The sequence below is a fragment of the Mauremys mutica genome, chromosome 17 (genome assembly GCF_020497125.1).
Source record: "Mauremys mutica isolate MM-2020 ecotype Southern chromosome 17, ASM2049712v1, whole genome shotgun sequence".
Lineage (NCBI taxonomy): Eukaryota > Metazoa > Chordata > Testudines > Geoemydidae > Mauremys > Mauremys mutica.
In genome coordinates this window covers 6,014,629-6,147,985 of record NC_059088.1, presented here as the reverse complement: position 1 = coordinate 6,147,985, position 133,357 = coordinate 6,014,629, and the positions used below count along the sequence as shown (strand labels likewise).

General features: G+C 62.0%; 9 protein-coding genes and 1 long non-coding RNA gene across 20 annotated transcripts in view; 5 read left to right on the top strand and 5 right to left on the bottom strand.

Moving 5' to 3' along the window:
* Nucleotides 1-307, bottom strand: part of LOC123351869 (phospholipase A2 inhibitor and Ly6/PLAUR domain-containing protein-like) — a 3,688-nt gene extending 3,381 nt beyond the window's left edge. Inside the window, exon 1 of the mRNA XM_044991553.1 lies at nt 259-307. Coding sequence (XP_044847488.1) covers nt 259-307 — 49 coding nt within the window. The remainder of the gene's footprint in view (nt 1-258) is intronic.
* Nucleotides 308-16,334: 16,027 nt separating this feature from the next.
* On the bottom strand, nt 16,335-19,652 carry LOC123351640. The gene is made up of 4 exons (XR_006574045.1): nt 19,404-19,652; nt 18,657-18,803; nt 16,697-16,740; nt 16,335-16,407 (listed from the first exon to the last, which is right to left on the bottom strand). It is a non-coding gene; the product is annotated as an uncharacterized LOC123351640 (long non-coding RNA).
* A 19,285-nt stretch (nt 19,653-38,937) lies between these two features.
* On the top strand, nt 38,938-51,934 carry LOC123351596 (DNA repair protein XRCC1-like). Of its 2 annotated transcripts, XM_044991055.1 has the most exons (17): nt 38,938-39,113; nt 39,353-39,445; nt 40,198-40,305; nt 40,531-40,689; nt 41,992-42,072; nt 42,807-42,924; nt 43,741-43,877; nt 45,119-45,239; nt 45,394-45,610; nt 47,310-47,426; nt 48,081-48,180; nt 48,708-48,873; nt 48,969-49,023; nt 49,338-49,477; nt 49,731-49,821; nt 50,468-50,543; nt 51,211-51,934. In XM_044991055.1, exons 1-17 carry the CDS (start codon nt 39,063-39,065, stop codon nt 51,322-51,324), a joined length of 1,944 nt encoding a protein of 647 aa, XP_044846990.1. In that variant the 5' UTR covers nt 38,938-39,062; the 3' UTR covers nt 51,325-51,934. The 2 variants fall into 2 exon arrangements, 1 of the variants encoding a protein (XP_044846990.1); XR_006574042.1 differs by lacking the exon at nt 48,969-49,023 and having other exon boundaries at nt 48,708-48,771; nt 51,211-51,275.
* Nucleotides 51,935-54,655: 2,721 nt separating this feature from the next.
* Nucleotides 54,656-66,950, top strand: LOC123351619 (persulfide dioxygenase ETHE1, mitochondrial-like). Of its 2 annotated transcripts, none has more exons than XM_044991097.1 (7): nt 54,656-55,342; nt 63,983-64,127; nt 64,316-64,464; nt 64,878-65,007; nt 65,579-65,668; nt 65,847-65,963; nt 66,162-66,950. In XM_044991097.1, the coding sequence occupies exons 3-7, from the start codon at nt 64,369-64,371 to the stop codon at nt 66,212-66,214; spliced, it is 486 nt and encodes a 161-aa protein (XP_044847032.1). In that variant the 5' UTR covers nt 54,656-55,342; nt 63,983-64,127; nt 64,316-64,368; the 3' UTR covers nt 66,215-66,950. The 2 variants fall into 2 exon arrangements, with proteins under 2 accessions (XP_044847032.1, XP_044847031.1); XM_044991096.1 differs by lacking the exon at nt 54,656-55,342 and adding an exon at nt 62,671-62,829.
* Nucleotides 66,951-72,062: 5,112 nt separating this feature from the next.
* LOC123351615 (persulfide dioxygenase ETHE1, mitochondrial-like) lies at nt 72,063-77,780 on the top strand. 3 transcript variants are annotated; one of them, XM_044991088.1, is made up of 7 exons: nt 72,063-72,215; nt 75,263-75,407; nt 75,598-75,746; nt 76,150-76,279; nt 76,764-76,853; nt 77,021-77,137; nt 77,475-77,780. In XM_044991088.1, exons 1-7 carry the CDS (start codon nt 72,078-72,080, stop codon nt 77,525-77,527), a joined length of 822 nt encoding a protein of 273 aa, XP_044847023.1. In that variant the 5' UTR covers nt 72,063-72,077; the 3' UTR covers nt 77,528-77,780. The 3 variants fall into 3 exon arrangements, with proteins under 3 accessions (XP_044847023.1, XP_044847022.1, XP_044847024.1); XM_044991087.1 differs by having other exon boundaries at nt 72,063-72,284; XM_044991089.1 differs by lacking the exon at nt 72,063-72,215 and adding an exon at nt 74,304-74,378 and having other exon boundaries at nt 77,475-77,779.
* Nucleotides 77,781-79,151: 1,371 nt separating this feature from the next.
* Nucleotides 79,152-97,193, top strand: LOC123351600 (pleckstrin homology-like domain family B member 3). Of its 4 annotated transcripts, none has more exons than XM_044991063.1 (18): nt 79,152-79,215; nt 80,606-80,664; nt 82,621-82,731; nt 85,028-85,253; nt 86,230-86,361; nt 86,785-86,922; nt 87,219-87,347; nt 88,997-89,152; nt 89,767-89,877; nt 90,276-90,362; nt 91,651-91,746; nt 91,962-92,061; nt 92,237-92,348; nt 92,615-92,702; nt 93,440-93,499; nt 93,583-93,805; nt 95,375-95,460; nt 96,070-97,193. In XM_044991063.1, exons 4-18 carry the CDS (start codon nt 85,038-85,040, stop codon nt 96,202-96,204), a joined length of 1,869 nt encoding a protein of 622 aa, XP_044846998.1. In that variant the 5' UTR covers nt 79,152-79,215; nt 80,606-80,664; nt 82,621-82,731; nt 85,028-85,037; the 3' UTR covers nt 96,205-97,193. The 4 variants fall into 4 exon arrangements, with proteins under 4 accessions (XP_044846998.1, XP_044846996.1, XP_044846999.1 ...); XM_044991061.1 differs by having other exon boundaries at nt 92,612-92,702; XM_044991064.1 differs by lacking the exon at nt 91,651-91,746 and having other exon boundaries at nt 92,612-92,702.
* A 1,235-nt stretch (nt 97,194-98,428) lies between these two features.
* LOC123351610 (chemokine-like receptor 1) lies at nt 98,429-104,604 on the bottom strand. 2 transcript variants are annotated; one of them, XM_044991079.1, is made up of 2 exons: nt 104,568-104,604; nt 98,429-99,659 (listed from the first exon to the last, which is right to left on the bottom strand). In XM_044991079.1, exon 2 carries the CDS (start codon nt 99,649-99,651, stop codon nt 98,608-98,610), a length of 1,044 nt encoding a protein of 347 aa, XP_044847014.1. In that variant the 5' UTR covers nt 99,652-99,659; nt 104,568-104,604; the 3' UTR covers nt 98,429-98,607. The 2 variants fall into 2 exon arrangements, with proteins under 2 accessions (XP_044847014.1, XP_044847013.1); XM_044991078.1 differs by lacking the exon at nt 104,568-104,604 and adding an exon at nt 102,996-103,038.
* A 5,080-nt stretch (nt 104,605-109,684) lies between these two features.
* On the bottom strand, nt 109,685-113,832 carry LOC123351868 (C5a anaphylatoxin chemotactic receptor 1-like). The gene is made up of 2 exons (XM_044991552.1): nt 113,734-113,832; nt 109,685-110,692 (listed from the first exon to the last, which is right to left on the bottom strand). Exons 1-2 carry the CDS (start codon nt 113,767-113,769, stop codon nt 109,685-109,687), a joined length of 1,044 nt encoding a protein of 347 aa, XP_044847487.1. The 5' UTR covers nt 113,770-113,832.
* A 5,790-nt stretch (nt 113,833-119,622) lies between these two features.
* On the bottom strand, nt 119,623-128,544 carry LOC123351612 (ly6/PLAUR domain-containing protein 3-like). Its single transcript, XM_044991081.1, has 6 exons — nt 128,453-128,544; nt 127,208-127,350; nt 125,507-125,638; nt 124,934-125,104; nt 124,704-124,847; nt 119,623-120,872 (listed from the first exon to the last, which is right to left on the bottom strand). Exons 2-6 carry the CDS (start codon nt 127,272-127,274, stop codon nt 120,382-120,384), a joined length of 1,005 nt encoding a protein of 334 aa, XP_044847016.1. The 5' UTR covers nt 127,275-127,350; nt 128,453-128,544; the 3' UTR covers nt 119,623-120,381.
* A 3,493-nt stretch (nt 128,545-132,037) lies between these two features.
* The window catches only part of LOC123351617 (ly6/PLAUR domain-containing protein 5-like), a 12,335-nt gene continuing 11,015 nt past the window's right edge, over nt 132,038-133,357 (top strand). For 2 of the 3 annotated variants that reach the window (XM_044991095.1, XM_044991092.1), the window contains exon 1: nt 132,072-132,168. The gene's annotated coding sequence lies outside the window, so the exon portion shown is untranslated. Of the gene's footprint in view, nt 132,169-133,357 lie in introns of all 3 variants that reach the window. The other variant, XM_044991093.1, reaches the window with a different exon arrangement.

Below are 133,357 nucleotides of genomic sequence, written 5' to 3'. Positions count from 1 at the left end.
ATCTGGTGGTTAGAGCAGGAGGGCTGGGAGCCAGGACTCCTGGGTTCTCTCCCCAGCTCTGGGAGGGGAGTGGGATCTGGTGGTTAGAGCAGGGGGGCTGGGAGCCAGGACTCCTGGGTTCTCTCCCCAACTCTGGGAGGGGAGGGGGGGTCTAGTGGTTAGAGCAGGGGGGCTGGAAGCCAGGACTCCTGGGTTCTCTCTGGCTCTGGGAGGGGAGTGGGATCTGGTGGCGGGTGCTTGGCAGACATTACCACTCACCCGTGGCCAGCAGTGCCGACAGCAGGCAGAGGGCCAGGTGGGCCGCCATGGTGCAGGGCAGAGCGCGGGGCAGCGAGCGGTGCTGGCCGTCGGATGCAGCCAGCGCTGTGTCCAGTGGGGATTTATAGCCACGGGGCTGGGCCAGGGCAGGGAACAGGACCTGGGAACAGCCAGTTCCTGGAGGGATCCGGCTCCGGGGCCATCAATTACCCTGGCTTGGACCTTTCACCGCCGGCCACGTCTCCCTTTCGATCCCTGCCACCCACCCCGCCCGCCCTGGGGACGTGGCACCCACAGGCCCGGGGTTGCCACTCTCGGACCAGGGGGTATCTGGGGGCGGGTGGAGGGGGGCCAGGTTTGGGGTGAGGATTTGGGGAGCCTGGGGGTAGAATATGGGGGATCCCGTTAAGGGAAGCCTGCGACCTGACCGGTGCAGCCTCACCCCCCCCCCCCATTGTCCCAGCCCGTAATCCAGCCAAAGGCCCCCCCAGCCCAGGGAGCCCAGGAGGGCACAGGCCAGACGGTGGCTCGGCATGGGGCAGGGGGCTGAGATGCAGGGGGGAATGCAGCCCCGATGCCAAGGAGACAGGCCTGGGAGCATCCGGCCGCAGCCACCCAGCGAGATTGTCCAGAGGGGAGGATGCGCCGCCGGGCCGGGGCCAGGACTCTGGGTCAGAGGGTGTTACAAAGCAGACGCCCACTGGCAGGTTCCCCGTCCGGTACGGGAACTTGGCAAGAGCCCGGCTGGGGTCGCAAACCCACAGACACTCCTAAGATGTGCTAGGCGCTGGGCACGTTCCCGAGGGATCCCCCGGTACCAGCTTGGGGTAAACACTCCCCAGAGATGATCCGGGGACACCCCGACCCCTCCAAAGGCCAGGCTCAGAATGACGGGGCATGGACAGCGATGGCTTGAGCCTGCATCAACCAGCCGGTCCACTGGGGATGGTACCTACTGTGTTCCTAGCCATGTGTAAAGGCGGAGTCCCAGGGGGGTGTCTTTGTCTGGCCGAGGGGGGAATGGAAAGTCCCACCAGGGATTTTCTATCCCCGGCTCTGGGAGGGGAGTGGGGTTTAGTGAGTTAGAGCAGGGCGGGCTGGGAGCCAGGACTCCTGGGTTCTCTCCCGCACTCCGGGAGGGGAGTGGGGTTTAATGGTTAGAGCAGGGTGGGCTGGGAGCCAGGACTCCTGGGTTCTCTCCCCGGCTCTGGGAGGGGAGTGGGGGCTAATGGTTAGAGCGGGGGGGCTGGGAGCCAGGACTCCTGGGTTCTCTCCCCGGCTCTGGGAGGGAAGCAGGGGCTGGTGGGTTAGAGCAGGGGGGCGGGGCTGGAGCCAGGACTCCTGGGTTCTCTCCCCGGCTCTGGGAGGGGAGTGGGGGCTGGTGGTTAGAGCAGGGGGGCTGGGAGCCAGGACTCCTGGGTTCTCTCCCCGGCTCTGGGAGGGGAGTGGGGGCTAGTGGTTAGAGCGGGGGGGCTGGGAGCCAGGACTCCTGGGTTCACTCCCCCAGTCTGGGAGGGGAGTGGTGTATAGTGGTTAGAGCAGGGGGTTCTGGGAGCCAGGACTCCTGGGTTCTCTCCCCGGCTCTGGGAGAGGAGCGGGGGCTGGTGGTTAGAGCAGGGGGGCTGGGAGCCAGGACTCCTGGGTTCTCTCCCCGGCTCTGGGAGGGGAGTGGGGGCTGGTGGTTAGAGGAGGGGGGCTGGGAGCCAGGACTCCTGGGTTCTCTCCCCGGCTCTGGGAGGGGAGTGGGGGCTGGTGGTTAGAGCAGGGGGGCTGGGAGCCAGGACTCCTGGGTTCTCTCCCCGGCTCTGATTCCTGGCAGAGGGCTGAGAGGGCCCAGGGGAGCGGAGCGAAGCGCCCAGGTTGCTGACGGTGGCGCCGCTGGCCTGGCCGGGGGCCAGCGTGGGCAGGACAGAGAGTTTCCGGGCAGAGCCCTGGAGAAAGGCCGTTGGGACGGTCCAGCCGCAGCAAAGGCCGAGGCCTGGCCAGCCGGCTGCCATGACGACCCAAGACCCCCCGACTCGCCGGGATCTAGCGCAGGGGGGCTGAGTCCCCCTCCACATGCTACAGAATCTCCAGGGCCCGGCAGGGGCAGGGGGGACTTGGGGCTCCGGCCAGGGGCGGGACCTTGGGGCATAGGCCTAGTTTGGCTTCTGTTTCTGGGGAGGGGGCTTGGGCCGGCTCTGCACAGCGGGGTCCAGGGAGGGAGAGTCGCCTCCACCCCCAGACTCTCCTCAGCAGACCCTCCCCCTGCCTGGGGCTGCGTGTGTGCGGGGGCTGCTCCCCGAGGGCTCCGCCGGCCCCGGAGCCGGGTCCCCGCCCGGGCGGCTCTGACCGGCTGCAGGCGCAGCCGTACCCCCGGGCACCAGCAGCAGACGGGGGGATGCCACGGCTGCCCGCCCCATGGTGCCACCAGCCGGAGGAGCAGCAGCTGAGATCCCCTCCACACTGCCTGGCTCCGGCTTCCCGCCTGGGAGCTGGCCAGAGGGGGGCTGAGGGAGAGGAGAAGGGGGGGTGGAGCTGCCCCCAGGACTGCCCCACTCTGGGTAAGACACTGCAGTTTGGGGGGGGGCAATGCTCTCATGGCCCCTCACCTCTGCCCATGGGCTCAGGGCTTCTGCCCCACGTCGGGGCTTCGTGGGGGGTGGATCTCAGGGTTTCAGCCCCACGCCACTCCTGGTTTCAGCCCCATGGCGGGGGGGTGGGGGGACGGGGACGCCAGGGCTCGGGGTTTCAGCGAAAGGGCTCACGGGCCCCCAGGGGGCTGCAGATCCCCATTTATCTAGGGGGGGTGATCCCAGGGGCACATTAGCTGCACGGATGGATCTATAGGGGGACGGGTAGGGCTGCGTATGGGGACGGAGGGCGGGACAGATGGAGGCAGTATGGCCGACCCCAGAGGTTCAAAAATCCTGAGATTGGCTTTAAAATCCTGAGATTACGTAAAGATACGAGATCTGGGGGGCTTGTTATTTGCTGTCTGCTCTGTGAGCCGTTAGGGGACCCCCGGGTCACGGTTTGTAGCTTTCTCCATAGCCACGAGGGCTCGAAATGGCCCTCTGCTTTAAGGCTGAAACCAGCCCAGACCCACCTGACTCCGGGAGCTGGGGCTTCAACGAAAATGATAATTATCATCAAAAACAATGAGGAGTCCTTGTGGCACCTTCGAGACTAACAAATTTATTTGGGTGTGAGGTTTCATGGGCTGCAGCCCCCTTCATCGGATGCAACTATATTATATTACATTATATTATCATGAGACTTGTGACAGAATCACGAGTCGGCACCACTGTCGCGACGGGTGAGGCTGGAGATGGACGGATGGGGAGGGAGGTTTGCATGGGGATGGACGGACAGACAGAGGCATGTGGATGAAGCAGGAGGGATGGGGTGACACCGGCAGGCCGGCTGCCAGCTCCTGAGAGGCTGCAGGCATTAGCTAAGAGCTGACCGACCGCAGCCGGGGCCAGCCTAGGTTACCCGTGTGTTACTTTGCTCAGCACTAGCGTCCGTCTGGTCCGACTGTATTTAATGTTTCGCCTCTAGGGAAGCCGCTGCCTGCCTGCACTAACCTCCCGTGCCACGTCTGGGTTCCAGCCGACGAGGAACGAGCTCACTTTTGCTCTGGAGCTTTGAAAACGTTTGCTCTGAACTTGTGAACCCAGCCTGGGGATCGTCCCCGCGCCCGGCCAGCAGGGCCTATCTGGATCAGACGGGCCAACCAGGGCCATTGCGATCCAGAGGGCTGCTTAACGGCCCTGTCACACCTGGGAAACAGAAATAAAACCAAGTCATGGGAAAATTGTCCCCCTCTCTCTTCACCGTTCGAACTCTGACAGGGCCAGAAACTCTAAGCTGAGGCCGAGATCCCCCGGGGTGAGCCCTGGGTCCGCCCTGAAAGCCACTTTGAATGGACAGATCACGACGAGTCTGGCAGGCGTTAGGATTTGCAGCAGGCCTTGTCTCTGGTGTAGGATCTAGGGCACCAGCTGATCTCGGGAAGTGACTGGGAGCAACCTGCTGGGGGGTGCTTTTCGGTGTAAGTGACCATGAGTCACTAAGGCCAGTTCGGTTGGGTGCCAAGACAGACTAGAGAGTCTCAGGGGACGGGCTGTGACTCCAGGTTCGACTGTGACAGCGAGCCAGGGGTTGGCGTTTGTTACGGGCTTGGGGAAATCTAATACCAGAACCCACCACCAGCTCGGGGGGCCTGTGCCGTGTCTGTCAGTCGGCCCTGAAACAGGCACTCGCGGTGGTGAGCCGCTCCAGACAGCGTGGCAGAGGGACCGCCAGAGGCGTGTGTACGCAGTGTGACAGGGTCAGGCCAGGTGGCCACCGCAGAGTGATCGAAGGCCGATAGATTAGCCCCAGGTTAAGTAGGTCCCCTTTCCCTGGGTGAGGTAACGGGGAAGGTTCCAGAACAATCAGGAACTTTCTGGAAACAATTAAGGCAGCCAGGCTGCTTAGAACACCTGCAGCCAATCAAGGCAGGCTAATGAGGGCACCTGGGTTTACAAAGGAGCTCCCTTCCGTTTGTGGTGGGCATGCGAGGAGCTGGGAGCAGGAGGTGCAAGGAGCTGAGAGGGTGTGGGTGAGGGTGTGGTGAGGGTGAGGCTGTGCTGCTGGAGGACTGAGGAGTACAAGCGTTGTCGGACACCAGGAGGAAGGTTTGTCCCAGCAGACAGAAAGAGGGAGCAGCCGTCGCTCTCAGTCGTGGCCCGGTGCCACCATCCTGCTCGCCGGGGCAGCCGTCACACAACGATGTCACCGAGTCCCGTCCCAGAGCCAGCACTGAGTCAGGCCCTGTGCCCAGATTCCTCGTGATAATTAGGGTTGCCAGGCGTCCGGTGTCCGACTGTAGCACCTGGTTAAAAGGGACCCTGGCTGCTCCGGTCAGCACTGCCGATTGGGCCATTGAAAGTCTGGTCAGCAGCACAGCGGGGCTAAGGCAGGCTCCCTACCAGCCCTGGCTCCACGTGGCTCCCGGAAGCGGCCGGCATATCCAGCTCTGAAATGCAGGGGCAGCCACGAGGGCTCTGCACACTGCCCCACCCTGAGCACCGGCTCCGCAGCTCCCATTGGCCAGGAGCCGCAGCCAATGGGAGCTGCGGGGGCGGCGCCTGCGGGTGGGGGGAGCGCACCGGGCCACGCCTCCACCTCAGAGCTGGATACGCCAGCCACTTCCGGGAGCCACCCGAGGTAAGCGCCAACCAGAGCCTGCAACCCTCACTCCCTCCGGCGCCTCAACCCCCTGCCCCAGCCCTGACCCCCTCCTGCACGCCACACCCCTCGTCCCCAGTCCCACCCCAGAGCCTGCACCCCCAGCCGGAGACACCCCCCCACACCTCCCAACTCCCTACCCCAGCCCTGACCCCCCTCCTGCGCCCCAACCCCCTGCCCCAGCCCTGACCCCCTCCTGCACGCCACACCCCTCATCCCCAGTCTCACCCCAGAGCCCGCACCTCCAGCCGGAGACACCCCCCCATACCCTACCCCAGCCCTGACCCCCCTCCTGCGCCCCAACCCCCTGCCCCAGCCCTGACCCCCTCCTGCACGCCACACCCCTCATCCCCAGTCTCACCCCAGAGCCCGCACCTCCAGCCGGAGACACCCACCACACCCACCAACCCCCTACCCCAGCCCTGAGCCCCCTCCTGCACTCCAACCCTTTACCCCAGCCCTGACCCCGCTCCTGCACGCCACACCCCTCATCCCCAGTCTCACCCCAGAGCCTGCACCCCCAGCCGGAGACACCCCCCAATACCCTACCCCAGCCCTGAGCCCCCTCCTGCACTCCAACCCTCTCACCCCTAGTCCCACCCCAGAGCCTGCACCCCCAGACAGAGACACCCCCCACACCCTCCAACTCCCTACCCCAGCCCTGACCCCCCTCCTGCACGCCACACCCCTCGTCCCCAGTCCCACCCCAGAGCCTGCACCCTCAGCCGGAGACACCCCCCCACACTCCCCAACTCCCTACCCCAGCCCTGACCCCCCTCCTGCGCCCCAACCCCCTACCCCAGCCCTGACCCCACTCCTGCACTCCGAACCCCTCGTCCCCAGTCCCACCCCAGAGCCTGCACCCCCAGCCGGAGACACACCCCCCCCCATACACCCCAACCACCTACGCCGCATCATAGAATCATAGAATCTCAGGGTTGGAAGGGACCTCAGGAGGTATTTAGTCCAACCCCCTGCTCAAAGCAGGACCAAACCCAACTAAATCATCCCAGCCAGGGCTTTGTCAAGCCTGACCTTAAAAACCTCTAAGGAAGGAGATTCCACCACCTCCCTAGGGAACCAATTCCAGTGCTTCACCACCCTACTAGTGAAAAAGTTTTTCCTAATATCCAGCCTAAACCTCCCCCTCTGCAACTTGAGACCATTACTCCTTGTTCTGTCATCTGCCACCACTGAGAACAGTCTAGATCCATCCTCTTTGGAACCCCCCTTCAGGTAGTTGAAAGCAGCTATCAAATCCCCCCTCATTCTTCTCTTCTGCAGGCTAAACAATCCCAGTTCCCTCAGCCTCTCCTCAGAAGTCATGTGCTCCAGGCCCCTAATCATTTTTGTTGCCCTCCGCTGGACTCTCTCCAATTTATCCACATCCTTCTTGTAGTGTGGGGCCCAAAACTGGACACAGTTCTCCAGATGAGGCCTCACCAGTGCTGAGTAGAGGGGAATGATCACATCCCTCGATCTGCTGGCAATGCCCCTACTTATACAGCCCAAAATGCCATTAGCCTTCTTGGCAACAAGGGCACACTGTTGACTCATATCCAGCTTTTCGTCCACCGTAACCCCTAGGTCCTTTTCTGCAGAACTGCTGCCCAGCCATTCGGTCCCTAGTCTGTAGCAGTGCATGGGATTCTTCTGTCCTAAGTGCAGGACTCTGCACTTGTCCTTGTTGAACCTCATCAGATTTCTTTTGGCCCAATCCTCTAATTTGTCTAGGTCCCTCTGTATCCTATCCCTACCCTCCAGCGTATCAACCACTCCTACCTGTTTAGTGTCATCTGCAGACTTGCTGAGGGTGCAGTCCACACCATCCTCCAGATCGTTAATGAAGACATTGAACAAAACCGGCCCCAGCACCGACCCTTGGGGCACTCCACTTGATTCCGGCTGCCAACTAGACATGGAACCATTGATCACCACAACCCCCTGCTCCAGCCTGGTGAAAAGGAGCGAGTGAGCGAGGGTGGGGGGATGTGGTAAGATGAGGCCCTGAGACATAAACCCTTGTACCAGAGGCCCGGTCTGAGGCCTGAACTGAGGCAATGGTCGAGCTTTGCTAACACGAAGCGAAGCGAAGCTGCGAGCCAGAGGCAGGCCCGGCTCCCTGGAGCTGGCAAGAGGAAGGCTGATGTTGCAATACACATGCCTGACAGATACTAATCACTAGTAAGCGAAACATGTGCCAGGATGGTCCCGGAACCCCCTGGCAGCGCCTTCCACACAGATAACAAGGAACAGGCTGATCCATTTTAACCACAGGGTCAAAAACATCACGTGGTGGATAGAGTTGTTTTGTTCGAACCCACGTGTGCCAGGAGAATCCTGCCATGGACTGAGCCGGGCCATTATCAGCACAGGCACCGACTCTGTGGGTGCTCTGGGGCTGGAGCACCCACAGGGAAATATTAATGGGTGCTTGGGACCCACCAGCAGCCAAGTTCTCCTGTCCCCCACCCCCTGCTCCTCCTTCCCCCGAGCATGCTGCAGCCCCGCTCCTCCACCTACCTCCCAGCGTTTCCTGCCCTGCCGCCGCCAAACAGCTGTTTGGCTGCTCCGGGAGAGGGGGGGAGTGGGAACGTGGCACACTCAGGGGAGGAGGTGGGGCCGGGGCGGGATTTCGGGAAGGAGCTGGAATAGGGGCAGGGAGGGAACGGAGTTGGGGTGGGGACTTTGGGGAAGGGTTTGGAATGGGGGCCGGGAAGGGGTGGGAAGATTCAGGGCTTCATGGAAGGGGTGGAGTGGGGGCAGGGGCAGGGCGGGGCGGGGGTTGAGTTCCGACGGAAAAGGGGAAGTTGGCACCTATGATTGTCAGGGGCACATATGCGTAGTATCTCCTGTAGAGTCTGCGAGAAACTATTACTGTGTTTCATTTGACAATGAATCTGGCCAGGGGCCTTCGTTCCTTATCGGAGCCTGTGGTCATTGGGGGTTCTCTCGGGGTGTGCGGTGCCAGCGATCTGCAGAGCCGGGGCAGCACACAGAGGGAACCCACCCATGCAGCCGGCTGTTATCATCATCAAACAGAGCAGAGCACCACACCGGTGACATCTGACGACACTGGTGACCCCAAACATGGACTGGCAGACGTAAAGCAATGGTAGAAACAGAAGCTCTAAAAAACAGTGACAAAAGGAAAAAAGCTGGAATTTTGCAATTGATGTCCATGGCAGTACGATGGCTTCAACGACATGCCACCATCCTGGCCAGGCAAGTCCGGAGAAATCCGGGGAAGTAGAAGAGGTAACTCAATCCTCGGAGGAAGCAACCCAGGGAGTCGAGCACTGGAAAGCCCAAGGGCTTTTAACAGGGCGACAGGCGGTCCAGACCCACGATCTGCTCGGACAGATCAAGCAGGAAAATAAAAAATTGGAGACAGCCGTGGAAAACCTGCAGGAGAAAAAGCTGCCGTCCCCTGTTGCTCGACAGAGTTCGGGTGCTTTTCCCGCACCGGAAGGATGGGGACAGACATGGAAACGGGTGGTCCTGGCTAAATTAAAAGATGGAACGTGGGACAACGGGAAGGGAGGCGTGTGTGGAACGAATGACCCAGGTAGATCCTCCTCTCTTGACCCGTGGGCAGGGGCCACCACGCCGCAATCGCCACCTTATGCTGAGAACCAGGTTCTGGATAAACCCTCCCCCAAAGCTAGCTCAGTTCCGGTTAAAACAGGAGAAATGGGGGGAAATGGGAGAGACGGCCCTGCCCCGGAACCTGACCAGGACACCCCGCCTGCACCCCACTTTCCCCTTGACAATCCCCCACAAACTGGTGCTCCACCTCCCCGGGGGTTCTGGAACGCAGTGGAAACTGCAAGGAAAAAATGTACTGACGCTTTAAGGGAGCCAGGGCCCCGTGGCAATTATGCAGAGAGGGAAATGGCGGCACCCAAGTGGCGCACAGATACACCCTGCCCACCTCGAGCGAGCGGCTTCACAGCCAGGCCGGTCGCTTTCAAAATGAATGAACTCACTGCGCTAGCGGGAGCCGTCAGCCCCCCGCCTGCTGAGAATTCCCACGAGTTCATGGCCTGGCTACAGACATGCTCGCGGCTGTGAAAAGCGGTGGGAGTCGACACGGCACAGGAACCAATTCTGCTACAAACCCTGTTGGGGCCACGGAACTGTCACACCCTTGGTTTTGACGATGTTGTTACGCAAAGGGTTAAACGGGTGGCTCAGAAGCATTTTACACTCTCCAGTGGATTAGCTGCCCGTAAAGGAATTACAGGAATGCCGGGAGAGGCTCCGGCCAGGCTGGCTGACAGGATATAAACGTAGGTTAGGCTAACAGCGGGGGATCCTGAGCTCGAGGATTTGAAGCGCTGCCTTCTGGGGTGCTAGGAGGGATGAACGCTTGGTGTGAGAATGGAGGCAGGGACGGACCTTGGAACGAATGGATTGAAAAAGTGGAGACTGCGGATGGTTAACCGCAGGAAGGAACTCCTGTCAAGGAGCTGCGAACATGCAGGACAGTGGAAAACAGAGGGGCCTGGAACCTCTCCCCGTGGCCGTGGCTGGGGTTGGCGACGTCGTGGAATGAACGGAGGGTACAGGAGGAAATAGAGAGTGAAGGGGTGTCGCCTGGAGCTCTGAAACAGAACTTGGACCTTTAAGGAGAGAGTGAGACGCTGAGGGCGCAGCTACAGGTATGTCTGCTTGGCCAGGACTCTCAAACGGGGGAAGAAAAGGCAGCGATGAAGGTGGCTCCGGCGACTGCCTTAGCGTCTGGATTGAATGACCCGATTGCTACTAATCCGGTAGCGTTGGCCAGCCCTCCCCGCAACAAGGGATGTGTTTTCCAGCGACCCGGGACAACGGATGTCTGGGGACACTCCCACTTGCAGATCTTCTGTTGGACACGGGGGGCTGGAATTCCTATAGTAAAAGATGCATTTAATGTGTATCCAGTCGTGGACCCCGTACAAACACAGGGCACATCAGCAACCAGACGATGTTAAAACCCTCCCTCTCCAGTCCGGTGTACAGACTGTGCAGGAGAAGGGGGCTAGCGCAGGGAGAGAAACTGGAATTGGGGCAGAAGCTATCAAACGATTGGGAATAATCCTGGACTCCCCAAACATGTGTAACGGGAGAAAGAAATAACGCTAACCTGATCCCAGTGGGACTTGCTACTCGGACGGTGAAAGCGATAAAGCCAAATACCCACCTCCTCTGCCGGACGGCTGGTACGGCTGGTGGGCAGAGATTCAAACTGTCTGGGCAGTGGACTCCCTAGATACGGGAAAAATAGAAACCTCCGTTACAATAGGAGACACCCCCCCATACAGCAAACAATACCCGATACCTCAGGAAGCAAAAGAATCTTTAAGGCAGGTTATAGAAGAATTGGAAAAACGAAGATTAATTAAAAGGTGTTCAGGGCCTAACGCGGCATCTGTCCAGTTAAAAAACCTGCTGGAACATGGAGATTAACTCTTGAGTATCGGGGGTTACAGAGAACTGCCAAGCAGGGGGCACCAGTAGTGACTGCTTACCCCGAATTGTTGGAGGTGGTAACCCCTGGCGTGAAGTGGTTCTCAGGACTCGCCGTGGCAAACGGCTTTTGGAGTTTACCTTTAAACCCGGCATCTCAATACAGAACAGCTGTTGTATGCCGGGGATGCAATACTGCCGGCATGTTCTGCCTATGGGGCACTGTGACGCACCCCCAATATTTCCTGCTGCAGTGAGAAATATGCTCGAGAAGGAGGGACTGTTAGAAACGGGAAGGACAGTCCAGTATGTAGATGAGATTTTAACAGTCAGTGAAACAGAACAGGAAGATGAAGCGTTAATGCGGCAGTTCCTGACTAGCTGCCAAGCGTGCGGCTTGAAACTTAACCCCTCTACATCCCAGGTGAAACAGAGAAGTGCAAATCTGGGAATTCGACTCAGTGCCGGGGGAAGGCCTGTGGCTAAGGAAGGGGTGAAGGGTATTGTTAACCTCCCGATGCCGGTAGATACGAAATCTTTGCGAACTTTCTTGGGGCTGACTATCTTCTGCAGCGAATTCATGGCTGGGTACGCAGAGAAGGCAGGTCCCCTGCACGAGGCCCTGAAAAGCCCACACTGGACCTGGGTCAAGGAGGCAACCAGGGCCTGGGAAAGCCTGAAAAAAGGGTTAATGGAGGCACCTACCTTGGCCGCCCCGAACAACGAATTCCCCTTGGTATTGTACCCCAGCGTGAAGAAGTTCTGTATTGTTAGCGGGCTGACACGGTGCTGGGGAGAGGCCCGTCGCTTACTACGGCAGAGCATTCACAGGGCCCGAAAGCAAACGGGGACGTTGTGAGCAAACTGCTCTCGCCCCCTACTGGACACTACAAAAAGCTCAGCGATTATCGGCGCCAGCGAGGTGGTCGTAGAGTCACCGTGCGCTGGGAAAGTTACTGGCTGAAGGAGAGTGGAGAAGGCCATTCAGTGGCTCTCATGTCCCAGACTGTTCAATTAGCCCCACTAAAAGAACCTGAACTGTCTGGATGGGGATTGACTCTAAACGGTCGGGAACATGTTTGTAAACCCCAACGGGAATCCTAAGCGCCCCCTGTCTTTAAAGCAACCCCAACTGAGCAGGCGATTGGCGAAACCATTTGGTTTGTGGGCGGTAGCTCATATTACACCGAAGGGAAACAAGTCACTGGCTTTGCAGGGATTTGTTTCACGGGAAACCGGCGGAGAGTTAACACCTCCCAGTACAAATTGATCAAAGGAGGAACACGGTCTGCGGAAGTGTCAGCAGTCTTAGAAGTTTTAGCTGCGATGAAGAAGAAGCAAACGGAGCTAATAATAGGAACTGATTCAGAGTATGTTTACAAAGGAACCACCGTCTATCTGCCAGGGTGGAATAGGAACCGATGGTTCTGAAATTAAGCACAAACTTCTGTGGCAGCAAGTGGAAAAATTGGCAAAGCAGCATAAAAGGATCCGGATGGTTCAAATAAAGCCCCACATGGGAAAGGGTCCGTTACAGTGGGGAAATGAACAAGCAGATAAATTGGCTGAGGAAGCAGCCCTCACTGGAACACGGTGGGAGCCACAGCCAGAGAGTGTGATGGTATTGACCTAACCTGCAACCACTGTTCTATATTTGCAGCAAATATTGGGCTGTGATTAGAATCATGGAATATCAGGGTTGGAAGGGACCCAGGAAGTATCTAATCCAACCTCCTCCTCAAAGCTGGACCAACCCCAGACCCCTAAATGGCCCCCTCAAGGGCTGAACTCACAATTCTGGCTTTAGCAGGCCAATGTGCAAACCACTGAGCTATCGCTCCTCCCCTGTACTGCTAATTATGATGATGCCAGCTGTATGTGTGCATCATTTTTGTAGCTGAAGTTATCAATGTGTTTTAATTCTGAAGTACCCTAGGGTATGTCCACACTACCCATGTTACGGCATGGCTGCGGCAGCGCTGTGACGTGAGCAGTATAGACATGCTTTATCGCTGCGGGAGAGCTCTTCCAGCGTTAAACCCCCGACCCCTAACGAGCGGTGGTAGCTTTCTAGCCAGGAGCGCAGCTCCCGGAGATAAAGCGCTGGCTATGCTGGTGCTTTTCAGCGCTAAAACTTTTGTGGCTTAGGGGGGTGTTTTTTCACACCCCTGAATGAGAAAAGTTTTAGCGCTGAAAGAGGCAGTGTAGACACAGCCCTAGTGAAGCATTTGATCAGCCTCTTAAGAAAGGAATTTGCAAGTTAAGTGCCCAGTCAAGAAACACTTAATGGATAGGTTTCAGAGTAGCAGCCCTGTTAGTCTGTATCCGCAAAAAAAACAGGAGTACTTGTGGCACCTTAAAGACTAACAAATTTATTTTAGCATGAGCTTTCGTGAGCTAAAGCTCACTTCTTCGGATGCATCATGAAAGCTCATGCTAAAATAAATGTGTTAGTCTTTAAGGTGCCACAAGTACTCCTGTTTTTTTACTTAATGGATAATGGACCCTGGGAGACCCCAATCCACATAAGTCTTAATGGGATCCTTCAAACTAACATGTAAACAATGGTGTCGTCCTGGAACTGAGTCATGCATGGACATGTGACTTGCCCATGTGACTCCAGACTCCATCTTGCTGCTGTGATTTTCCCCAGTGAGAACAAAGGGGCGTCCTTCCAGGGGCAGAGAATATAAAAGGCCCTGAAAACCCTCCATCTTGTCTTCAGTCCTGCTTCTAGCCTCTGGAGGAACCTTGCAACAAACTGAAGCTCTGAATGACCCATCCCAGCCGGGGATGTTCCAGAGACTTGATTTGAACCTGCAGTTTACTCCATCCCTGCTACAAGCCTGAACCAAGAACTTTGCCATCACTGTATGTAATTGCTTCCATTTAACCAATTCTAGCTCTCAGCTATATTTCGTTTTAAAGGATTGGCAACAGCGTGATTTGTGGGTAAGATCTGACTTATATATTGACCTGGGTCTGGGGCTTGGTCCTTTGGGATTGGGAGAACCTCTTTTCTGTTACTGTGGTGTTGGTTTACATAACCATTTGTCCCCATATGAGTGGCTCTGGTGGTGATACTGGGAGACTGGAGTGTCTGAGGGAATTGCTTGGGTGACTTGTGGTTAGCCAGTGGGGTGAGACCGAAGTCTTCTCTGTCTGGCTGGTTTGGTGCCTTGTTAGTAAAGGACCCCCAGCCTGGGGCTGTAACTGCCCTGCTCTGAGCAATTTGTCCTGAACCGGCGCTCTCAGTTGGGTCGCATCCAGGGCAGCATCGTTACAGAGAGTTACGACTTTTACAGGACCTGCAGGCAAACGATGACTTAATTCAGCAGTGGATAGTAGAACGCCCCTCACAGTGGCAGGGTGACCCGTTGAGAAAGGAGGGAGACATAATTCTGGCAAAACCAGAACCGGAGTGGGTCCTGGTGATCCCTCGGCGGACGCAGTGCCTCCTTTGGGATGGATGCAGGGTTCAGCTATGGGAGGTCACCCAGAACAGGAAGAGGCATTAGAAAAACTTTAAAAACTGGGCTGGTGGCCTGGAATGAGAGAGGATTTAAACCTGCGTATTCAGCGCTGTTATACGTGTGCTAAGCAAGACCCTGCCGGAAAGGAAAGACGGGGAGCGCGAATGCATCATCCCGCCAACGCATACAGGCTGATTTTGCAGGACCCTTGCCTACCACCCCTAGAAAAACTAGATTTTTGTTTGTGATTGTGGATGGTTTCAGTAAATGGGTGGAAGCATTTCCGACTAGAAAAGAAACTAGTTTGGCCAACACAAAAACATGTTGTATTTAAAGTAAATTAGTAAAAAATTATTGTTGTATTTAAAGTAAATAAGGTTTTTTAAATATTTAAGAAGCTTCGTTTAAAATAAAATTAAAATGCAGATCTTATCGATTTAGTGTGATCCTTGCCTGGGATCCTTGTCCGGGGTTCCAGCCACCAGCCCAAAATGCCGTTAGCCTTCTTGGCAACAAGGGCACATTGTCGCCTCATATCCAACTTCTCGTCCACTGTAACCCCCAGGTCCTTTTCTGCAGAACTGCTGCCCAGCCATTCGGTCCCTAGTCTGGAGCAGCACCTGGGATTCTTCCATCCTAAGTGCAGGACTCTGCACTTGTCCTTGTTGAACCTCATCAGGTTTCTTTTGGCCCAATCCTCTGATTTGTCTAGGTCCCTCTGAATCCTGTCCCTGCCCTCCAGCGTATCTACCACTCCTCCCAGCTTAGTGTGAGCTGCAAACTTGCTGAGGGTGCAGCCCACGCCGTCCTCCAGATCGTTAATGAAGATATTGAACAAAACCAGCCCCAGCACCGACCCTTGGGGCACTCCACGTGATACCAGCTGCTAACTAGCCATGGAGCCGTTGATCACTGCCCGTTGAGCCCGGCGATCCAGCCAGCTTTCTAGCCACCTCTTTCCCTCTGTCTGTCTTTCTGTCTCCCCAATGGGAAATCCTGCGCCCCGCGGATCGCGCCAGCCCCTCGGACAATGATGGAGACGATTATAACAGCCTGGGGGATTATTCTAACTGAGCCCGGCCGAGGTCTCTGCGAGCCGTGGTCCCCTCTACGCTGCCAGGACCCTGAACCCCACGAGACTCTGGCCTGTGTTCACCCTCCTCTAGGAGCCGGGAAAGCCTCTGAACCAAGCTCACGCCCAGTGCCCAGCCCCCAGCGGCTGCGGAGCCCGGCTGCAGCCCAGACCCCGCCAGTGCCAGGTTCTCCTCACTTTGACTTGACCCTGGAATTTCCTGCCTCTCTCCTCTTTGGGATTTGAAATCTCCCGTGTTTTCCTCTCCTTTGCCCCTTGGGAATTGCTCCTCACATCTCACCCTTAACTCCAAGTTCACCCAAGTTTTTGTCAGGTATTTCCACTGTTTGTTAGGAAGTTGCTATAGAAATAAGACTGGCCCAGTCCCTGCATTTCGGAGCTATTTATTCCCAATTGAGTTCTCCAGTGGAGTGACGGCCACGTCGCCCCAGCTGGGGGTCTGGCCCCATTCATTCCAATGGAGCTATGGCCGCTTGGCCCCAGCATAGGCACCGACTCCATGGGTGCTCTGGGGCTGGAGCATCCACTGGGAGAAAATGCTGGGTGCTGAGCACCCACTGGCAGCCCCCAATCAGTGCTTCCCCCTCCCTCCCAGCACCTCCCGCCCGCTGGAGGCCCACTGTCCAGCGCTTCCCCCTCCCGCCACGGGCCTCCTGCCTGCCACAATCAGCTGATTCCTGGTGCAGGAGGCTGGGGGCAGGGGAGAGGAGCGGCCTTGAGGGTAGGGGTGGAGTGGGGGTGGGGCCTGGGGCAGAGCCAGGACCCCCGCTGGGATCTGGCCCCACAGAGCGACGGCGTCTCTTTGTGTTCAGGGTCCCGGCCGTGCAGAGGGGTCCCCGGCTGCAGAGCTCAGCGGGAACCAGCTCGGGGAGAGTCCAACTGGCTGTAAATATCCTGGGTCCGTCCTTGGAGTTCCTGTAGCCCAAACAGAGAGCCAGTGAGATCCCTGCCCAATGAGCCCCAGGGCCGGCGGGGTGGGTGCTGCCAGGACCGGACACTCTGTGGCTGGGCGAATCTCCCCTGAGCCGGTAGCAGGACGGGGTCTGAGACACACGCTTAGGCAGCGCCGGTTCCACCCAGCAGGGGCCAGGGGTTTGCACTGCGGGGGGTGGGGGATGGGGAGGCTGCAGCCGCGTACACACACACACCCCCGCCAGCAGGGGGTAGCGGGGCCCGGGGGGAGGGTAACAGACCCTGCACTCACCTCATAGGGTGACTCTGGTTTTGGCCTGCGGGAAAGCTCAGCACCTCGGGAGGAAGGGAAAATAGTTTCTGGTATTAGATCTGGGTCCCCCAAATCCCCAGCCCCTGGATCCCCCCAAGTGTCTCCCACCAGCCCCCCCAAATCACCAGCCCCAACAAGGTCCCTGTCTCCTCTCTACTGTATTAAAGTCACCAGCTGAGTGATGACTGTCCCCAGCTCCTGCATCCATCCACGCACCAGCGAGAGCCACACACGAACTCGCAGCCTCCCAGGCAGCGCTGGGGGCTGCTGGGTCTCCCCCGGATCATCGTCGCTAGAGGGATGGTTCCCGCGGGAGTTTTCTCATAGGAAACTCAATTACCCCGGTCTGGGCCCCCGCTTTTTATAATGGGACTGAAAGTGTCACCCCACTTTTCCCTTATGGGTCTGCGTCCCCATGACGGTTAAGACCCCCCCTGATTTCTATAGATGGGGCCCTACCAAATTCATGGCCATGAAAAATACGTCACGGATGTTGCAATCTGGTCTTGTGTGTGCGTTTACCCTAAACGAGGCAGGTCTTGTGGGGGGTCCTGACCCCAAAGGGAGTTGCAGGGGGGGGGTCGCAAGGTTATTTTAGGGGGGTTGCCGTACTGCCACCCTCACTTCTCTGCCTTCAGAGCCGGATGGCCAGCGAGTGATGGCTGCTGACCGAGGGCCCAGCTCGGAAGGCAGCGCAGAAGTGAGGGTGGCAGAGCCGCAACCCCCCCTACAATAACCTTGCGACCCCCCCCCCACACACACACTCTCCTCTTTGGGTCAGGATCCCTACGATTACAACACTGCCGAATGCCAGGTTTAAATAGCCGGATTGACTTCGTTGGGGGCTGGTCCTGCTTTGAGCAGGGGGTTGGACTAGGTCCCTCCTGAGGTCCCGTCCCAGCCTGAGATTCTAGGATTCTATGAAAGCCTGAAATTTGCTATTTTTACAATCCCATGACTGGGAAATTGACCAAAATGGTCTGTGAGTTTGGTGGGGCCCTGGCTGTAGGTTGTGTGGATTCTTTGTTCTCGTTAACACGGCCACACGACCCGCCGCCTGCGGTGCAGACACACGCTGGAGCCAGATGTGCCGCCGCTGCAGTTTTTGTGCTTTGAAGTTAATCTTCGGGCTGATTGTTTGTTTGTAACATTCCCCCTGGGGGCCTCTTTCCCCAGCATCTCGGGGCATCGGGTTTTTCTTCGCTCGCCTACGTCCGTCGGCGTTTCTTAGCTCGGAGGCCCAAAGTAGCGAAGCTACAATCGCGCAGGTCTCGGCCTCAGGCCCGGCGTTCCAGCCTCCTGCCTTCGCTCTAACACGGGGGGGCGGGACCCGATTCTCATGGGGTCGCCAGGGCAGCGTTAGACTGGCTGGGACTCGGGGCAGGGCTCAGACTGCGGCCCCCTCTCCGCCCCACCCGGGGGGGTGTTGGGGGGCTCGGGATCTGCCCCCTCCCGGGGTCAGGCAGTAACTCTGTGCTCAGAAGGGGTCACGGTGCAATGGAGTCTGAGAACCGCTGCTCTGATCCGTGGTTATTCCTGCTAAATACCGAGCGGTCTTAGCTCCCCTCTACTGCCCAGACAGTGACTGTATGTTAACGAATCGTAACGTCGCACAATCAATGAACAGTCAAATAAATCCTTGGCTGCCCCCCTCGTTCCCCCAAGTGTCTCCCCCCAGCCATCCCAAACCACCCCCCTGTATGTCTCCCACCAGCCCCCCACAAGTCTCAACATCCCCCCAGCCCTGTGTTCCCCCAAGTATCTTCCACCAGCCCCGCAAACCATCAGGCTCTGCCCCCCGAATCACCCACAGTGTCTCCCCCTAAACCACTGGTCCCAACCCCCCAAATTCTCCCAAGTGTCTCCCATCAGCCCCCCAAATCGCCCACCCCCTGCACCAGCCCCATCTCTGTTCCCACCCACCCAGCCCCACTCTTACCCTGTGCAGCGCCCTCAGCTGCTGCCTGCCACCGGCCTCTGCCGAGCAGGTACCAAACCCCCACGTTAACGAGGGCGACGAGGAGCAGGAGGGCAACCGCAACGCCGGCCACGAGGCCGGGGCTCAGACATGGGCACCTGCCGGAGCCTGAGGGAAGACAGGGGCAGCTGTCACCGGTGAGGGGCGCTGACGGCCCGGCCCGACCCGGGCAGCACGGAGCCCGGCGGGATCAGAACCCACAGCCCAAGGGTTTGCCCCACCTGCTTCTAAACCTCGCAGTGATATTCCCCAGCGTGCGTCACTGTGACGCCTTGAAGCGCCAGCTACGACCCCCCCAGCCTGGCGTTGGCCTAGTCCCAGGCGAGGTGACGGCGGCAGGGACACGGCTGCTGAAGCGGCAGGTTAAATTCACCGGGTCCCCTTTGTGCTGGTCGGCGCTGGGCGTAGCCGTGATGTTGGCGCCTTTAGGGGCGTCTGGATATGGGGGGAGAAAGGAGCCGGGGAAAGGACGAGGAAAATGGGGTTGTGGGTCCCGGGCTGGTGTCACTTTAGACAGGTGGTGAGCCTCTGCGGCGCTCCCCGTGTGGTCACGCTTTCGGGAGGCGGGCAGGGGTGAAGCAGGGGGGACGAGGCGGGAGGGGGGCAAAGCAGGGGGACGAGGGGGGCACGGGGGGCTGCACCAGGAGGCCGTCTGGGGCGTATCGGGGGCTGCGAGGGAGGAGGCTCTCGCCAGCGCTCGCTACTTACTCTGAACTTGGACCGATTCCCTGGGAGAGAGGCTCAGATACGCCCAGCCGGGGCCGGAGACCCAGACCCCGCACGCGTAGCTCCCTCCGTCAGAGTCGGCTGCCTTGTCAACACGTAAATCCTGCCCGGTTCCTGGCAGCCACACGTCCCCGCGGGACTAGACGTACCCGGCGACGGGCCGCAGGGCAGCAGCCTGGCAGCGCAGGGTAAAACCGTCGCCTTCCCTCAGCGCTGCCTTCCCTGCCGGCCACGAACCCTCGACCCTGGGCACGCTGGGGGCGACTGAGGCGAGAGTCGGGTGAGAGTTCGTCAGTGGGGCCCCGGGACTGAACGAAGGGGCAGGTCCCTCCCCGTCCCATCCCACGGGGCGAGAATACTTGCTAGAGCCAGATGAGAGGTTTTTTCAGACAGTAAAACCCAGGAGTCCTGACTCCCACCCTTCCTGCATTCACCCATAGACCCCACTCCCCTCCCCGTGTCAGGGACAAAACCCAGGAGTCCTGATCACCAGCCCTGCCCCCACTCTAACCACATCCCTGCTCCACTCCCCGTGTCAGGGAAAGAACCCAGGCGTCCTGGCTCCCAGCCCCTTCCCCCCTCTGCTCTACCCATGCCATGTCTAGCAGCAGAGCTCACCTGTCCCCAGGGGCTGGGATGGGGCAGAGTCACACTCATCCCAGTATCCCTCCACCTGGCATCTCAGCGCCGCGCCGGGGGCCAGCTGGGACGGGGATATTCGCAGCTCGGTCGCCCCAGCCCCGCCTGGGGTTTGCTCTGGGCTCCGCCGCGCGCCATCTCGGTCGTACCAGGAGGGGCGATGGGGGCAGGCGGCCCCCACGGAGCAGGTGAGGGAGGGTCCCGGTTCCGTTCGGCGCCCCAGGGAGGGCTGGCACCGGTCGTCTGGGAGGAGAGGAGGGGTGAGGAGCCATTGAACCCTGCTGGGCCCTGGGGCTGGCACCTCCCAGGGGCCGCGGCCTGGCTGCAGAGCGGGGAGCAGGGGGCGGGCGCGGCTCAGCCTGGGAGCTCGGCTGGCCGGGGCAGTGAGGGCTCCTGGCAATGGGGGAGAGCAGCAAACGTTGGCCTGAGACACGGGGAGCGCTGGGTCTGCCCGGAGGGGGGCAGCCGCCAGTGGGGGGCACCACACATCGGGCTCAGACCAGAGCCCCGAGCGGGACTGTTTTGAATTCTGTCCAAGCGCCCGGCTTTGGTTTTTCCATTTTCACTCCCCTTCCAACCACAAAAACCTTCGATCCCACAAGAGAGAGAGATTCCCCCACGCTGCTAAAAACCAACCAACCAACAGCCAGACACCGGTGGGTGAAGATACGATCGATACCAACAGAATTCAGAGACCACTTGCCTGAACCAGGTACAAACTCGCTTTAACTCCGGGTGTCTCAGAACGGTCTCTGCCCTGCCTTGGGCGGGTGCATTGCCCCAGCTTTGGAGCGAGGGAGAGAAACGTGTGGAGGAAAGAGAAGCTCACACAAAATATTTCGCAATTTCCTCGCTAGGCGACTCTTGCTACATTACTGAGATTCAGGGTTTTTCCCGCAAATTATCTCAGCCTGTTTTTTTGCCAACCCGAACCCACGTACAACAAAGCACATTTAACCCGCTCCCACTGCTTGGGGGGGGGGGAGGGGGGTCCTGCAGGGTCCCAGGCCCTCCTGAGAGCCCCTCACGCCTGCTGCATTACGCTGGCTGCAAGGTCAGCCTCAGCGGCTCTTCAGAGTTAGACTCGGGTCTGACAACACAGCCTAGGTGTCCTGACCCACAAGCCCTCCCTGCTCTAACCACTATGTCCCACTTCCCCAAGAGCTGGGTAGAAAACCCAGGAGTCCTGGCTCCCAGCCCCCCACTGCTCTGACCCACCAGCTGCCACTCTCTTCCCCGAGCTGGGGAGAGAACCCAGGAGTCCTGGCTCCCAGCTCCCCCTCCCCTCCCAGAGCCGGGGAGAGAACCCAGGAGTCCTGGCTCCCCACCCCTCTCCCCTCCCAGAGCCAGGGAGAGAACCCAGGGGTCCTGGCTCCAAGCCCCCCCGAGCTGAGGCGAGAACCCAGGAGTCCTGGCTCCCAGCCCCCCCACTCTAACCCACCAGCCCCACTCCCCTCCCAGAGCCGGGAGAGAACCCAGGAGTCCTGGCTCCCCACCCCTCTCCCCTCCCAGAGCTGGGGAGAGAGCCCAGGAGTCCTGGCTCCCCACCCCCCTCCCAGAGCTGGGGAGAGAACCCAGGAGTCCTGGCTCCCCACCCCTCTCCCCTCCCAGAGCTGGGGAGAGAACCCAGGAGTCCTGGCTCCCAGCCCACCCCCCCAGAGTCCTGGCTCCCAGCCCCCCCACTCTAACCCACCATCCCCACCCCCCTCCCTGAGCTGGGGAGAGAACCCAGGAGTCCTGGCTCCCAGCTCTAACCACGAGGATTTCAGAGCAAGGCAGCAGTGGTTGGTGTGGGTGTGTGAGGAGCCCTGCCCCGTGTGCGCACTCGAGTGAGTGACCCGGGGGTGCTGGACGGAAGTTGGTTACCGGAGACATTGAGCTGCTGTCCTGGCAGACTGGTCCAGCCGTCCCTCCTGCCGTCGCCCGCTGCTTCGAACCGGAAGCGGTAGGTGCCCTGATCGCCGGGGCGCAGCCCCGCCACCCGCAGGGAGCAGTTGTGCTGCAGGTCCCCCAGGTAGCGGACGCGCCCCTTGAAGTCAGCGTGGACACGAGCCCCGTCCCGGTGATACACGGTTTGCTGCCCGTCCCGTGTCCAGCTCACGGCACTGACGTTCCATCCGGCGGGGTAGGTGAAGGAGCAGGGGATGGTCACGCAGGAGCCGGCCCCCGCAGCCAGGGGCCCTGGTGCGAGTGTCACGCCCCAGTCCTGGGCGCAGGCACCTGCCGGGGACAGGAATCGGGGCTCAGACCTGCCCCCGGCCCCAGCGAGTTGGGGAACCCGCCCCGCAGGCTGGGCTGCTGCACAGATCCCGCCGGGAGGGGCCAGCATCAGCTCCGCCCCCAAACCAGGGGCTTTAACACACAATCTGAGCCCCCTGCCCTCTCCTGGCCTGGGGGTGATTGAGCCCCCCTGTGAATTGGGGGAGGGGAGTTCGGAGATGCTCCCCCGCAACATCATCCCATCGCCTGCAATTAACCACCCCCGGCCCCGAATCGCTCCTGTCCCCCCGAGTTCTCCCATCAGTCCAGGCCGACCCCCTCCCCCACATCTGCCCAGCCCCCCTTCAGCCTAGTCCATACTCTGCATCCCACTTCAGTCCCCCGAAATCTCTGCTCAGTTCACCGGCGCCGGCCACCCCCTTCAGTCCAGACCCCCGCAGTTCACCTCCGCATCACCCCTCAGTGCACCCCTCTCAGTTCAGCCCTCCCCCCCCCGCGAGGCCCTGACTGCAGGAGGAGCCCCACGGCTGAGGGGTCCGGTGATGGTTGGCAACTTTGGTTGGACAAATTCCTGGAGGTTTCATAACATGACCATTTTTAATTAAAGATGAATCTTTCGTCCTGGAGGGTTGGCATCCAGGCTTCAGGCACCTCCCGTGCATAAGGAGCCGGGTGCGGACGCGGGCGGGGGCCAGCCGGGCCGGAGCTGCCGGGACGGGCAGGGCCGGGAGCAGAGCTCTCCAGGCCGGCCCAGGAGACGCCCCGACTCGCCGGGGCAGCGAGAAGCCCGGAGGCAGGACGTGGCGCAGGGCAAACGGCAGCCCGGGGGCCAAGAGCGGCTGAGGCTCTCGCTGCTCAGCCAGGGTGGCCGGGGCTAGACCAGGCTGACTCTGCCCTGAGAACCAGGCGTGTTCTCCTCCAGGTGAAACCAGCAGCGAGGACCCGGCCGCTGGGGGGCAGGTTCAAGGCCAGACGCCCCCTAGGCTAGAACTGGAGCCGCTGGGACTTCCCTGCGCTGGAACCCGGTTCCGAGCCCCCTCCTGGCAGTGTAGACGCACTCGCAGGGCTGGGAAACGGTCCCCACTGGCCCCTGGGCGGCAGCGCGGCGCGTCCGTGTGCATTACTCACCGCTCAGCAGGCAGAAGGCAGGGACCAGCACCAAGGCCATCTCCGTCCAGCACAGAGCGCTCAGCCGGCCTGGGGGGGACAGGGGCCGGGAATGAGTCACCGGCAGCATTTCTGGGGGACAGCTCGTCTGCGCCGGGCGACGGCGTCCCCCGCGGGACCGGCTGTGGGACCAGGTATTTTACACCTAGGGCCCTTCGGAAAAGCGTTTCCTAACCAGAAGGGAGAAAAGCTCGGAGATTGGCCTGACAGAGCAAGGACTGGAGGCACTTCTATCCCCGTGTGCCCAGCGGGCTGCGTGTCTCACAGCCTCGGGGTGAAATGCAGCCACCTCTGGGGAGAGACGCGCGGCTGTTTGGCAGCTCACAGCAATGCAGAGGCCAGTTTCAGGGCAGGACCGGAGGACGGTTCCTATGTGGAGCTGACATGTGCAGGGAGAATCAGGGAGGGGGAAGGGAACAAACCGTTTGGGGGTGTGGCAGGAACCCCAGGGAGACGTCCTGACCCCTTGGGAGAGAGCCATGTGGGGGAAGGGTATCACAGGCCCAAGGGAGCAGGGTCAGGGCTCAGTGTCTCAGCTGGGAAAGCCCCAGAAGCAGAGATCAGCCCTGACTGCGAGGGGACAGCCCCCTACAGAGCCCCCCCCTTGCAGCACAGCCCCCCCCAGCGCCACCCTGGGGCATTGGGGCCAGCTCTGACTGCCATGGGAGAGCGCCCCCTGCTGAGCCCCCGCAGCCCATCCTGCAGCTCCGCACCCCCAGCGCTTCCTCGGCTCCTTCCTCTCCGATAGCCGGATTGTTTATCAGGGGCCCGTCTCTGTGTGTGTCTGTGACCACAGCCTGGGCAGAGCCAGTGTCTGACGTAACCCGACCGCTCTGTGAACGTCTCTCTGGGTAATGGCCCCCAACTGGGCAGCGAGGGTCTGAGAGCCTGGGTGTGGCTGAGAATAGATTTCCCTCTGCAGAGCTGGGATAGAACCCAGGAGTCCTGGCTCCCAGCCCCCAGTTCTACCCCAAAAACCAGGCTCCCTCTCTGGACAGTCGATCAGTCTAGCGTGGTCTCCCCCCTATGATCTCAGCCAGCCTGCCCAATTGTTGAGCTTTTCAACCAGCAGTGAAATGCAGCCTGCTCTGGGGTGGGGCACAGCAGCTGTTTAACGGCGCAGGGTAATGTTGCCCTGCAGTGTTCAGTCCCCATATCCTGCACCGTGAGCTCGTCGGGCGGAGACTGGCTCTCACGCCGGGTTTGGGAAGCCCCCAGTGTATTTTCAATGCTACCCCCAATCACAGTGTGACAGTGTGGCCCAGTGGCTAGAGCAGAGCAGTGGGACACAGAGCCCTGGGTCCTGCTCCTAGATCTGTCATGGACCCACCATACAACAGCGGGCCAGTCACTGCTCCTCCCTGTGCCTCAGTTTCCTCTCCCACCTATTGGCTATTTTAATTGTAATTTCTTAGGGGCAGGGACTGTCTCTGGCTGTGTCGGGGCAGCACCTGGCACAACAGCTGGGGCCCGGATCTCAGCTGGGGCCCCTCCCATAAGAAACTCTCACCGATTAATTTCCTTTCAGTCATTTAGTGATGCGAAGAATCCGTGGGGATTGGGCCTGCTTTGAGCAGGGGGCTGGACTAGACACCTCCCGAGCTCCCTCCCAACCCGAGTATGATTCTGTGAGTCTTCCCACCTCTGTTTTTTGCCCCAAAACAAGGGAAAGTGGCTCTTACCTGGGCCCTGGGCCTGGGTTAGCAGCTGAGATTCTGGTCTGATCCCACCGCTGACACTAACGGGAACGCAGGGAGGTTGGGGGCAGGTAATGAGGAATCACATTCATCTACATCTGTGGCAATAGCCCCAGGCGCCGTGAGTGGCTGGTGGCTCGGGGGAGGGAAGGGAACCGTGACAGTTTGTTCCTGGCCTTTAAAGGCAACGTACTTCCTGGTTTGGTAGCAATGAGGTCTAGTGGTTACAGTGACCAAGAATCAGGACTTCTGATTTTTATCCCCAGCTGGGGGAGGGGCGTGGGGTCTAGTGGTTAGAGCCGGGGGCTGAGAGTCAGGGCTCGGGGGTTCTGGCTCCACGCACCATTTTTCCCGTGGGAGCCTTTCACTTTCTTGTCTGGCTGCCGCAGAGAAACTTCCCCTTTCTCTGGACATTGCGAAAGCTCAGCTCCAGCGCTGGTTCCATGGCGGGGGGGGGGTGTGGGGGTGTGGTGCTGCCTGTTCCTGTTCACCCCGTCCAGCCCCAGAGACTCCCCAGCCACAGGCCAAGTGGGCCTGCTGGGTCAGAGTTCGAAGGACCCCGACTCCCGGGCTCTGAGAGACCCTGGGGAAGGGAGGAGGCTTGGTCCTGTTCTAACACCGGCCAGCTGGGATCTCAAAGCCTCTGAGGAGCCGCTCAGCCCTCGGAGCGAGAGGAGGGTCCCCATCCCCCAGGGGCAAAGGGGCAGAACCAAGGATAGAACCCAGGAGTCCTGACTCCCAGCCCCACTGCTCCAACCCACCCAACCCCACTTCTCTCCCCTAGCTGGGGCTAGAACCCAGGAGTCCTGACTCCCACCCACTGTGACGGGTTCTCTGGGGTGCAACCTGGAACTGGGGTACGGCTGCGCCCTCTGGCTTCCCAACCTGGCCTCCCTCTCACACTGTGATGCTGCAACAAGCTACAAACCTCGGGGTTCTGCCCCACCCAGCCCAGGAAAGAAGCAGCGGAGAGGTCCTCCAAGCAGGCTAGAGAGGCTGCAGGGGAAGCAGCCAATCAGGGCCCAGGAGGGCCATATAAAAAAAGCTGCAGCCCAGAGCAGTAGTTAGTTTCTGTATGGAGCAGAGAAGAACGGGCTGCAGGCCTGGCTGCCTGGAAGAGCTGCAGGACTCCGGGCAGCTGTCTGCTGGCAGGGACCAGGGGAGCGAGAGGCACAGGAGTGTGGGGGCGGATCTGACTCTGGGACGTGTTGTCCAAGCACACAGGCTTGAGGCCGATACACTTTCCTTGGATTGGTTTTGAGCAGGGGACACTGTGATTACTTCAATGGAATTGTAAAAACACACGGAGATTGGACAAGCCGGGTGGGGTTCACTGACTCACAGGGTAGATGGGGGGGGGGGCGTTGATTCGCATTCGGAACAGTCAATTAAAAGATACAGGAACGTACCCGGGGATTTGGGCTAGAACCCCAAGTATCAGTAAATGCATCTACCATGGACGGACACGTGAAGGCGCCTGCCAGACACCAGCCCCAGCTTCGCCTCCTGCACTCCTCCGCACGCCGACATTGCCCCAAGGAGGGAGCGTCCCACTGCACAACCAGGACTGTTCCTTCACCCCCCTGCAGAGTGTATGGTACAGCAGGGGGCAGCAACCTATGGCACTCATGCCAAAGGCAGCACGCGGGATGATTCTGAGTGGCACTCACACTGCCCGGGCCCCGGCCACCAGTCCCGGGGGCTCAGCTGCCGGCCTGGGGTCCTACTGCCGGCCCCCTGCCACCCGGGGTCCCATCCGCCTGACCCGCTCAGCCCGCTGTTGGACCCGGGCCCCAGCCACCAGTCCCGGGGGCTCTGCTGCCGGCCTGGGGTCCTACTGCCGGCCCCCTGCCACCCGGGGTCCCATCCGCCTGTCCCGCTCAGCCCGCTGCTGGACCCGGGCCCCAGCCACCAGTCCCGGGGGCTCTGCTGCCGGCCTGGGGTCCTACTGCCGGCCCCCTGCCACCCGGGATCCCATCCGCCTGTCCCGCTCAGCCCACTGCTGGTCAGACAGTTTCAAGCACTGCTAGAAGCGATGGACAGTGCTTATAACGACATCCCACTTCACAGCAACAGTCGGTGGCTATGTCATGGCAAGGTTTGGCTGCGCTTTGGAAACTGTTTTGACGCAATTGAGGCCTTTTTGTCGGAAAAAGGACAAAACTACCCCGAACTGGATGATGACAAATGGCTGTGTAAGAGACCTCTGGCGCGCCCTCTGCGCGTGGCGCGTGGAAGGAGACCTCTGGCGCGCCCTCTGCGCGTGGCGTGTGGCAAGAGACCTCTGGCGCGCCCTCTGCGCGTGGCGCGTGGAAGGAGACCTCTGGCGCGCCCTCTGCGCGTGGCGCGTGGAAGGAGACCTCTGGCGCGCCCTCTGCGCGTGGCGCGTGGAAGGAGACCTCTGGCGCGCCCTCTGCGCGTGGCGCGTGGAAGGAGACCTCTGGCGCGCCCTCTGCGTGTGGCGCGTGGCAGGAGACCTCTGGCGCGCCCTCTGCGCGTGGCGCGTGGAAGGAGACCTCTGGCGCGCCCTCTGCGCGTGGCGTGTGGCAAGAGACCTCTGGCGCGCCCTCTGCGTGTGGCGCGTGGCAGGAGACCTCTGGCGCGCCCTCTGCGCGTGGCGCGTGGAAGGAGACCTCTGGCGCGCCCTCTGCACGTGGAAGGAGACCTCTGGCGCGCCCTCTGCGCGTGGCGCGTGGAAGGAGACCTCTGGCGCGCCCTCTGCGCGTGGCGCGTGGAAAGAGACCTCTGGCGCGCCCTCTGCGCGTGGCGCACGGAAAGAGACCTCTGGCGCGCCCTCTGCGCGTGGCGCGTGGAAGGAGACCTCTGGCGCGCCCTCTGCACGTGGAAGGAGACCTCTGGCGCGCCCTCTGCGCGTGGCGCGTGGAAGGAGACCTCTGGCGCGCCCTCTGCTCCCCGCTTGGGGGTGTCCGGTTCAGGACACTGCGCTCTGGCAGTGCCCACTACCCCAGTCTCACCCCCTTCCGGGGAGGCAGTTAACAACAGGCTTTTGGCTTGTACCTGCCTCAGTGGCCAACCGCCCCCCCACATGTGCCTATGGAACTGTGCAGATATTGAAAATCTTAATTTAAAGATAAACACCGTTGGGACTGGAATAGGCAAAACAGTTAAAAGAGGGGAGGTATTAGCAGTTTATTACTGGACCAGCGTGCGATCACCATTGATAATACGCATTTGATTGCTCAAGGGTTTATCCACCTGAATACCACCAGGATCTCCCTCGTCAACAGCTTGCAAAATAATGATGTTTCATTGGCAGTTGCTTGCACAGCCGGTGCCAGTGGTTCCCAAACTTTAACAACCTGTGAACCCCTTTCACTAAAATTTCAGGTCTTGTGAACCCCCTCGTAAAAATGAATCCTTCCAGGGATTTTCTCCTTTACCTGCGTATAAATTATCAAAGCTGGGATCTTGGAAATATAACATTTGTTTTTGTGACATGCTTATTACACACTATGTATCATTAATTATTATTTATCATTACAGTATTTTATTACATTATGAAACGGCAACACTCTTCCAAGATCTCACTTTCATAGCTTGTATCACTTTGAAGAAGCCTGTTATAAGACAAGGCTCCCATAACATAAGAACATAAGAACATAAGAAAGGCCGTACCGGGTCAGACCAAAGGTCCATCTAGCCCAGTATCTGTCTACCGACAGTGGCCAATGCCAGGTGCCCCTGAGGGAGTGAACCTAAAAGGCAACGATCAAGTGATCTCTCTCCTGCCATCCATCTCCATCCTCTGACGAACAGAGGCTAGGGACACCATTCTTACCCATCCTGGCTAATAGCCATTTATGGACTTAGCCACCATGAATTTATCCAGTCCCCTTTTAAACATTGTTATAGTCCTAGCCTTCACAACCTCCTCAGGTAAGGAGTTCCACAAGTTGACTGTGCGCTGCGTGAAGAAGAACTTCCTTTTATTTGTTTTAAACCTGCTGCCTATTAATTTCATTTGGTGACCCCTAGTTCTTGTATTATGGGAATAAGTAAATAACTTTTCCTTATCCACTTTCTCAACATCACTCATGATTTTATATACCTCTATCATGTCCCCCCTTAGTCTTCTCTTTTCCAAACTGAAGAGTCCTAGCCTCTTTAATCTTTCCTCATATGGGACCCTCTCTAAACCCCTAATCATTTTAGTTGCTCTTTTCTGAACCTTTTCTAGTGCTAGAATATCTTTTTTGAGGTGAGGAGACCACATCTGTACACAGTATTCGAGATGTGGGCGTACCATGGATTTATATAAGGGCAATAATATATTCTCAGTCTTATTCTCTATCCCCTTTTTAATGATTCCTAACATCCTGTTTGCTTTTTTGACCGCCTCTGCACACTGCGTGGACATCTTCAGAGAACTATCCACGATAACTCCAAGATCTTTTTCCTGACTCGTTGTAGCTAAATTAGCCCCCATCATGTTGTATGTATAGTTGGGGTTATTTTTTCCAATGTGCATTACTTTACATTTATCCACATTAAATTTCATTTGCCATTTTGTTGCCCAATCACTTAGTTTTATGAGATCTTTTTGAAGTTCTTCACAATCTGCTTTGGTCTTAACTATCTTGAGTAGTTTAGTATCATCTGCAAACTTTGCCACCTCACTGTTTACCCCTTTCTCCAGATCATTTATGAATAAATTGAATAGGATTGGTCCTAGGACTGACCCTTGGGGAACACCACTAGTTACCCCTCTCCATTCTGAGAATTTACCATTAATTCCTACCCTTTGTTCCCTGTCCATTAACCAGTTCTCAATCCATGAAAGGACCTTTCCTTTTATCCCATGACAGCTTAATTTACGTAAGAGCCTTTGGTGAGGGACCTTGTCAAAGGCTTTCTGGAAATCTAAGTACACTATGTCCACCGGATCCCCCTTGTCCACATGTTTGTTGACCCCTTCAAAGAACTCTAATAGATTAGTAAGACACGATTTCCCTTTACAGAAACCATGTTGACTATTGCTCAAGAGTTTATGTTTTTCTATGTGTCTGACAATTTTATTCTTTACTATTGTTTCAACTAATTTGCCCGGTACCGACGTTAGACTTACCGGTCTGTAATTGCCGGGATCACCCCTAGAGCCCTTTTTAAATATTGGCGTTACATTAGCTAACTTCCAGTCATTGGGTACCGAAGCCGATTTAAAGGACAGGTTACAAACCTTAGTTAATAGTTCCGCAACTTCACATTTGAGTTCTTTCAGAACTCTTGGGTGAATGCCATCTGGTCCCGGTGACTTGTTAATGTTGAGTTTATCAATTAATTCCAAAACCTCCTCTAGTGACACTTCAATCTGTGACAGTTCCTCAGATTTGTCACCTACAAAAGCCAGCTCAGGTTTGGGAATCTCCCTAACATCCTCAGCTGTGAAGACTGAAGCAAAGAATCCATTTAGTTTCTCCGCAATGACTTTATCATCTTTAAGCGCTCCTTTTGAATTTTGATCATCAAGAGGCCCCACTGGTTGTTTAGCAGGCTTCCTGCTTCTGATGTACTTAAAAAACATTTTGTTATTACCTTTGGAGTTTTTGGCTAGCCGTTCTTCAAACTCCTCTTTGGCTTTTCTTATTACACTCTTGCACTTAAGTTGGCAGTGTTTGTGCTCCTTTCTATTTGCCTCACTAGGATTTGACTTCCACTTTTTAAAGGAAGTCTTTTTATCTCTCATTGCTTCTTTTACATGGTTGTTAAGCCACGGTGGCTCTTTTTTAGTTCTCTTACTGTTTTTCTTAATTTGGGGTATACATTGAAGTTGGGCCTCTATTATGGTGTCTTTAAAAAGGGCCCACGCAACTTGCAGGGATTTCACTTTAGTCACTGTACCTTTTAACTTTTGTCTAACTAACCCCCTCATTTTTGTATAGTTCCCCCTTTTGAAATTAAAGGCCACAGTGTTGGGCAGTTGAGATGTTCTTCCCCTCACAGGGATGTTGAATGCTATTGTATTATGGTCACTATTTCCAAGCGGTCCTGCTATAGTTACCTCTTGGACCAGCTCCTGTGCTCCACTCAAGATTAAATCTAGAGTCGCCTCTCCCCGTGTGGGTTCCCGTACCAGCTGCTCCATGAAGCAGTCATTTAAAGTATCGAGAAATTTTATCTCGGCATTTCGTCCTGAAGTGAAATGTTCCCAGTCAATATGGGGATAATTGAAATCCCCCACTATTATTGGGTTCTTAATTTTGATAGCCTCTCTAATTTCCCTTAGCATTTCATCATCACTATTACTGTCCTGGTCAGGTGGTCGATAATAGATCCCTACTGTTATATTTTTACTAGAGCATGAAATTTCTATCCATAGAGACTCTATGGAACCTGTGGATTCGCTTAAGATTTTTACTTCATTTGAATCTACACTTTCTTTAACATATAGTGCCACTCCTCCCCCTGCACGGCCTGTTCTGTCCTTCCGATATATTTTGTACCCCGGAATGATTGTGTCCCATTGGTTGCTCTCAGTCCACCAGGTTTCTGTGATGCCTATTATATCTATATCCTCCTTTATCACAAGACACTCTAGTTCACCCATCTTATTATTTAGACTTCTGGCATTTGTGTACAAGCACTTTAAAAACTTGTCCCTGTTTATTAGCCTACCTTTTTCTGATGTGCCAGATTCTTTTTTATGTGACTGTTTATCATCTGATCCAGCCCTTACATTATACTTCTCATTCCTCTGCTCCTGACTATAACCTGGAGATTCTCTATCATCAGACTCTCCCCTAAGAGAAGTCTGTGTCCGATCCACACGCTCCTCTGCAGCAGTCGGCTTTCCCCCATCTCCTAGTTTAAAAACTGCTCTACAACCTTTTTAATGTTTAGTGCCAGCAGTCTGGTTCCACTTTGGTTTAGGTGGAGCCCATCTCTCCTGTATAGGCTCCTCCCATCCCAGAAGTTTCCCCAGTTCCTAATGAACGTGAACCCCTCCTCTCTACACCATCGTCTCATCCACGCATTGAGACTCTGAAGCTCTGCCTGCCTACCTGGCCCTGCGCGTGGAACTGGGAGCATTTCTGAAAATGCCACCATAGAGGTCCTGGATTTCAGTCTCTTCCCTAGCAGCCTAAATTTGGCTTCCAGGACATCTCTCCTACCCTTCCCTATGTCATTGGTACCTACATGTACCACGACCACCGGCTCCTCCCCAGCACTACACATAAGTCTATCTAGATGCCTCGAGAGATCCGCAACCTTCGCACCAGGCAGGCAAGTCACCATACGGTTCTCCCGGTCATCACAGACCCAGCTATCTACATTTCTAATAATCGAATCTCCCATTACTAACACCTGCCTTTTCCTAGAAACTGGAGTTCCCTCCCCCGGAGAGGCAACCTCAGTGCGAGAGGTAACCCCAGCACCATCTGGAAGGAGGGTCCCAAGTACGGGAAGGTTTCCCTCTGCTCCCATTGACTGCTCTACTTCCCTGAGCCCTTCTTCCTCCTCAACAGCACAGGAGCTGTCTAAGCGGAGGTGGGACAATTCTACAGTGTCCCGGAAAGCCTCATCAACATACCTCTCTGCCTCTCTCAGCTCCTCCAGTTCAGCCACCCTGGCCTCCAAAGTCCGTACATGGTCTCTGAGGGCCAGGAGCTCCTTGCACCGACTGCACACATACGCCACCCGCCCACAGGGCAGGTAATCATACATGCGACAGTCAGTGCAATAAACTCCCATGTTTCATCAAGGAGGATCAGATGTGAAACAGCAGGAAGGGATTTAAGAAGCCAACTCAAGAGAGTTCCTCCTACACCAGCATTCGGGTCTTGAGCAGTCCAGGCAAACAACGCATGTTACGACAAAGCTTAAACTTGTTCTCCATAATAATTTTAAAAACAACACTAGCCGCGTATTTAATTTTAAACAGCAAAAAATATCAACCTTCAAGACTCTTTATAAGCAATGGAAAGGGAGGTGAAGTCTCCTCAGTGTGGTAGACATGCTTGCTTTGATCTGCTTAGCTATTGGAAGTCCAGGGGCTCCGGGCTGTTGGCCCCGTGCTGCCCGGGGTCCCAGGGACAGCTCTGTCTGCCATTAGGGAATTTTTCCCTGAGAACCCCCTGTAACATTTCGCAAACCCCCAGGGGTTCACAAACCCCAGTTTGGGAACCACTGGCCTATGGCAATCGTGTAATCAAAATAGTCCAGCAAAATTTGTGGCAGTTGCAACTTCAGAATTGGCCATGGATATTAGACCCCGCAGCCATCTTAAAACCAATACAGCAACAAGGCATAAACCACATTGCACCTGTCTTTCTACAATGTGCTAAATTTGACTGGGTTCCAAGATTGGAGCAGGAGGACGGCAAAAGCGTCTCTCTCATGCTGGTTGCAGGAGCCAGTTAAGGTACATTACGCAAATAGTGTGGGGACGCTTGTAAACAAGGCGTATGTCCAGCATTACCCCACCGAGCGCCTCGTAACTGAAACGGGCTCGGAAATTAGTCAAGCTTGTTGCGTAAAACATAATGGCTGGTGGCTGGGTGAGTGCTACGCCACAACTGATATTAACGCCACCAGCAAAGGCTGGGCCCGACTGGCACAAAAGGAACTGGGAATGAGGCAGGACGAATTCAGGACGTGATCTGTGCTACAGGTTAGCAACAGTTTTCCATCGCTGGCAACGGTTGCCCTGCGAGTGGTGCTGGATTTCGCGTACCTGTTACCAGCATCATCCGAATAGGAGCCCAGGCCTTCTGGCCAACGCGCAGAGGCAGCGCGGTCACTGAAACGATCCTCCCACGGGAACGCTTACGAGACTTACCGGGGAACACTTGCAGTTGGACGTCCATGATTTGGTGGCGAGACCCAAAGAATCCCTAATCCGACAGCGAGTGAATGAAATCGGACGTGTGCAAAGGGAGGTGGGGACACCCTGGTGAGCAATTCCCGAGGATGTGACTCTACACCCGGCGCTCCGAACCCGGGGTGTGATCCCAGTGGGAATGCAGGCCCTAAGAGTGGTTGTTCTCAGGGACATGTGCTGTCACATGCTACGTCAAACCGGACAAGCCGAGCTACAGCGCGGAGTGAAGAGGGGGCTGGAAACGCCGATCAGCGCTGCGGTGGCGATGAATCATCATTTTAAGGAGGGAGGTGTTAAAGCACATGGTTAAGCCCCTTCATATGTCGCATGTAGTAATCAGTTCTCGTCCCCATAGTAATCAGAGCATGTATCCACTTGTTCAGATATTCAGCTTGTCAATGTCGTTTAGAGATCCGCTTTCTCTTAACGAAGCCCCTAGCGGGAGATAACAAATGCTGGTGAAGGCCGTCTCATGCCATTCTGTAAAGTTAATAATACGCAGGCACCTCGGTCAAGGTCCCGGGCCCACCCAAAGGGACTAAAAACAATTGGAAAATAAAATATGTCTCCCAGTCGGACGAGGGAATGTGCCACGAAGGGACCAATGGGGCATGAGTGTCTGGACGGTAAAATGAGGCGACCACATAACAGTGTTTAGCCCTCTGGGTTGTCTTCGGTCCAGCATTGTGCTTTTCTGGGACGATGGGTGAACATCCGCCCCATAAAAAGACAAAAAGTGGGGGGATGTGGTACGATGAGGCCCTGAGACATAAACCCTTGTACCAGAGGCCCGGTCTGAGGCCTGAACTGAGGCAACGGTCGAGCTTTGCTAACACGAAGCGAAGCGAAGCTGCGAGCCAGAGGCAGGCCCGGCTCCCTGGAGCTGGCAAGAGGAAGGCTGATGTTGCAATACACATGCCTGACAGATACTAATCACTAGTAAGCGAAACATGTGCCAGGATGGTCCCGGAACCCCCTGGCAGCGCCTTCCACACAGATAACAAGGAACAGGCGGATCCATTTTAACCACAGGGTCGAAAGGATCACTGCACCGTCCCCATTCCACCCCTGCCCCCATTCCACCCCCTTCCCCCAAGTCCCCACCCCTTCTCCACCTCCTCCCTCGAGCACGCCGTGTCCCCACTCCTCCTCCTCCCTCCGGGAAAGTCCTAAGCGCTGCCAAACAGCTGTTAGTCGGGGGGGGGAGGGAAGGGGAGGAGCGGGAATGTGGCGCGCTTGGGAGGGGGGTGGAGGTGAGGCAGGCGGAGCGTGGCTGCCAACGGGGGCCGAGCAGCTGCTAGTTTTTCCTGTGGGTGCTCCAGCCCCAGAGCACCCACGGGGTCGGCATCTGTGCTCTAAGGCATAGGCGGCAGGTTTGTATAATTTTTGGTGGGGCCCAAAATGGTGGTGCCCCCCCGCTCCCGCCCTGTAAGCCGATATAAAATGAAGCTACAACGCGTCAGCGCCACAAGATTACAAGGGTCAATTAAAAGTGGAAAGTCAGAAGCAGCACTTGCCTACTTCAATATACGGTATTATATTTTGTTGCATCTGTTGTGATGAAGTGGGAATGTTCTTAATATTTTCTCTGAATACTGTGTGGGTGCCTCAGTTTCCCCTGCAAGATGCCAACTGAAGGTGTTGGGGACAAAGAGATCAGGTGGCCTCCTTGTCCAGAAGAGACACAGAGGCCAGAGGAGGGAGTGTCAGTTTGGAGCTGGCTGGGGAAATTGGGAGAGACCCAGAACTTGGTTCTGGGCTCCCCACCCCCAAGATGGACCTGACAGAGGGGTTCTGTTTTCTGTACCAACAAGCTCTGTTTAAACTGTGTTCCCGTCATCTAATAAACCTTCTGTTTTACTGTCTGGCTGAGAGTCACATCTGACTGCAGAGTTGGGGTGCAGCGACCTCTGGTTGCCCCAGGACCAGCCTGGGCAGACTCACTTTGGAAAGTGCATGATGTGAAAGGGCATGCTGAATGCTCCGAGGTCAGACCCAGGAAGGTGTAAGCTTCTTGCCCTGGAGACAGTATGCTCCGAGAGAGGAGGCTCCCCCAGAGTCCTGACTGGCTTTGTATGGAGATGTTCCAAAGCATCACAGCATCCCCTTCCACACCGTGCACTTCCCAGAAGTCCGCACAGGCACTAAGAATCCCTCCTCCGGCCTTTGTCTCTTTTCCAGGCATTAGGAGGCCACCTGATCTCTCTGTTCTCCAACACCTTCAGTTGGCACCTTGCAGGGGAAACTGATTTGGGAGAAATGAAGTAAAAGCTGCCCAAACCGAGCTTGAGCACTCCTGAATTTTGAGGTGTTCAAATCTGGAAGGCAGGTGCTGGGGGTGGGAGAGGGCTGTGGGCTCCATGGGGGAGCATGGCAGCAACTGTCTGGAGCTGCATGGAGCCAGATACGCTGGTCTGAGTGGCACAGTAAGCGGTTTGGGGGTTGGAGAAGAGGTAGGGAGTTCCGGGGGGCAGTCAAGGGACAAGGAGCAGGGGGAGTTGGATGGGGCAGAGGTTCGAAGGGGCAGTCAGGGGACAGGCAGCAATTGGATAGGCATGGGAGTCTAAGAGGTTTATCAGGGGACAGGTAGGGGGTGCGGTCCTGCGGGGGGGAAGTTGGGTGGGGTCTCAGGAGGGGGCAGTTGGGGACAAGGAGAAGGGAGGCTTAGATAGGGGCTGAGGTCCCAAGGGGCAGTTAGGGGCAGGGGTCTCGGGAGGGGGTAATTGGGGAACAAGGACCAGTGGGGCTTAGATAGGGGGTGGAGGTTCTGGGGGGCAGTTGGGGCAGGGGTCTGGGGAGGGGGCAATCAGCGGACAGAGGCTGGGATTCAAAGGGCTCTGGGCTGCTGGCAGCCGCGGGGATCCCAGAGCCCTTTGAATCCCAGCGGCGGGAATCAGAGGGCTCTGGGCTGCCCGCTGCGGCGGGGAGCCCAGAACCCTTTAAATCTCAGCCGCTGCTGGGATTTAAAGGGCTCTGGGCTGCCTGCACCCGCGGGGAGCACAGAGCTTTTAAAATCCCAGCCGCGGCCGGGAATCAGAGGGCTCTGGGCTCCCCGCCGCAGCAGGCAGCCCAGAGCCCTCTGATTCCCGGCCGCGGCTGGGATTTAAAGGGCTCTGGGCTCCCCGCGTTTGCAGGCAGCCCAGAGCCCTTTAAATCCCAGCCGCGGCCGGGAATCAGAGGGCTCTGGGCTGTCTGCTGCGGCGGGCAGCCCAGAGCCTTTTAAATCCCAGCCGCCGCCGGGAATCAGAGGGCTCTGGGCTGCCTGCAACCGCGGGGAGCCCAGAGCCTTTTAAATCTCAGCCGCTGCTGGGATTTAAAGGGCTCTGGGCTGCCTGCAACCGCGGGGAGCCCAGAGCCTTTTAAATCCCAGCCGCAGCCGGGAATCAGAGGGCTCTGGGCTTCCCGCTGCAGCAGGCAGCCCAGAGCCCTTTGATTCCCAGCCGCGGCTGGGATTTAAAGGGCTCTGGGCAGCCCTGGCGGCGGCGGCAGCGGCGGGGGGGCGCTCCAAGCAGGGGAGAAAAAACATTGGTGGGGCAGAGCCCCTGCTTGGGATTTATTCATGGGGCTAAAGCCCCAGAGCCCCATATAAGTCGGCGCCTATGCTCTAAGGAACCAGTTCCTGATCCAGCTGGGGCCGCGAGAGAGGCTGGGAGCAGCTGGGTGTCCCAGAGACCCATGTCCCCACCCAACCGTCGGTGGATCTGAGACGGATGGAAGTGGAGCTGAGATCGAAGGAGGCGGAGGCCCATGAGAGACAGGGCAGGCACGAAGCAGAACAGCAGGAGAGACAGAGGCGGCAGGAACTGGCGATGGCTGAGCTGAGAGGCAGAGGGACCCACTCGGGGCGAGTGGGGATGGACCCCGGGGTGCCAGTTCCGCGGGGAACCTCGACCCTAAATTGCTGCCCCAGGTTAAGGGGGAGGGAGATAGATGCCCGTCTCGCGGCCTTTGGGAAGACTGGGGTTCTCCAGGATATCAGCTGGGAGGCCCTGTCGGGGGGTGACTGTGTCTCTCTGGGACAGGATCCAGGCCCTGCTTCTGTAACGGCCGAGGATTCGAATTTGAATCCAGGGCACCAACTGGCTGAGACTGAAGCGGTCGGTGAAAATGCAAATGATCCAGCTGGCAGGGGGGAGGAGCTGCAGGGCTCAGGACACCTGCCTGTAACTGCAGCTAGGCCGCCCGTGTGGGGCTCCGGGGGAGCCAGAGGGCCCCGCACCCCAACTCCGCACTCAGACGTGACTCTCAGCCACGTAAACCAGGAGGTTTATTAGCCACCAGGATCACAGCGTAGGACAGAACTCAGGCTCCGGTAAGGAACGAAGGCCCCCGGCCAGGTTCCTTGTCAAACGAAGCACAGGGAGAGTTCCCTTCCCTGCAGGCTCTGCCGGACAATGGCCCGGCTCAGTCCGGGGTGGGGCTCTCCACTGCCCCCCAGGCCAGAGCATGGGGACGCACGGCTGTGCACGGGGACCGCCGGGTGACGTGTCGCGGTGCAAGCCCCCTGCCTGCGTTGCCACCTCGCGCCGGGACACGCGGGGTCCAACAAAGCACAGACTGGGGGGGTGGGAGGGATCTGGTCCAGTCCCCCCTCAAGGCAGGACCCATCCCCAGAGTTTTACCCCAGTTCCCCCGCCCAGGATCGAACTCGCAACCCCGCGTTCAGCCCGCCAGCGCTCAACCCCCTGAGCTATTCCCGCCTCCTGCGCCACGTGATCCGCTCTGATGCAACTTCCCCTCTGCGCCACCAGGGGGAGACACGGGCGAGAGGGGAACACCAGGGCAAAGCGCACGCGCACTAACAGGAGCCGCAAGTAGCAGTCGGGGCGCATGCGCCGCGATCGAGCGGGGCCCGGGCGAAAGCGGCGCGAAGGAAGCACGCACGCGCGCCGCGTCTCGGGCTGGATCGGGGGCTGCGCATGCGCGCAATCCCTCGCCGGGCAGCGGCGCCTGCGCAGAGCCGCTCGGAGGACCGAGCGAACATAGAGTGGGCGGCGCAGAGCGGTTCCACTTCCGGGGGCCGCCAGAGTTTTGTTTCCGGGGGCGGGCAGCGGCGGCGCCCGGCGGCGGAGCGCGGGGATGCCGGAGATCGGGATCCGCCATGTGGTGTCCGCGAGCAGCGCTGACCCGGTGCGGGGCAGACCATTCCCGGGGGGGGGCGGGCGGGCGGGCTGGGAGAGACCATTCCCCATGGGGGTGCGGGAGAGCTGAGCGGGGGAGACCATTCCCTGCGGGGGGAGGAGACGGGAGAAACCATTCGGGGCGGGCGGGAGAGACCATTCCCCATGGGGGTGCGGGGGAGACCATTCCCTGCGGGGGGGGGGGCGGAAGAGCCCATTCCGGGGGTGACGCCCTCTCCCCCCCCCCAGACTCACTGCGCCGAGAACCTGCTCAAGGCCGACACCTACCGCAAGTGGAAGGCGGCGCAGGCGGGCGAGAAGCAGCTGTCGGTCATCCTGCAGGTGAGACCCCCCCACACACCTCGGGGGGGCAGGACTCCTGGGTTCTCTCCCTGGGGGGAGGGGGCAAGGGGGAGCCAGGACTCCTGGGTTCTCTCCCTGGGGGGAGGGGGCAAGGGGGAGCCAGGACTCCTGGGTTCTCTCCCTGGGGGGAGGGGGCAAGGGGGAGCCAGGACTCCTGGGTTCTCTCCCTGGGGGGAGGGGGCAAGGGGGAGCCAGGACTCCTGGGTTCTCTCCCTGGGGGGAGGGGGCAAGGGGGAGCCAGGACTCCTGGGTTCTCTCCCTGGGGGGAGGGGGCAAGGGGGAGCCAGGACTCCTGGGTTCTCTCCCTCGGGGGGGGGGGCAAGGGGGAGCCAGGACTCCTGGGTTCTCTACCGGGGGGGAGGGGGCAAGGGGGAGCCAGGACTCCTGGGTTCTCTCCCTGGGGGGAGGGGGCAAGGGGGAGCCAGGACTCCTGGGTTCTCTTCCTGGGGGGAGGGGGCAAGGGGGAGCCAGGACTCCTGGGTTCTCTCCCTGGGGGCGGGGGCAAGGGGGAGCCAGGACTCCTGGGTTCTCTCCCTGGGGGCGGGGGCAAGGGGGAGCCAGGACTCCTGGGTTCTCTCCCTGGCTTTGGGAGGGGAGGGGGGTGTAGTGGTTAGAGCAGGAGGGGGACGGGGGAAGCCTGGACTCCTGGGTTCCCGCAGTGGGTTGGAAGCGGACCCTGGGTCGGCCCCGCATCCCTGACCCCGGATTCTCCCCCCCTCCTCCCGCGGCAGTTCGAGAAGGAGGAGCGGATCCACAGCATCGACGTGGGCAACGAGGGCTCGGCCTTCGTGGAGGTGCTGGCCGGCAGCTCCGCCTCGCCCAGCGAGCAGGACTACGAGGTGAGGGGGGGGGAAGCCGCGCGTGCCGGGCTTTGGGGAGCTCCCAAGTCTATGGTTGGGGGCAGAGAGGTGGATCTGGTTCAGTGAACCCTGTGGGGTGGGGCCCAGCTGAGCGACCTCAGGGGGCTTAACCCCTTAGGACTGAGGCAGCGACAGGATTTGGGGTGGGGGCTCTCAGGGGCTTACGGAGGCTTCTCTAACCCCGGTGGGTCCCGTCCCCCCCAGGTGCTGCTGGTCACCTCGTCCTTCATGTCGCCCTCGGAGAGCAAGGCCGGCACCAACCTCAACCGGGTCCGGATGTTTGGCCCGGACAAGCTGGTGAAAGCAGCAGCCGAGAAGAAATGGGACCGGGTGAAAATTGTCTGCACCCAGCCCTACACCAAGGTGGGACCCCTCCCGCCCCTGGGACCCCTCCCGCCCCTGGGACCCTGCTCCGCAGTACAGCCTGGTCTGGGGACCCCGGCACACTGGCCGGGCAGGGCGGAAGGGATTACACATGGGGGAGTGCGTGAGCCGCTGCCAGTGCCCCCGGCTCAAGCCAGGCGGGTGTGACGTTCCCCGGATACAGTCTGGACTGGGGAGCAGCTGTGTCCCCTTGGTTCTCTTTGACGTTGCTTTGCCTGCAGTCCTGGCCGACTCTCGCAGCCCACAGCTTGTAAAGTCGCCCCGAGCTGAGTGACAGGGATGTTCTCCTAGCCGCTCATGAGTGACACACAGGGCGGCACCCGCAAATCCTCTGTCCCGGCCTTGTCCCCCAGAAATGTGCGGCTTGTACTGCTCAGCACCCTCCTGGCCAGCACGAGCTCCTAGAAATCCCAGCAAAGGAAAGGGATTGTGCACCCGCCGAGGGGAGGGTCCCAAACACGCTGCTTTGGGCTGAACCATCAGAGAAGTTTGTTAACTGCAGAAAGCTCGATTCTAATTCATTACAAGTGATAAGGCATCAAAGTCGGAATGGGTTGCAAAGAAAAATAATTGCAGATAAACACGGAAGCGAATCCCTAATTTACCCAACGCAGTGAAATTAAAAGTAAAAGGGATTTTTCTCACCAAAAGCTTGTAGTAGATTTCACAGGCTGGATTTGCTTTCAGCCTGGGACCACCACCCCCCACCCCCCCGTGGTTCAGTGTCCTTCCAGTGACACTGATGTCATGAGCTTACTGTTTTTCGTTCCTTTACCCCTCTGTCCCCAACTATTACCCCTCACCTTGTGTACGGGACGCTTGGACTGTCTCTGCGGTGAAATGTACGTTATTTATTCATGCCTTCCCCCTGCCGGAGAATGGCTGCCAACACAGCTGATAGTTCCTTAACATCTGGTGGAGTATTGGTCTGACCTTTGTTGTCTCTGAAAAGCTAGTCTGTGGGCGTTCCCCAGAATCATAAGATGTTTTAGTAACATCATACAGTGAAAGCCCATAGCTGTACACACAGTGTTGTTACACACATTTTAACAGGACAATGGTGTTCAGCGGATTATGAGTTTTCAAATGATACCTCACAAAGCAGACTTTGTACCAAATGTATCGTAACCGTATAAAACTGGTGAACATGGGGTGCAGGGTGTGACAGTGGGGGGAGTGAGGTTTAGTGGTTAGACCGGGGGGGTGTTGGAGCCAGGACTCCTGGGTTCTCTCCCCAGCACTGGCAATGGGTCACCTTCTTTCTGGCTGATCTCCCCATAGACCCTGGCATATGGGCTGTGCTTTGTGAAGTTCCATTCGCCGCCTGAAAACAACGAAACCCAGTCAAAATCTGCCTCCCCGGTGAGTAACAGCTTCACCGGTGCCCCTCGCTCCTGCCCCTCAGCCCCTGCTAGCCCAGCCATGGGCTCCCTCCTCCCCTCCCCCAGCTCTGCCAGTGCCCCTCATTCCCGACCCGCAGCCCCTGCTAGCCCAGCCATGGGCTCCCTCCTCCCCTCCCCCAGCTCTGCCAGTGCCCCTCACTCCTGCCCCTCAGCCCCTGCTAGCCCAGCCTCGGACACCCTCCTCCCCTCCCCCAGCTCTGCCAGTGCCCCACTCCTGCCCCTCAGCCCCTGCCAGCCCTGCCCTGGGCTCCCCCCTCCCCCAAGCTCTGCCGGTGCCCCTCACTCCCGACCCGCAGCCCCTGCTAGCCCAGCCATGGGCTCCCCCCGCCCCCAATCTCTGCCGGTGCCCCTTACTCCTGAACCGCAGCCCCCTGCTAGCCCAGCCATGGGCTCCCTCCTCCCCTCCCCCAGCTCTGCCAGTGCCCCACTCCTGCCCCTCAGCCCCTGCTAGCCCAGCCATGGGCTCCCCCCGCCCCCAAGCTCTGCCAGTGCCCCTCACTCCTGCCCCTCAGCCCCTGCTAGCCCAGCCATGGGCTCCCCCCTCCCCCAAGCTCTGCCAGTGCCCCTCACTCCTGCCCCTCAGCCCCTGCTAGCCCAGCCATGGGCTCCCCCCGCCCCCAAGCTCTGCCGGTGCCCCTCACTCCCGACCCGCAGCCCCTGCTAGCCCAGCCCTGTGCATCTCTCTCCGTACAGAAGGTGACCAAGCTGGGCCACTTTAAGGTGAAGGACGAGGACAGCAGTTCTGCCTCAATGAGGCCTGGGGCCCTGTTCTTCAGCCGAGCTACCAAACCACTTCTCACACCGCCCAGAGGTACCACGAACCCCGGGGGGGGGGGGGGGGGGTGTCGTCTTGTGGGTTAGAATGGGATGGGGGCTGGGAGCCCGGACTCCTGGGTTCTCTGCCTGGCTCTGGGAGGGGAGTGGGGTCTAGTGGTTAGAGCAGGGGGGGCTGGGCGCCAGGGCTCCTGGGTTCTCTGCCCGGCTCTGGGAGGGGAGTGGGGTCTAGTGGTTAGAGCAGGGGGGGCTGGGCGCCAGGGCTCCTGGGTTCTCTGCCCGGCTCTGGGAGGGGAGTGGGGGCTAGTGGTTAGCGCAGGGGGGGCTGGGTGCCAGGGCTCCTGGGTTCTCTGCCCAGCTCTGGGAGGGGAGTGGGGGCTAGTGGTTAGAGGGGGGGCGGGGCGCCAGGGCTCCTGGGTTTTCTGCCCGGCTCTGGGAGGGGAGTGGGGACTAGTGGTTAGAGCAGGGGGGGCTGGGCGCCAGGGCTCCTGGGTTCTCTGCCCGGCTCTGGGAGGGGAGTGGGGTCTAGTGGTTAGAGCAAGGGGGCTGGGTGCCAGGGCTCCTGGGTTCTCTGCCAGGCTCTGGGAGGGGAGTGGGGGCTAGTGGTTAGAGCGGGGGGGCTGGGTGCCAGGGCTCCTGGGTTCTCTGCCCGGCTCTGGGAGGGGAGTGGGGGCTAGTGGTTAGAGCAGGGGGGCTGGGTGCCAGGGCTCCTGGGCTCTCTGCCCGGCTCTGGGAGGGGAGTGGGGGCTGGTGGTTACCCAGAGATCCCGGTTTCCGGGGGCTGTCCCCTGGCCGGTTAACTCTGGCTCCGCGTGCTTTGGCTGCGACGTCTCTTGTCTGCTGTCCCGTGCAGCCCCGCAGACGGAGGAACCGTCCCCCAGCTACGCCGTGGCCACCCTCCAGGCCAGCACACCCGGCGCCCCCTCCCCTTCCGCTGCAGAGAAACCCACCGCCAGGACCTCCCCCAGCCGCGCCGCAGCCTCCCCCAAGGTACAGTCCTCGCCCGGGCGCGGGCGCTCCCTCACACTGGGGGGGCTGCCGGAACCCGGGGTAAATCCCCATCTGTCTGTTCACCCTGGGACTGAGGCCCCAGTGCTCACCGGGGGGGACGCGTCCCCGAGGGGCGCGGGGGAGTCTCCGTCCCGGCAGTTTCTCAGTCGCGACGGGGGTTCCTTGGTGAGATCGGCCCTAGGAGTGATTCGGGAGCCGGTCTCTGGCCCGGGCTGTCAGGAGCAGGCTGACGGGCACGGCTGGCCCTGCTGGCCTGGGAATGTCGCCGTCTGTATGAACCCTGGTACCCGGGCCGGATCCCATCGCTGGGGACTGCATTCTGGTACCCACAATCCGCTGCATTGCAGGTTTGCTCGGGTACGGGGTTCTCCTTTGCTTTTTGTCTTAAAGCAACCGCACCTCAGCACCCAGTGAGGGATCCCCGTGTAAACAGGCACCATGCCCCACCCCAGAGGTGGCTGCACCTCAGCACCCAGTGAGTTATCCCCGTGTAAACAGGCACCATGCCCCACCCCAGAGGTGGCTGCACCTCAGCCCCCGGTGAGGGATCCCTGATAAACAGACACCATGCCCCACCCCAGAGGTGGCTGCATCTCAGCCCCCGTGAGGGATCCCTGTGTAAACAGGCACCATGCCCCACCCCAGAGGTGGCTGCATCTCAGCCCCCGTGAGGGATCCCTGTGTAAACAGGCACCATGCCCCACCCCAGAGGTGGCTGCACCTCAGCCCCCGTGAGGGATCCCTGTGTAAACAGGCACCATGCCCCACCCCAGAGGTGGCTGCATCTCAGCCCCTGTGAGGGATCCCTGTGTAAACAGGCACCATGCCCCACCCCAGAGGTGGCTGCACCTCAGCCCCCGGTGAGGGATCCCTGATAAACAGGCACCATGCCCCACCCCAGAGGTGGCTGCACCTCAGCACCCAGTGAGGGATCCCTGTGTAAACAGGCACCATGCCCCACCCCAGAGGTGGCTGCATCTCAGCCCCCGTGAGGGATCCCTGATAAACAGCCCCCCCCAGAGGTGGCTGCACCTCAGCACCCAGTGAGGGATCCCTGTGTAAACAGGCACCATGCCCCACCCCAGAGGTGGCTGCACCTCAGCACCCAGTGAGGGATCCCTGATAAACAGCCCCCCCGGAGGTGGCTGCGGTCAGGAATCCAGTGCAGATCATACCAGATATTTACCTTTCGCTTCTGACCCACTTTTCTTCCCCCTCAGGATCCGGCTCCCCCCAAGAGGAAGTTTGAGTTCAGCAAGGAGAACTCGTCCCCCGTCTCTGCTCGGAAACCTGACGCCGAGGCCCCCCCCCCCACGCAGCCGGCCCCCAAGAAGCCCAAAGGTGAGAGGGACTCCTGGGTTCTGTCCCCGGCGCTGGCATCGAGGTCTGTCGCTGGGGGGGGCGGATGTGTCACTCATTGGGCAGGGCGTTCCAGCCGGCTCAGGTGTCCCAGTGGGCGGGTGTTATCGCTACCCCCCCCATTGTCCTCCCCCAGCCCCAGAGCCGCCCCCCCGCAGGCCGCCAGCCCCCAAGAAGCAGCCGAAGGAGCCATCGCCGGAAGGGGCGGGGGAGGAGTTTCATCGCCTCCTGCAGGGGACGGTCTTCGTGCTGAGCGGCTTCCAGAACCCCTTCCGCTCCGAGCTGCGGGACAAGGCGCTGGAGATGGGGGCCAAGTACCGGCCCGACTGGACCCCCGACAGCACCCACCTCATGTAGGTACCGCCGGCTCCCCGCCCCCGCCCGGCCGGGACCCCCGGCAGCACCCGCCTCGTGTAGGTACCGCCGGCTCCCCTCCCCCGCCCGGCCGGGACCCCCGGCAGCACCCGCCTCGTGTAGGTACCGCCGGCTCCCCTCCTCCGCCCGGCCGGGACCCCCGACAGCACCCGCCTCACGTAGGTACCGCCGGCTCCCCTCCCCCGCCCGGCCGGGACCCCCGGCAGCACCCGCCTCACGTAGGTACCGCCGGCTCCCCGCCCCCGCCCGGCCGGGACCCCCGGCAGCACCCGCCTCGTGTAGGTACCGCCGGCTCCCTTCCCCGCCTGGCCGGGACCCCCGGCAGCACCCGCCTCGTGTAGGTACCGCCGGCTCCCCTCCCCCGCCCGGCCGGGACCCCCGGCAGCACCCGCCTCGTGTAGGTACCGCCGGCTCCCCTCTCCCGCCGGGCCGGGACCCCCGGCAGCACCCGCCTCGTGTAGGTACCGCCGGCTCCCCTCCCCCGCCCGGCCGGGACCCCCGACAGCACCCGCCTCGTGTAGGTACCGCCGGCTCCCCGCCCCCGCCCGGCCGGGACCCCCGGCAGCACCCGCCTCGTGTAGGTACCGCCGGCTCCCCTCCCCCGCCCGGCCGGGACCCCCGACCGCACCTGCCTCGTGTACGTACCGCCGGCTCCCGTCCCCCACCCGGCCGGGACCCCCCGACAGCACCCGCCTCACGTAGGTACCGCCGGCTCCCCTCCCCCGCCCGGCCGGGACCCCCGGCAGCACCTGCCTCGTGTACGTACCGCCGGCTCCCTTCCCCCGCCCGGCCGGGACCCCCCGACAGCACCCACCTCATGTAGGTACCGCCGGCTCCCATCCCCCGCCCGGCCGGGACCCCCGGCAGCACCTGCCTCGTGTACGTACCGCCGGCTCCCTTCCCCCGCCCGGCCGGGACCCCCCGACAGCACCCGCCTCACGTAGGTACCGCCGGCTCCCCTCCCCCGCCCGGCCGGGACCCCCGGCAGCACCTGCCTCGTGTACGTACCGCCGGCTCCCTTCCCCCGCCCGGCCGGGACCCCCCGACAGCACCCACCTCATGTAGGTACCGCCGGCTCCCTTCCCCCGCCCGGCCGGGACCCCCGGCAGCACCTGCCTCGTGTACGTACCGCCGGCTCCCTTCCCCCGCCCGGCCGGGACCCCCCGACAGCACCCGCCTCACGTAGGTACCGCCGGCTCCCCTCCCTCGCCCGGCCGGGACCCCCGGCAGCACCCGCCTCGTGTAGGTACCGCCGGCTCCCCTCCCCCGCCCGGCCGGCCGGGACCCCCCAGCCAGCCCCACTGGACCCCCGGCAGCACCCGCCTCACGTAGGTACCGCCGGCTCCCCGCCCCCGCCCGGCCGGGACCCCCGGCAGCACCCACCTCGTGGGCCCCGACCTTCTGCCAGTGCAGCCGGCGCTGCCCAGGCTGATGAACCCTGCGTAGCCCTGACCCCGTGGGCGCACTCAGACCCCAGGAGCAGAGCAGCATGGCTGCACCTTCCCAACTGTGTGCTGTGCGAGGAACCCAGGAGTCCTGGCTCCCAGCCCTCCCCCATCCCCCTCCCAGAGCTGGGGAAAGAACCCAGGAGTCCTGCTGCCTCGATCTATCCCTCCTGCCTCCAAACGGCTGTGGGGGGGGGGTGCTCTGATCTCCCTTCTGCGTCCCTCCCCCCAGCTGCGCCTTCGCCAACACCCCCAAGTACAGCCAGGTGAAGGGCCGCGGGGGCACCATCGTGCGCAAGGAGTGGGTGCTGGACTGTCACCGGGCCCGGCGGCGCCTGCCCTGCAAACGGTGAGGGGGGGCACCCCTCGGCCAGTGGGGCTGGGGGGGGCCGTCGGGGGGGGGCGCTCCTCGGCCCGGGGGGCTGGGGGGGCCGTCCAGGGGGGGCGCCCCGCGGCCAGTGGGGCTGGGGGGGCCGTCCAGGGGGGGGCGCCCCTCGGCCAGTGGGGCTGGGGGGGCCGTCCGGGGGGGCGCCCCTCGGCCAGTGGGGCTGGGGGGGGCCCCCCTCGGCCAGTGGGGCTGGGGGGGGCCCCCCTCGGCCAGTGGGGCTGGGGGGGGCCCCCCTCGGCCAGTGGGGCTGGGGGGGGCCCCCCTCGGCCCGGGGGGGTGGGGGGGGCCCCCCTCGGCCAGTGGGGCTGGGGGGGGCCCCCCTCGGCCAGTGGGGCTGGGGGGGGCCCCCCTCGGCCAGTGGGGCTGGGGGGGGCCCCCCTCGGCCAGTGGGGCTGGGGGGGGCCATGCAGGAGCTCTCAGCAATGGCGGAGGCTCGGGGGGTTATATGCGATCAGGGTCAGGTGGGGAGCTGGACCGGTGCTGGGGGTCTTTGGGGGCAATCAGTGATGGCTGGAACCCAGGGGGTTCAGTCCTGTTGTGGGGCTCGGGTGGGGGCTGGGGGGGCCGTAGGGGGTTCGTTCGGTTTGGGGGTGACCGAGGGGTGCACCCTGGCAGGTACCTAATGGGCGGGCCGCCCGCCTCAGGCAGCGAGGAAGAAGAGGAGAGCGAGGAAGAGCCGCCCGCCCGGCCCCGCAAGACCCCCTCCCCCCGACAGGTAGGGGGCGTCAGGTGGGGTGGGGGGTGGGGCTGGGAGCCAGGACTCCTGGGTTCTCTCCCCAGCTCTCGGGGTGGGGTGGAGTCTAGTGGTGAGAGTGGGGGGCTGGGAGCCAGGACTCCTGGGTTCTCTCCCCAGCTCTGGGGGTGGGGTGGGGTCTAGTGGTTAGAGCGGGGGGTTGGGAGCCAGGACTCCTGGGTTCTCTCCCCAGTTCTGGGGGTGGGGTGGGGTCTAGTGGTTAGAGCGGGGGGCTGGGAGCCAGGACTCCTGGGTTCTCTCCCCAGTTCTGGGGGTGGGGTGGAGTCTAGTGGTTAGAGCGGGGGGCTGGGAGCCAGGACTCCTGGGTTCTCTCCCCAGTTCTGGGGGTGGGGTCTGGTGGTTAGAGCAGTGGGGGCTGGGAGCCAGGACTCCTGGGTTCTCTCCCCAGCTCTGGGGGTGGGGTGGGGTCTAGCTCCCCAAGCCCCTGCCCCCCACGACACCCCCTCACACAGCCCCCCCCCTCCCCCCCTCGGACCTTTCTCTTGCAGGGAGCCGGGCTGCCCAGCTCCAACCACCAGGGCAAGGCGCCTGCCAGGGCCCAGCCGCCTCGGGGTGAGTCCTCGGGGGAGGAGACAGAGCCCGGCACCTCCCGGGCCCACGCCGGCAACTCGCGGGCCGGGGGGGAGAGCTCCACGGACAGCGGGGAGCCCGCAGGTAGGGAGAGACCCCAGGAGTCCTGGCTCCCTGCCCCGGGAGGTGGCCCCAGTGCCGGGGGGTGGCTGGGACTGATTTCCCGTCCTGTTCTCCAGGGGCCAGAGACAGCGGGGAGGGCGACTCCGGCGACACGGACGACGAGCTGAGGAGGTGGGTACAGCAGAGCGTGGCCACCGCTGAGTTGGGGGCCATGGGGGCTGATCTAGTGAGGGGGCGGGGACAGGAGGGATGGAAAAAGGGTCCTGGGGGAGATTCCCCCCCCCCCCCCATTCATTCTGGGGAGGGACTCCTGGGTTCTCTCCCTAGCTCGGGGGCGTGGGGTGTAGTGGCTAGAGCAGGGGGGCTGGGAGCCAGCACTCCTGGGTTCTATCACTGGCTTTGGGGGGGGGGGGTGAGGTAGGGCAGAGGAGGGGGAGCTGAGGGGGGGTGTCCGCCCCCCAGCTGACCCACACTCCCTGATGCAGGGTGGAGGAGGAGCACCGCAAGAAGCAGCAAGCGGGTCGGGAGGCGACTCCGGACCCCGACGATGACCCGTACGGCGGCTCCACGGACGAGAACACGGATGTGGAAGAGGAGCCGGATCAGCCCATCCCGGAGCTGCCTGGTATGTGGGGTGGGACATGGGGACTCTGGCTTCCGTCCGGCCCCATGGCGGGCACTGGCTTTCTCTGGGGGCGAGGAGTGGGGCCTGGGGCCCATCTCCGCTAGTGGGTGAGAGTCTGAGTTGAACACATGGAGATTTTAATATCCTGCGGCAGTGAGTCCCACGGGTGAACACGGCACGAATCTGACAGGGAGACACCCACGCGGGTTTGTAGCATCCAGCTCCTCACGTTAACCCCTTTCCTCCTCTCCAGATTTCTTTGTGGGCAAACGCTTTTTCCTGTATGGAGATTTCCCGGCCCAGGAACGACGCCTCCTGAATCGCTACATCACGGCGTTCAATGGGTGAGGGGCGGGCCACGGGGGCCTCAGGCCGTCACGGCAGCTGGGCCCTCCACCCAGACGCGAACCCAGGAGTCCGGGTGAAATTCCACAGGGTGTGGGTTTCGCTCCCGACGTCCCTTTTGTAGTTATGAAATTACCCTCACCGCTGTCCTAAGCGTGATCTGCTGCTGGGAGGGGGTTAAACAGCCTCCGTGCTGCGTCCCACCCCAGAGACAGCTGCATCTCGTGCCAGACACATGGCCATGTTCAGCGAGCAATTCTTTCCTAACCGATGGAAGTAAGGGCTGGGGTAGCAGGGGCTGCGGGTCGGGAGTGAGGGGCAGGCGGAGCTCGGGGGGGCTGCGGGTCGGGAGTGAGGGGCGGGCGGAGTGAGGGGGCGGCTGTGGGTCGGGAGTGAGGGGTGCAGGCAGTGCTCGGGGCGGGGGCTGGGGGTCGGGAGTGGGGGATGCGGGCAGAGCTCGAGGTGGGGGGCTGGGGGTCGGGAGTGAGGGGGCGGGCGGAGCTGGGGGGGATCTGGGGGTCGGGAGTGAGGGGGCGGGCGGAGCTGGGGGGGATCTGGGGGTCGGGAGTGTGGGGTGCAGGCAGAGCTCGAGAGGGGGGGCTGGGGGTCGGTAGCTGGGGGGTCTCACTCCCGTTCTGCCCCCAGGGAGCTGCAGGGCTACATGAGCGAGCGGGTGAACTACGTGGTCACGGCCCAGGAGTGGGACGACACCTTCGAGGAGGTGAGAGGGCCTCCCCTGCCCCCCAGCCCCAAACAGCGCCCCCCGTGGGTGAGGTACACGGGGCCTCCCCTGGCGCGGGCAGGGGGCTGGGACACGGAGCCTTTAACCTGTAATGCAGGGTGTAGACTAGTGTCTCTGGAGCCAGGACTCCTGGGTTCTGGCCTGACTGGGAGAGGGAGTGGGGTCTAGTGGTCGGGGGGTGAGGGGGCAGAGTGGGGAGCTAGGGGCTCAGAGCAGGGGGCTGGGAGCCAGGACTCCTGGGTTCTCTGGGAGGGGGGTGGGGGCCAGGGGCTCAGAGCAGGGGGGCTGGGAGCCAGGACTCCTGGGTTCTCTGGGAGGGGGGTGGCGCCCAGGGGCGCAGAGCCGGGGGGCTGGGAGCCAGGACTCCTGGGTTCTCTGGGAGGGGGGCGGGGGCCAGGGGCTCAGAGCAGGGGGGGCTGGGAGCCAGGACTCCTGGGTTCTCTGGGAGGGGGGTGGGGGCCAGGGGCTCAGAGCAGGGGGGCTGGGAGCCAGGACTCCTGGGTTCTCTGGGAGGGGGGCGGGGGCCAGGGGCTCAGAGCAGGGGGGGCTGGGAGCCAGGACTCCTGGGTTCTCGGGGGGGGGGGGGGCTCAGAGCGGGGGGGCTGCTCCGGCTCTGCTCTCACGGCCCTGCCTTCGCCCCCCGCAGGCCCTGAACGACAACGCCAACCTCTCCTTCGTCCGCCCTCGCTGGATCTACACCTGCAGCGAGCGCCAGCGGCTCGTCCCGCACCAGCCGTACGTGGTGGTGCCGCGAGCGTAGGGCGGCGCTGGGGGTCCCGCTGGCGCGGGGGGGCTGGGCGCTCCCCTGTGTACAGACATCACGCCAGGCGGGGGCAGTTTTCACTGTTCTTGGTCCCTGCCTCGGCCTCCTGTTTGCAGCAATGGCAGGGGCTGAGCTGGGCTGTGCCGGGGCAGGGCTGCCCCCAATGTACCCACCTCCCCCGGCCAGACTCCCTGTTCCCCTCAATATCCCCCCCTCTCCAAGGCACCCTCAGCCCCCGCCTCTATCCCCTTTTCCGCCAGCGCCGTCATTTCTACCCCTCGGGTTAAGCCGGAATTGATTGTGTGCGGACGCCCCCGCGGGGACTTGAACCCGGCTTCTCGCTGGTCGCCTGCCGTTCGAACCGGGCTCTGCAGCCAGGTGGGCTCCCCCCGTCCCCTGCACCCGTGTGAGTTAAATCCACGGGGCTCCAGCTGGCCGGAGTCTGGGCCTGGCGGTGGGGAGCCCGAGGGGCTGGGTTAGAGGCTAAACTCCGGAGAATTTACCAACCCAAAGGAAATGCAGGAAACCTTCCCTCCCTGCCTTACCGCCCTGGGATCAGGGCATCCGGGGGCCGCCCTGGGATCGGTGCGGCCGGGGATCCGTGCGGCCGGGGATCGGAGTGACCGGGGGCTCCCCTGGGATCGGTGCAGCCGGGGATCCGTGCGGCCGGGGGCCGCTTCGCACCGTGAATTTCCACCGAGCCGTGGGGGGGTGAGTTCAGGTCTTAGCATTTGCTCTGGGCAAGGAAATCAGGCTGGTGAGTTTCCTTCCCTCTCTCCCTGGTGGGAGGGGCCCCAGGTGGGGGTGTCTGGTCAGTTTCAGTCCCTGGTCAGTTTCAGGCTGGTGGGAGGGGCCCCAGGTGGGGGTGTCTGGTCAGTTTCCCAGTTGCTGTGGGTCTGTCTGGATGGTTTTCCCTCCCTCCCTTTCTCCTGCCCCAGAGCCTGGGGGACTGTTTGTATTTGGGGGGCAGGGCGGGGGGAAGCTCTTTTATACAGTATTTTCTTTGCGCGAAATAAACCGTTTTCAGGTGACGCTTGGTTTAAAAAAAACCTTTAATGGGGGTGGGGCTGGTCTCCCCTGGCCTGGGCCCCATATGGAATAACAAGTCCTGGGCCCCCTACCTCACGCCGCAGCCGAGGCGTGGCCCTGGGGTGCGCTAGGGGGCCCCACGTCCTTTGAAAGGAGACCTGCTGCGGCTGAGCCCCCCAGCTCTGTGCCCCCATGAACCCACCTCCCCCAGAGCTGCTTGGAAAAGGGGGCCCTGCTGCCATGAAAGCTGAACCCCCCCCCCCCCCCCACGCCTCACTGTATTGAAGCTCCATCCCCTCGGCTGCCCCATTTCTGCACGACCCCCATCTCCAGCTGTGGAGCCATAACTCCTCCGTCCCCCTCTGAGCTCTAGTGGGGGGTGGGGGGGCTCCGCACGTTCAGGTCTGGCCTGGGCAGGGGAATCCAGCCGGGTGCCCCATGATGCTTTCCTGACTCAGCCCAGCCATGGGGAGAAGAGATGTGCATGGGGGTCCTGAGCCAGAGCCCAGCTCAGCTGCTCCCCACACCACTGGAGGGGGGGTGTCCTTTGCTGCAGGGCCAGTGTGTCTCCTAACTAAACCTGTTAACGAGCCCAGGTGTGGCCCCCTCGTGTTGATCTGACCCCACCGCTGCCAGCGAGTGGCAGAAATGACGCAGTGGGGCTGAGAGAGACCGAGAGGTGGGTCCAGGGACAGAGGCGGGAGGGGCACTGGAGGAGCTTGGGGGGGAAGGGAGCCCAGGGCTGGGATAGCAGGGGGCTGTGGGTCGGACCTGGGTGGGGGGCTGTTGAGCTGGAGTCTGGAACCTCTGGAGAAGTCTGTGCTCTGGGGGAATTCAAGACTCCCCAGGTGGTGGGGGGGGGGGGTCAGCCCCCCCAGCAGGACGGATGGACAGAGAGTTATTACTGGTTTTAGATTTACAGTGCCAGGGGGCCATCGGTACCAAGGAAATAAAACAAGTGGATTCCCCCCCCCCGGCCTCCCCATGGGGTGTAGGCGGGGAGGGTTCCACACAATACACTGGAAGAAGCTTCTATAAATGGGTCGGGGGGGGGGGGGGGGGGGGGGTCCCCCCGAACCAAGGGCCCCTGAGCTTTGCATCCCCAGCCCCACGGGGACGGAAATCCAGGCATGGGGGCTGGTGGGGGTTGATGCTTAGGTGGTGGGCGCTGGAGGGCAGGAGTGTCTCCGTGGTCAGTGTTTGTGCAGCGCCTGGCGCGGGGGGGTCCTCAGTCCTACCCTGATACACCTGATAAGGTCCAGTCACGGGCCGGGGTGAGCGCAATTGGGTCTTGGGCTGGGGCCATAGGGATAACAGGTCAGAGGTGCTGCCCAGGATCCTTGGTCCCGCATCCCCCCCACAAATCTGCTGCTTTCACCACGGGGGGGGGGGGGGGATATACCTTGAGCCAAAGAAGCGTCCAGGTCTGGGATTGGGGCGCTGGCCCCAGGGGGCGGAACTGGCTGGCTCGGGGGGGGGGTCTTTCCCCTCTAGCGGCGCCAGCTCCCCTCCAGCACCAGGGCTTGGGCTGGATCTCAGCCCCGTCCCAGTGATTTACCCCCCTCAAGGGTGGTTTCGTTTTTACTCTGTTGTTTAGTATTTTCTCTCAATTCTTTTAGCAAATTAGTTAAATTTCACCTACATTTTTTAAATTAAAATCTGGGTAACGTTATTTTTGTTACTTCACTTTTTTATTGTAACCCTGTTAAAGAAATTTCCCAGCTCACAATTTATCTTTGTTATTTTTGTTATTTCTTTTCCGTCACATTCTTTCATCCGATTGATTTTACTGAGCAACTGTCGCTTTGTACCCAACACATTGTCACCTGCTTATAAGAATTGGTAACTGATCATTGATAATCTACCATCCAAGATCTGTTGAGAATATATGGCAATAATTAATCGTTAATGTATAATTAGGCTTGACAATTAGAGTTTTATAATTTTTGACATCTCAATTTTTTATTTAAAGCATTTTACAATTTTCTCCTGATTTGAATGGTCGCTGCTGCGGGAGGTTACGGGGCAGTTGCACCAGGGTGGCTCGGACAATAATTATTTGATTTCAAAAAGTGAAAGCTTTCTGCCCGTTAAAACACACCTGGCCGACGTGGACAAAGCAAATACCCTGAACTCCAGCGCCGCTCTGATCCCCAGCAGCGCTGGTCTCACGTCGCCCGTCTGGACATTTCGATGCTCGTCGACAGAAAGATTTTTCCATCCGTTTGCATGGGTGAAATTGACTTGTATCGATGTTTACTGATCAAAACTGACCCCTTCCCAGGGTAGGGGTAACGTGTCACCGTTCATTAAACGTGCAGTCTGGGCTTTACAACAATATTAATAATTAACACAACTAATGAGTCATTTATCAAGTCTCTGGCAAAGTCTTGCAGCCAGGCTGGCGCCAGCCCCCGCAGCAGGAAAATGGGGAACTCAGCAGGATCGTAGCAGCAGAGCAGGAACGGGGCAGAGTACGTAAGGGAAAGTGAGGCGTGAGCTGCGGGAGGAGGCTGGTTCGCACAGAGACAAGTCGGAACTAGGAGTCGGTGATCGGGCCTGCAGCGTGTGCAGCTCCCAGTGCTGGGGACGGAGGACGCGACGGGCAGATCGTGCAGAGAATGGGAATAAACCCATTCAACTGGGGAAGCGAGGCCGAACCATGCTCGGAACGAGCGACTTAGGGGAAGGGTGAAGCTGGCACCAATCCTAGAACCGCGGAGGGGATCCAGCTTGGACGGTTTGGCCAGGGGGGAAGAAGATCAGACGAACAACCAGGAAACGGGGGGTTCACGTTAGACGTGGCGGGTAGAAGCCGGCTTGGAGAGACCCAACGCTAGCTGGGGTTGGGTGAACAGCAACGTCTCTGAGGAACTGCTCCTAGACAGAGGGGAATGGAGACCAGCCAGCCCTGGGGAGACGGGCCTAAGGCGAGGAGAATCGAGCGTTTCTCATCTGTCATAGTGTGGTTGGTGTTTAGTACAGTGTGAGTACAGCGTGAGTACACCGTCACTACGTTACAATGCACTGTCGGGAATTACTAAGGATTAAGCCTGATTTAGTCACGGAATCGGTGACTTCCGGCCACCTCCATGACTTCAGCCTGCCGTGGTCGGAAGCTGCGGGGTCCCCCGGGGACAGGGAGCTGTGGGACCTCCACCGCCTCTGGCAGCCCCTGCAGCTCCTGGCTGCAGCGGGGAAACCCCTGAGCTGCCAGTGGCAGGAATCCCCCACAGCCCCGGTGCAGCTGCCCCGCGTCAGGCGGTGTGAGGCCCCACCGAGCCCCATTTCGTCTGGGATATTGTTAGTGAAAGTCAGGGCCGGGTCACGGCTTTTGTGAATTTTCTTTTTTGCCCGTGACCCGGCCCTGACTTTCACTAACAATATCCGTGACAAAGGCTTTGCCTTACTAATAACGTATCGTTTAGAACAAAGTATTTTAATATATAATGTACAGTCCCTAATTTATAATACTTAATAAATAATGACTAATATCTCATTTATAATATAAAGTGTTATAAATGATAAATAGTAGTTATTGAGATATGATTATTTGTTAATTATAAAAAATGTCTATTGTTTAACATATATAATATACAGATTCTAATTTATAATAAATAATTACTACTAATGTATTTATAATATAAATTATTCAATCTCATTTAAAATAACTTATCTCATAAGTATTACCATATTGTTGGTTAACATAATATTATAAATTAGAGATTGTATAACAATAAACACCCCCCCCCCATTGACACTGGGGCCCTGTCAGCCCGGGCACTGCCCAGACCCCAACCGAGATCGGGGCCCCGTCGTGCTGGGCGCTGCCCAGACCCACAGTGATACCTGGGCCCTGCAGTGAATTGTGGCATTTGACGATTATCGATGGTCTCCCATTTCCACCCCCAGTCCGATGGGGCTGGCGCTCGGGCGTCTCGCTGGTGTCACTTCGCTGTCACGCCCCAGTGACCCAGCCCGGCCTGCATCTCACTGGCAGCGGCTCGAGTTTCGTCCGCTGGGCAGGATTTGGGCCCAACAAGCGGGAATCTGGTCTCGGGGGCCGGATTCAGGCCAAGATCGGGGCGAGCAAAACCGGGCCGGGATTTACACAGGGGAAAGGGCCTGGTGTGAATGAGACGGGGAACGTCCACAGAGCTACGGCCAGTTCCCGCCCGCTGGGGCTCTGGCCCCATTGACACCCTGCCCAATGTACAACCGACCCTTGTGTTGCACTCGGCCATCGTCCCTCTGGGACCAGCCACCAGCCCTCTATACCTCCAGCCATCCCCCCGTACCTCAGCCCCTGTGCTCACCTGTCCCCTGTCCCCTCTGCTCACCTGTCCCCATCTCCCGCTCACCTGTCCCCTGTCCCCTCCACTCACCTGTTTCCCAGCCCCCCGCTCACCCGTCCCCATCTCCTGCTCACCTGTCCCCTGTCCCCTCCACTCACCTGTCCCCATCTCCTGCTCACCTGTCCCCTGTCCCCATCTCCCGCTCACCTGTCCCCTGTCCCCTCCACTCACCTGTCCCCATCTCCTGCTCACCTGTCCCCCCCCGTCCCTGGCCTGCCCCCGACGCTGGTCTCTGCCCTTCTCCAGCTGGTCCCTGGGCCTCGCCTCAGACCCCCCCCCCCCCGGCCCGGGGTGATGGGCGCAGCACAGGCAGCTGCAGGGTGCGGGGCAGTATCAGGACGGTGCATGGGGCCAGAGTCAGTCGGGGACCCGGCTAGAGACCCCCTGGGTGCCTGGGGGAACCCCCAGCCCCACAGAACTCCCATAGATCCAGCCCCACGTACTGACCCCATATACCAGGGGCCCTGATCTCAATCGGGGTCTGGGCAGCGCGACGGGGCCCTGATCTCGGCTGGGGTCTGGGCAGCGCCCGGCGCAACAGGGCCCCAGTCTTGGTCAGTGTCTATGCAGCGCCCGGCGCGACGGGGCCCTGATCTCGGCTGGGGTCTGGGCAGCGCCCAGCGTGGTGGGAGCCTTGATCTCATTCCCTGTCTTGATCAGCACCTTTAGGTGCTATCGTAAAACACTTAATAGCTGCCCCTCCCAATTCAGGACCCCTCCTTCACTCTCCAACAGCCCGGCCTGGCCGATGGAATATTTGCTGCTTCCCTCTGGAGACCTGGTACCTGAATTTTCTCTCTCCCAGAGAGGCCGTGTCAGAGTCTACCCTCACTTGAAACTGGGCGGTTTCAAAGTGAGGACCCGCATGTCTTCCCCCCACCCCAAAATCCTAGGGTAGGTCTCCCCTTCGGCTGCCACCACCCGGTCAATTCCGTGGGCCGGGACACCCCTGTTTCCCCCCTTGGGAAAACAGATCAATTCACAGAGGAGGAACCTCCCCCCTCCTCCCTCTCTCCAGCCTGCTCCGGAGACAGAGGTGCCTGGATTCAAACGCCTTGAATCTCTACACACAGGGAAGCAGCCCACTTCCCCCTCCCCTTCCCCTGAATTTCCCCCAGGGAAGGAATTAACCAAGTCCAAAGAAAAGAAAATAATTTATTAAGAGAACAAAAGAAAATACAGAATCTCTATGAATCCAAGCTGGGCACTCATAGGGTATAACCTTGCTAAGTTCTGGAGAGAATCCTCTCTCTTTCTCAGTACAACCAGTACAAGCAGAATTAAGAATAATCAATAACAAACACACAGAATTGCAAACATAGGATTATTAGATAAGGACACAAAGTATCTTTCTAATACTCACTATCTTGACTAGAAGAAATTAGTTCAGAAAGGAGGAACTTGTAGGGACTTGATTAACTCGTCTGGTCTCTTGAACTCCAAACGGCCAAAGACCAAGACCCCCCCAAACAGAGAGAAAAAGTTTCCTCCTAGGAGTTTTAAAATCTCTTCCCTGATTGGTCCTCCGGTCAGGTGCCCACCAGTACTATGCTTTAACCCTTTACTAACTATTCATGACAGGCCGGAAAAGAAAACTCAGGCAGACAGCAGAAGAGGGAGAGAAACCAGCCCACTGCCCCGAGATGGGAGGTATTAGATGGGCAGCTTTCTCCGTGGGGATCCCAATCTAAAGGGCGCAGGACTGGCAGGCCAAGAGCCCTGGCTGGTTTGGGATGTGCAGTGGGGAGAAGGGAAAATCCCGTATCTGAGGCTTTCAGGGCAGAGCTGGTGCCAGCAGTGGGATAAGATGAGGGGTGTTGATTAGCCCAGCCCTGTCACAAAGCGCTAACGAGCCTTTTGCATTTAATTTCCCCAGGGTTTTCTATTTGTCAGCCAGGGCGTGCAGGCTCCCAGCGCCACAACGTGGCTGAGCCCTGTTTCATAAGAGGGGAGGTTCTCACTTAGACGAGGCCCGTGTGCCCCCTAGGACTCCTGGGTTCTATTTCCAGCATCAGAAGGGGAGGGTGGCCTGTGAGTAGTTGCCAAGGAGTCAGGACATCTGGGTTCCATTCCTGCCTCTGGGACTTGATTCCCTGCCCCCCGCTGGCTCTAACCACTAGACCCTACTACCCTCCGGGTGCCAGCGAGAGAACCCAGGAGTCCTGGCTCCCAGCCCCTCCCATCTCTCTAGTTCCCAATGCCCTCCTGGTGCCAGGAAGAGAACCCAGGTGTCCTGGCTCCCAGCCCCCACTCCTGTCCCAGTGCCAGGGAGAGAACCCAGGTGTCCTGGCTCCCAGCCCCTCCCACCTCTCTAGTTCCCAATGCCCTCCTGGTGCCAGGGAGAGAACCCAGGTGTCCTGGCTCCCAGCCCCTCCCACCCCCCAGGGAACAGGGGGCGGAGGCAGCAGAATCCACCAAGAAGGGAGGGGGAGGAGGGAGGAGCCGTCGCCGGACGCGGCCGAATCAACCTAGCCGCTGGGAGGGGCCAGGAGCAGGGAGCGAGCGCTGGGCTGTACCAAGTGCCCGCACGGGGGCGCGCCAGGACTCCCCTTCTCTCACCAGCTCGGGCTGATATCTATGGCGAAGTGTGAGGGACAAAATTTATCGCGCAAACGCGCTGTGGCTGTTCTTTCTGTGCGTCCTTCCCCCCACCCCCCCGCAGCTCTCAGCAGCAGGCTGTTCCAGGCTGGGTCTCCTCTCCCAAGCACACGGGGTCTCTGGGTTGTTTATTGTAGGGTATGTAGGCACCCTGGTTTGTTTACTGTAGGGTCTCCTGTGAGCACTGGTATGTTTGTTTACTGTAGGGTCTCTCATGTGCACTGGGACTACAGACACTAATGTATTGTTGGCTCTCTCGAGTTCTGGGGCTACGCACACGCGTTTGTTTATTGTAGGGTCTCTCTGGAGATCTTGGACTGCATAGCCTACAGTTATTGCTGTCGGCTTGCTTATGAGCTCTGCATGCCTGTGCGTGCTGTTCATTACAGGGTCTGCCCTGAGTCCTGGCACTATACACGCTGGCTTATTATTGTAGGGTCTCCTTGAGCTCAGTGGCTTTGGTTCTACATTTTATTTTCATTTCTGTAGAAAAAAAATCATTGATGGAGCAGATAAATACAGAAAACATCCTGTGGCAAGGGGAGAAGAGAAGAGTTAACTCCCTGCACCCCTGCTCAAACCCATTTGATCCTGCTCCCCTCCCAGAGCCAGGGAGAGAACCCAGGAGTCCTGCCCCCCGCTCTAACGCATTAGAGCTACCCAGCCACTCAACAAACCACTCAGCTGCTGCTTGAAAAGCAAAAAACCGCAGGATTGGAGACAGGGGAGCAATTAGGTGAAATCCTAGAGATCAGGCTGACTCTGGAGGAGGCGCCTGGCTGGCCAGTGACCAGGGCTTCCTTAGTGAGATGGGGGGACTCCATTGGGGGGAGGGCGTCCCTGAGAGGGCAGGGGGGTGATAATTCTGCCTGCGGCGACTATCACCGCCCAAAACGGCCGAAAGGAGGGCAGAGATCAGCGCTGTTGTAACTACACCGCGAGGGCAAAGGAGGGGGATTGGGAGCCAGGACACCTGGGTTCCCCTTGGGTCTGGGAGGGGAATGAGTCTAGTAGTTAGAGCAGGGGGCTGGGAGCCAGGACTTTTTGGCTCAGTTCCTGTCCCTCCCCCTCTCCATCATGGCACCAGTTGCGGTTGGTAAATCTCTCCCTCCCAGATACAATCACCCCTGACAGCACAGCAGGATTTATCATCTCTTCGCACCCAGCAGCTCCTGCACCCAGCCCTGCACCCAGCCCTGTTATTGTCACGGCACGTTCCCAGCCTGCTCCCGGGGGCACAAAATCATCCCCCCCACACACACACCGAGCCTGCACAGGCCGGGTAACCATGGCGCAGCCAGGATCATGTAATGCCCCCCGGGACTGGCCCCCAGGAACCCACAGGCAATGGGACTGCACAGAATAATTGAATCTCAGGGTGGGAAGGGACCTCAGGAGGGATCTAGTCCAATCCCCTGCTCAGAGCAGGACCAACCCCAACTAAATCATCCCAGCCAGGGCTTTGTCAAGCCTGACCTTAAAAACCTCTAAGGAAGGAGATTCCACCCCCTCCCTAGGTAACCCATTCCAGTGCTTCACCACCCTCCTAGGGAAATGGTGTTTCCTAATGTCCAACCTAAACCTCCCCCTCTGCAACTTGAGACCATTGCTGCTTGTTCTGTCATCTGCCACCACTGAGAACAGTCTAGATCCAGCCTCTTTGGAACCCCCTTTCAGGTAGTTGAAAGCAGCTATCAAATCCCCCCTCATTCTTCTCTTCTGCAGACTAAACAATCCCAGTTCCCTCAGCCTCTCCTCATAAGTCATGTGCTCCAGTATAGCTCATCTCTAGAGAACCCAGGAGTCCTGGCTCCCAGCCCTGCCACACCCCTTTAACTACTGGAGCTCACACCTGGTACTTTGACCGGGGGCGGGCTGGGAGTCCTGACTTGTGCCCTGGGAACGAAGTCCATATGGCAGAGACTATAATCAGTGACGTCACTTCTTCCCACCCACTCCTTCTTTAACCCCTTGTATCCACATCCCGGGCTCTGAGCTGCTCCCTGGGTTTCTAACCCTCTCCCAGCTGGGCTGCCCGGCGGGGCCGCCTGTCCCGAGGAAAGGGCTGGCAGGTGAAGGGTTAATCTCAGCCGCTTCTTTAACAAAGGGCAGAGACCAGCCGGACAAGAATCTTCAAGGAGAGTCAAAGTCCCCTGGTCCTTGTGGACTGCGCCTGCCCTGCTCTAACCACTAGATATCACTCCCCTCCCAGAGCCAGGGAGAGAACCCAGGAGTCCTGGCTCCCAGCCCTCCCCCGCTCTAACCCACCAGCCCCCACTCCCCTCCCAGAGCCAGGGAGAGAACCCAGGTGTCCTGGCTCCAACACCCCCTCCCCCCACCCTCTTTCCAGTAGGCGATGCGGCCTCCCCGCTAGCTGGTATTTGTAGGGTTAATAAGATGAACAAGAAATGAAAGTACCAGCCCAGGAGCTGTCCTGCAGAATGGACCAATCAGGATAAAATGTGTTTGGGGGCTTGCGACCTTCATTTGCATATTTAAAGGGGACTTGATCTGTAGCAGTGGGCCCAGTGTTAGATCCTCTTCCATGTGTTTGCTGATGTCCTTGGAAGACCCTACAATAACAAACCAGTGCAACTAACAGGTTGCAGGGGGTAACTCTTTACTGTGTGGGAGTGTGCGCTTCCAAAGAGGCTGGGCTGTGAGTGCTTGTGTCTTGTTCGCAGTGCACCTGGGCTATGCCAGCGTGCCTGTAGCCCAGAGTGGCTGTGTGTGTGTGTAAGTGTAACCCTGTGTGCATTGTGAGACAGAGAGGGGGACTCCGGGTATGTGTGTAGCCCAGTGTGTGTTGAATTGTATCTCTGTCTCTGTGTGTGTGCATGTGCCAGGGCTGCTGTGTCTATAATTGTATTCCAGGGAATGTGTGTGTCTGTGAGAGGATGTGTGTGTGTATCTGGAACCCTGTGTGTAATTATATCGCTGTGTGTACATGTGTGGCACTCCATATCTCTATGCACGTGTCTCTCTGTGTGGGTGTTACCCTTCCCTAGTGTGTGTATCTGTTTGTGTTACCCTTCTATAGTGTGTGAGTGTATCTGTGTTAATCGTCCCTAGTGTGTATTTGTGTGTATCTGTTTGTGTTACCCTTCCCTAGTGTGTGTGGATCTGTGTTACTCTTCCCCCGTGTGTGTGTGTATTTGTGTGTATCTGTTTGTGTTACCCTTCCCTAGTGTGTGTGTTGTGTCTGTGTGGGTGTTACCCTTCCCTAGTATGTCAGAGGCATCTCCATGTCCCCAGACCCAGCCCCCCCCCCCCCATGTGCAGCTGGCCCTTTAAGGGCTCCAGGCTCCCTGTCCCCGCCCCCTCCTGCCCTCCCCAACCCCTGGCATTTAAAGGGCCCGTCCCCGCAGCGGGCACCAGCGCAGCGCCCGCGGCCCCGGCAATGTGGCTGTCCCGGACCTGCCCTGCGGCGGCCGCTGCCCGGCGGGCGCTGGCCCCGGCCCCGGTCCTCAGACCCTACTGCACCCGCCGCGCCCAGCGCCAGGGGCTGCTCTTCCGGCAGGTGAGCCCGGCCGGGCCTGGGGCTGCGAGCCAGGACGCCTGGGTTCTCTCCCCGCGCTCCTGGGGGAGCGGGACCTGGTGGTTAGAGCAGGGGAGCCCGGACTCCTGGGTCCTATCCCGGCTCTGGGAGGGGAGTGGGGTCTGGTGGTTAGAGCGGGGGAGCTGGGAGCCCGGACTCCTGGGTCCTATCCCGGCTCTGGGAGGGGAGTGGGGTCTGGTGGTTAGAGCGGGGGAGCTGGGAGCCCGGACTCCTGGGTCCTATCCCGGCTCTGGGAGGGGAGTGGGGTCTGGTGGTTAGAGCGGGGGAGCTGGGAGCCCGGACTCCTGGGTCCTATCCCGGGACTGGGAGGGGAGTGGGGTCTGGTGGTTAGAGCAGGGGAGCCGGGACTCCTGGGTCCTGTCCCGGCTCTGGGAGGGGAGTGGGGGCTGGTGGTTAGAGCAGGGGCTGGGAGCCCGGACTCCTGGGTCCTGTCCCGGCTCTGGGAGGGGAGTGGGGGCTGGTGGTTAGAGCGGGGGAGCTGGGAGCCCGGACTCCTGGGTCCTGTCCCGGCTCTGGGAGGGGAGATGGGGCTGGTGGTTAGAGCGGGGGAGCTGGGAGCCCGGACTCCTGGGTCCTGTCCCGGCTCTGGGAGGGGAGTGGGGGCTGGTGGTTAGAGCGGGGGAGCTGGGAGCCAGGACTCCTGGGTCCTCTCCCGGCTCTGGGAGGGGAGTGGGGGCTGGTGGTTAGAGCGGGGGAGCTGGGAGCCAGGACTCCAGGGTTCTCTCCCCACAAGGATGTGCTCTGGCAGTCAGGAAAGCCCCGCCCACCTTATTGCTGATCTGATCTGATCCGCGCTGCTGTAACTTCCCCGCCCTGCCTGCACGACTCCTGGCTTCCTGTCCTGCTCCCAGGGCAGCGGATCTGCTGGTTTCCCCTCCCTCTCCTGGGCAAAGGGCCAGGCAGGCGCGGGCCAGTCACCTGGCGGCCTTGGCATCGAGCCCTCGAACAGCAGCCCCTGGCAGGGAGCCTGGAGCTGGGAATGACGGAGGGGCAGGAGGGAGAGCACCAGAACCATGGGTAGAACCCAGGAGTCCTGGCTCTGTCCCCCCCTGCCAGCGCTCTAACCACTAGACCCCACTCCCCTGGCGGCGCTAACGGCACCTCCCCTCCACAGCTCTTTGAGCCCGTGAGCTGCACCTACACCTACCTGCTGGCGGACCTGAAGACCAAGGAGGCGGTTCTGATCGACCCGGTTCTGGAGACGGCCAAGCGGGACGCGGAGCTGGTGCGGGAGCTGGGCCTCAGCTTACTGTATGCAGGTGAGAGCAGCTCTGGGGGGCCGGATGGGGACTGTCTCGTTGCGGAAGGGAATGGGGTCAGGGCCTGTCCCCTTCAGGGGGTGCTGGCTCAGATCCAGCCCCAGGGCAGGGACCGGCTGGCTCGGCGGGGTGGTGGAGGGGGATGGGTCGGGTTCCCGTCTGTAAATCCCTGGTTCTGCCCCGCGCAGCCAACACCCACTGCCACGCCGACCACATCACGGGCACCGGGCTGCTGAAGAAGATGCTGCCAGGCTGCCGCAGCGTCATCTCCCAGGACAGCGGGGCCTTGGCCGACATCCTCATCCGCGAGGGCCACGGCCTGGAATTCGGGGCCTTCGTAAGTCACCTGGGCACTGGGGCTGGGAGCCCGGACGCCTGGGTTCTCTCCCTGGCTCTGGGAGGGGAGTGGGGTCTAGTGGTTAGAACGGGGGGGGGGGGGGGCTGGGAGCCAGGACTCCTGGGTTCTCTCCCTGGTGCTGGGAAGGCGAGGGTGGGGGGGGTCTAGTGATTAGAGCATGTGTGTGGGGGGAGAGAGGGATTGAGAGCTCAGACTCCTGGGTTCTCTCCCCAGCGCTGGGAGGGGAGTGGGGTCTAGTAGTTAGAACAGGGGGGGGCTGGGAGCCCGGACTCCTGGGTTCTCTCCCCAGCGCTGGGAGGGGAGTTGGGGCTGGTGGTTAGAACGTGGGGGGCTGGGAGCCAGGACTCCTGGGTCCCATGGAGGGTCATGTCGCTGGCTCCCCCCGTCTGCAGGCCCTGGAAGCCCGCTCCACCCCCGGACACACGGACGGCTGCCTGACCTACGTGCTCAGTGACAGGACCATGGCCTTCACCGGGGACGCCCTGCTGATCCGGGGCTGCGGCCGCACGGACTTCCAGCAGGGTGAGGGCGAGCTGGGGGGGGAGGGGTTTCTGGGAGAGGTAGTGAATGGTTACCGTGGGGACAGGAGGGTGCATCTCTTGGATATGATGGTGGCTGCCATGGTGACGGTGACAACCGCTGGGCATGACCTGGAAATGCCATGGTGAGGGGTGTGGGAGGGGGCGTTATCTCTAGGACATTATTGGTAGTTGCCGTGGGGATGGTGGGAGCATCTCTGGGTTCACCTCCTAGTCGCCATAGCCCTGGGGAACATGGCTGCTGGTTGCCAAGGTGATGGCAGTGGGTGCTGGGGCGATGATGGCGGTGCCATGCCAGGGAGCTTTGGCCAGGCAGTGCTGGGGGTGGTGGGGGTGCCCTGCCAGGGGGTTTGACCAGAGGGCGTTGGGGGTGCTGTGCCAGGGGCTTCAGAGAGGGGGCACTGGGGGATGGGCAGAGTACTCTGCTGGGGGGTATGGCACGATGCAGCTGGGGTTCCCATGGGGCACTGGGGGGATGTTGGGGTGCCATGCCAGGGGATTGGCTGTGTCCCCCACCCCATGGTAACCAGGCCCCACTTCTCTCCGCCCCTCAGGCTCCCCGGAGACCCTGTACCGCTCCGTGCACGAGAAAATCTTCACGCTCCCCGGAGACTGTCTGATCTACCCTGCCCACGACTACACGGGTGAGTCCGAGCACGGCACTAGGGGGCGCTGTGCTGCGGGGGGCGGGGCTCAGTAGGGGCAGGCAGGGCTGGCCCCAATGCCCCAGCCCGGCACTAGGGGGCGCTGTGTTCCAGGGAGCCAGGTGGGGGCTCCCCCTGCTGGTGCAGTATCTCACCCGCCCCCTGGCGCCCCCTGCAGGCCAGACGGTGTCCACGGTGGAGGAAGAGAGGACCCTGAACCCCCGACTGACCCAGAGCTGCGAGGCCTTTGTCCAGCTGATGAACAGTTTGAACCTTCCTGAACCCGAACAAATGGGTGAGACTGGGAGCCAGGACACCTGGGTTCTCTCCCGGGGGTGGGAGGGGAGTGGAGGTCTAGTGGTTAGAGCAGAGGGGGGCCGGGTTCTATCCCAGCTGAGGGCCACTGTGGGGTGTGGACAAGGCCACGGCCAGGGCCCCTATCACTGTCTAACATGTCTCTGTCTTTTGTTTTTTTTTTTCCCATCCTCTGCAGATTTTGCCGTCCCAGCAAACCTCAAGTGTGGGATACAGGATGCAGCAACTTAGCCCCGCCCTCTTTCTCCAGTGCCACGCCCTTTGTGTTAAGCCCCACCCACCTCATCATAGGCTGCACCCTCTCATTGACCCTTATGATGATGGAAGGTCCTTTGGCCTGGGGCTGGCTGTCCCTGCCTCTCACTCGGGTCCCCGCCCTTAAGCATAATCTGGGGGCTCCCTCTTTGGGGTCCTGAGTAGGGGGGCACATTCCTTAAGTGGGGAGAGGGTTAGTGATCTTCAACCATGGAAGCTTCCCTTCCCCCGCTGCAATGTCCCCACCAATTCCTCTAACACCTCCAGTTGGGCATTAGGGAGTTTGCACCTTCCTCTGCATTTTCTGTGGGGTGGGGGGGTCCCCCTAGCCTCCATGGGGGAGCAAAGCCCCCCCGTTCCCTGAGCCTGGTGTGCAGAGAGCAGGGAACCCCGGCAGCCGGAGTTGGGGTCTGCAAGAGGCCCCAGGCCCCCATAGTCTCTATTTGAATGACAGGGTGCCCGGGCAGCCCCTGCTCGGTTCTGTGAGGCCCTGCTTCCCACCCACGCTGCAGGGCTCCCTCCACTAGCTGGACTGTCTCTGTCTCTGCTCCGTGGGGTGTCGGCGCCTCCAGGCCGAGAGCTGGGAGTGGGGCTCCCCCACTCTGGGCTGGGAGAGGGGGGGCCCCTGTCTGTGACTGTGGCTCAGTCTTGAAGGGGAGAGGGGGGGTTGGAAATGAACCGCTGCTGAGAGAATAAAGTTGTGTTGGACGCACTGGACTTGCGTTTGCTTCACAAGGCAGGAGGCCGGGTGAGATGGGCCCATAGGGCCACCGTGTTACTGCAGTTCCCCACCAGAGGGCGCTGCTCCCTCACTTTTCCCAGCCTGGTCCCTGGATTTGCCCCCCCCCCATATACCCCAGGGGCCCCAGCCCCCCTCGCCTCCCACCCCAGGAACAGCAGCAGGAGCCTGCATGTGGTCTTGGCAAGAGGGAAGGAGAATCGGCTTCCATCCCTTTCCCCCGCTCCTGAGAGCTGAACTCGCCCCCTGCCCTTCCTCTCGTCATGACGGTTTTTTCCTTTCCAGGGAGGGGTAAGCCCTGGCCACAGCCCCCACATCTTAAAAAAGGGAACCCCCACCCCTTGGTCTGTTCCCACCCACCCTGAGCCCTGCAAACAGGCCCAGCCAGCTGGACACCGCCCCAGAGCCAGGCGCAATGCTGGCAGGGCTCCGTCCCAGCTGGAGTGGGAAAGGTCCTTCTGCCTGGTGAACTCCATGGGGCTGGGATAGAGCCATCCCCAGACACCCCCTCCAAGAAGGGGTGCTGCCCCTTTAAGGCTGCAGCCCTGGCAGAAAGGAATTGTGGGAGCTGTAGTCCCCAGGGTTGATGGGTGTTGTAAGCTGGGCAGTGAGGCATGCTGGGAAGGGACCAGGGCTATATAAGGGCTCCCCTCTCGGCTGCCAAGAGGAGGGTCTGGGCAGATGGGGAGGGGGGGGTTGGACGCCTTAGCCAGCCAGCAGCTGTGAGATGCGCCTGGGCCAATTGTGCACCACTGCACTTGTGCAGAATTTGGGTCCCCCCCCCTGGATTTTTTTTGTTTCCCTGCAGAATACGAGATTCTGCTGGGGCAGGAATGTGAGGGGCCATGTGCACGTCCCTGGGAGCAGCCGGGAGGATGTAAATCACCCCCCCCAACCTCCGTGCAGCCGGGGGCCTGCGCTCCCCACTGGGAGGCAGCCCCCGTGTGCGCCCCTTGTCCATGTCACTGCGCCTGACCCGCCGAGGCGTGGGGCTGGCCCAAGCAGCCGTGGGGAGCCTTGTGCCATTGCAGGAGGGTGGGGGCACCTATTCCCCCCCCCGGAGTTTCACGCTGCGCAGGCAGGTCCCCTTCTCCAGGAGCAGGGTTCTCCGGCTCCCTGGGCTAGGGAAGTGGGGGTGGGCCAGGCAAGGAAGGGGTCAGTTGGGGTGCGAGGGGGAAGCAGAGGGGTTCCCCATGGGTAGAGTGGGGGTTGTTGGAGCCCGGGGGGGCAGTGGGATGGGGAAGGGAGAGATGAGGGCATATGGCTGTGCCCGGGGGGGGGCAGCCGAGGGGGAACGGTCCATGGGACAAGGATCCTGATGAGGGAGAGGAAGCCGAGGAAGGGTCTGCAGGCGAGGAGTAGCTACGTGGGTCTTGGGGTGTATTTGCCCACTGAGAACCAGGGACCCCCCTCATCTCTGCCTGGGAGAGAACTGGGAGAGACCCCACTGCGCTGATGTGTTCTCCTGCCTCCCCCTCCGCCCCCAGGCTCGTGCTTCTGGGTAACCTACACCATGAGCCTGCAGCAAGGCTCCCCGTGGGCGCAGGGGGGTCTGCCCCTCTCTGCTCCTGGAGATCGTCTGTGTCGTTACAGGCAGACTCGCTGACAGGGAGTTTGCAATAAATTACCAAAATAGCTGAAAGTGAGGGGATGACAGGGGATTATTCTGACACAATGCACAGTGGGTTACAATGTTGTGCGCAGAACTTCTGGGGTTTTTTGTGCAGAATTCCGCCCCGAGTAGGGAGCCTGGCACCCTCTCCCCGTGCTGCCCCAGCAGCATTCTCTGTGGTTGCTTCCAGCCCTGGATCTCAAAGCAATTAACACAGGTTAGTTAGTGGACCCTGACAAACCTTTCCATCCCTGGAGAAACTGAGTCAAGTGTCTCAACCCTATTATACAGTGAGGGAAACTGAGGCAGAAAGGGGAAATCTGTGCAGGACAGCTGGGGATAGAACCCAGTAGCCCTGGGTCCTAGAGCCCCCTGCTTGCTCTAACCACTAGACTCCTTTCCCCTCCCAAAACCAGGATAGAATGCAGGAGTCCTGGTTCCCAGCTGCCCCTGCTCTAACCACTAGACCCCACTCCCCTCCCACAGCCAGGGAGAGAACCCAGGAGTCCTGGCTCCCAGCCCCCCCTGCTCTAACCCACCAGCCCCCACTCCCCTCCCAGAGCCGAGGAGAGAACCCAGGAGTCCTGGCTCCCAGCCCCCCCCTGCTCTGACCACTAGACCCCACTCCCCTCCCAGAGCCGGGGAGAGAACCCAGGAGTCCTGGCTCCCAGGCCCCCTTGCTCTAACCACCAGCCCCCACTCCCCTCCCAGAGCCGGGGAGAGAACCCAGGAGTCCTGGCTCCCAGCCCCCCCTGCTCTATCCACCAGCCCCCACTCCCCTCCCACAGCCAGGGAGAGAACCCAGGAGTTCTGGCTCCCAGGCCCCCCCTGCTCTCACCCAATTGACCCATGAAATCCAGGGTGTGGCCAATTCTCCACTTCCCACCCGCCTGCCCCATGTTTATAGCGGGGGTGTGGGGCTGAGGGTATATGATGCCAGCCAAGGAGGGGGGGGGGAAGGTGGCAGAACCTCATATCCCATAGACGGACACTGAGCAGGGGTCAGCGCCACCTACCAAGGAAGGGGACGGGGCTCTTTGGGTGCAGGGTGGCTGACCTAGTGAAATGGGCTTTAAACAACGTTCAGTGCCCAGAGGTGAATCCTCACTACGGAGCCCTGGGCGAAGGGTTGGAATCGGGGGCACACGTGGGCAGAGGAGACACTAGAGGGCAAATCTAGTGAACGTGCAGGATGCCTGTGTGCTAATGCACGGAGTATGGGGAATAAACAGGAAGGGCTGGAGATCCCAGTGAATAACCCCGCTTACGACAGAAGGTGCAGCACGATGACTTGACAGGTTAAGTCCCGTGACTGCAATATCGGTGCAGAAGGGCACAGGTCACTCAGGCAGGCAGGGCTAGCAAAGGTGTCTGCAGCGGCTCTGGGGCTGAGATGGGAATAGGAGACGGACTTTTTGAAAATCTCCGGATAGGGATAAAGGGGGGAAACCAAGGGTGGGGGGGTGCCGTGGTAGGGTCGGCTCCAGACCGGCTAACCAGGAAGAAGAGATGAATGAGGCTTTTCTTAAACAACTCACAAAATCATGCAAAGCCCAGGACGTGGTGGTGCCGGGGGATTTCCACCACCCAGAGATCGGCTGGGAAAATAACACAGCCGGGCCCAGATCTTGGAATACACTGGAGACAGCTTTGGTGAAAGCCGTGAGGCGGGGGGTGGGGGGGCGGTTCTGGATTTGGTTCTGACCCGAAGGGAGGAACTGGTGGAGAACGTGAAGGTGGAAGGCAGCTTGGGCGAAAGGGCTCAGGCAATGAGAGCTCACGCTGCAGAGGAAACAGCCGCGATCAGCCAGCGGATGGGACAGGCCCGTTACTCAGTGAGGAGGGAAAACCAGTAACAGAAAACGAAGCGACGTGTTAAATGCCCTTTTTGTTTCTGTTTTCACCAGCCGACTGCCACGGTGAACGTCAGCAGACATGGGGCAGGAGCTGAGGCTACAATAGGAAAAGAGCGAGTTAAGAATTACTCAGCTAAGCGCCATGTCTCCAAGTCGGCAGGGCCTGACGAAATCCGTCCTCGGGTACGTAAGGAACCGGCTGAAGAGATCTCTGAGCCACTAGCGATTCTCTGTGAGAACGCCTGGAGCACGGACGGGAGAGAGCCCAGAGGACTGGAAAAGGGCAAATATTTTACCTGGCTATGAAAAGGGGAATAAGCACAACCCAGCGACTTACAGACCAGCCAGCTTCACTTCCATACCCGGAGCGATAACGGAGCAAATAATCACACCGCCCGGTTGTGTGCACCTAGGAAATACGAAGGTGATAAGTAACACTCAGCACGGACTTGTCAGGAACAAATCGTGTCAAGCCAACCTCAGCTCCTTCTTTGGCAGGGTAACAAGTCTGGTGGATGAGGGGGAAGTGGTAGACGTGGTTTAGCTTGACTTGAGTAAGGCTTTTGATGGAGTCTCACATGACCGACCTTCTCATAAACAAACCAGAGAAATCCAGCCTAGACAAACCTACTCTAAGCTGGGTGCACGACTGGCTGGAAAACCGCTCCCGGGGAATAGTTATCAGTGGGTCGCAGCCAAGTTGGAAGGAGCCCTGGAGTGAGGTCCTGGCGGGATCTGTCCTGGTCCGGTTCTGTTCAGTGATTTGGATAACGGCCTGGAGAACACACTTATAAAGTCTGAGGACAACCCCGAGCTGGGAGGGGTTGCAAGCTGTCACGGACTCCCAGCCCCGGGTTCGCTCGGCTCCGTACGGCCCCTGGGACGAACCCCCCAGTGTGACAGCCCTTCTTGGGGGTCACGATCTCTCACGGGGGTTAAGCCCCGGGCTCCAGCACCTCCTGGAACCACACGTCTCTGAGCCCCCAGCCGCTTGCTCTGCTGTGGGCTCCCACCCCCAGGGGGAGCGACACCCCCGCTCTCTAGCTGCAGTGACTCCGCCAGCATCACACAGGGGGTTTATTGAACGTCTGGACCAGCCCAGGCAGGTCTCAGGGTCCTCGGGCCTGGCCAGTCTGAGCCCCGGGCAGCTGGGGCTGTCCCGGCCCCATGGCTCCGGCTGCTCCTTGTCCCCTGCCCAGCCCCCTCCTTCCAGCCGAGCCCCCTAAATCCCCTCCTCCACCAGCCCCTCCTCTGCCCTTTGTCTTTGGTCCCAGGTGAACAGATCACCAGGGCCCTTCTCTTCTGTCCTTTGTTCGCCCTGGTGGTCATGTCCCCCGGCTCCCTCTCTCCTCAGCCATTGACCCCCCACTGGCCAGAACCCGCTGGCTCCCAATCTCCAGGCCGGTGTCTGGGGTCCCGGCTGCTAGACAAGGTCACACCTGGTCCCCTGCAACCGCAAACCCCCTCCCATCCCCTTGTTACATATGCAGGACGCAGGGAAACCGAGGCACACACGGTGTTCATGCAAAACACTAAGAAACTCCCCCATTTTCTCACACTAGCGCGTTGGAGGACAGGATTAAGATTCAGAATGATCTGGACAAACTGGAGAAATGGTCTGAAGTAAATCAGATGAAATTCAATCAGGACAAATGCCAAGTGCTTCACTTCGGAAGGAACGATCAGTTGCACACACGGAATGGGACATGGCTGCCTAGGAAGGAGCCTGCGGGAAGGGATCCTGGGGTCAGACTGGATCACAAGCGAAATGTGAGTCACCAGTGCGATGATGTGGCAAAACCAGAGGCCGTTCTTCTGGGATGTCTCATCAGGAGTGTGGTAAGCAAGACACGGGAAGTGATTCTTCAGCTCTGCTCCGCGCTGATACGGCCTCAGCTGGAGTCTTGCGTCCAGTTCTGGGCACCGCACGCGAGGAAAGATGTGGGCAAATCGGAGAGAGTCCAGGGGAGAGCAACAAAAACGATTAACGGTCTAGAAAACGTGGCCTTCGAGGGCAGGTTGAAATTAGTCGGGAGGAGAGAAGACGGAGGCAGGGGGACGACATAACGCTCTTTAAGTCCATAAACGGTTAAGAGGAGGGTGGCAGAATGTTCTTGTGCACTGAGGACAGACAAGGAGCAATGGGCTTAGACTGCAGCAAGGGAGGTTTAGGTTGGACGTTAGGAGAAACTTCCTGCCTGTCCGGGTGGTTAAGCACCGGGGTAAATTGCCCAGGGAGGTGGTGGAATCTCCATCACTGGGGGTTTTGAAGAACAGGTGGGACAACCCCTGCGGGTGCAGGGGACTGGAGTGGATGGCTGAGCGAGGTCCCTTCCAGGCTGACATGTCCATCAGTGTCTCATTTCACCCCCCGAGCTAGCCAGTCGCCCAGCTGGCAGGGATCGGAGTCGGCACCCTCTAGAGAAGAAGGACCCTGTGCCCAGGAGGACAGGTGCCCGGAGTGGGTGGCAGGGGTGGCTTGGGGGTCGGGGGGGGGTTGTTTGTGGCTCTGCGTCGATCCCCCACCACGCTGGGTGTCTCCCTGAACATCCAACTCCATTGAAATTAACTAGGGTGACCAGACGCCCGGATTTTATAGGGACAGTCCTGATTTGGGGGTCTTTCTCTTACATAGGCTCCTATTACCCCCCACCCCCTGTCCCGATTTTTCACACTTGCTGTTTGGTCACCCTAAAATTAACTGCCCCCCCAGGGGTGGGAGCCAACCCTCCGGCTTGGAATGATCGGCCTGCTGCAAGGCAGGGAAACTGAGACTCAGGGACGGGGAAGGACCTGCCGGAACTGGAGATAGAACCCAGGAATCCTGGCTCCGCCCCTCCCTTTCCCTTCCCATCCCAGAGCCAGGGAGAGAACCCAGGAGTCCGGGCTCCCCCCTCCCCAACCCGTTACCTCTCCCCAGCCACTCTACAAACAGCTCAGCTGCTTCCTGAAAAGGAAAAAACCCACAGATTTGGAAGCAGGGCAGCCTAGAGATCTGGCCGAGGCCGGAGGAGGCCCCTGGGCAGCCAGTGACCAGGGCTTCCTTAGCGAGATGGGGGGACTCTGTTGTGGGGGGCAGGGGGTCCCCAAGAGGGCAGGTGAGAAAATCCTGCCTGCCACGACTGTCACCGCCCCAAACGGCTGAAAGGGCCGAGTTCCGTGCTACTACACCGCAAGGGAAAAGGAGGGGTGTCAGACTGGTTGGGAGCCAGGACGCCTGGGTTCTCGCTCTGGCTCTGGGAGGGGAGAGGGGTCAGAGCAGGGGGGCTGGGAGCCAGGACTCCTGGGTTCTCTAGAGATGAGTGCATACTGTGCAGTCCCGTTGCCTGTGGGTCTCCGGGGGCTTGACGCACTCATTCCCTCCTGGCTGCGCCATGGTTACCCGGCCTGTGCAGGCTCGGGGTGGCGGGGGGGGGTGATTTTGGGCCCCCGGGAGCAGGCTGGGAACGTGCCGTGGCAATAACAGGGCTGGGTGCAGGAGCTGCTGGGTGCGAAGAGACGGTAACTCCTGCTGGGCTGTCAGGGGTGATTGAATCTGGGAGGGAGAGATTTACCAACCGCAACTGGTGCCATGATGGAGAGGGGGAGGGACAGGAACTGAGCCAAGGAGTCCTGGCTCCCAGCGACATCTGTTCTAACCACTAGACCTCACTCCCCTCCCAGAGCCAGGGAGAGAACCCAGGAGTCCTGGCTCCCAGCCGCACCCCCCAGCCTCAACCACTTTAAGATCTCCAACCTGCCCTGTGCTCCCCGCCTCTGCCTCCTCCCTCCCGCCCGCCCCCACCCTCTGGCATTTAAAGGACTCACCCCCCCCCCCCCCGAGCCTGGCACCAGCGCATCGCCCAAGGCTCCAGCAACCAGTGAGCCCTGGCCATGACCCTGAGACCGCACTGCACCTGCCGTGGCCAGGGCCAGGAGCTGCTCTTCCGGCAGGTGAGCTCCGGGCATGCGGGTGGGGAGCCAGGACACCTGGGTTCTCTCCCCGGCTCTGCGAGGGGAGTGGGGTCTAGTGGTTAGAGCAGGGGGGTGGGGGCTGGGAGCCAGGACACCTGGGTTCTCTCTCCGGCTCTGCGAGGGGAGTGGGGTCTTGTGGTTAGAGCAGAGGGGGCTGGGAACCAGGACTCCTGGGTTTTCTTCCCATCTCTGGGAGGGGAGTGGGGGTCTAGTGGTTAGAGCAGAGGGGGCTGGGAGCCAGGACTCCTGGGTTCTCTCCCGGCTCTGGGAGGGGAGTGGGGTCTAGTGGTTAGAGCAGGGGGGCTGGGAGCCAGGACTCCTGGGTTCTAGCCCCAGCTCTGGGAGGAGACAGGGGTCTGGTGGTGGAAGATGGGAGCCCGGACTCCTGGGTTTTCTCTGTGGGGCTTTGGGAGGGGAGGGGAGTGGGGTCTAGTGGTGAGAGCAGGACTCCTGGGTTCTCTAGAGATGAGTGCATACTGTGCAGTCCCATTGTCTGTGGGTCCCCGGGGGGTGTGATGTGATCATTCCCTCCTGGCTGCGCTGTGGTTACCAGGCCTGTGCTGGCTTGGGGCAGCGGATGATTTTGGGCTCCCCGGGAGCAGGCTGGGAACATGCCGTGGCAATAACAGGGCTGGGTGCAGGTGCTGGGGAGCTGCTGGGTGCGAAGAGACGGTAACTCCTGCTGGGCTGTCAGGGGTGATTGTATCTGGGAGGGAGAGATTTACCAACCGCAACTGATGCCATGATGGAGAGGGGGAGGGACAGGAACTGAGCCAAGGAGTCCTGGCTCCCAGCCTCCCCCCCTCGCTCTAACCACTAGACCCCACTCCCCTGGCGGCGCTAACTGCACCTCCCCTCCACAGCTCTTTGAGCCCGTGAGCTGCACCTACACCTACCTGCTGGCGGACCTGAAGACCAAGGAGGCGGTTCTGATCGACCCGGTTCTGGAGACGGCCAAGCGGGACGCGGCGCTGGTGCGGGAGCTGGGCCTCAGCTTACTGTATGCAGGTGAGAGCAGCTCCCCGGGGGGCCGGATGGGGACTATCTCGTTGCGGAAGGGAATGGGGTCAGGGCCTGTCCCCTTCAGGGGGTGCTGGCTCAGATCCAGCCCCAGGGCAGGGACCGGCTGGCTCGGCGGGGTGGTGGAGGGGGATGGGTCGGGTTCCCGTCTGTAAATCCCTGGTTCTGCCCCGCGCAGCCAACACCCACTGCCACGCCGACCACATCACGGGCACCGGGCTGCTGAAGAAGATGCTGCCAGGCTGCCGCAGCGTCATCTCCCAGGACAGCGGGGCCTTGGCCGACATCCTCATCCGCGAGGGCCACGGCCTGGAATTCGGGGCCTTCGTAAGTCACCTGGGCACTGGGGCTGGGAGCCCGGATGCCTGGGTTCTCTCCCTGGTTCTGGGAGGGGAGTGGGGTCGAGTGGTTAGAACGGGGGGGGGGGGGGGCTGGCAGCCAGGACTCCTGGGTTCTCTCTCTGGTGCTGGGAAGGGAGTGGGGTCTAGTGATTAGAACAGGGGGGGCCTGGGAGCCCAGACTCCTGGGTTCTCTCCCCAGCACTGGGAGGGGAGTGGGGTCTAGTGGTTAGAACGGGGGGCGGGGGGGGGGCTGGCAGCCAGCCAGGACTCCTGGGTTCTCTCTCTGGTGCTGGGAAGGGAGTGGGGTCTAGTGGTTAGAACAGGGGGGCTGGGAGCCAGGACTCCTGGGTCCCATGGAGGGTCATGTCGCTGGCTCCCCCCGTCTGCAGGCCCTGGAAGCCCGCTCCACCCCCGGACACACGGACGGCTGCCTGACCTACGTGCTCAGTGACAAGACCATGGCCTTCACCGGGGACGCCCTGCTGATCCGGGGCTGCGGCCGCACGGACTTCCAGCAGGGTGAGGGCGAGCTGGGGGCGGGGGCAGGGAATGTGTTACTGGGGGGGGGGGGGGTTTCTTGGAGGGCTGGTGCATGGTTACCATGGTGACAAGAGGATACCTCCCTGGGATATGATGGTGGCTGCCATGGCGAAGGGGGACATCTCCAGGTGGTGCCCAGCAGTTGCCATAGCGATGAGGAACATGGCTGCTGGTTGCCAAGGGGATGGCAGGGTGTGTCTCTGGGGCTCAGCCAGTAGGTGCTGTGGGGGTGGTGGGGGTGCCCTGCCAGGGGGTTTGGCCAGAGGGCGTTGGGGGTGCTGTGCCAGGGGCTTCAGAGAGGGGGCACTGGGGGGATGGGCAGGGTGCTCTGCTGGGGGGTATGGCACGATGCAGCTGGGGTTCCCATGGGGCACTGGGGGGGATGTTGGGGTGCCATGCCAGGGGATTGGCTGTGACCCACCACCCCATGGTAACCAGGCCCCACTTCTCTCCACCCCCCCAGGCTCCCCGGAGACCCTGTACCGCTCCGTGCACGAGAAAATCTTCACGCTCCCCGGAGACTGTCTGATCTACCCCGCCCACGACTACACGGGTTAGTCCTAGGGGGTGCTGTGCTGCGGGGGGCGGGGCTCAGTAGGGGCAGGCAGGGCTGGCCCCGATGCCCCAGCCCAGCACTAGGGGGCGCTGTGCTCCAGGGAGCCAGGTGGGGGCTCCCCCTGCTGGTGCAGTATCTCACCTGCCCCCTGGCACCCCCTGCAGGCCAGACGGTGTCCACGGTGGAGGAAGAGAGGACCCTGAACCCCCGACTGACCCTGAGCTGCGAGGCCTTTGTCCAGCTGATGAACAACTTGAATCTGCCTCAGCCCAAGAAAATTGGTGAGGCTGGGAGCCCGGATGCCTGGGTTCTCTCCCGGGGCTGGGAAGGAGGAGGGTTGGTGGGTTAGAGCAGTGGGGGGCTGGGATCCAGGACGCCTGGATTCTCTCCCAGGGAGGGTGGTGGGGTCTGGTGGGTTAGAGGAGGGGGTGGGGAGCCCGGACGCCTGGGTTCTCTCCCAGGGCTGGGAAGGAGGAGAGTTGGTGGGTTAGAGCAGCGGGGGGCTGAGAGCCAGGACGCCTGGGTTCTGTTCCCAGCTGTGGGCCGTGGATGGCGGAGAGGAGGCCAGGACCCCTATCACGTCTGTCTAACGCGCGTCTCTTCTTCTGTCCTTTGCAGATATCGCTGTCCCGGCAAACCTGAAGTGCGGGATCCAGGATGTGGGGACTTAGCCCCACCCTCTTTACTCCAAGGCCACACCCCTCACAACAAGCCCCGCCCACCTCCACACAGGCCATGGCCTCTCATTGCCCCTTACTGGGATGGAAGGTCCTTTGGCCTGGGGGGGGCTGTCCCTGACTCTCACTCCGGTCCCTGGGAGCTGCCTCCTTTGGGTCCTCGGTGGGACTGTGGATCCATCAATGGGGGCAGTTAACGATCTTCAACCGTGGCAGGTTCCCTTCCCCCCCTCATCAGCCCCCCCCATTCCTCTGACACCCCCAGTCTGGCATTAGTCTGCATGGGCTGTCATGTGGGGGTGTCCTGCTGGCCTCCCCTGGGAAGCAAAGACCCCCCCTTCCCTGAGCTTGGAGTGCGGATAGCAGGGGACCCCAATGCAGACCAGCAGCCTGCACTGAGGTCCGAGAGAGACCCCCCCATGCCTGGTGTTTGAATAGCGGGGTGCCCTGCGGGAGCCCCACTTGGTTCGGTTAGGGCCCTCCCCCACCCTGCAGCTGAATGCAGGGGGGGACCCCCACTCCCAGGGGCTCTGGGTTAGTGCTGTTTGCACTAGCTGGACTTTCCCCATCTCCGCCCCCTGGGTCTCCGGCGATCCCGGCCCTGGACTCCCCGCTCCATAGGGGTCGAGGGGAGGGGAAGGGGGCCCTGACCCCTATGGAAACGAGCAGCTGCTGCCGCCACCAAGAGAATAAAATTCTGTTGGACCCATTTGGACTTGACTTTGCTTCGCAGGGCGGGACGCCGGGGCGGACGGGCCCGTGCGGCTCGGGCAGGGCGGGACGCCGGGGCGGACGGGCCCGTGCGGCTCGGGCAGGGCGGGACGCCGGGGCGGATGGGCCCGTGTGGCTCGGGCAGGGCGGGACGCCGGGGCGGATGGGCCCGTGTGGCTCGGGCAGGGCGGGACGCCGGGGCGGACGGGCCCGTGTGGCTCGGGCAGGGCGGGACGCCTGGGCGGACGGGCCCCGTGCGGCTCGGGGAGGGCGGGACGCCGGGGCGGACGGGCCCCGTGCGGCTCGGGCAGGGCGGGACGCCGGGGAGGACGGGCCCGTGTGGCTCGGGCAGGGCGGGACGCCGGGGCGGACGGGCCCGTGTGGCTCGGGGAGGGCGGGACGCCGGGGCGGACGGGCCCGTGTGGCTCGGGCAGGGCGGGACGCCGGGGCGGACGGGCCCATGTGGCTCGGGGAGGGCGGGACGCCGGGGCGGACGGGCCCGTGTGGCTCGGGGAGGGCGGGACGCCGGGGTGGACGGGCCCGTGTGGCTCGGGCAGGGCGGGACGCCGGGGCGGACGGGCCCGTGTGGCTCGGGGAGGGCGGGACGCCGGGGCGGACGGGCCCCGTGCGGCTCGGGCAGGGTGGGACGCCGGGGTGGACGGGCCCGCTCGGGCAGGGCGGGACGCCGGGGTGGATGGGCCCGTGTGGCTCAGGCAGGGCGGGATACTTGGCGACTGGGCTCCTGGTGTTGAGGTTGTGGGGCAGGACCCCAGGCTGGCTGAGCTCATGGGGCCACCCTGTTACTGCAGTTTCCCACCAGGGGGCGCTGCTCCCTCACTCTTTTCCCCGCCTGTTCTCCGGCTTTGCAGCTGTGGGGTTGTGGGTGCTCTCCTCCCCCTGCCCTCCGGCCCCCTCGACTCCCCCCTAGGAACAGCCGCAGGAGCCTACGTGTGGCCCTGGCCCAAAGAACGGTGAGAGGGAAGGAAAATCGGCTTCCGTCCCTCCCCGCACCCCACAGAGCCAAACTGCTCCCCCATCCTTCCTTCATCCAGTCCTGCTAGTTCTTCCCTTCCCTCCTCTCCAGGGAGGGGTGAGCCACAGCATCCCCCCCACCCTGCTTAAAAAAGGGACTCCCACCCCTCGGCCTCTCCCCACCCACCCTGACCCCTGCAAACAGGCCCAGCCAGCTGCACACCACCCCAGAGCCAGGCGCAATGCTGGTGGGGCTCTGTCCTGACTGGGCGAGGGGGCGGGAGGTGTTTGTGCCTGTGATAGAGCCATCCCCAGACACCCCCTCCAATAAGGGGTGCTGCCCCTTTAAGGCTGCAGCCTTGGAAGAAAGGAATTGTGGGAGCTGTAGTCCCCGGGTTGTGGGCTGGGCAGTGAGGCATGCTGGGAAGGGGGCAGGGCTATAAAAGGGATCCCTTTTCTGGTCCCTACTAAGAGGAGGGTTTCTGTAGAGATTGAGGGAGTTTTCTGGGGGTCCCTCCTTGCTCTATGGGGTTCCTCAGGCAGCCAGTGGCTAAGAACTCAGCACTCATGACCCCAATGGCTCTGGCTGGGGTGGGGAGACAGCTGATTGCAGGACTCTCTGCTGGTGCTTTCAGCCCTGGATCTCAAAGCAATTAATAGGGGTTAATTAGTTGAGCCTTGTAAACTCTTTTGCCCTGGGGAGTGAAGTGAGGGAAACTGAGGCACAGAGGTGGGAAATTTGTGCAGGACCGCTGTTCCCAGCCCCTCCCCCCCTTGAACCCACTAGACCCCACTCCTCTCCCAGAGATGGGGAGAGAACCCAGGTGTCCTGGCATCCAGCCTGGTGCTGGCCTAGGTTGACTGTTCCCACATGAACGCTAGAATCCCACAGGCCGGTGGCGGGTTTGAACAAGCCCCTGGTGCACCTCATGTGGACCTGTCAGCTGGGGAAGGGGTGGGGGGAAGACAGAAATCTGGGGCCAATTAACCCTTCAATGGCTGCCTGCTCTGCCCCCTCTGCTCCCCTGTGCTGATCTCCAGGGAGCAGCTCTCCTTATCAGGGCCTGTGAACTTTGCACCCAGCTCTGGGGTGTGTTGGGGCCGTTAGGTCCAGTCCCTCTTCCACAAACAGCCTGAGGGCCCTAGGCCCCACTGGTGACAGAGCGGCTGGGGGATGTATGGAGAGAAGGGATAGCCCTGAACACGGGGGGCTGGCTGGCTCTGGGGGGACATGGGACCCTTCCCTCTAGGGGGGCTGGCTCCCATCTGTGCCCAAGGTGGGAACTGGCTGGTTCCAGGTGGGCAGGGAGAGGGGTCGTGGGGCCTTTCAAATTAGCCTTATTTATTTTTTTAAAACTGTTTCTGATTTTCAAACCCGACCTGCTGCAGCGCCCTGCCCCCTGCTCGGCTCTCGTGGGAACGAAGTTCCCAAGGGAAACTCCCGCCAGGTAAATTTGGGTGTCAGCCGGCAGGACTCAGCCTGTCTCGATCTGCCAGGCCCGAGGGAGACAAACTGGTTTCTCTCACGGATGCAGGACTCCTCCCTGGGAGCCTTGTCCCAGAGTCAAGGATGAAGCCCAGGAGTCCGGGTGCTGAGCCCCCTCTGCTCTAACCACTAGCCCCCACTCCCCTCCCAGAGCTGGGGAGAGAACCCAGGAGTCCTGGCTCCCAGCCCCTTCTGCTCTAACCACCAGCCCCCGCTCCCCTCCCAGAGCTGGGAAGAGAACCTAGGAGTCCTGGCTCCCAGCCCCTTCTGCTCTAACCACCAGCCCCCGCTCCCCTCCCAGAGCTGGGAAGAGAACCTAGGAGTCCTGGCTCCCAGCCCCACCTCTCTAACCACCAGTCCCCGCTCCCCTCCCAGAGCCGGGGAGAGAACCCAGGAGTCCTGGCTCCCAGCCCCTTCTGCTCTAACCACCAGCCCCCACTCCCCTCCCAGAGCCGGGGAGAGAACCCAGGAGTCCTGGCTCCCAGCCCCACCTCTCTAACCACCAGCCCCCACTCCCCTCCCAGAGCCGGGGAGAGAACCCAGGAGTCCTGGTTCCCAGCCCCCCAGCACTAAAGCTCTGAAATCCCTGGTGTAGCTGATTGCCCAGCTCCCATGTTGATACAGGCCAGAGGGTTGGGGTTGTGTGAAAGCAGGCAAGGCCAGGGGAGGGAGAACCCATCTTCCGTTCCTTGCCCCCCAGAGCCGGCCAGCCCCCCACCATGGGGCCCTATGGGAGCCATGGCCCCCTAGAGGGAAAGGCCCCCATGGGGCCAGGTGCACACACTCAGTGGCAGGGGAGGTTTCGGGGCTGGAGGGGGAAGGGTGGGGTTCTTTGTGGATCCTCCCCACCCCCGCCGGCTGTCTCATCCACCTGGCTGGTAACTAACTCCTGCCCAGCACACAGGGGCCCAGCAGGGGCAGAGTCACCTCCCTGCTCCTAGGCAGGGAAACTGAGGCACAGACCGGTGAAAGAACCTGCCCAAACTGAGCCCTGGCTCCCTCCCCCGCTCTCAGCCACCAGCTCCCCTCCCAGAGCCGGGCAGATGGATCAGTCTGAGTTCTTGGCCCAGGGCGGTTACATAAGGTCAGAAAGTCCCAGGCCAGATCTCGTGCAGGGCTCGGGCTCTCGGTTTAACTGCTCAACTTCCCCTGATTCGTGATCCACACCCGGCCTGCCTGGGGGGGGCTGGGAGCCCGGATGCCTGGGTTCGCTCCCCAGCTCTGGGAGGGGAGCGGAGTGTAGTGGTTAGAGCAGGGGTGGGGCTGGGAGCCCGGATGCCTGGGTTCGCTCCCCGGCTCTGGGAGGGGAGCAGGGTCTAGTGGTTAGAGCAGGGTGGGGGCTGGGAGCCAGGACTCCTGGTTTCTCTCCCCGGCTCTGGGAGGGGAGTGGGGGCTGGTGGTTAGAGCAGGGGAGGCTGGGAGCCAGGACTCCTGGGTTCTCTCCCTGGCTCTGGGAGGGGAGTGGGGGCTGGTGGTTAGAGCAGGGGGGGCTGGGAGCCCGGACGCCTGGGTTCTCTCCCTGGCTCTAGGAGGGGAGTGGGGGCTGGTGGGTTGGAGTGGGGGGAGGTGGGGGTTGGGAGCCAGGACGCCTGGGTTCCCGGGCTGTGACCGGCCCTGACGTGCCCTCCCCTCGCGGGCGCTGATGTCACAGGTGTTGTGTTTCCAACCTCGGGCTGGAAAACGAGTTGGAGCCGCCGCTGCCCCCCAGCCGGGAGCGGAGCCGGACGCGCGGGCAGGGGTTCCCCGGGGGGCCGGTGAGCGGGGCTGGGGCGGGGGTCCCGGAGCGCAGCGGCCGCCACCTGGCCATGGGGGGGGGGGGGGAGAGAAAGAGAAACAGAAAGAGGCGGGCGGGGAAGTTGGGGGGGGTGGCTCGTGACCTTCCCCCCACGGCTCGCCTGACCCTGCTTCTCTTCCCCAGTTCCCACAGCAACTCCCGGACACCTGGGTCCTGCCTGCGTCCTGGAGCAGAGGGAGGAGGGGCCTGGAGAAACCAGGGATCGCCCCCGCCCCCCCCCGCACGGATTGAGGGGTGAGTGGTGCCGGCCCGGGGCTGTGGCCCTCATTATGGGGGTTCGTGAAGGGAGAGCCCCTTGATTGAGTGCTGGGCTGAAAGAATGGGGGGGGGGGCGCAGCCAGGACTCCTGGGTTCTCTCCCGGGATCCGGGAGGGGAGTGGGGTCTAGTGGTTAGAGGGTGGGGGTGGGGGCGTGGCTGGGAGCCAGGACTCCTGGGTTCTCTCCCGGGATCCGGGAGGGGAGTGGGGTCTAGTGGTTAGGGGTGGGGGTGGGGGTGGGAGCCAGGACTTGTTTCTAGCAAACAGAACAAATGACCCCTGGGGGCAGGGGCGGTGGAGGGGCTGTGAGAACAGCTCAGTCAGTCAATACTGAAGTGCTTTGAGATCCTCAGACAGACCGGCAGGAGCATCCCCCCAGCCCCCCGCATGAAGCTGCAATCAGGGCCGCCCGGGGGGGGGGGGGTGGAGGAAGTGGGGCAATTTGCCCCAGGCCCCTAGGGGCCCCCGTGAGAATATAGTATTCTATAGTATTGCAACTTTTTAATGGAAGGGGCCCCCGAAATTGCTTTGTCCCGACCCCCTGAATCCTCTGGGCGGCCCTGGCTGAAATACAAACAGCCCCAGGGTCTGTCTCTCCCTCCCGCCGCCCCCCCCGGCCGTGTGGGGCCAGGGTCGTCCCAACCCCCTATCAGCAGTTTGCCCCGGCCCATGGAAAATCCCGACTCCCTTTGCTCTTCCCAGCCCCCGGCCTGGCAGTGCCAGCCCCTGGCGCTGGTTCAGATGGGGACAATCTGGCGCCAGAGATAAAGCGGAAGGTGCCAAGGCCGGGGTGAACCAGGGTCAAGGTGATTTTTCCCTGCTAAAGAGCCTGTCCAATGCACACAGCATGGAGATGCGGCCACCTCTGGGGTGGGGCACTGGGGCTGGTTATACAGGGATGCCCACTCAGTGCTGAGATGCGGCCACCTCTGGGGTGGGGCACGGGGGCTGGTTATACAGGGATGCCCACTCAGTGCTGAGATGCGGCCACCTCTGGGGTGGGGCACGGGGGCTGGTTATACAGGGACCCCTCGCGCAGCCCTGAGATGCGGCCACCTCTGGGGTGAGGCACGGGGGCTGGTTATACGGGGACCCCTCGCCCAGCCCTGGGATGCGGCCACCTCTGGGGTGGGGCACGGGGGCTGGTTATACAGGGACCCCTCGCGCAGCCCTGAGATGCGGCCACCTCTGGGGTGGGGCACGGGGGCTGGTTATACAGGGATGCCCACTCAGTGCTGAGATGCGGCAACCTCTGGGGTGAGGCACGGGGGCTGGTTATACAGGGACCCCTCGCGCAGCCCTGAGATGCGGCCACTTTTGGGGAGAAACACGGCATCTGGGGAACAGCCCTGCAACAGGTTTTGGGACAGGAAGTGAAGGAGAATGTCGGTGTCCTGTTTGACAGCAGAGGGAATAATTTTGCAGTGTAGTGGTTGCTAATTTGGAGCTGCTGGGTAAATGACTTCTTTACTAACAGCCCCCACACTCTGCCCCAGAGGTGGCTGCATCCCAAGGTTGGCAAGGGGCCGAGAGCCCGGGGGGGGGGTCCATGAGGAAGTGGGGAGAGCTGGCAGGTGCGGGGGCTGCAGGTGGGGGTTGATCATTTTGTTTTGTCCTGTTGGAGCAAACAAATCCCTCTTCTCGCCTGCCCGGTAGAAAATTCCCCTCCCTCCTCTGGGCTTTGGCCCACCCTTGGGACTCCCTCAGGCCGGGCATCTCTGCCCCAGAGATCCAGGGAGGTGCCACCTCTGGGGCAGGAATGGCGCCTTGAGGACGGGGCCGCCTGCCTGGTGCAGGGTGGCCCCACCCCCATGGGGACGATTTGGCCTTTCATCAGCAGGGCTGTTCCGAGTGCCGGAGGTTCGCTTTCGGGCTGCGTTCAGCTTTGTCCTGGGGTGTTCCCGCCCCAGGGGCAGGACTTGGGGAAATGACGAAGGCAGGACCTCTGTGAGGGTCACTCTCTGGAATATCCAGTGGCAGGGAGTCCCTGGGGTTAACGCTAATAATGGGGGCTGTTTATGCAGGGATCCTTCTTCCGGCGCTGAGATGCGGCCACCTCTGGGGTGGGGTGTGGGGCTATTGATACAGGGACCTCTCACCCGGCGCTGAGATGCGGCCACCTCTGGGGTGGGGTCGGGGGCTGGTTATATGGGGAGATTTAGGGAACCAGAAAGGAGTCACTGGAGCTGAGGTGCCGGGGCCAGGGCAGAGCCCCCCACCCGGCCCCCTGCAGCCCAGTGCCCCCTAGCGCCTCCGCTCCCTTGCGATTGCAGGTCTCTGGCCATGGTTCTCCAGGAGAATGAGCCCCTGGCGGGGCTGAGCCAGACCTCGCGATGCCCTGTGCTGGCCCCCGCGGGGCAGGGCAGGTGGAGGGGCCCCGGGGCGGCCCAGGCCCAGCTGGTGGGCAAGGCCGACTGTCTCTCCTCCAGCTCCGGGGGAGCCACGAGCGACAGCCCTGAGGAGGACGAGGCCAGCAGCACGGAGAGTGCCCAGAACGGGGTGAGTGGCGCAGGGCCTGTCCCCGCTAGGCCCCAGGGCGGGGGACTGGCTGGCTCAGGGGGGCAGGGAATGGGGCAGGGGCCTGTCCCCTCGACTGGGCGCTGGCTCCCATCCGGCCCCAGGCGGGGGACTGGCTGGCTCAGGGGGCAGGGAATGGGGCAGGGGCCTGTCCCCTCGACCGGGCGCTGGCTCCCCCCCGGCCCCAGGCGGGGGACTGGCTGACTCGGGGGGCGGGGGGGGGGAATGGGGCAGGGGCCTGTCCCCTCGACCGGGCGCTGGCTCCCATCCGGCCCCAGGCGGGGGACTGGCTGGCTCAGGGGGGCAGGGAATGGGGCAGGGGCCTGTCCCCTCGACCGGGCGCTGGCTCCCATCCGGCCCCAGGGCGGGGGACTGGCTGGCTCAGGGGGCAGGGAATGGGGCAGGGGCCTGTCCCCTCGACCGGGCGCTGGCTCCCCCCCGGCCCCAGGCGGGGGACTGGCTGGCTCAGGGGGGCAGGGAATGGGGCAGGGGCCTGTCCCCTGGAGGGGGCGCTGGCTCCCATCCGGCCCCAGGGCGGGGGACTGGCTGGCTCAGGGGGGCAGGGAATGGGGCAGGGGCCTGTCCCCTGGAGGGGGCGCTGGCTCCCATCCGGCCCCAGGGCGGGGGACTGGCTGACTCGGGGGGGGGGGGGAATGGGGCAGGGGCCTGTCCCCTCGACCGGGCGCTGGCTCCCATCCGGCCCCAGGCGGGGGACTGGCTGGCTCAGGGGGGCAGGGAATGGGGCAGGGGCCTGTCCCCTGGAGGGGGCGCTGGCTCCCATCCGGCCCCAGGCGGGGGACTGGCTGGCTCAGGGGGGCAGGGAATGGGGCAGGGGCCTGTCCCCTCGACCGGGCGCTGGCTCCCATCCGGCCCCAGGGCGGGGGACTGGCCGGCTCAGGGCGGGGAAAGGGGTCCCCTTGTCGACAGGGCTGGTTCACTCCCGCTCTCTCCTGCCCAGGACGAGAGCCCCCAGGCGGGCGCGGAGGGGTCCCGGCTGCGGGGGGAGCAGGACGAGGCGCTGGGCCGGGTCGCGGAGTTGGAGAGTCGCATCAAGGAGCTGCAGCACCAGCAGAAGGAGATGAGCATTGAGGTGCGTCCGTCCCCGGGCTCCCCTCCCTGAGTCACGGGCATGTCTGGGGGGGGGGGTGGGGGTGGGGGGCGTTCCCAGCTGCCGGCACCTGGCAAACCTGTCTCGCCGGGGCACCGCGCCCAGCCAGGGGGGGAGGGGCTGGGTGGGTCCCTGCTACAACCACAGCAGGAGCAGCTGGGTTTGGGGAGAGGGAAATCACTGAGCTGCACAGCCAGGACGCCTGGGTTCTCTCCAGCTTTGGGAGGGGAGTGGGGTCTCGTGGGTCAGAGCGGGAGGGGCTGGGAGCCAGGACGCCTGGGTTCCATTCCTGGCCGTGGGAGAGGAGTGGGCTCTGGTGGGCTGTCGTGGGCGGGAGCTGCCCGTTGTCGGCTCTATGCCGTGGGCCCCGGTCCCTGTGGGTCTAACCTGCCCCGCTCCCGGCAGATGAAGCTGGAGGGGGCGCTGCTGGAGGGGGAGCTGGCGGCCGAGTGGCGGGAGGTTCAACGCGAGGAACAGCTGGTCCTGCAGCTGCAGAGGAGGTTCGCGGAGACGGTGCACCGGTGCCACACCGAGAGAGAGAAGGTCAGGCCCCTGCCCAGCCTCCATGTCTCCCAGCGGCCTTTGCGGGGCTCCTCTTCCCCCAGAATCCTTTGTGCTCCCTCCCTCCTTGGCCCATTTCCCCCAGAATCCTTTGCTACTCTCCCCGTTGCCCACTGGATCCCAGAGTCCTTTGCTCCCGCCCAGGCGTGCCCACCTTTCCCAGCACCCTTTGCTGTGGGTTGGCCCTGTCCCCAGCCTGTCGGGGATGGTGTCCGGCCAGGAGCGTGTGTCCGTGGAACCCAGGTGTCCTGGCTTCTGACCCCGCCCCTCTCCGGCAGGAGAAGGCTCGGCTGGGGAAGGAGCGGCGCAAGGTGGAGGAGCTCCAGAGGCAACATGCCGAGTCCCAGACCCACCTGGAGACCCAGCCCGAGAGCATGCGGGAGCGGATGCAGAGCCAGCTGCAGCAGGTAGGGGCCGGGGACAGCCCGGCAGGTCCCGCACCCTGTGTAGCGCTGGGCTGGCTGGTACGGCCCAGAGGAGGAGACCCCGGGGTGGCCCATGTACATTGATATGGCCCAGAGGAGGAGACCCCGGGGTGGCCCATGTACATTGATATGGCCCAGAGGAGGAGACCCCGGGGTGGCCCATGTACATTGATATGGCCCAGAGGACACGTAGAGGGGAATAAGGTCGGTGGCTCCGGACACGCATGGGGTGGGCCGGGTTCTTGGAGGGGTCGGCAAACCTGGACAAGGGGGATCCAGTGGATCTGGTGCACTTAGATTTCCAGAAAGCCTTTGACAGGGTCCCTCCCCAAAGGCCCTTAAGCAAAGGGAGCTGTCGTGGGATAACAGGGAAGGTAAAAGATAGGGAACAAGGGGGAGGAATGAATGGCCAGTTTTCACAGGGCAGAGGGGTGAATAGTGGTGTCCCCCGGGGGTCTGTTCTGGGCCCAGCGCTGTTCAACATGTTCATAAATGATCTGGAAAAAGGGGTAAACAGGGAGGTGGCAAAATGTGCAGATGATACGAAATGACTCGAGAGTTAAGTCCCAGCAGACTGTGAAGAGCTACAAAGGGATCTCACAAAACTGGGTGACTGGGCGACCAAATGGCAGATTGCGTGTTGATCAATGCAAAGTGATGCACATTGGAAACCACAATCCCAACTCTCCATATGCAATGATGGGATCTAAATTAGCTGTTACCACTCCAGAAAGATCTTGGAGTCACTGTGGCGAGTTCTCTGAAAACATCCACTCGATGTGCAGCACAGTCAAAAAAGCCACCAGGATGTTGGGAATCGTTAAGAAAGGGATAGATAATGAGACAGAAAATATCACATTGCCTCTGTATAAATCCATGGTACGCCCACACCTTGAACACTGCGTGCAGATGTGGTCACCTCAGCTCAAAAAAGATCCGTAAGAATTGGAAAATGTGCAGAGAAGGGCAACAAAAATGATTCAGGGTATGGAACAGCTGCGATATGGGGACAGATTAATAAGATCGGGACTGTTCAGCTTAGAAAAGAGCCGACTAAGGGGGGATATGATCGAGGTCTATAAAATCATGCCGGGTGTGGAGATACTGAATAAGGAAGTGCTGTTTGCTCCTCCTCGTAACACAAGAACCAGGCATCACCCAATGAAACTACCAGGCAGCAGGTTTAAAACAAATAAAAGGAAGTATTTCGTCACACAACGCACAGTCAACCTGTGGAACTCCTTGCCGGGGGATGTTGTGAAACCCCAAACTATAACGGGGTTAAAAAAAGAATGAAATAAGTACCTGGAGGATAGGTCCATCAGTGGCTATTGGTCAGGGCCACGAGCCCCTGCTCTGGATGTCCCTAAACCTCCGCCTGCCAGGAGCTGGGAGTGGACGACGGGATGGATCACTCGATAACTGCCCTCTGGAGCACCGGGCATCGGCCCCTGTTGGGAGACAGGATACTGGGCTAGATGGACTATTGGGCTGGCCCAGTATGGCCATTCTTATATACAGCCCAGATGTACCAGCCTCCCCCGCTCCTCCCCCATAATCCACTAGACCCCCCTCCCCTTCCAGAGCTGGGATAGAACCCAGGAGTCCTGACGGGGTCTCCTTCCCTGCAGACGTCGGAGATGCTGGAGGGGGCGCTGAGGAGCTACGAGGACCTGGAGTTCCAGCAGCTGGAGCGCGAGAGCCGCTTGGAGGAGGAGAAGGAGGCGGCCTGCCAGGCCTTGGCCCGCCAGATAGCCCAGGTCCAGGAGAGCCTCAAGGAGAGGAAGGTGAGCGGGGCCCATCCTCAGGGATCCGCTCCAGGTCTTACCCTCCTCCTGCGACTCCATTCCGGGGCACTGGGACCCGGTTCCATATTTTACCCTCCTTCCGGGGTGGAACCTGCGACTCCATTCCAGGGGCATTGGGATCTGGCTCCAGGTTGTGACCGGAGAATCCTGTTCCAGGTCTTCCGGCAACCGAGTGCGATCCAGAGGGGGAGGGGACCCGGCACAGGGGTCCAGGTCTTACCTTCCTCCAGGACAGTGACACCCAGAATCCATTCCAGGGGGTGCCAGGATCCGGGTCCTGAGCAGCGAGTCCGTTCCAGAGGGCATGGGGGATCCTGCTCCAGGTCTTGGCTACACCCACAGCCCATTCCAGGGGGGCAGGATGATCCGGCACCGGGTCTCACCCTTCTCCTGGATGGCACCTGGGGGGCAGGGGGATCCGGTGCCAGGTCTTACCCACCTCCTGGGTGGGGGGCTGTCCCCACAGTTCAATGCAGGGGGCCCCCGGGGTGGGGTTCCCCCTGGTTAGGTCCCAGGTAGGGACACCTGGGTTCTTGGGGTGGGGGGGTGTCCCTTCCCCCACAGGACTCTCACCCTCCCCATTCCCCCCCCAGAGGAAGGTACGCAGGCTGGAGGCCCAGGTGTGCTCGGTGCAGGAGCACATGGCGGGCGAGTGCCGCAAGCTGGTGCAGGAGAAGGGAGAGGCCGTCCAGAGCCTCAACTTGGTGAGGAACCCGCCCCCCCAGAGAGAACCCAGGAGTCCTGGCTCCCGGCCTCCAGTCCCCATCTAACCCCATTCTCCCAAACCTTGGAGAGAACCCAGGAGTCCTGGCTCCCAGCCTCCTGCTCTTACCATGAGACCCCAATGCCCTCCCAGAGTGTGTGTGTGGGGGGTCACCAGGCCGGCCAGGCCCATGGGTCTAAGTAGGGGGCAAGGCAGGACCCCAGGGGCTGGAGCAGATGAGACAGGACCCAGTGGGGCAGAGTGGGGGGTGGGGTAGGACCCAGTGGGTGAGAGTGGGGGACGGTGCAGGACCTCGTGGATCTGAGTGGGGGGCGGGGTAGGGGGCAGGGGCGGGGCAGGACCCCACGAGGTGACCCCTGCCCCGGCCTGTGTCCCCAGGAGCGGCGTCGGCTGGAGGAGCTGGGCAAAGCCTGTGAGGACCAGAGCGGAGATGACTCGCCCGTCAGTAACCAGGAGCTCACCAAGGTAACCCCCACCCGTGCCCCCCCTCACTTGCAGGGGTCCCCCCGGCACACCCATCCTGCGCCCCCACCTACCTGTCTCCCACCTGCCAGGGTCCCCCCCCAGCCCGTGCCCCTTCCCCCTCCCTCATCCGCCAGAGTCCCCCCCGACACACCCATCCTGCGCCCCCACCTACCTGTCTCCCACCTGCCAGGGTCCCCCCCACCCCGTGCCCCTCCTCCTCCTTCACCTGCCAGGGTCCCCCACATCCTGTTCTCCCCACTTCACCCTTCCCCACTCGCTGGGGTCCCCCCCAGCCTCCCCACCGTGTCCCCCCACCTCTCCCTCCCCCACCGGTGCTGGAGTCCCCCTGCCCCCGGCCCTGCCTGCTCCAGTTCAGATCAAAGCGTCTCTGCTGTGTCCCAAGGCTGTGACCACCCCCTTGCCCCCCCTGCCCGCCCCGGATGCCTGGGACCCCACAGCTGTGGGCTGGGAGCCCCTGGTTAAGACACACGTTTACCTGGTGTCCCGGAGACCCAGGCCAGCAGCGACTCCCAGGCAGCGTGACACAGACGGGAGCCCAGCGTAGAAGGGACCTGCAGCAGAGTCCATGGCGGGGCCCAGAGTCTGGGACTCCCCCCTCTGAGTCCCAAGCAGGAGCCTGACCCGGTTCCAGTTGCCTGGCCCCAGACCCGCCTGTTCCCCTCCTTGTTCCTTTGTCTCTGACCCGGGCCAGCACCGACACCACCCGCTGATTCGGGGGGGCGGCGGCCATCAGGTGCCCAGGTACAGTGTCCGGCCAGTTCTCCGTCCCAGGCAGCGTCACACCTGCCCTCGCTCACACACTCCTCCCACCACCGGATACTTGAGTAACACACAGGGGAAACTGAGGCACACACAGAGTCTTCAGAGAAGACGGGCAGAACATTCCCACTGCCTCACACCTGGGTAGGTGGGGTCATGTTGCCACCTGCTGGTGAGTTCCAGGCATTGCAGACAGGTGGCTCCAAGGAGAGCTGGGAGTCAGGACTCCTGGGTTCTCGCCCCAGCTCTGGGAAGGGAGCAGAGTCTGGTGAGTTAGAGGAGGGGGGGGCCTGGGAGCCAGGACTCCTGGGTTCTCTCCTTGGCTCTGGGGAGGGGGGAATGGGGCCTAGTGGTCAAAGCAGGGAGGCTGGGAGCCAGGACACCTGGACTCTTTTGCTGGTTCTGGGAGGGGAGTGGGGGCTAGTGGTTAGAGCAGGGAGGGCTGGGAGCCCCACCCCTGCCGTGTCCGTGTGTCTGTCCGTACGTCGATGTCTCCGTGTCTCTGCAGCTCATGTTCACCCAAAAGACGGATCGGAAGGTCGTGGTGCTGGGCTGCGACCAGCGCGACCCGGCCTGCGTGTTCTCCGTCCGCAGCTCCGTCCAGGTGTGTGTGTCCGTCTGTCCTGTGCCCGTCCCCCGCCGTCTCTGCTCTGGCTGTCTGTGCTCGCCTGTGTCTGTGCCCCGTCCTGTCCCCCACCTCGACGGCTAGGAGGGGGCAGAGCCCAGGGCTCGGGGTGGGGGGTGGGCAGTGTCGGGGTACCTGGGGTGGGGGTGGGGTGAACCCCGCTCGTCGACCCCCCCCTTGCTTTCTGTCTCCAGAGCTCCTTCGGGCTGCAGAGATCGAGGAGCCTGCCCCGAAGACGGGGGGACCGGCCGCCCCCCCGCCCCGCTCAGCGCCCCCTCTCGCTGGAAGCCAACGGTAGGAGGGTGGGGATGGGAAGGATCTGTGTGTGCGGGGGAGGGGATATTTAGGGGGGCTCCCAGGACATCTCCCAAGGCACGGTGTGGGGCCGGGTGGGACCGGTGTGGGGAGGGTTGCAGGGGGGGTTCTCTGTGCCTACGGGGTGCTGATCCCACCCCCCCGTCTCTCTCAGGGGGGCTAGACTCGGACGTCCTGGCGCTGCAGCTCTCGGCGGGGGGCGACCGGCGCTGCGTGCCACTCAAACATCTCAACGCCCCCCTGTACCCGCCGGGGGGGCCATACAGGTGAGATTCCCCCAGTGGTTCCCCTCCCTCCTCCAACCCCCATCGTCCCCTCCATGCCCCCGATCACCCCCCTCCCGCCCTCTGCTCCCCCCCTCTGCACTGCCCTGTCCTTGGGTCTCCCAGACACAGGCCCCTCCAAACTCTCCCCCCGCACCCAGAAGCCCCCATCCCATTCTGCCCCCCTCCTACCCATTGGGGGGGGACCCCTGGGTCACTCCAGGCTCCTCACTCCCCACCGACTCAGTGTCCTGCTCCCTCCGCAGCAGCGTGAGCTCCTGTGTCACCAAACTGGCCGAAATGGAGCGGATGGTGCGGGAGGCCATGGCGGAGAGAGAGCGGCTGCTGCAGGCGCGGGTAAGAACCCAGGAGTCCTGGCTCGCCTCCCGCCGACCCCCAGCTCTGACTCTCCTGACCCCCCTCCCCTTCCCAGAGCCAGGGAGCGAACCCAGGAGTCCTGGCTCCCACCCCTCCCGGCTCTAACCACTCCACTCTATCCCCTTCCCAGAGCCAGGGAGCGAACCCAGGAGTCCTGGCTCCCACCCCTCCCGGCTCTGACCACTCCACTCTATCCCCTTCCCAGAGCCAGGGAGCGAACCCAAGAGTCCTGGCTCCCACCCCTCCCGGCTCTAACCCCAGGATCCCACGTCCCCCCACGTGTCTGTCCCATGGTCTCCAGGCCGGGAATAGGGAAGTTGGGGTTTCGCTGCATCAGCTGCTGGCTTCCTCTCCCCGCCCCCCTGCACCAGACACCAAAGGGGGACACAGACTGGCTGGGGGCGGGGCCAGGATGGAGGCGGGGACAGAGGGGTGGGGGTGGACAGGGTCAAGGTGGGGTGTGTGGCAGGGGGAGGAGCCGGGGGGGGCAGGGCCTGCTATGAAGGGGGGGTGAGGTGGAGGTGGGGGCGAGGCCAGGATGATGGGGGGGCAGGGGTGGAGCAGGAGGGTGGGGGAGGGCAGCTCTGTCTCTGGGGCTCCCCAGGAAGCCGGGGGTGGGGGCTGGGAGTCACCGGATTGGGGTCTTTTGGGGGTGGAGGGGCCAGGCCCCCCCCCACGATGGGCACTGGGCTCTGACCCCCCCTCTGTCCCCGCAGGAGGCGAAACGAGTGGCCCAGGGGGAGACACAACACACGGAGCCGCCCCCCCCTGCCCAGGTGAGACCCCGCGGGCTGGACTGGGGCCGGGATTCCTGGCGTCCGTCCCCCCCCCACATTTACCCCCCCTGTTGCCTGTGCAGGACCGGAGCCCGGGGCCGGCGCGGGAGCCCCCTGCCCCCGCCCCCCTGGACCTGCGCGCCCACCTGGAGGCTTCGGGGCACAGCCTGGAGACCTGCCCCGAGGTGCGGGTGACGGGCAGGGCCTGCCGCGGCTTCCTGGTCAAGATGGGCGGGCGCATCAAAACCTGGAAGAAACGTTGGTTCTGCTTCGACCGCCAGCGGCGCCTGCTGGCCTACTACGTGGGTGAGCGAGAGCCCCCCCGGACACCCCCCGCCCCATGGGACCCCCGGGAGCCCCCGGCCCCGGGTACCTCCTGCCCCCAGCGTCCCCGTCCTCTGGTCACCCGGCACCCACCCCAGTGACGCCTGCTGGCCTGCTACGTGGGTGAGCGAGAGCACCCCCCAGACCCCCCGCCCCATGGGACCCCCGGGTACCCTCCTCCCCCAGCAGCCCCCTCCTCTGGTCACCCGCCCCCCAGCACCCACCCCAGTGACGCCTGCTACGTGGGTGAGCGAGAGCACCCCCCCAGACACCCCCCGCCCCATGGGACCCCCGGGAGCTCTGGGCCCCGGGTACCTCCCTCCGCCAGCGTCCCTGTCCTCTGGTCACCCGCCCCCCCAGCACCCACCCAAATGCCGCCTGCTGGCCTGCTACGTGGGTGAGCGAGAGCACCCCCAGACACCCCCCGCCCCATGGGACCCCCGGGAGCTCCGGGCCCCGGGTACCTCCTGCCCCCAGCCTCCCCGTCCTCTGGTCACCCGCCCCCCGGCACCCACCCCAGTGACGCCTGCTACGTGGGTGAGCGAGAGCACCCCCCAGACCCCCCGCCCCATGGGACCCCCGGGAGCTCCGGGCCCGGGTACCTCCTGCCCCCAGCCTCCCCGTCCTCTGGTCACCCGCCCCCCGGCACCCACCCCAGTGACGCCTGCTACGTGGGTGAGCGAGAGCACCCCCAGACCCCCCGCCCCATGGGACCCCCGGGAGCTCCGGGCCCCGGGTACCTCCCTCCGCCAGCGTCCCCGTCCTCTGGTCACCCGCCCCCCAGCTCCCACCCAAATGACGCCTGCTGGCCTGCTACGTGGGTGAGCGAGAGCACCCCCCAGACACCCACCCGCCCCATGGGGCCTCCGGGTACCCCCTGCCCTGGGTACCTCCCTCCCCCAGCGTCTCCGTCCTCTGGTCACCTGGCACCCACCGCCAGTGACGCCTGCTATGTGGGTGAGCGAGAGTATCCCCCCCAGACACCCCCGCCCCATGGGGCCCCTGGGAGCTCCCTGCCCCGGGTACCTCCCTCCCCCAGCGTCCCCGTCCTCTGGTCACCCGCCCCCCAGCATCCACCCTAGTGACGCCTGCTGGCCTGCTATGTGGGTGAGCACCAGTACCCCCCACTGACCCCTGGGCACTCCCTGCCCCACAGTGCCCCCGAGTACCGGCAGCCCCTGGGGACCCTCCTCCCCCAGCACTCCCCTCTTCTGGTCACCGGCCCCCCAGTACCCACCCCTAGCAACGCCTGCTGGCCTACTCTGCGAGTGAGACCCAGTGCCTCCTGATTCCCCCTGGATGCCCCCAGGCACCCCCTGCCCCACAACACCCCCAGGTACCCTCCTCCCTCAGCAGCCCCCTCCTCTGGTCACCCACCTCCAGTGATGCCTGCAGGCCTACTCTGCGGGAGAGCCCCCCAGGCACCCCCTTGGGCGCCTCCTTCTCTGCTACCCCCCACTGGGGAGCCAGTGCCTCCTGCATCCCCCTGTATCTCTGCCCCCTCCCTACCCCCCTGCCCCCCTTCCTAATAGCTGCCCCCTCTCGTTGCAGACAAAGAGGAGGCGAAGCTCAAGGGCGTCATCTACTTCCAGGCCATCGAGGAGGTTTATTATGATCACCTGCGCAGCGCCTTCAAGGTACGCCACCGCCCCCCCAATGCCAGGACCCACGGTGTCCCGCCCAGCGCCGCAGCGCCCCCCCACCACGCCAGCACCCATGGTGTCATCCCACCCCCCAGTGCCCCCTCCAAACCCCGCAGCACCCCCCACCACAGTGCCAGGACCCACGGTGTCCCCCCCCCCCCAGCCCCGCAGTGCCCCCCCACCACGCCAGCACCCATGGTGTCATCTCACCCCCCAGTGTGCCCCCAAGCCCTGCAGCACCCCCCGCCACAGTGCCAGGACCCACAGCATCATCCCGCCCCGCAGTGTCCCCACCCAGAACCCACCCCCAGCTCCAGGACCCACGGAGTCCTCCCACCCCCCAGCACAGGGACCCATGGGATAGCCCCCAGTGCTGGGACCCACAGTATCTCCTCCCCCTGCCCCCACCAGCCTCCCAGCATGGGGACCCACAACGTCCACCCCAACCCTCCAGACCCTCCAGCGCTGGGACCCACGGCATCCTGCCGCTGAGCCCTGGAACTTGTGGCACCGTCCCCCCAACCTTCCTGTCCCCCCCCGAGCCCAGGGACCCAGGGGGTCCCAGCCACCCCCCCACTGGCTGACCCTTTCCTTCCCCCGCAGAGCCCCAACCCCAAACTGACCTTCTGTGTCAAGACCTACGACCGGCTCTTCTGCCTGGTGGCGCCCAGCGCCGAGGCCATGCGGATCTGGATGGACGCCATCGTCACGGCCGCCGAGGAGAACACCCGCTACTGAGCCGGGCCCCCCAGGCACCCACCAAAGACATTGCCCACCTGGTGGGCGTGGCCAGCTGGGCCACTGGCTCCGCCCCTGGGAGGGGCTTGAGGGCAGGGCAGCCAATGGGGGGGGTGGACTTGGTTCTTGAAGGTGTGAAGCCGTGCTGGCCCCGCCCCTTTTGACCTCGGCCACGGCGGGAGCAATGAGGCGCAGGCGTTTGCCTCCAATCAGAGCAGGGCTCTTCTAAAACACAGACGCTCCCGGAACTGGGACCAATGGGAGGCAAGTGGCTTTGTTTCCTGACCAATGGGAGGAGGCTCACTGAGAATCCTGGCCAATCAGAGAAGGCCTAGTTGGAAGGCCAGGCAATTGGATGCATGTTCACCTGGGACCTGCACCAATCCGTGGAGAGAAGGGTTGAGGCCTGGCCAACAGGAAAAGACTTGTTCAGAATCTGCACCAATAGGAGGAGACCTGCCTTAAATGCTAACCAATGGGGGTGGGGTGGGGAACACCTGATTGGAATTCCCACCAATTGCATGCGGCCTGGCTTTGAAACCTGGCCAAAAGACTCAGCTGGAATTTGCACCAGTGGGAGGAGACCGGGATTGAACTGACCAATGGTGGCTTGGACTTCCCATTGACTGTCTGAAATCTTGACCAATGGGAGCAGGCTTCAAGGATGCACCAATCGGAGGAGACCAGGATTGAACTGGCCAATGGTGGCCATGCCTGGAGGGCGCCGTGGCCAAGCCCCGACCAATGGGGAGTGTGGAGTCTCTCTGATAGGGCGCAAAGAATCTGTTGCCTGTATGGCCTTTCCCAGCATGCTTTGTGCCATGTGGCCAAGGCCCAGGGGGCCGGGGCTGAGCCCAAAGGTGGCAGCAGGGGGAGCCCCCTGGATCTCGTCTGTACCCCCCCCCCCGTGTCTGTTGTGGGGCCCGGGGTCGCTGCCCCCTGCTGACGCCAACTATTTATTACAGAAACTCGTCTGACCCACGGGCCGTGTCCCCCTAGTTTTATTGCAGCCAGTGCCCCTCGCTCCAGCCCCACAGCCCCCTGGGCTCCCCCGCCCCAAGCTCTGCCAGTGCCCCTCGCCCCCGACCCGCAGCCCCCTGGGCTCCCCCACCCTAAGCTCTGCCAATGCCCCTCGCTCCAGCCCCCTGGGCTCCCCCGCCCCAAGCTCTGCCAGTGCCCCTCGCCCCCGACCCACAACCCCCTGCCAGTCCAGGCCTTGCCAGCTGTGCCGGTGCCCCGGGTGGATCACAAAGCAGCAGGTGATAGACTGGGAGCTTTGTGGCTGGCAGCTCTGACCCCCAGACTGTGGTGTCTCAGGCACACAAGGGGTGGTGGGGCCTCCCAGATCCGGGGAGCAAGCTCAGGACTTCTGGCTCCCAGCCCTCCCCCGCTCTAACCACTATATACCACTCCCCTCCCAGACTGGGGGAGTGAACCTAGGAGTCCTGGCTCCCAGCCCCCCTGGCTCTAACCACTAGTCCCCACTCCCCTCCCTGAGCTGGGGAGAGAACCCAGGAGTCCTGGCTCACAGCCTTCTCGCTCCCACTCTAACCACAACCTCTCCTGTGCCGATAGCATCGAGTCACAAGGAGCCCTTTGTCTCTGGCTGAGCCGGGCCTGCACTGGGGGGTGCCAGGCTCCCTCCCCCCCGTCGGGGCTGGGCTCATGGGCAGCGAACAGGCCAGAGACGTTCAAGGAGAAGCTGTTTTAATGGGACGATCCATGGTATGAGTTTGTGGGGATTCAGACCAGGCTGCCACTGGGACAACCCGGTCCCCGGGCTGGACTCCCTAAGTGAATCAGAGGCACATTGGTGGGGCAGGTGGGATGGATGGGTGTGCACGGGGTGGATCTGTGTGTGGGGGGGGAGCATTTGGGGGGTGGGACTCTTCGCCGCTACCCAAGCTGCTGTCTGTTCTGCAGACCCACAGACAAGTCTCTCTAGGGCAGGGAAGCACATTGGTGGGGCCGGTGGGGTACCTCGTGGCTGGGCGTGAGAGGGGCTGTGTGTGTTGGGGGTGGGCAGAGGCTGTGTTTGTGGAGCTCTTCCTCCGAGTGCTTTGGGGGTGGATGGAGGAGTCTGGTTCTAGGACAGCTGCACTCACGTTGGTGGGGGTAGTGGGATGGAGACAGGCTGGGGGTGGGGGACGCGCTGTGTGTGTGTCTGTGTGTGTGTGTGTGTAGGGCTGTGTGTAGCCCTCTTTGCCGCTGTCCCCACTCTGGGGACGTCCGCAGGTCTCTGGCCGGGAAGAAGCACATTGGTGTTTGTGGTGGGATGGCTGGGGGCTCCTTTGGCATCTGTCTCTGCACTGCTCTCTTCGCCACCGCCGGCTGTGCCAGGGCACCCACCTCGCGCAGTCCCTGTCTCCCTCGGCCCCACAGGCCCCGCTCCCTCGGGGTCTCTCAAGCCAGGTTGGGGGACACCGAGCTCTGGGCCAGCCCGTCAATGGAGGAAGCTGCCTCCTTCCTGCGGCTGTGGGACCTGACTGAGTAGGCCGTGTCCTCCAGCAGGGCCCGGCGGAAGGCCCCGGCCAAGGTGGTCCGTCTCAGCGCCCGGCGGAACTCCAGCCCCATGAAGAAGTAAAGGACGGGGTTGGCGCAGCTGTTGAGATAGGCCAGGGAGGAGGCGAGCGGCAGCCCCACGGCCATGGCCTGGCCCTTGACGCCCGCCAGCTTGAGGAGGAGGAAGAGGTGGTAGGGGGCCCAGCAGAGGAAGAAGGTCACCACAATGGCCGCCATGACCTTGAAGGGCTTCCTGGAGCGGACGGTGGCCGGGCGCCGCCTCAGCACGGCCGCTAAGGCCCCGTAGCAGGCCAGGATGATGGCGAAGGGGGCCAGGAAGCCGCAGAGCAGCCGGAGGAGATACAGCGTCAGCTTGGGCCCTTCTCCCAGCGTCAAGGAGCACTTGAGGCCGTTGGTCTTCCCCTCCGGCACCAGCTTGCGGTAGAGGTAGAAGGGCAGGCTGGCCACGGCGGCCGCCCCCCATGCCCCGGCAGCGGCCGCCCACGCCAGGCGGGGGCCCCGGCGGTTCTTGGACCACACCGGGAAGGCCACGGCTGCCAGGCGGTCCAGGCTGATGGCCGCCAAGAGGAAGACGCTGCAGAACATGTTGAGGTACTTGATGAAGCTGGTGGCCTGGCAGAGGAAGGCGCCGAAGGGCCAGTGCCTGCGGTAGAAGGCGTTCTTCACCAGGGGCACCGCCCGGCTGACCGAGAAGACGAAGTCGGCCACCGCCAGGTTGAGGAACCAGACGCAGTTGACGGAGTGGCCGGCCCGGCGAGCCGTGAGCCAGATCACCAGCCCGTTGCCCAGCGAGCCCCCCACAAAGACCACGGTGTAGAAGACGACCTGGACTAGGTCCATGATGGCGTTCAGGTCAGGCTTGGCCTTGGCAGGAGAAGGACCAGGGCTGGTCATCCAGAGATCGGAGGAGACATTGGTCTCCATGACGGGACCTGAGAGAGATTGAGAGTGGGGGGAGGCCTTTTCCCAGAGCTTGCCAGTCCCCCGGCCTGGGGCCGGACCAGCACCGGTGCCCCCGAGAGGGGAGAGCCCCTGTGCCCCATTCCCTGCCCCCCTGAGTCAGCCAGTTCTCCACCCTAGAGCCCGATTGGGGCTGGTGCCCCCTAGAGGGGAAAGCCCCCATGCCCCATTCCCTGCCCCACTGAGTCAGCCAGTCCCTGCCCTGGGGCCAGTGCCCCCTAGCCAGGGAAGGGTTCACATCAACCCTCTCTGGAGGTGGGGCCGGGTTTATTTGCATGGCCAGGCTGACCCCACATATTCCCCGCCTCCCATTGTCCATCTCTGGGCTCCCAGCCAAGGGCACCATGAGCGGTGGAGCTATCGGTGGTGCGGGGGGGGACGGGACGATTGCCCCCCTGGCAGCCCGGGGGGGTACGTCTGGCTCCTTGCCAAGCGTCCCGAGCTGTGGGCGGACAGAGGGCACCATGCCAACGTCCACACCTGGCTTTTATCGCTGCCCCCCGCCCCACCCCCCGCCGGCTGGCATGGTGCCTCTCAACCAGGAAAAGGGGAAGTGACCCTGTGCAGGGCTTCTAGGACACCTGGGTTCTCTCCCTGGCTCTGTGAGGGGAGTGGGAGCCCCACACAGCCCCTGGCTCCCCCTGCTGCCTGGCCTGGGTCGGTCTGACCCCGATGGGGCAGTTCTCGTCCAGCTGCAGGGCAAATACACACGCACGGAGCTAGGGTGTTATAATGCACATGCAATGTCACAACCGACACACAACATGCACCCACACACACACAGAGAAAAACACAGAGCGATTGTGTGTTATAACAATGGCACAACCGACACACAACGTGTACACAGAGAGAAAACCAGAGTGATTATCACAGACACAATGTCACAACCGATACATATGTGCACACACACACAGAAAAACAGAGCGATTGTTATAACAGACACTCAATGTCACAACTGACACACAACGTACACACACACAGACACAAAAACAGAGCGATTGTTATAACCGACACACAATGTCACAACTGACACACAACGTGCACACACACAGAGAAAACCAGTGATTATCACACACACAATGTCACAACCGATACATATGTGCACACACACACAGAAAAACAGAGCGATTGTTATAACAGACACACAATGTCACAACTGACACACAACGTACACACACAAAAACAGAGCGATGTTATAGCAGACACACAATGTCACAACTGACACACAACGTGCACACACACGAGAAAACCAGAGTGATTATCACACACACAATGTCACAACTGATACACATGTGCGCACACACAGAAAAACACAGCAATTGTTATGACACACAATGTCACAACTGACACACAACGTGCACACACACACACAGAAAAACAGAGCGATTATCACACACACAATGTCACAACCGATACACATGTGCACACACACACACACAAAAACAGAGCGATTGTTATAACAGACACACAATGTCACAACTGACACACAATGTGTGCACACAGAGAGAAAAACAGTGATTGTTATTACACAATGTCACAACTGACACACAACGTGCACACACACAGAGAAAAACAGCGATTTATCACACACACAATGTCACAACCGATACACATGTGCGCACACAGAAAAACACAGCAATTGTTATGACACACAATGTCACAACTGACACACAACGTGCACACACACAGAGAAAAACAGAGTGATTGTTATCACACACACAATGTCACAACCAATACACATGTGCGCACACAGAGAGAAAAACAGTGATTGTTATCACACAATGTCACAACCGATACACAATGTGTGCACACACACAGAAAAACAGAGTGATTTTTATAACAGACACACAATGTCACAACTGACACACAACGTGCACACACACACACAGAGAAAAACAGAGCGATTGTTATAACAGACACACAATGTCGCAACTGACACGCAACGTGCGCACACACAGAGAAAAACAGCGATTTATCACACACACAATGTCACAACCGATACACAATGTGTGCACACACACAGAAAAACAGAGCGATTGTTATAACAGACACACAATGTCACAACCGACACACAATGTGTGCACACACAGAGAAAACAGCGATTTATCACACACACAATGTCACAACCGATACACAATGTGTGCACACACACAGAAACACAGCAATTGTTATAACAGACACACAATGTCACAACTGACACACAACCTGCACACACACACAGAAAAACAGAGCGATTGTTATAACAGACACACAATGTCACAACCGACACACAATGTGTGCACACACAGAGAAAAACAGCGATTTATCACACACACAATGTCACAACCGATACACAATGTGTGCACACACACAGAAACACAGCAATTGTTATAACAGACACACAATGTCACAACCGATACACATGTGCGCACACAGAAAAACACAGCAATTGTTATGACACACAATGTCACAACTGACACACAACGTGCACACACACACAGAGAAAAACAGAGCAATTGTTATCACACACACAATGTCACAACCAATACACATGTGCGCACACAGAAAAACACAGCAATTGTTATAACAGACACACAATGTCACAACCGATACACATGTGCACACACACGCAGAAAAACAGAGCTATTGTTATAACAGACACACAATGTCACAACCGACACACAATGTGTGCACACAGAGAGAAAAACAGTGATTGTTATCACACAATGTCACAACCGATACACAACGTACACACACACAGAAAAACAGATCGATTGTTATAACAGACACACAATGTCGCAACTGACACACAACGTGCACACACACACATACAGAAAAACAGAGCGAGTGTTATCACACACAGTGTCACAACCGATACACATGTGCACGCACACACACAGAAAAACACAGCAATTGTTATAGCAGACACAGTGTCACAACCGACACACAACGCATGTGCGCACACACAGAAAAACAGAGCGATTATTATAACAGACACACAATGTCACAACTGACACACAACGTGCACACACACACAGAAAAACAGAGCGGTTGTTATCACACACACAATGTCACAACCGATACACAATGTGTGTACACACACACACAGAAAAACAGAGCGATTGTTATAACACACACAAAAAGTCACAACTGACAAACGTGTGCACACACAGAGCTAGTGTTATGCACACACAGTCACAGCTGACACACAACGTGTGCACCCTGCCCCTACGCACAGAGATGGAATATTACAGCCCCCAGCCCGCCCCTCTCCAGCCATGACAGGGGCTGTGTGGGGCCCAGGCTGGCGTGGCCACCTGCCCCGTTACCTGTGGAGGCAGCGCCCGCCGGCCCCGTCCGCTTGTCGCTGGCTCTGAGTTTATTTTCCAGGAACCCAGCAGCCGCCAGACGGTCACCCGTCCCCGCCCCCCCCGCCCCCCCCGGGGTTGGGCCCCGGCCAGAGCGGACGTGCTGGGGGAGTGATGTGCGAAAAAGGAGAACTGGGCTGGGGAGGGGGGGACACTGCCTGTTGCTGCCAGCTTGGGGGCTGTGGGGGCAGGCCAGCAGCGGAGAACCCAGGTGTCCGGGCGGAGCAGGTGGAGACACAGGGCAGGGCCGGCAGGGGAGAACCCCGGTGTCCGGGCGGAGCAGGTGGAGACACAGGGCAGGGCTTGCTTAGGAGCCAGGTGTGACCAATTGGGGAGGGGGAGGATTCCCAGAATGCACTGCTGCAGAGTGGCCAAGTGAGGTGTCAGGCAGCTCCCAGCATGCACGGCTGCCCCATGGCCAAGGGCGGGAGCGTTCCCAGCATGCACTGCTCCCCTTGGCTGGGCTGGGCTGCCTGGTGGGCGACTCGTCAGGGGAGGCAGCTGCCCCTTGCCCACCTCTGCCCTGGGCTCTCACTTCCTCCCCAGCTGGTGGGACCGGAAGCCGGGTTCCTTTATCCCCCGGTGAAAACCTCCCCGGGGCAGGGGCCTCGGTTCCCCTTTTCACGTCTGAAACCGGAGGTGTCGTCTTCCTGCCACCTGCGAGCCAGGCTGGAGCGGAGCCCAGCCCGCCGTGCCCGGGGAACGAGCCCCCCGGCTCCCTTTGCCCGCCCTGGGAGGGGGGTAGGGCTAGCCCCTCGCTCGGGGCCCCCGGGGCCCCCACCCCCAGGGGGAGCAAGGCCCCCCCAGCTCTACCCAGTGACTCCCCACCAGCACCCAGCCCAGGCAGGTCTCAGGGGCCTCGGGCCTGGCCAGTCTCCGCCCCGGCCAGCTGGGTCTGTCCCCATCCCCATGGGTCCGGCTGCACCTTGTCCCCTGCCCAGCCCCCTCCTTCCAGCCGAGCCCCCTAAATCCCCTCCTCCACCAGCCCCTCCTCCGTCCGCAGTCCCAGGTAAACAGGTCACCTGGGCCCCTCTCTTCCGTCCTTTTTTCCCCCCTGGTCAGGTCCCCGGGCCCCTCTCTCCTCAGCCCATTGTCCCCGCACTGGCCAGAACTGGCTGGCTCCCAAGGTGGGGGGCATCCTGGTTACCAGCGCTGGGTCCCCCATCTCCAGGCCATTGTCTGGGTCCCAACTCCTAGGCAAGTCCCCTGCAACAACAACCTTTCCCTTTACACACACAGCACACAGGGAAACTGAGGCACACACCGTGCTCCTGCAAGAGTCTAAGAAAATCCCCCACTTCATCACAAACACACACACACAATGTCACAGCTGAGACCCAACGTGTCAGCACACACACAGCTAGAGTTTTCTACCGCACACAGGCACAACTGACACACAGCGTGTGCACCCCTGCTCCCACGCACAGAGATCGAATTTTACACCCCCTTCAGCCCGCCCCTGCCCGTGTTCCCAGTCCAGCCATGACAGGGGCTGTGTGGGGCCCAGAGTGGCATTGCCGCCTGCCCCGTTACCTGGGAAGGCAGCGCCCGCCGGCCCCGTCCGCTTGTCTCTGAGTTTATTTTCCAGGAACCCAGCGGCTGCCAGAGTGGCACCACCCCCTGGATTTGGCCCCTTGCCCCGGAGCAGGATGTGTGAGGATGCACCAAAAAGGAGAACTGGAGGTGGGGGGGTGGGCACTGCCTGTGGCTGCCAGCATGGGGGCCGGGGGGGGGAGGCATCAGGGCAGGAGCTGTGGGGTCAGGGCAGGGCTGGCAGTGGGGAACCCAGGTGTCCGGATGGAGCAGGTGGAGTCAGTGGTGAGCTGGAGCCGGTTCCCACCGGTTCACACGAAAAGGTTGTTAAATTTAGAAGCAGGTGTAGAACCGGCTGTTAAAGGGGCAGGCGGGTGGACAAACTCCGGTCCGCAGGCCACATCCGGCCCCTGGGACATCCTGTCCGGCCCGCCTGAGCTCCCAGCCGGGGAGGCTCCCCTGGCCCCTCTTCTGCTTCCCCCCCTCGCGGAGCCGCAGCGCCGGGCCGCCGGAGTCAGCGCTCGGGGCAGCTCCTGCCGCTTTGAGCAGCAAGGTGGGGGGGGGGGCGAGCTCCAGCGGCCGTGCGGGGTCCATGCACGCTGCCCTGAGCAGCATGGGGAGGGGGCCGGGCCGGGGCTGGGAGGAGGGGTTGGATCAGGGGCAGGGGCGGAGGTTTGGGGGGGTTGGGTAGGCGTGGGAGTTCCGGGGGTAGTGGTGGAAGGGGTTGGGGCAGTCAGGGGACAGGGAGTGGGGTCCTGGGGGGCAGTTGGGGGGGGCTCGGGAGGGGGTGGGCAGGGGACACGCAGCAGGGAGGGTTGATAGGTTGCGGGTTCTGAGGGGGGCAGTCAGGGGCAGGACGTGGGTGGGGGTCGGATGGGGAACCGGACCTGGGGGGGAACCGGTTGTTAAGATTTTGGCAGCTCATCACTGGGTGGAGACACAGGGCAGGGCCGGCAGCGGAGAACCCAGGTGTCCGGGCGGAGCAGGTGGAGACGCGGGGCAGGGCTCACTTGGGAGCCAGGTGTGACCAATTGGGGAGGGGGAGGGCTCCCAGCATGCACTGCTGCCCTTGGCATGGCAAAGCCTTAGGACGCTGGGCTGTCTGCTCTGCCTCAGTTCCTGGGGGATGCTCGACCCCCCCCTCCGCCCGAGGCCCCCCCTCCACCCCCACTGCATCCCTTCCCCCAACCCCCACCCCGCCTCTTCCCACCTCCCCTCCGCCTCAGGCCCCGCCCCCACCACACCCCTTCCCCCAACCCCCCTCCCCACCTCCACCCCCACTGCATCCCTTCCCCCAACCCCCCATCCCCCTCCGCCCCACCGCACCCCTTCCCCTAACCCCCCACCCCACCCCTTTCCACCCCCCTGCACCCCTTCCCCCACCCCCGACCCCTCCAACCCCCCCACTGCATCCCTTCCCCCAACCCCCACCCCGCCTCTTCCCACCCCCACTCCGCCTCAGGCCCCGCCCCACCACACCCCTTCCCCCAACCCCTGCACCCCTTCCTCCAACCCCCTCCCCCTCCCCCATCACACCACTTCCCCCAACCCCCCTCCCCGCCTCCACCCCCACTGCATCCCTTCCCCCAACCCCCACCCCGCCTCTTCCCACCCCCACTCCGCCTCAGGCCCTGCCCCCACCACACCCCTTCCCCCAACCCCTGCACCCCTTCCTCCAACCCCCTCCCCCTCCCCCCATCACACCACTTCCCCCAACCCCCCTCCCCGCCTCCACCCCCACCGCACCCCTTCCCCCAACCCCCCCTGCCCCTTTCCACCCCCCCTGCACCCCTTCCCCCACCCCTCGACTGCACCCCTTCCTCCAAACCTCCACCCCCCCTCCCCGCCTCTTTCCACCCCCCCTCCGCCCCAGGCCCCGCCCCCACTGCACCCGTTCCCCAAACCCTGTCCCCACCTCTTCCCACTCCTGCTCCACCCCCACTGCACCCTCTCCCCACCTTTTCCCCCAACCCCCCTCCCCACCTCCTCCCATCCCTGCTCCGCCCCCACTCCACCCCCTCTACCCACCCCCGCTCCGCCCCCACCGCACTTCTTCTCCCAAGCCCCGGTGGGCAGGACGTGCTGGGAGTGAGGGGGAGGAGCTGATCTGTGGGGATGCCGGTGGGTGCTGAGCACCCACTATATTTTTTCCATGGGTGCTCTGCCATCCCTCGCCCACCTCTGCCCTGGGCTTTCGCTTCCTCCCCCACTGGTGGGATGGGAAGCCGGGTTGCTTCATCCTCGGGTGAAAAACTCCCCTGGCCCCAGAGCAGGGGCCTCGGCTTCCCCTTTCCAGATCTGAAACCGGAGATATCTTCTTCCTCCTCGTGGGAGCCACGCCGGAGCCCAGCCCATCTGCTGTGCCCGGGGAAAGAGACCTCTGGCTCCCTTTGCCAGCTCTAGGAGAGGAGTGGGGGCTGGTGGTTAGAGCAGGGCGGGCTGGCAGCCAGGACTCCTGGGTTCTATCCTCCGCTCTGAGAGGGGAACAGGGTCTAGTGGTTAGAGCGGAGTGGCTGGGAGCCAGGACTCCTGGGTTCTATGCCCAGCTCTGGGAGGGGAGTGGGGGCTGGTGGTTAGAGCGGGGTGGCTGGGAGCCAGGACTCCTGGGTTCTCTCCCCAGCTCTGAGAGGGGAGTGGGGGCTGGTGGTTAGAGCGTGGTGGCTGGGAGCGAGGACTCCTGGGTTCTCTCCCCAGCTCTGGGAGGGGAACAGGGTCTAGTGGTTAGAGCGGTGTGGCTGGGAGCCAGGACTCCTGGGTTCTCTCCCCAGCTCTGAGAGGGGAGTGGGGGGCTGGTGGTTAGAGCGGGGTGGCTGGGAGCCAGGAGTCCTGGGTTCTCTCCCCAGCTCTGGGAGGGGAACAGGGTCTAGTGGTTAGAGCGGGGTGGCTGGGAGCCAGGACTCCTGGGTTCTCTCCCCAGCTCTGAGAGGGGCGTGGGGGCTGGTGGTTAGAGTGGGGTGGCTGGGAGCCAGGACTCCTGGGTTCTCTCCCCAGCTCTGAGAGGGGCGTGGGGGCTGGTGGTTAGAGCGGGGTGGCTGGGAGCCAGGACTCCTGGGTTCTCTCCCCAGCTCTGAGAGGGGCGTGGGGGCTGGTGGTTAGAGTGGGGTGGCTGGGAGCCAGGACTCCTGGGTTCTCTCCCCAGCTGTCTCACTGATTCACCATGTCATGGTGGACGAGTCTCACCTGTTCTTTTCTCTGTAGCAAACACCCCAGATGACCACTGGGAATGCCAGAGCCACAGCCCCGCCCACTAAAAGACATGGCACCGCCCATGGGAGGAGCTTACCAAGCCCTGCCCACTAAGTGGCATGACTCCGCCCAGGGGTGGGGCTTGCAGAGCTGGCTGTTCCATCCAGGTGCCCCCCCCCCCCAGTGCTAAATTCACATTTGCCGCCTTTGGTCTTTCAGAGGAACCCAAGCGGCTTCGGCAGCTTTATTCACCTTTTCGGGGGAAAGGCTCTTGCCGAGAGGGCGGAAGGATAGAACGCTCAGGGAGAGGGCGGGGAAGTTCTGGCCTGTAACACAGAGCACGACTCTCCGGATGCTTACTGGAGGGACTATTTTTGCTGGCGTTCATCGGCCTGGGATAGGATACAAAGGAGTCTCTCTGCTTGTTGGGTGGACGACTTCTTTTGAGTGAAAGAAGGCAGAAGGGGGCGTAATAAGGCCCAGCCCTTGTATTTAAAGGGCACCACGTCCCCATGTGTGTTTCAGGGACTATATTTTGTGGTGGAAGGCCACAAAACAGAGTGCAAGACGGAACAAAGGAAGTAGTCCCGGTACTTGAATATGATGGAGCTTGATTTTCAGATTTTTAAGGGGCTATTTTACCGTTTATTGTTTGGTGGAAGGACACACACAAGTTATGGAGGAACGTCACAGGGCTTCTGTATGAAAAGGGCCTGGTTTTCAGCCTTTTTTTTTTTGAGGGACTATTTTTTTGGCGGAAGGACACAATCAGTATATATTGAAAGTAGATCCGGCACTGTATAAAAAGGGTCCAGTTTTGAGACCTGTGTTTTGAGGGACTACTTTTGTGGTGGAACGATGCTCAGTAGCTGTCCTTTGAAAGTAGAGCCGGCTCCTGTGTAAAGTGGGCTGGATTTTTTTTTTTGGATGGACTACATTAGCTAGTGGAAGGATACACCAACCAATGAGGTGGTCCATGTAACAAAAGTAGATCTGAGCTTTCTGTATAAAAAGAGCCTGGTTTTAGGATTCACTCTGGCCCGGTCTGAAAACCAGGCCCCAAAATGGTGGCCAGGTGGTGGTATCCATGGCAACCACCATGGCCATAGCCTTGTAACAGCCCCGCCCACCCTGTGGGGTGGCGGCCAGTGAGTATCACTGAGTTCCTGCAGCATGGGAAAGGGGCGTGGCCTGTTATTGCTCCGGTGTGGCCAATGAGGGCAAGAGTTCCCAGCATGCTCCTCTGCAGTGTGACCCATAAGCTCCTGGCATGCACCGCTCCGGCATGGCCCGTAGGCTCCCGGCATGCACCGCTCTGGCATAGCCCATGGACTCCCAGCATGCACCGCTCCGGCATGGCCCGTAGGCTCCCAGCATGCACCGCTCCGGCATGGCCCGTAGGTTCCCGGCATGCACCGCTCCGGCATGGCCCGTAGGCTCCCGGCATGCACCGCTCTGGCATAGCCCATGGACTCCCAGCATGCACCGCTCCGGCATGGCCCGTAGGTTCCCGGCATGCACCGCTCCGGCATGGCCCGTAGGCTCCCAGCATGCACTGCTCTGGCATGGCCCGTGCTGATGACGACAGCTCCCCACATGCACTGCTTCAGTGTGGCTCATGGGCTCCCAGCATGCACTGCTCTGGTGAGGCTCTGGGGTCCCAGCATGCAATGCTCCCGTGTGGCCCATGGGCTCCCAGCATGCACTGCCCCAGCGCAGCCCAGGGAGATGACAACAGCTCCCAGCATGCATTGCTCTGCCATGTCCCATGGTCTCCCAGCATACACAGCTCCAGCATGGTGCTGGGCTCCCAGCATGCACTGCTCTGGTATGGCCCTGGGCTCCCAGCATGCCATGCTCGGTGCCATCCCAGAGCTGCCCTCCCCCCCGCCCCGCATGGGGCCCTGGCCCCTTCCCCTGCCTCTGCCCCGTCACGGCTGCATTATCCGCAGCTCAGAGGAGGTGGTGGAGCCCCGTGAGCGCTTGCGCCGGCGTCCGCTGCCCGAGCCCTGCGAGTCCTCGGCCATGGCGGCCTCCAGCCAGCGGGCGCGGCTGCTACCCCGCAGCCCCTCCTGGAAGCGGCGGCCCAGGAAGGCGTAGAGCAGGGGGTTGAGGAAGCAGCTCAGACAGGTGAGGCTGAAGGCCAGGGAGGAGCCCATCTTGATGGCTGCTCTGTTGCCTGCCGAGCCATGCAGGAAGTTGAAGACGTGGTAGGGCAGCCAGCAGAGGAAGAAACTCAACACCACGGCAGCCACCACCTTGGCCGTACGGTTGGGCCGGCGGCCCCGGTGCCCGGCCCGCAGCATCACGACCGCGTGGCAGGCCGTGATGACCACCAGCGGCGCCAGGAAGCCGGCCACGAACCGCACCACGATCAGGGCCTGCTTCCGTGCCACCCCCGTCACCCCCTCCCCAAAATTGTTGCTGCAGACGCAGCGCTCGCCCCGGTAGAGCACCTGCCGGAAGACCAGGTAGGGGGCCGAGAAAGCCCCGGCCAGCAGCCAGGCCACGCCGGCTGCCCCCCAGGCCCAGCGCGGCTTTCGGAACCGCTGGGCCAAGATGGGCCGGGCCACCAGCAGGCAGCGATCGGTCGAGATGAGCGTCAGCTGGAAGACGCTGGCGAACATGCTGAGGAAGAGGAGGGCATTGACAGCTTTGCAGAGGAAGTTGCCAAAGGCCCAGTGATTGGCGGCGGCGGTCTTGGCGGCGAAGAAGGGCAGCAGCAGGGAGTAGAGCAGGTCGGCCAGCGCCAGGCTCAGGAACCAGATCGAGTTGACTGTCCGGCGCATGCGGAAGCTGGTGACCCAGATTACCAGGCCGTTGCCCACCATGCCCAGCAGGGAGGAGACCACGAAGATGGCCACCGAGAGCTGGTTGAGGATGTTGGAGGTGGGCGTGCTGCTGTTGTTGGCCACGGGTGAGGTGGCATTGCCGGAAAGCTGAGGAGAAGTGACCCCTTTAGCACGTGGCCTGGCCGGTGCCCCTCACTCCCAACTAGGATTGCCAGGCGTCGGGTTTTCTCCCGCACGGCTCCCAGAAGTGACCTCCATATCCGGCTCCTAGGCGCAGGGGCTGCCAGGGAGGCTCCGTGTGCTGCCCCTGCCCTGAGCGTCGGCACTGCAGCTCCCATTGGCCAGGAACCGCAGCCAATGGGAGCTGTGGGGGCAGTGCCTGCAGGAGTGGGCAGTGCGCACCGCACAGAGTTGCCTGGCCGCCCCTGCGCCTAGGAGCCGGACACGGCAGCATCTTCCAGGAGCAGTGCGGAGTCAGGGAGCCTGGCTTAACCCCGCTGTGCCACGGACCGGGCCTGAGGTAAGCGCCGCCTGGCCGGAGCCTGCGCCCCGAACTCCTGCCCCAGATTGGAACCCCCTCCCGCACCCTAACTGCCTCCTGGAACCTGCACCCCCTCCTGCACCCCACCCCCACCCCTGAGCCCCCTCCCGTACCCAAACTCCCTCCCAGGGCCCACACTCCCTCCCACAGCCCCTCCCGCACCCCAACCCCACTCCTGAGCCCCGGCCCGGCCCCTGCACCCCCTCCCTCTGCCCCAGCCCAGAGCCCCCTCCTGAACCTCAAACCCCTCATCCCTGGCCCCACCCTAGAGCCCACCCCCCCCATCTGGAGCCTGCAGCACAACCCCCTGCCCAGGGCCGGCGCTTCCATTTAGGCGACCGCCTAGGGCGCCAGGATTTGGGGGGGCGGCATTTTGCCCCCCTCGGCGGCAATTCGGCGGCAGGGGGTCCTTCCGCGCTCCGGGTCTTGGGTGGCAATTCTGCGGCGGGTCCTTCCCTCGCTCCGGGACCTGCCGCCGAAGTGCCCCGAAGACCGGGAGCGCGGAAGGACCCCCGCCTAGGGCGCCGAAAACCCTGGCGCCGCCCCTGCCCCTGCCCAGTGAAAATGAGGGAGAGCGAGCGATGGGGGGCGGGGCCTCTGGAAGGGGCGGGGCCGGGGACAGGGCTAATGTGTTTGGTTTTGTGCAATTACAGAGTTGGCAACCCTACTCCCGACCCGCAGCCCCTGCTGTCTCCCCTCTCCCCCGCCAATGCCCCCCACTCCCGACCTTCAGCCCCTCCGATCCCAGCCCCTCTCCTCCCCCAGCTGTGTGGGTGCCACTCCCTCCCGACCCGCAGCCCAGCTCCTCCGCCCCCCAGACAGCTCCGGGACCTCCTGTCTCAGCAGATTTCTGTTCCCTGGTGCTAGCCTCGTGTTCGCCGGAGTGCTGCCCCTCCCCCACAGCCTGCTGTGCCACACACAGCCAGCCCCCCCCCGGGGGGGACGGGGACCAACCCCCGGGTTGTGCTACAGGGCCCCGTCCTTTGGAGAGTAACGCAGCCCCTCCTGAGCCGCGGCTACGGGGGTCTCCCAACTCTTCCTCCCGCCCAGCTTCAGTAGCATCGACCCCAACTTGTACGAGAGTTAACTGAGGTGAAAGAACTTTCTGGAGGTCACACAGAGAGTCAGCGACAGAGCCGGGGAGAGAACCCAGGAGTCCTGGGACTTAGCCCGCCTCGCTCTAATCACTAGACCCAACTCCTCTCCCAGAGCCGGGGAGAGAACCCAGGAGTCCTGGCTCCCAGACCCCCCAGCTTTAACCACTATCTCCAACTCCTCTCCCAGAGCTGGGGAGAGAACCCAGGAGTCCTGGCTCTTCCGCCATACCCTGTTATACAGTAGCCCTCTTGCTCCATTCACCTCCTGAGCCACTTGGGCTGGTCTCTAGCTGCCCTGCGGGTATTTGCCTGATTTCAGTCATTCCCAGTTCCCCGGCCAGCAGGGACCCCTGTGGCCGTCTAGCCTGACCCCCCGATAGCCCAGGCCAGAGGCCACCCCGCAAACCATCCCTGGAGCCGCTCTTTTAGGAAAACCCCCAGTCTGAACTGAAAATCTGCCGGGGATGGAGGATCCCCCACGGCCCTGGTGCTTGGTCCCAATGCTTAATTCCCCCCCACCCCGGTAAAAACTGACCATCCCCGATCAACTCTCTGCTCCCTGCATAGAGACGGACAGACGGGGATCACGGCGCCCCAGAGCGTGTCCTGGGCTCAGCACAATCGCTGGAGCTCCTGGCATCGCTCGCTCTGCGGCAGGGCTTTGAACCCTCAAATCGTCCTCGGGGCTCCGCTCTGACCCCTCCCCGACTGACTCTGTGCCCCAGAGCCAGACCCAGGGCTCAGCAGTGTCACCCCCGGCTTAGCTCCAGAGGGAAAATCCCCTCCCTGCTCCTCCTCGAGATCCCAGGATGGCGTTAGCCCCAGTCCAGCCGACTCTCCGCCATCGCCCCAGATCTGTTCCGCAGTCGCTGCCCCCAGGGGAGAGCCCCCGGCTGACGTTTGTGGTTCCTCGCCATGGGCGGGGACGTGCGGACGTGTTAAAACACCGGGCGTTTCCTCACACACTCTGGGTCCCTGCCCCGGCCCCCCTCAGGAATTCCCGATTTCTGGGCCCTCTGCTGAAGTTAGCTGAGAGGGTTTGATATTCCCGTCCCGGACACTGATCCCAGCGGTAACCAGTGCAGGACACGACCCGGTCCCCGTGGGACCCCACTGGAGACCCCCGCCCACTGGAGGATGAGTCCCTGGTTACAGGTGCACTCCAATGCCCTCACGCTTCCCCGACTCACGGGCTGGCTCGCGGCCTGATGCCTCTGGACGTGCCCAGTGCTGAGAGGGACCCAGGAGTCCCTACGCACACCCTCACTCCAAAGGTGGGGCTGGGACTCAGGACTCCTGGGTTCTCTCCCTGGCTCTGGGAAGGGAGTGAGGTCTAGTGGCTTAGAGCAGGGGGGCTGGGAGCCAGGACTCCTGGGTTCTCCCCCTGGCTCTGGGAGGGGAGTGGGACTCTGGGTTCCATTCGTTGGCTGGAGAGTGGGGCAGGTCTCTGGGTTCTCTGTCTGGGCTGCGGGGAGGGATGGGGACTTGGGCTCCCCCCATCTCTGGTGCTGGCTCCCTCCAATCTCTGTCAAATCAAGGCTTGGACTTACCGGCCCCCAGGCTGTGGTGGGGAAGGGGGTCGCCATGGGCCCGGGAGCTGTGGCTGGAGATAGACCAGAGCGTGTTCCTCTCAGCGCTGTCTGCACTCCCGGGGCTGGGGCTCTGCAGGCGGCGCGGAAGGTAGGAAGTTGAGTAAAGCCGGGGCACTGGCAGGAAGCGATTAGATGCGCCCCTTCTGGGGGGGAGCGTGGTCCCCGCCCCAGGAGAGCCGGGCTGAGAGCAGCAGATCTCAGGTGCGGAGGACGGGGGGAGGGCTCAGTCCTAGGCTGGTGTCTCCTGAAGGGGGCTGGGTGGGGGCAGGGGTCATGGGAGCCGGGGGGGGCTGGATATCCTGGGTCTCCTACATCCTCCGCAGGTGTAGAGGTCTCTGACGGACGAGGAACCAGGATGCTGGGGGAAAAAGAGAGCAGCATGCGGCTCTAGGTGCTGCTGCACAGGACGGATAACAGCTACACTAGCGCTGCTGGCAAATGGAGCTACTCCTTTAGCTCCCCCGAGGGGATAATGGCTATATAGGTGCCGCTGGTTTGAGGCAGGGAAGGTCTCCTGCAATGTCTGTGCAGCACCTGGTGCAGCGGGGCCCGATCCTGAGAAGTGCCAACACAAGTGCCTCCTGACGGCGATGGCTGGGCCTGGCAGCGCCCTGTGGCCTTGACGAAGTTTCGTAATTGAAGCTGCGTCCTTGTGTCTCTTCTGGCCCCACGTAGTGCCAGGGACTTGTGGCCGAGGCGCCTGGGACTCAGGACTCCTGGGTTCTGTTTCCGGTTCTGCTGCAGACTCCCTGTGAGAAACCAGCCATGTTACTTCCATCCCCCCCGCCTCGGTTTCCCTGTCTCTGCAGGCAGCTCACAATGTATATTTCACAGTAAGGTGCCACCTAGAGATCTGGTCTGAGCTCAGTGCCCTGTTGTGCCAGTCCCTGCCCAGAGAGCGCCCAGTCTAAATAGGCAAAGGCTGGAAGGGGAAACCGAGGCAGCAAAAGGGGAAGAGACTTGGCCAAGGTCACGCAATTAGGTTGGTGGTAGAGGTAGGGAGAGAACCCAGGAGTCCTGATTCCCAGCCCCCGCTGCTCTAACCACCAGCCCCCACTCCCCTCCCAGAGCTGGGGATAGAACCCAGGAGTCCTGGCTCCCAACACCCCCTGCTCTAACCACCAGCCCCCACTCCCCTCCCAGAGCCAAGGAGAGAACCCAGGAGTCCTGGCTCCCAGCTCCCCTGTTCTAACCACTAGACCCCACTCCCCTTCCAGAGCCCGGGAGAGAACCCAGGAGTCCTGGTTCCCAACCCCCCCTGCTCTAACCACCAGCCCCCACTCCCTTCCCAGAGCCGGGGAGAGAACCCAGGAGTCCTGGCTCCCAGCCCTATGTCCTTACTCACTAGATCACATTGCTTGTCTAGCTAAATTTCACATCGGCCCTTTCTTATGCACAAAGCCGGGCCTGAGCACCCCTCTGGCGCCAACACAGGAATCCAACCTGCGGGTGCCAGCTACACCAGCCGTGGCAACAATGATTCTCCTGGCCTACGGCTGGCGGGATGGGCATCGGCCTCTGAGCTGCTAGCAAGGCGTTAACCCTTCAGGTGCTGCAGGGACGCCAGGTTGCAGCAGCCTCAGCAAGATTGTTCTTGTGCAGCAAGATAATTATCTGACCATGTTCTCATGCGTCGCGAGCTGGGGTTTTGATTTCAACACCGTGTTTCCTGTTTTTCAGGAGTCCCCCTCTGCTGGAGGGCATCCAGGAGCTGACACCCCTACCCCAAGATCGAGGGCTGGGGGCCTCTCAGGGGCAAACACTGTTGGGGAACAGAATCAGGGCCAGACTCCAGCTGGGGGTCCATCGGCCTTAGCTCCATTGGAGTCAATGGGGCCAGGCCTCCAGCTGGGATCACAGAATCTCAGGGTGGGAAGAGACCTCAGGAGGTATCTAGTCCAACCCCCTGCTCAAAGCAGGACCAACCCCAACTAAACCATCCCAGCCAGGGCTTTGCCAAGCCTGACCTTAAAAACCTCTAAGGATGGAGGTTCCACCCAGTTCCCTCAGCCTCTCCTCAGAAGTCATGTGCTCCAGCCCCTTAATCATTTTTGTTGCCCTCCGCTGGACTCTTTCCAATTTTTCCACATCCTTCTTGTAGTGTGAGGCCCAAAACTGGACCCAGGACTCCAGATGAGGCCTCACCAGTGCCGAATAGAGGGGAATGATCACATCCCTCGATCTGCTGGCAATGCCCCTACTTATACAGCCCAATGTGCCGTTAGCCTTCTTGGCAACAAGGGCACATTGTCGCCTCCTATCCATCTTCTCGTCCACTGTAACCCCCAGGTCCTTTTCTGCAGAACTGCTGCCCAGCCATGCGGTCCCTAGTCTGGAGCAGCGCCTGGGATTCTTCCATCCTAAGTGCAGGACTCTGCACTTGTCCTTGTTGAACCTCATCAGGTTTCTTTTGGCCCAATCCTCTGATTTGTCTAGGTCACTCTGTATCCTATCCCTACCCTCCAGCGTATCTACCACTCCTCCCAGTTTAGTGTGAGCTGCAAACTTGCTGAGGGTGCAATTCATCTCATCATCCAGATCGCTAATGAAGATGTCAATGGTCCGGAGCTTCATTGGAGTCAGTGGGGCCAGATCCCCAGCTGGGCTCAATCGGCTGTAACAACACTGAATTTACATCAGTTGGGGATCTGGCCAGATAGAATCTGTATGTGGAGGGGGAGCCCAGGGCTCGGCTAGCAGGGGGCTGTGGGTCAGGATTGCGGGGCACTGACAGAGCTGGGGTGTGAGGGGAGCCAGTGCTCTAGGCACAGGCTGAAGCCCCGCTGCCCTGGCCTAGGACAGACTGTGGGCTTGGCTACACTGGAGAGTTGCAGCACTGGTGGAGGCTTTACAGCGCTGCAACTTAGTCACCGTCCACACTTGCAAGGCACATCCAGCGCTGCATCTCCCTGGCTGCCGCGCCGGCTGTACTGCTCTGCCTCGGGTATAACTAGTGCAGCGCTGGTGATGCAGCGCTGGAGTGCAAGTGTAAACAGTGATTAATCTTACTATGCTGTAACTGACCTCCGGAATTTTCCCATAATGCTTTTAACTAAATTACTCTCTTTGTTTGGTTATGATGCTTCTCTTTGTTTTGTTGTGAACTCGGGGCTCTGGGAGCTGCTTATCTAAAAAACAAACACGGCTCCTGTTTGCTGTGAATGAGGCAGGCAGGGGGATGAATGTCTACAGCTAGTGTTTGCTTGAGGAGAGAAACAGCACGGTGGGGGGGGGGGAGGGAGTCCATCGGAGCAGCTGCTTATCTGGTCTGCAGGCTATTTGCATTTAAGAGTGAATGAGGGGTTGAGGAAATGGTCTGATTTTGCAAGGCAGGGAGCTGACACACTGTGTCAGCTCCAAAAATCCACTCTCTCTCTCTCCCCTGCTCCCTGTTACACTCCACCAGGGCCGGCTTTAGGAAGTGCGGGGCCCAATTTGAACAGTTTCAGCGGGGCTCTGGCAGGGATGACTTAAAAAAAAAAACATGTAAAAAACCACGTGGGGCTTGTACTCACCAGGTGCTGCTCTGAATCTTCGGCGGCACTTCGGCGGTGGGTCCTTCACTCGCTCCAGGTCTTCAGCGGCACTGAAGGACTCGCTGCCTGAGACCCGGAGCGAGTGAAGGACCCGCCGCCAAAGTGCTGCTGAAGACCTGGAGCACTGCTAGGTGAGTAAAAATTAAAAAGGCGCCTCTAGCCAGGGAAGGGATTCTCACTGGGCGTGGGGCCCTCTTAGGCACGGGGCCCGATTCGGGGAATTGGTGGAATAGGCCTAAAGCCGGCCCTGCACTCCATCCCACCCCCCTCTTTTGAAAAGCACGTTGCAGCCACTTGAACGCTGGGATAGCTGCCCATAATGCACCACTCCCAACAGCGCTGCAAATGCTGCAAATGTGCACACACCAGCGCTTTCCCTACACAGCTGTACGAACACAGCTGTAACTCCCAGCGCTGCACAGCTGCAAATGGAGCCATGGCCTCAGTTGCAAAAAGCTCCCTGGAGGTGGAGGCCTGAAATCTGTCCATCAGTTCTTATCTCTCGTGCCTTCTGCTCTGAGAAACGGCCTCTGATACTCAGCGAGGCAGGAGGTTTCTCAGTCGCTCAAGGTGATCAGGAGATACCGAGCTGAAGAGCCGATGAAGCTGATCATGCTGATAGCTACGGCTTCCTTTCTGAGGCCTTTGCTGGGGGATCAGGGCGCCGGGTGTGACCCACCTGTTCGGAGCCGGTGGTGCTCATGTGCGTGGTGCTGCCAATTTCATCTCGCGGGGCGGCGTTCGCAGAGCTCCTGCCTTGCGGCCCAGCGAGCACCTGAACCCGGTGCTTGGGCGACACGGCCCAGAGGTGGGGCAAACCGGGGCCAGGTGGGGTGACGGAGACCCTCTCTAGGGGCCCGAATGCGAGGGAGATTGATGTTTTGGGGCAGTGGCTAGAATCCTGGTCTGCCCATCACCGTGGCCTCTGGGGACCTCGCAGTTTTTAACACATTGATCCTAGCCACCCTCCCTGCCCCCCGTGGGGCTGTTATCTCCAAATTGGTGGTGGGGAAACTGATGCACAGAGCGCCTCTTGCCCGAGGGACTGCATAGCGAGGGTTGGAACCCAGGTGTGCTGGGTCCCAGTCCTTCCTCTCGGCTGGATTTGGGCCCTGATTCAAGCTGCATTGGGGCTTCATTAGGGGATGATCCCAAGGGACCATTCCAGCCTAGGAACTATTGAAGGACTTGTGGTAAAGGGGCTGGGTTGGGACCCCGGACAACAGGGTTCAATTCCTAACCCTGACATTGACTTGCTGGGCGTCCTTGCTTCAGGTCCTCTCTGTGCCTCAGTTTCCCATCTGTAAAGTTGGGTGTAATCATCCTTCCCTATGTAGTATGTGCTTCAGGACAGGGAGTGTGTCTGGCCTGACTGGGGCTCCAAGCCCGGTCCAGGGGGGTTCGTGCAGTGCCCAGCGTGGTGGGGGCCCAGATCAGAAGTGATGCCCCCTAGAGGGGAAAGTCCCCATGTCTCGTTCCCCACCCAGCTGGGGATCTGGCCCCACTGACGCTAAAAGAAACATTTTCCTTAAATAGAGCAGGACAGGGACGTTAAGGCAGCCACTGACGCAGGCAATCGGACCCCCAAAGAAACAGAGCTAGACCCCTTTAAACACAGCTACAATCCTTTTATTAATGAGCCTTTAAACCCTTCCCTGGGAATTCCCAGCCCCCTTCCCATGGCGAGAGTTGAGTCTATGAAACTATTTACATTGGGAAGGGCAGCTGCGGCGGCGCCAGCTGGGAGAATGATTCAGGGATGCCTCACCCGCAGGCTCCAGGGCATGTGCTGAGCTGAGAGGTCAGGAACTGGGGCTAAATACCCAGCGGGCGAGATGGTGGGTGGGGATGAGCCCCTCAGTGCCCTTTCCTTCCCATTGTTGTGCCCTGGCCACCGTGTCTATGACCCTTGTGCCGGCGGCCATCTTGTTGCGCCATCTTCCACAACCAGCCTAGTGTGTGTGTGTGTGTGCGCACGTGTGTGTGTGTGTGTGGGGAGGAGGCATAGACTGTGGGTCCCAATGCTGAGGCCCAGCAAGCTGTTAGAAGCCTGAGTTGCCTTTGGCGCCATGGCAACGGGACCCACCACCCTGTTGGCCGGAGACAAAATGGCTGACCCAGAAGAATGGCAAGATGACTGCTGCATGTAGTACTGTATTTGCTTTGGAGCAGCCTTGGGACTTTTCCCCGGGGAATGAAGACCAAGCAGTGGCCACCTTCCCTAGACAGATGTCAACTGGTGTTGCATAAAGAAACAAGATGGCTGCCCAGTGTTGGCATATAACATGAAAGCTCGTGGCAAAACATGCGCCTGGGTGAGGTGAAGAAGGGATGGGATCCGCTCAAGCGAACAGAAAATGGCGGCCGTCACAGCCCTCCCCAGACTGGGGTCAAACTAGGCCATGTAGAAACAAGATGGCCGCCATGCGCAGGCTGAAGAGAAGCCTGAATTTGCTGCGCTGCTATAAGAATGTGGCCTGCGCTATGGGAAGGCAACATGTGGGAATTTGTTCTAGTGGGCAGGGGTAGTATGGCTCTTCCCCCTCCGTATTGTTCCCCCTCCACACACTTAAAAAACAAGCTGGCCACTGCAAGTAGGCAAAACTAGGCCACATGCAACCAAGATGGCTGCCTTGTGCAGGCTGAAGGAAGCCTGGATTTGTGGTGGTGCCACGAGAAGGGCTCCCTGATGGTAAAAAAAACCTGTGGAGACTTTGTGTGGAGGGGACAACCACAAAAGATGCCCTAGAGGGACATCAAGCCATGCCACTTCCAGACCAAGATGGCTGCTACGGGGAGGCTGAAGGGAAGGCCAGGTGTCGTGAGGACGGGGCTCTGATGCACAGAGATGCAGCCTGCAAACTTAGCCCCGCCTGGTGGCGCCACAGGGCCGACCTGGCCTGCCATCAAGAGTGCTGCTCAACTAAGAAGATGGCTGCCGTGCATAGGCCGAAGCCAGGCTGGAGTTGAAGAAGTCAGGGGGAGGCTGGCCAACGGAGCGGGGATGGGGGCAATGGGGGATGAATGGGTGGGGGGCGTCTCGTGCCATTTCCCCTCCCTGGTGCCCCCTTCACAGGAGCAAGGCGGACCCGAGCAAGACCAGCCAGGCTGAGGCGCTCAGCCCCGCCGCGCCCCCCTTCCCGCCGCTCGGCAGCTTGACGCCTGGGTTGTTTCGCCGCTCGCCCGCCGTGGTGATGTGGTGGTCGTCCCGGATGAGGTCTTCGTGGTTCTCGTGATCCTCATGGTCCCTGTGGTCCGGTGGCAGGGGCGTGGCAGCGGCCGTGACCCTGGCGGCGGCAGTGACTGTGGTGGCGGCAGCGACCATGGCGGTGACCGTGGCAGTGGCCGTGGCATTGGCTGTGGCGTTGGCCCCGTGGCCGGGCATGACCTCCAGCGGGGGGATTTTGGGGGCGAAGAAGGTCTTGTTGGCCAGGTCCTCGTTGCAGAGGTGGCCGGAGCAGCAGGAGCCCACCAGGTTGACGGCTGCACTGCCCCTCGCCTCCTTGGTGCAGTCCTTGTTCTGCACGCAGCCCTTGAGGGGGCGGCTCAGTGAGAAGTTGCCTGGGGGAGACGGACGGGGGAGAGTCAGGGGAGGCCGTGGCACTGGGGGTGCTGTGCTGCAGGGAGCAGGGTGAGGGCCCTCCCCAGGCCCTTGGTGCTGGCCCCAATGCACCACTAGGGGGTGCTGTGCTGTAGGGAGTGGGGGGCCCCTCCCCTGGCTGTCAATTCTGGCCCCGATGCACCACTAGGGGGCGCTGTGCTGTAGGGAGTGGGGGGCCCCTCCCCAGGCCGTTGGTGCTGGCCCCAATGCACCACTAGGGGGCGCTGTGCTGTGTCAGCAGGGTAGGGGCCCTCCCCAGGCCATTGGTGTTGACCCCAATGTGCCACTAGGGGGCGCTGTGCTGTAGGGAGTGGGGGGCCCCTCCCCTGGCTGTCAATGCTGGCCCCGATGCACCACTAGGGGGCGCTGTGCTCAGTGCTGGGTTTACAATGGCGCCAGTGGCTCCATGCTCGAAAGGGGCCCCGGCTGCTCTGCTTGCACTGCGCCCCAAGACCCCACTGGCTCCCCCTGCCCACCCCTTGCTCCGCTCCGCCCCCTTGCCCCACCCCCTGCTCCTCTCTGCCCCCTGGCTCCACCCCCTTGATCCTCTCTGCCCCCTGGCCCCACCCCCTGCTCCTCTCTGCCCCCTGGCTCCACCCCCTTGATCCTCTCTGCCCCTTGGCTCCACCCCCTTGATCCTCTCTGCCCCCTGGCTCCACCCCCTGCTCCTCTCTGCCCCCTGGCCCCACCCCCTTGATCCTCTCTGCCCCCTGGCTCCACCCCCTTGATCCTCTCTGCCCCCTGGCTCCACCCCCTGCTCCTCTCTGCCCCCGGGCTCCACCCCCTTGATCCTCTCTGCCCCCTGGCCCCACCCCCTGCTCCTCTCTGCCCCCTGGCTCCACCCCCTTGATCCTCTCTGCCCCTTGGCTCCACCCCCTTGATCCTCTCTGCCCCCTGGCCCCCCCCCCTGGTCCTCTCTGCCCCCTGGCCCCACCCCCTGCTCCTCTCTGCCCCCTGGCCCCACCCCCTTGATCCTCTCTGCCCCCTGGCTCCACCCCCTGCTCCTCTCTGCCCCCTGGCTCCACCCCCTTGATTCTCTCTGCCCCCAGGCGCCACCCCCTGCTCCTCTCTGCCCCCTGGCTCCACCCCCTTGATCCTCTCTGCCCCCTGGCCCCACCCCCTGCTCCTCTCTGCCCCCTGGCCCCACCCCCTTGATCCTCTCTGCCCCCTGGCCCCACCCCCTGCTCCTCTCTGCCCCCTGGCCCCACCCCCTTGATCCTCTCTGCCCCCTGGCCCCACCCCCTGCTCCTCTCTGCCCCCTGTCCGGACCCCAGGGCACCTCCGGCTCCGGGCAGTCCCTGCTTCCCACCACCTGTGGGCCCCACCTGGCTCCCCAGAGCTGAGCTGCCTGGGACTGGGGCAGAAGCCCGGCCAGTCTCAACCCGGGGGCGGGGGGGGGGGAACGGGACACATTGTGGGGGGCTTGGCTGGGCCCCTGCAGGCAGGTGGGTCCTGAGGGAGCCCAGTGGGGCTGATCACACCACTCCCGAGGGGCCGGAGCGATTCCCGGCCCCAGGCCCAGCCCGGCAGACACAGGCCCCTCCCAGCAGGGCCGGTGAGTGCGGCCGGGAGGCAGCGGGTGGGGAGTGGGATTCTGGGGGGTGCTGGGCTGTGGGGGGGGAGGATCTGTGTGTGTTGGGGCACTAGGGAGTGGGGGGTGCTGGGCAGTCGTGGGGGGGCTGGGGGTGCAGGGCAGGGGTGGGGTGCAGGGCGCTGTGCATGTGTGGGGGGGTAGTGGGCATGGTGGGTCCGGGGGGCTCTGGCCATAGGGAATTGGGGGGGGGGTGTCCCGGGGGGGGGGCTGTGTGGCACGGCATGGACCCACCCCCAAGGGAAGGGGCAGGCTGGCAGCACAGGGCTGGCTGGGCCAGTGTGTGTCAGGTGGCTCCCGTCTGTAACCAGTGCCCTGGGCTGGGCTGGGGGGATTGGGGCCGCCCCTGCCAGGCACCATTGCCCCTGGCCGGCCCCTCGCTCTGGGGACCGACCTCCCCACACCAGGCTCCATTGCCCCATGGGGGCCCACAAACAGGTGTGGTGCCAGTTCCACAAAAGGTTAATCCGGCCCTGGCTGTGCCGTAGGGAGTGTGTGTGGGGGGGAAGGGGGTGCCCTCCCCTGGCTGCTGTGGGGGGGAATGGGGGGCCCTCCCCTGGCTGTGCTGTAGGGAGTGTGTGGGGGGGGAAGGGGGGCCCTCCCCTGGCTGTGCCGTAGGGAGTGTGTGTGTGGGGGGAGGGGGGCCCTCCCCTGGCTGTGCTGTAGGGAGTGTGTGTGGGGGGAAGGGGGGCCCTCCCCTGGCTGTGCCGTAGGGAGTGTGTGTGTGGGGGAATGGGGGGCCCTCCCCTGGCTGTGCTGTAGGGAGTGTGTGGGGGGGGGGGGAAGGGGGGCCCTCCCCTGGCTGTTGTGGTGGGGAAGGGGGGCCCTCCCCCAGCTGGGCTGTAGTGAGTGTGTGTGGGGGGAAGGGGGTGCCCTCCCCTGGCTGTTGATGCTGGCCCCGTGCACCACTAGGGGGCGCTGTGCTGTAGGGAGCGGGGGACCGTCCCCTGGCAGTCAGGGCTGGCCCCATGCACCACTAGGGGGCGCTGTGCTGTAGGGAGCGGGGGACCGTCCCCTGGCAGTCAGGGCTGGCCCCATGCACCACTAGGGGGCGCTGTGCTGTAGGGAGCGGGGGACCGTCCCCTGGCAGTCAGGGCTGGCCCCATGCACCACTAGGGGGCGCTGTGCTGTAGGGAGCGGGGGACCGTCCCCTGGCAGTCAGGGCTGGCCCCATGCACCACTAGGGGGCGCTGTGCTGTAGGGAGCGGGGGACCGTCCCCTGGCAGTCAGGGCTGGCCCCATGCACCACTAGGGGGCGCTGTGCTGTAGGGAGCGGGGGACCGTCCCCTGGCAGTCAGGGCTGGCCCCATGCACCACTAGGGGGCGCTGTGCTGTAGGGAGTGGGGGACCGTCCCCTGGCAGTCAGGGCTGGCCCCATGCACCACAAGGGGGCGCTGTGCTATGGGCCTGGAGTGGGGGATCCTCCCCAGCAGTCAGGGCTGGCCCCATGCACCACAAGGGGGCGCTGTGCTGTAGGGAGCGGGGTGCCGTCCCCTGGCAGTCAGGGCTGGCCCCATGCACCACTAGGGGGCGCTGTGCTGTAGGGAGCGGGGGACCGTCCCCTGGCAGTCAGGGCTGGCTCCATGCACCACTAGGGGGCGCTGTGCTGTAGGGAGCGGGGGACCGTCCCCTGGCAGTCAGGGCTGGCCCCATGCACCACAAGGGGGTGCTGTGCTGTAGGGAGCGGGGTGCCGTCCCCTGGCAGTCAGGGCTGGCCCCATGCACCACTAGGGGGCGCTGTGCTGTAGGGAGCGGGGGACCGTCCCCTGGCAGTCAGGGCTGGCCCCATGCACCACTAGGGGGCGCTGTGCTGTAGGGAGTGGGGGACCGTCCCCTGGCAGTCAGGGCTGGCCCCATGCACCACAAGGGGGCACTGTGCTGTAGGGAGCGGGGGACCGTCCCCTGGCAGTCAGGGCTGGCCCCATGCACCACAAGGGGGCGCTGTGCTGCAGCAGCGGCTGCCTTTCCGGGCGTGGGGGGATGCAAAGCCAGAGCACGATTTGCAAAGATCTGCCAGGCCCTTGGCCCCCCGTCGGGGCGCGAACCCCGGTGTCCTGGCCAGCCTGCCGCCGTAGTGATTGCACCCGGCTCCCCTGAGCCGCCCTGGCTTCCCGCCCGAACCGGCTCCCCGCGGTGGCCAAACAGCTGCCGCGCCTCGCCCCAGAGGGGGCTGCCTCCGAGTGTCCCGCCCGGGCCTCACCGACTCTCATGGTGACGTTGCCGTGGAAGCAGCCCTGGTACCCGTCGTAGCACTTCACCACCGTGGCGTTGCCGGGGGAGCAGGCCTCGTTGCCTTGGCAGCTGTAGCACTCCAGCCCGTTGGGCACCCGGGCGCTCTCGTTCCCTGGCGACCGGACAAAGGGGGGGCAGTTAGAGAGGAGGAGGTGGGGGTTGGCCCCTCCCTGCCCCCCCCCCCGGTGGGGCACTTACCCATCGGCTGCAGCGCCATGGCCCGGATGTCCAGCCGGGAGTTGCAGCGGCTGCTGTTGCAGTTGTGCACCTGGGAGAAGGCCAAGATGCCGTGCAGGTCCACGCCCTTGTCGTTGGTGCCCGGTCTGCCCAGGCCGCAGCCCTTCTCGCCCACCAGGAACTGCCCGTGGCCTGGGGAGACAGCCGGGGGGTGAGCGAGCCGGCAGAGAACCCAGGCGTCCTGGCTCCCAGCTTCCCCCCTCCCCCGCAGCCCTAGCTCCCCTCCCAGACCTGGAGACAGAACCCAGCCCCCCTGGTCTAACCCACTAGATCCTACCTGACGTCCCTCGCAGAGCTGGGGAAAGAACCCAGGAGTCCTGGCTCTGAGCCCCTTGCTCTAACCACTAGATTCCCCTCCCCTCCCAGAGCCAGGGAGAAAACCCAGGTGTCCTGGCTTCCAGCTTCCCCCTCCCAGACCTGGAGACAGAACCCAGCCCCCCCCCCCCCCAACCACTAGACCCCACTCCCCTCCGAGAGCTGGGGATAGAACCCAGGAGTCCTGGCTCCCAGCCCTCTCCCCGAGGGCTCACTCACTCCATTTCACGGCTGCCACGGTTTCCATGCACAGTTGGGTGTTGTCAGGACACGAGATCGTCTTCATCTTCTCGGGGCTGCAGCCGCCGTCGCTGCGCTCCACACAGCTGTGGCACTCCAGGGCCGTGGCTCCTGCATGGGGGGAAGGAATCTCTGTGAAACCCGGCGTGGCTGGCACGCCCGTGGGGGGACCTGCCTGGGCCTGTCCCCGGCGGTGGGGGGACCCCTAATCTCTCAAAGGCGGGTGACGTTTGTGCGTTTCCCCAGGTCATTTTGCACGGCTGTTTGCACGGCTCCCTCTCCTCTTTGCACGGATTCTCACCTGCTTTGGGTGCAGATTTGAACCCTTCCCTCACTTTTGCACTTTTCCATGTGAAATTGCACGTTGCCCTGTGTAATTCCGTCTGTACAATGTTCACCTTTCCCTTGTAATGTTGCATGTCAAATGACACGGAGACCACGTGACATGGGACCACGTGAAAGTGAATAAGCAAATTTGCAAGGAAAGGTGAAAATTAGCGTGTCAAATTACACGGAAATATGACAATTGACATGTTATTTTTCACCTTTCCCTTGCAACTTTGCCTGTGAATTTGTATGTTGTCCTATGTCATTTGCATGTCATCTTGTATGCCAATTTTCACCTTTCCCACATAACTTGGCATGGCAATTTGGACCCTTTCCCGGGTAACACGTTTCCCTGTAATTTTACGTCAATTGTCCCCTTTCCTCTCCTCGTGGATTGGTCCCCAAACTCCTGCTTCATAAACGTGCCAGTGGGTGTGTCCGCATTTAATGGCCCTGCGCGTCTTCAGAGACATTCGGTGGCACGTGTCCTCTCCCCCTTGCACCAGTTTGAACGCACTAGACGTGCGCTCCCTTGCCCACCGCTCTGGACTCCCCCACCCCCGGCTCTGTACATCCGCACGGGGGTGACCCACCTCCCCACCCTCGTTGCGTTATTTCAAGGGTACATTTGCAGAGATTTGCAGCCTTGCCCCTGCTCTTTGCACCGTTTTCTCCAGGCGTTCCCACGGACACTTGCACGGGGCGGGGGGTTCTTCTTTGCACCATTTGTCTGGGAACTTGCACTTGCATTTTCACCTCTGTTTTGCACCGTTTCTCACCGACCTCCCTCTTCACCTCCCTCCTCCGGTGGGTGGCTGTGTCAGCTCCAGGATGGGGGTGACCCCACCCCGGGGTGAGGCTGGCGTCCCTGGGAGAAGTCCTCCCATTTGGCACTATGCCCCAGACCCATTCCAGGTGGAGCGACCTGTCCCAGCATGCATGGCACCTCTGCCCCCCGCCCCAATCCCGTGGCCCTAACGGCTCCCCACTCCCATTCCGGCACGGGGAGCAGAGTCAGTACCCTGCCCCCAGAACTGCGGTGAGCTGGGGGGTCCCCTGGCCAGGAGATCCTAGCGGGGAAAGGCCCTTGCCCCCCTGAGCCAGCCACCACGCTGGGACTGGATGGGAGCCAGTGCCCCCTAGAGGGGAAAGCCCCCTGCCCCATTCCCCACCAGCCAGCCCCCCGGATGCCATCACTCAGTCATTCTCTCGAAGGAGCCGGGTTTCCCTGCCAGATGCAGCTGAAATGAAAACACCCCATCAATCTGCCCCGGGCCCGATCGACCCCTCCAACCAGGGCGGGGGGGACCCATGCCCCGGCCCGGCCCCCGGGTGAGCTCCCTGGCCCCATACCTTGGAGGAGCAGTGTGGCCGCCAGCAGGAGAAGGGCACCGGCTCTCGGGGGGCAGGGGGCTCCCATGGCTGCGTCTGCCTGGACCAAGCGGGTTCTCTCGGCTCCCGGCAGCTTCCACGCGACTCCAGCTGCCAGCGCCAAGCTAAGATGATAAATAAGAGGAGGCAGACGGGGCGGGATGTCCCCGCCTCCCCCTTGCGCGTCCCACCCTCCCTGGCTTTGGTGTGGGGCCCCAGGCCGGCGATTATTCACGTTGCCTCCCCAGCGCCAAGCCCCGGCGCGTCGGTACCAGGGCGGTGGCTCTCCCAGGAACCGGCCCGGCTGGTCGGGGGAGCGGGCGACGCCTTGGCAGGGCGGCTTCGACGCCGGGGGCTCAGCGCAGGGCGGGAGCAGGAGCCCGGGGGGGCTGGGGAGGCCCCCAGCAATGGCAAGGGGTGAGTGTCCCCAACCAGCTCCCCATGGCGCGGTGCCCTGTGCCCAGACCCCTGCCCTGCTCCCCGGGGCTGTATCGCTGCCCGAGGGCACTGAGATCAGTGCCTGGCGCCTGGCATGAGCTGGCACCGAGGGCCCAGCCTCAGCCCTGGCCCGGAGGAGTCACGAAACACGCAGCCAACATGGGGGCTCATATGTGTGGCAACCAGCCCCCTAGACAGTAGGTCTAGTGGTTAGAGCAGGGGGGGCTGGGCGCCAGGTCTCCTGGGTTCTCTTTCCAGCTCTGGGAAGGGAGAGGTTTTGATGGGTTTGTGGGCAGGGCCGCCCAGAGGATTCAGGGGGCCTGGGCGCTTTGGCGGTAATTCAGCGGCGGGGGGTCCTTCTGCCCCAGAGCGGAAGGCCCCCCCGCCACCGAATTGCTGCCGAAGACCCGGAGCGGAAGAAGCTCCGGGGGCCCGGGCCCCGCGAGAGTTTTCCGGGGCCCCCGGAGTGAGTGAAGGACCCTGCTCAAGGGGCCCCAAAAACTCTGGTGGGGGCCCCTGTGGGCCCCGGGGCAGATTGCCCCCCCTGCCCCCGGGCGGTCATGTGTGTGGGAGGGGTGCTGTGGGGGGGGGGCTGGGTCGCTCTGCCCACCCTGCAGCGCAGCCCCCACCCAGGACCCCGATCCCAGCCTGGGGGGACCCCGAGGCTGCTCAGGCCCAGCAGGAGGTAGCTGGGGGAGGGGAGGAACAGGCCCGACATCCAGGAAATTGGGGTGCAGCTGGGAACCGACCCCCAAGTCCAGACACGCAGCTGCCCCTCCCTTGTCTCACCCGCTCCCGGGCGAGTCCTTCCCTTGCCCAGAGCCGGTACCAGGCAGCGCCTGAGTCACTGGGGCCAGGGTGTGGGGAGCACTGGGCCCCCTTGTCCCAGGCCCAGGAAACAGAGACACACCCAGGGAAAGACTCACAGGGAGGGGGTGGGACAGGAGGCCCTTCCCCTATAGGGGGCGCCAGCCCCACCTGGCTCCGGGGCGGGGACAGCACCGTGAATCTACAGCCCTCCGAGGTTGGGGGGGGGGGGGAGGCTGGGAGCCAGGACTCCTGGGTTCTCTCCCTGACTCGGGGGGGGGGGGGAGGGGAGTGGGGAGTGGAGTCTAGTGGTTAGCGCAGGGGGGCAGGACTCCTGGGTTCTGTCCCCAGCTCTGGGATGGGAGTGGGGTCTGGTGGTTAGAGCAGGTGGGGCTGGGAGCCAGGACTCCTGGGTTCTCTTCCTGACTCGGGGGGGAGGGGGAGTCTAGTGGTTAGCGCAGGGGAGTTGGGGGGGCAGGACTACTAGGTTCTGTCCCTGGCTCTGAGAGGGGAGTGGGGTCTGGTGGTTAGAGTGGGGGGTGGCCGGGAGCCAGGACTCCTGGGTTCTCTCCCCAGCTCTGGGAGGGGAGCGGGGTCTAGTGGTTAGAGTGGGGGTGGGGCGGGAGCCAGGACTCCTGACTGAGTTCTCTCCCCAGCTCTGGGGGGGGAGTAGGGTCTGGTGGTTTGTGCTGGGGGGGCAGGAGCCAGGACTCCTGGGTTCTCTCCCCAGCTCTGGGAGGGGAGTGGGATCTGGTGGTTAGAGCAGGGTGGGGCTGGGAGCCAGGACTCCTGGGTTCTCTCCCCAGCTCTGGGAGGGGAGTGGGGTCTAGTGGTTAGAGCAGGGGGGGGCGGGAGCCAGGACTCCTGGGTTCTCTCCCCAGCTCTGGGAGGGGAGCGGGGTCTAGTGGTTAGAGCAGGGGGGGGCGGGAGCCAGGACTCCTGGGTTCTCTCCCCAGCTCTGGGAGGGGAGCGGGGTCTAGTGGTTAGAGTGGGGGGGGGCGGGAGCCAGGACTCCTGACTGAGTTCTCTCCCCAGCTCTGGGAGGGGAGTAGGGTCTGGTGGTTAGAGCAGGGGGGGCGGGAGCCAGGACTCCTGGGTTCTCTCCCCAGCTCTGGGAGGGGAGTGGGATCTGGTGGTTAGAGCAGGGTGGGGCTGGGAGCCAGGACTCCTGGGTTCTCTCCCCAGCTCTGGGAGGGGAGTGGGGTCTAGTGGTTAGAGCAGGGGGGGCGGGAGCCAGGACTCCTGGGTTCTCTCCCCAGCTCTGGGAGGGGAGCGGGGTCTAGTGGTTAGAGCAGGGGGGGGCGGGAGCCAGGACTCCTGGGTTCTATTCCACCGCCTGCCTCGCGTGCGCTTTGCATTACGTGCAGAGGGCTGGTTTCTACCAGGGCACTCAGCCGGGTTCCCCAGGGCCTGGACGTGCCCCGTTGGGATGGCAGCGGGTGGCTTTCCCCCAGCTGCTGGCGCCAGGCGGCAGGGCCGGCCTTACGGATGGGCACTGGTGGCGACTGCTGCTCGGGGAGCCCGGGCAGGAAACGGGCACCTGGGCTCACTTCACCCGCCGGCCCTACCCGGAGGACGAGCTCTTCCTAATGAGAACATAAGAGCGGCCGGACTGGGTCAGCCCAAAGGTCCATCCAGCCCAGTGTCCTGCTGCCGACAGTGGCCAGTGCCAGGTGCCCCAGAGGGAGTGAACAGAGCAGGGAACCATCAAGTGACCCATCCCCTGTCGCCCATTCCCAGCCGCTGGCAAACAGAGGCTACAGGCACCATCCCTGCCCAGCCTGGCTAATAGCCACCGATGGACCCGTCCTCCATGAACTTCTCTTGTTCGTTTTGAACCCTGTTACAGTCTTGGCCTTCACAACGTCCCCTGGCAGGGAGTTCCCCGGGTTAACCGGGTGTTCTATGAAGAAATACGGCCTTTTCTTTGTTTTGTTCTTGGGTTATGACAAGGAGTAAACACCACGTCCGTGTCTACTTTCTCCACACCTGTCAGGATTTAAAGCCCTCTCTCATACCCCCCGTAGGCGGCCCTTTTCCAAGCTGAAAAGTCCCAGTCTCATGAATCTCTTCTCATACGGAAGCCGTTCCACCCCCCGAATCATTTCTGTTGCCCTTTTCCGAACCGTTTCGAATTCCAATCGATCTTTTTTGAGAGGGGGCGACCACATCCCCGCCACGTCCCCTTCCCGGAGCTCTCCCTGTGGGGTGGGGGTGGGCAGCGCCGCAGCCCAGGCGAGGGGGCTGGCGCCAGCTCACACAGCCGAGCAGGGGCGACGCCGGGCGATCTCTAGCAAGGAGGGGGCCAGTTCCCCTCAGCCGGCCCTGCCCGCAGCGGACTGGGCTCTCGTGCCGACTTGGCTCCGAGGGTCCCGGGGCAGCTGAGACTTAGGGGGGACGTCAGGGTCTCTTGGTGGCTGCCGAGGCCTTGCAAATTCAGTGCAGGCCATGTCATGTGGCGTGAGCGCCCTCTAGGGGCAAAAGGTGGTCAGTACTCCAGGCAGTACCCCAGTTCTATCCCAGCTCTGGGAGGGGAGTGGGGGCTAGTGGTTAGAGCAGGGGGGCTGGGAGCCAGGACTCCTGGGTTCTCTCCCCGGCTCTGGGAGGGGAGTGGGGGCTGTGGTTAGAGCAGGGGGGGGCTGGGAGCCAGGACTCCTGGGTTCTCTCCCTGGCTCTGGGAGGGGGGTGGGGGCTGGTGGGTCAGAGCAGGGAGGGCTGGGAGCCAGGACTCCTGGGTTCTCTCCCTGGCTCTGGGAGGGGGGTGGGGGCTGGTGGTTAGAGCAGGGGGGCTGGGAGCAGGACTCCTGGGTTCTCTCCCCGGCTCTGGGAGGGGGGTGGGGGCTGGTGGTTAGAGCAGGGGGGCTGGGAGCAGGACTCCTGGGTTCTCTCTCCCGCTCTGGGAGGGGGGTGGTGTCTGGTGCTCAGAGCAGGGGGCTGGGAGCAGGACTCCTGGGTTCTCTCCCTGGCTCTGGGAGGGGGGTGGGGGCTGGTGGGTCAGAGCAGGGGGAGCTGGGAGCCAGGACTCCTGGGTTCTCTCCCTGGCTCTGGGACGGGGGTGGGGGCTGGTGCTCAGAGCAGGGGGCTGGGAGCAGGACTCCTGGGTTCTCTCCCTGGCTCTGGGAGGGGGGTGGGGGCTGGTGGGTCAGAGCAGGGGGGGCTGGGTGCCAGGACTCCTGGGTTCTCTCCCCAGCTCTGGGAGGGAGGTGGGGGCTGGTGCTCAGAGCAGGGGGCTGGGAGCAGGACTCCTGGGTTCTCTCCCTGGCTCTGGGAGGGGGGTGGGGGCTGGTGGGTCAGAGCAGGGGGGGCTGGGAGCCAGGACTCCTGGGTTCTCTCCCCAGCTCTGGGAGGGGGGTGGGGGCTGGTGCTCAGAGCAGGGGGCTGGGAGCAGGACTCCTGGGTTCTCTCCCTGGCTCTGGGAGGGGGGTGGGGGCTGGTGCTCAGAGCAGGGGGCTGGGAGCAGGACTCCTGGGTTCTGTCCTGGTTTGCATGCGGCGGGAGGGGATTTCTGGCCGAGGGGAGGGGACGTGGGGCTCTGGGGCTGTGTCAGGCTGTTTGTGCCAACGCAAGAGCGGCTCTTGGGCAATGTCCTGTCATGTAGCTTCCTTCGGGAAGCGGCCGCCTGGCGCGGCCCGGGGGAGCCCGGAGCTGGGGTGCCGAACCCAGAGGAGCCCTTGGAGCATCGCTGAGCCCCAGCCCAGGTACCTGCCCCCCAGGCCCTGCCCCCCAAGCAGGAGGGCTGGAGCGGGCCCCACCCTGGGTAGGGGGAGAAGGGCTCAGGGAAGCGCCCGGTGCGGCCCCCTTGCCCCAGGGATGGGCCACAACCGGGTCCTCTGCTGCTCCCAAGGGCCCCCTGGGCTGCAGGCGTCTGTGGGGCGCCCCACACCTCCTGGCTCGTGGGGCTCGGGCTGCGGGAGCCTGGCAGCGCTCAGAGGGGCCGGGAGCCTCCAGCCTGGAGCCAGACCCCGCGCTGGCTGCCCCCGCCCCCGGGGGCCCAATGTTTGGGGCCGCCCCCCTGCAGCGCCCCACTGCCTCTGCTCAGCCGGCTCCCGGCATCAACTGCGGCCGCAGGGTCCTAGTGCCCACCCGTCCCGCAGGCAGGGCAGCCTGACCTCCCCCTCCAGACTCTCCCCCCGCCCGTAGCCCCCCCCCCGCCCCAGGCAGCCCCATCCCCCACCCCCAGGGAGGCTACACTGAAGGGCAGCAGGAGGGGAGGAGGCACCCACGTGATGCCAGCCCCCCCCCCGCCCCCGGGGTTCCTGGACCTGGGAGGGGCCCTAGGAGCACGTGCAGTGACAGTGGTGGGGGTGAGTGTGGTGCGGGGGGGGGGGAGGAGAAGGGGGTCCCTCCCCCAGAGCTCACTGCTGCTGGGGGGGAGAGGGCTGGGGGGAGTCCTCCTCTCTGGCCTCTCTGCACCCCAAACTCCTCATCCCAGCCCCACCCCACCCCAGAGCCCACCCCCCCAGCCCGAGCCCTCACCCCCCCACCCCAACCCTCTGTCCTAGCCCTGAGCCCCTCCCACACCCCAACCCCCAGCCCCAGCCAGAGCCCTCACCCCCCACCCCAACCCTCTGTCCTAGCCCTGAGCCCCTCCCACACTCCAACCCCCCAGCCCCAGCCAGAGCCCTCACCCCCCCACACTCCAACCCTCTGTCCTAGCCCTGAGCCACCCCCACACCCCACCCCCCAGCCCCAGCCAGAGCCCTCACCCCCCCAACCCTCTGTCCTAGCCCTGAGCCCCTCCCACACCCCAACCCCCCAGCCCCAGCCAGAGCCCTCACCCCCCCACACCCCAACCCTCTGTCCTAGCCCTGAGTCCCCCCCCACACCCCAACCCCCAGCCCCAGACAGAGCCCTCACCCCCCCAACCCGATGTCCTAGCCCTGAGCC

What these genes read in the sequence shown, in the direction of transcription:
- LOC123351615 (XM_044991087.1), top strand. Translation starts at nt 72,078, where the DNA reads ATGAAATTCAATCAGGACAAATGCCAAGTGCTTCACTTCGGAAGGAAC. An exon ending in CCTCAGCTTACTGTATGCAG is followed by an intron (nt 75,408 to 75,597) that starts GTGAGAGCAGCT and finishes TGCCCCGCGCAG; the next exon opens with CCAACACCCACTGCCACGCC. An exon ending in GCCTCAGCCCAAGAAAATTG is followed by an intron (nt 77,138 to 77,474) that starts GTGAGGCTGGGA and finishes TGTCCTTTGCAG; the next exon opens with ATATCGCTGTCCCGGCAAAC.
- LOC123351868 (XM_044991552.1), bottom strand. Translation starts at nt 113,769, where the DNA reads ATGGCGACCCCCTTCCCCACCACAGCCTGGGGGCCG. An exon ending in CCACCACAGCCTGGGGGCCG is followed by an intron (nt 110,693 to 113,733) that starts GTAAGTCCAAGC and finishes ACTTCTCCTCAG; the next exon opens with CTTTCCGGCAATGCCACCTC.
- LOC123351610 (XM_044991079.1), bottom strand. Translation starts at nt 99,651, where the DNA reads ATGGAGACCAATGTCTCCTCCGATCTCTGGATGACCAGCCCTGGTCCT.
- LOC123351600 (XM_044991061.1), top strand. Translation starts at nt 85,038, where the DNA reads ATGGTTCTCCAGGAGAATGAGCCCCTGGCGGGGCTGAGCCAGACCTCG. An exon ending in AGCGGCTGCTGCAGGCGCGG is followed by an intron (nt 92,703 to 93,439) that starts GTAAGAACCCAG and finishes CTGTCCCCGCAG; the next exon opens with GAGGCGAAACGAGTGGCCCA. An exon ending in ACCTGCGCAGCGCCTTCAAG is followed by an intron (nt 95,461 to 96,069) that starts GTACGCCACCGC and finishes CTTCCCCCGCAG; the next exon opens with AGCCCCAACCCCAAACTGAC.
- LOC123351612 (XM_044991081.1), bottom strand. Translation starts at nt 127,274, where the DNA reads ATGGGAGCCCCCTGCCCCCCGAGAGCCGGTGCCCTTCTCCTGCTGGCG. An exon ending in GGCCACACTGCTCCTCCAAG is followed by an intron (nt 125,639 to 127,207) that starts GTATGGGGCCAG and finishes CCCCCCATGCAG; the next exon opens with GAGCCACGGCCCTGGAGTGC. An exon ending in CGTGGCAGCCGTGAAATGGA is followed by an intron (nt 125,105 to 125,506) that starts GTGAGTGAGCCC and finishes CTGTCTCCCCAG; the next exon opens with GCCACGGGCAGTTCCTGGTG.
- LOC123351619 (XM_044991096.1), top strand. Translation starts at nt 62,710, where the DNA reads ATGTGGCTGTCCCGGACCTGCCCTGCGGCGGCCGCTGCCCGGCGGGCG. An exon ending in GCCTGGAATTCGGGGCCTTC is followed by an intron (nt 64,465 to 64,877) that starts GTAAGTCACCTG and finishes CCCCGTCTGCAG; the next exon opens with GCCCTGGAAGCCCGCTCCAC. An exon ending in CCGCACGGACTTCCAGCAGG is followed by an intron (nt 65,008 to 65,578) that starts GTGAGGGCGAGC and finishes TCCGCCCCTCAG; the next exon opens with GCTCCCCGGAGACCCTGTAC.
- LOC123351596 (XM_044991055.1), top strand. Translation starts at nt 39,063, where the DNA reads ATGCCGGAGATCGGGATCCGCCATGTGGTGTCCGCGAGCAGCGCTGAC. An exon ending in CCAGCGAGCAGGACTACGAG is followed by an intron (nt 40,306 to 40,530) that starts GTGAGGGGGGGG and finishes CGTCCCCCCCAG; the next exon opens with GTGCTGCTGGTCACCTCGTC. An exon ending in GCGCCGCAGCCTCCCCCAAG is followed by an intron (nt 43,878 to 45,118) that starts GTACAGTCCTCG and finishes CTTCCCCCTCAG; the next exon opens with GATCCGGCTCCCCCCAAGAG.